The following is a 144,179-nucleotide window of genomic DNA, read 5'->3' on the forward strand; positions in this document are numbered from 1 at the left end:
ATTGGTGCTCCTTCCCTTCTGAGCCCTGCCGTGTGCCCAAACAGTAGTTTTCCACCACATATGGGGTATTGGTGTACTCAGGAGTAATTGCACAACAAATTATATGATCTATTTTCTCCTGTTACCCTTGTGAAAATGCAAAATTTGTGGCTAAAGCAAGATTCATTGCTTAAATTCCTGTGAAGCACCTTTAGGGTTAATTAACTTTTTGAATGTGGTTTTGAGCAGTTTGAGGGGTGAAGTTTTTTAAAATGGTGTCACTTGGGTATTTTCTGTCATAGAGGCCCGCCAAAGTCACTTCAAATGTGATGTGGTCCCTAAAAAAATGGTTTTCTAAATTTTGTTGGAAAAATGAAAAATTGCTGATCAACTTTTAACCCTTCTATCTTAACAAAAAAATGTAGTGTAATGTAGGCATGTGGTAAATGTTATTTATTAACTATTTTGTGTGATATAACTATCTGGTTTAAGGGCATAAAAAATCAAAGTTTGAAAATTGTGAAATTTTCACCAAAGTTCTCATATTTTCACAAATAAATGCAAAAAATATCAACCTAAGTTTACCACTAACATAAAGTGCAATGTGTCACAAAAAAACAATCTTAGAATCACTGGGATCCATTGAAAGGTTCCAGAGTTATTACTTCATAAAGTGACACTTGCCAGAATTTTCAAATTTGGCCTGGTCAGGAAGGTGAAAAAAGGCTGGGAGTAGTGATGAGCGAATGTGCTTGGATAACATGCTATCTGAGCACGCCCTGGTGTTATCCGAGTATCTTGAGCGTGCTCTGATAATGTGTTTGACTGCCTCCGGCTGCATGTTAAAGGCCCTTTAGATCTTATGCAAAAGCAAATGTCACAGAATATGATGAAGCTAAGGGCTATCATCCTAATCCATTCATGTGTGGGATTGCTTTTCATACAAGGATATGGGTTCACTTACAATTTTACAATCCAGGAGCAATTTGGTGATGAGAAATGCTTTTCCCAGCATGATGAAGCACCGTGTCACAAAGCAAAAGTGATAACTAAGTGGCTTGGTGAAAAAAATATTGAAATTTTGTGTCCGGAAACTTCCCAGATCTCAATCTGAATCCCACTAAGAACCAATGGTCATTCCTCAATAAGTGGGTAGACAAAAAACCCCACAAATATTGTGATAAACTCCAAGCACTGATTAGACAAGAATTGGTTGCCATTAGTCAGTAATTTGCCCCAAAGCCAATATCCAGCATGCCAGGGCAAATTGGAGAATTCTTGAAAAATAAGGGCCAGCACCATAAATATTGAATTTTTGCAGAAAAGTCATGTATTTATGAATGAGAGTGTTAAAACTTATGAAATACTTATAATTGTACTTCTGTAACTAGAGAAACATCAGACTAAAATATCTAAAATCAGTGAAGCAACAAAATTTGAGAAAACCAAAATTTGTGAGCCTGATAGTGTTTACAGTAGGTTTCAAAATAATAGCACTCCAGTATGACTAACCAGATTAATCACTGTTTTTGGTATAAATTATATTACCACATGTCAAACAATTTACCAGTTGGTGGAGTAGATTGTAAGAAAACCAACAGACTCAGCATTCCTGATCTGCATGTTTTTGAGTCTGTGTATTTGAATAATTAATTGAAAGGGGGTGTGTTCAAAATAATAGCAGTGTGGAGTTCAATCATTCTGTGAAGAAACCGGTGTGAATCAGGTGGCCGTTATTTAAGGGTGAAGCCAGCACATGTTGTACATGCATTTCTCCTTGAAAGCCTGAGAAATATGGGTCGTTCGAGACATTATTCAGAAGAACGGCGTACTTTGATTAAAAGTTGATTGGAGAGGGTAAAAGTGCAGACAACGATAGGCTGTTCAGCAAAAATGATCTGCAATGCATTAAAATGGAAAGCAAAACCAGAGAGACGTGGAAGGAAACGGAAGGCTACCGTTCGAATGGATCAAAGAATAGCCAGAATGGCAAAGGCTCAGCCAATGATCAGCTCCAGGATGATCAAAGACAGTCTCAAGGTACCTGTGAGTACTGTGACAGTTAGAAGACACCTGTGTGAAGATAATCTCTTAGCAATAAGTCCCCTCAAAGTTCCACTGTTAAAAAAAAGACATGAAACATTTTGTGGACTGATGAAAGTAAAATTGTTCTTTTTGGGTCCTGGGGCCACAGACAGTTCGTCAGACGACACCCAAACTCTGCATTCAAGCCACAGTACACTCTGAAGACAGTGCAGCATGGTGGTGCAAGCATCATGATATGGGCACGTTTCTCTTACTATGGTGCCGGTACTATTTACCGCATACCAGGGATCATGGATCAGTTTGCATATATTAAAATACTTAAAGAGGTCATGTTGCCTTACGCTGAAGTGGATATGCCCTTGAAATGGGTGTTTCAACAAGACAACGACCCTAAACACACCAGTAAACGAACAAAATCTTGGTTCCAGTTCAACAAAATTGAGATTATGGAGTGGCCAGCCCAATCCCCGAACCTTAATTCGATAGAACACTTGTGGGATGACATCAAAAATGCCGTTTGAGGCAAAGCCAACAAATGGCAAAAAATTGTAGGATGTAGTCAAGCATATTGGGATGGAATAACAGTTGACAGGTGCCAGAAGTTGGTTGACTCTATGCAACATAGATGTGAAGCAGTTCTAAAAACTGTGGGTGTACAACTAAATATTAGGTTAGTAATTCACAGGAATGCTAAATCCTCAAAAAAAGAGTACATATTGTGAGTTTGTAAAGACAAATGCAGACACTGATATTTTTCAGAACAGCCCAATGTTCATATTTTGTTATTTTCTGTAAACTAGTTAAAAATATTCTATACATTTCTCTTCATGTTTTGAATTAGAAAACAGTGTGCAATGTTCCCAATGCATGGAAATAAAAATGAGTATAAAGATTTTGTGCTTAACTCAGGTTTTTTAACACACTGCTATTATTTTGAACACTACTGTATAAAGGCAAAAGTGGCTCTCACTGGCTTGCCGTCTCATCATAAAAGAAGCCTGCTTATCGAGTCAACTGGTGGATGAACAAGCCATCACCAGCAGACTCGAGAAAGAGTATTTTCTAACTATCTGAGAGGGCGAGCTTCCTACATTTTATGTGAAGCAGAGAAAGAGAATCCTTCACTTTCTAAAGACATAGAGAGGGCATCTCCTACTTTACCTGAGATAGCCTGAAAGAGAGCATCATTTATTTTATTTGAGGCAGAGTGAGAGTGTGCTTTCTCCATTTTGTTTAAGATACACAGAGAGATATAGCCGCCTCCATTTTGTTTTGTAGACACTGACTTCAGATAATGAAGAGACTGAGTTATATTGGAGAAGATGACTAGAATACTGAAGTAATCAGATAGGAGAAGCTTCTGTGAAGTATTTAACTTACAATGTGCTTATGGATAATCTCCAGGGCTGAGTATTCATATTTCTAACCACCAACTAGTTATACGAAGGATGAAACCTGTGAGTTTGGAGATTACAAGTAGTTAATCTAGTACTGACTGAAAATCAGTGTCTAGGAGAACTTTATACACCAGGATTCTATTCAGCATCCCAAAATCACTACTGACAAGTGAAGGGGGGGTGTCAAACTGTTTATTTCTCACTGGTAATTACTGCAACAGTGGTACTCTGTATTTGAGGAAACCACTAAAATTTTACCAGTCTATCAGTATGGCCGGGGTCACATGGTCAGTATTTGATCAGTATTTCCTTCAGTATTTGTAAGCCAAAATCAGGAGTGGAGCAGTCAGAGGAAAAATATAATAAAAACGCGTGCACCACTTCTGCATTTATCACCCACTCCTGGTTTTGGCGTACAAATTCTGATGTAAAATACTGACCTAATACTGAATGTGTGAACGTTGCTTATCAGGTACATCTGGATGTACTATACAGTGGCATGTAAAAGTTTTGGCATTTCTGGTGCATTTGTAGAAGCCATCCTCTTTTCAACTTCAGCTCTTTTACAGATGGTGTTATGTTTGCATCAAGAATTTGTTGAAATTTCATTGAATCCATTCTTCCCTCTACCCATGAAATGTTCCCTGTGCCATTAGCTGCAACATAACCCCAAAGCATGATTGATCTACCCCCATGCTTAATGGGTGGTGAGATGTTCTTTTCCTGAAATTCTGTGCCCTTTTTTCTCTACACATACCTTTGATCATTGTGGCCAAAGAGTCCTATTTTAACCTCATTGGTCCACAAGATTTGTTTCCAAAATGCATTAGGCTTGTTTAGATGTTCTTTTGCACACTTCTAATGACGCGCCCCCTGGGCCACGTGTGCACGCGTGTGGGTTACCCGGAGCCGGGTCTCTGGGGGTTGTAGTCTCCGTGGCGGTGACCCGGTCCATGGCTCAGGGTGGTCAGACCAGTGGCCGTCTGTTTTATAGGGTTTTTATGATTTAATGTCCGACTACGCCACCCGTGGATTGCGGTCAGGGTGTACCACCGCTGCGAGGCAGACCGCTGAGGCTGGTGTTGTGTGCGCAGCAGAGGATGGGACAACTCCCCATGGGAGGAATATAGCCTCAGGGCAGTGAGTGTGGATGATGGGAGTGATGGTACACGGGTGAAGCAGGAACGACTCAGAGTCTTTGCAGTGCAGTTCAGGGTCTTTACTGATGATGATAAGGCAGACCCTCCCGGGAGTACTGGCTAGCATAAGGGGCCTGGTCAGTCTGTGAACAAACAGGAGTTCCCCTGGCCAGGTGGAGTTGTAGGCCTCCCCATCTATCTGCACTCTTCCTGGCTACCTTGCTGTAAGCGAGTGGAAGTAGCCCACGTCCCTGAGTATACCGTGTGGTGCTCAAATGGCTGGTGACTTGGACCCTCTGGTAGCTTCCGCTCCTCGATGGCGGTACCGGTCTCTTGTGTGTGACTGAGCCTCCGGGCTTCCTATGGCCAGAGGACCTGGAATCCCCTGCCGGCTGGTTTCTGCTGCTGGACTTAGAGATCCCCACAGCCTCGGACTCCGTTGTCCGGTCGTAGTGTCTTCAGCCAGGACGAGCAATATCTGCTTCCAGTCCCTGGCACTCAGCTCCTGCTCCTACAGAGCTCCTAGCTGTTCCTTTCCCTGTGTCTGGAACTTCACTCCAGGCTCTAACTGAACTAACCCCGCCCCATATCCAGTTTATATAGGGCAGGTTCCTCCCCTATCTGGTCTGGGACAGGAGGTGTTGCATGTTCAAGGGCTCCTGACCAGGGAACCTCCCACTTGCTCTCAGACCTGATATTTCTATCACTGTGGCAACCAGACCCCTGGGGTGCCACATTCCCCCCTAGTGAAATTTAGTACTCCCGGACTAAACACATTTTTAAGAATAACACAAATACTAGGGTATAAACAATAACAGGAAAAGTACATTTTGTTTTGATGGTCACGGAATTTCCATAACCGGGTGTCCATGTCACCCAAGGTGAAGTTTTAGAATGGAATAGGGGACCTGTCCAAAGCAAACCCCAAACGTTGGCCCTGGGCGTGGCTGCAAGGCGGAGCGAACTACTTTGGACCACACAAAGCCACGCCAGACAGGTTTTTCTTCCGTGGCCGTCTTCGCAAGAGGCAGCAAGTGCAACTATTTACAATGTAGTTCTGGTTATTCAGCGTCCATAACCTGTCAGTCCAAATAAACCTGTAGGGTAACTAGAGAAACATAATTACTAAACAGGCAACAAAAACAAACCATTTTCAGCATTTGCAATTTACAGGTTAATCCACATTACATTCTAGATTTTCCTGCGAGCGGGCATTTGTCCTCTAGTACTCCTGGTGGACCTACGTAACCCACTATCTGGCTCTGCACTACAGGGTGTAGGAGGTGTTGCGGGTAGGCCTGGCAGCTTCCTGCGTACTCTTTGGCTTACTAGGGGCACGACAGGCTCACTACTAGCAGAGGGTTGATTCTCCTGGGCTGCTTGTATGGATCCTTCTGCCTCCTGGGCTGGCTGCTCTCCCGACACTCCCTGCTCTTCTGTAGGCCCTTGAGGGGCTGGCTGGAGAAAGGTGATGACTGGTACCACGACTGCGTTGTTAATTTGAGTCCAGGACTGGGGAAAGTCACCGAGTACGGTACTGATCATTTCTTCCTTTTCCTCTGCGGGTTGAAGGATATCCTGGTCTTCTTCAGCACCTTGTAGCTGCTCGGGACACTTCTTCAGGTGGTCTCTGGAGACAGTGGCTGTGGTCTCTCCTCCATCCTTACTGATGATGCATACTTTTGGGTTCTCATGGCTTGAGGGCAGTACGGTGTACGGGTCCTTCTCCCACTGGTCATCCAACTTGTGGAGCCGTCTCTTCCTCTTCAAGACCTGCTCTCCAGGTGCCAGGGGAACAGCGGGAGCATGTTGGTTATAAGTCCTCTCTTGCCTTCCTCTTGCTTGAGACAGACTTCGCTCCACGGTCTCCTGTACTTTCCGGTAATGCTGCTGCCGTTTCGTGTCCCAGTCTGCTTCTGGTGAGGTGTCCTCGGGTGTCAGGACACCCATCTCCAGGTCAATTGGCAGCTTACCAGGCCTTGCTCTCATTAGGTAAGCCGGGGTGCTGTTGGTGGAATTTACTGGGATATGGTTATACAAGTCCACCAGATCAGGCAGTTTCTCAGGCCACAGGCTGCGTTCCTCCAGAGGCAACGTCTTGAGCTGGTCTATCACTACCTGGTTCATTTTCTCACACATCCCGTTGGTTTGTGGGTGGTAAGGCGTTGTCCTTATCTTCTTGCAGCCATACAAGTTGCAGAACTCCTAGAAGACCTCCGCTTCGAAGGCTGGGCCTTGGTCAGTCAACATTGCTCCGGATACCCGTGTGGACCACAGAAGTGCTGCTGGAAGGCTCTAGCTGCTGTTTGAGCCTTTAAGTCCTTGACAGGGACCACCACCAGGAACCGGGAGTAGTGGTCTACGATGGTGAGGGCGTAGATGTACCCGGATCTACTTGGAGCCAGCTTCACATGGTCCAGGGCTACCAGTTCTAGTGGTTGTTTCGTGATGATGGGCTGCAGGGGGGTCTTCTGGCTGGCACGGTCCTTCCTCCTCAGGTTGCACGGGCCGCAGTCTCTGCACCATCTCTCAATGGCCCCTCTCATGTCTACCCAGAAGAACCGGTCACGCAACAGGAACTCCAGCTTCTTCCATCCGAAGTGCCCTGCTCCGTTGTGGTATGCCTCCAGGACCATAGCCGCGTCCCGTCTCGGGACCACTACCTGCCAGGTCAGCTCATGTGTCTGGGAGTTGACAGTTCTCTGGCACAGCTTCCCCTTGTAGAGAAACATTTTACTCTTCTCCTTCCACAGCTGTTTGGTCTCCTCCGGGGCGTCTGGGTCAAGGCGGGCATCAGCCTGCGTCAGCATCTCTTTTACTTTACTCTTCTCCTTCCACAGCTGTTTGGTCTCCTCCGGGGCGTCTGGGTCAAGGCGGGCATCAGCCTGCGTCAGCATCTCTTTTACCAGGTGGACTGCTGGGTCACTGTCTTGTGTCTCCGCCCAGCTGTAGTGGGGTAAGTGATTGAACGTGGCGGTGTTATGTTCTGCTACCAAAGCTAAGGAAAGAGAGGAGATCTGTCCCTACTATAAGACTCAGCTGAATCCCTACGATGTAACAGGGAACCTGATCCTGCGATCAGACCTGCTAAAGTCCTAATCTAGTCTGTACGGAGACCTATAGATTTGGGGAGGGAATCCCTACAAGTACTAAGGACTGGGAGGAATATGGGACACCTCCTAACAGAAATAGCAGCAGACAGACGAACAAACAAAATAGATAGAACCTAGAGGTCCGTAGACCAAGCAAACTAACAGAGTAAGATACAGAGCACAGGCTAGCTAGAAAGTAGATATACAATGAAGTCCAGCAAAGCCAGAAGGGCGGAGCAGGATTAAATAGGCCAACAAGGTCATGTGACCAGCAAAGGAAAAAAAACCTAACAGCAAGGTTCTAACAGTACCCCCCCTTCTAAGAGGATCCTCCGGATCCCCTAGGACCAGGCTTATCAGGAAATCTCCTGTGAAACGCTCTGATAAGTCTGGACGCGGAAACATCATCTGACCTCACCCAAGAGTTATCCTCGGGTCCGAAACCTTTCCAGGCCACAAGATACTGCAAACTACCTCTATACCGTCTAGAGTCAAGGATGCGAGAAATTTCATATTCCCCGTCCTCCACCACCGGAGGAACAGAGGCAGAGGCGTCACCATCCAACACAACAGCTTTTTTTAACAGAGAGACATGAAAGACCGGATTAATTCTCCAGGAGGTAGGAACCTCCAACCTAACAGCAGATTGGTTGACAACCTGAAGCACCTTAAAGGGCCCTACATACTTGGGACCCAATTTCTTAGAAGGAATCCTCAACCGCAGATTCCTAGAGGACAACCAAACCATGTCACCAACAGCGAACAAAACCTCCTGTCGTTTCCTATCAAAGTAGTCTTTAGATTTTCTGTTGGCCTCCTGAAGATTACCACGCACATCCGTCCAAACTCTTTCCAAATCACCGGAAAAATTCTCCTCCTCAGGCACGGCAGATCCCAACTTGGAGAACGACCCAAACGACGGATGTCTCCCAGAACAACAAAAAAAAGGCGAACAACCAGCAGAAGAAGATGTATGATTGTTCAGAGCAAATTCGGCAAGTGGCAGAAACTCAGACCACCCCTCTTGATTGTCTGCCACAAAACAACGCAAGAACTGCTCAACATCCTGGTTTTTCCTTTCTGTCTGGCCATTAGATTCAGGATGATATCCGGACGAAAACGACAAATGAATTCCCAACCTGTCACAAAAGGCACGCCAAAAACGAGCCACGAACTGAGGACCCCTATCAGAAACAATGTCAGTAGGAACGCCATGAAGTCTGACAATTTCCTTGACAAAGGCCTTAGCGAGAGTTTTAGCGCAGGGCAGTTTGACGAAGGGAACCAAGTGACACATCTTGCTAAAACGGTCCACGACCACCCAGATGACAGTAAAACCCTCAGAGGGGGGAAGGTCAGTTATAAAGTCCATAGCCAAATGTGTCCAAGGAGCACTGGGGACCTCCAAAGGACAAAGCAACCCCGCAGCAGGAGTATGTGAGGACTTAGATCTAGCACATATAGTACATTGGCGCACCCACTTAATGACTTCCTTCTGCCATCCAGGCCACCAAAAACTGCGACCCACCAGTCTCTTGGTCTCAGAGATTCCGGGATGACCTGCCAACCGAGATTCGTGACACTCAACAAACAAATCTCTCCTAAAGGTCCCAGGCACAAACAACCTCCCATGAGGAGTGTTAGATGGGGCATTCTCCTGAGCTTTAAGAATCTCATCTTCCAAAACGGAGTCTAAAGCAGCTATCACAACACCTTCTTGTAAAATGTTTTCCTCTTTCTCAGCACCGACTATGGGAGAAAAACTGCGAGACAAGGCATCCGCCTTAACATTCTTAGTACCAGGGATGTAAGTAACGGAGAAATTAAACCGCGAGAAAAACAGTGCCCACCTAGCCTGACGGGCATTCAGGCGCTTGGCAGCGTCAAGATATATCAGATTTTTATGATCCGTAAGAACCTGAACGGGAAATTCCGCACCTTCCAAGAAGTGGCGCCAGTGTTCAAATGCGAGTTTAATAGCCAATAATTCCCGATTACCAATATCGTAATTCAATTCAGTCTCCGAAAATTTTTTTGAAAAAAATGCACAGGGATGTAATCCATCCCCGTTATCCTGAGACAATACTGCGCCAACCCCCACAGAGGAAGCATCAACCTCAACCAAAAACGGCCTAGTAACATCAGGCTGCATAAGGATGGGAGCAGAGGTGAACCTCTCCTTGAGATACACAAAAGCTTCAATGGCCTCAGAAGACCACTGAACCGCATCAGCACCTTTCCTGGTGAGATCAGTCAGAGGTTTGACAATACTAGAAAAATTTTTTATGAATTTTCTATAGTAATTGGCGAAACCCAAAAACCTCTGTATTGATTTCAAACCAATAGGCCTAGGCCATTCCTGCACAGCCTGAACCTTAACCGGATCCATCTCAAAACCTTTGCTGGAGATAATGTAGCCCAAAAAACTAATTCTCTGTACAGCGAACTCACATTTCTCCAGCTTAGCAAAAAGCGAATTGTCCATTAATAACTGTAATACCTCACGCACGCTCCGCCAATGAGACTCCAGATCTGGCGAATAAATCAAAATGTCATCCAAATACACAACCACATTTTTACCGATCAAAGGTCTAAGGATGTCATTAATCAGATTCTGAAAAAATGCAGGAGCATTAGTAAGACCAAAAGGCATAACCAGATTCTCAAAATGACCCACAGGAGTGTTAAAAGCAGTCTTCCATTCATCACCCTCCTTCATGCGCAACAGATTGTATGCCCCCTTAAGGTCAATTTTAGAGAACCACTTGGCCCCCAATAACTGGTTAAACAGATCAGGAATCAATGGCAGTGGGTAAGGATTGCGTACCGTAATTTTGTTAATCTCACGAAAATCCAGACAAGGACGTAAACCGCCGTCCTTTTTTTTTACAAAAAAAAATCCAACCGCCACAGGAGACTTAGAGGGCCTAATGTGACCGGCGGCCAAACTTGTCTGTATGTATTCCTCCAAAGCCTTCCTCTCAGGAATAGTAAGGTTAAATAAACGACTTTTAGGAAGAGTCGCTCCAGGGACAAATTCAATAGAACAATCATAGTCTCTATGGGGAGGCAAAACCTGCGATTCTTTCTCAGAAAAAACTCTCCAAAAATCCTGAATAGGAACAGGCAATTCTCCCCTATCCAAAGCTGCAATACGCCCGTTACAACACTTGTCATAACATTTATGGCTCCAGGATTTAATTTCACTGGTAGACCAATCCAGTACAGGATTGTTAAATTTTAACCAGGGCAAACCCAATATTACTGGAGAAGGCAAGTTATTCAACACTACCAAATCCAATTTCTCATGGTGAACACCATTAATAGTGAGAGGAAATTCACTGACCTTGAGAGTAATATTCTTCAAAGGGGAGCCATCCACAGAAACCACAGCAATGGGGGATGATAAAGGTTCAGGTTTTAAATTGAGTTTTTCCACGAATCCCCCATCAATAACATTCAGTGTAGACCCGCAATCAACAAACACCCGAAATTCCATTAATTTTTCCTGAGCAATCGTGGAAGCAGCTAAAAATATACCCTTGGAATTTAAACAGGCAATACGGGCGTGACTGACCATTTTTTTTTCTTTCTTCATACGAAGCTCACAGCCTTTAATCAAATGACCAGATTTTCCACAATAGAAACACAAGCCTTCTGAAAAACGACGGTGTTTTTCTTGAGAGCGAGGTGCCACCGATCCAATCTCCATCGGTTCACCACTGTTAGTACACACATTATCATAACCAGAAACTGACATAGCAGAGGATTTGCTCTCATTAACCCTAGCACGCAGTCTTCTGTCCACCCGTATAGCTAATTGCATAGCCTGTTGCAAATCCTCAGGTGTAGGATAAGCAATTAGCAGGTCTTTAACCTTTTCACTGAGCCCAGCAAGAAATAGACTTTTCAGAGCAGAATCGTTCCACCCTGTTTGAGTGGACCAACGACGAAAATGTGTACAATATTTTTCCATATTACCTGATCCTTGTTTTAAACGTCTCAACTCAGTCTCAGCTGATGCCACACGGTCAGGATCATCATATAATAGTCCTAAAGCAGAAAAAAAACTATCCACTGATCTGAAGCATGTATCACTAGGTTGCAAAGAAAAGGCCCACTCCTGAGGCTCTTTGCGCAAAAGTGACATTATGAACCCTACGCGCTGGGATTCATCCCCAGAGGACTTGGGTCTCAAACGAAAATACAATAAGCAAGCATTTTTAAATGAAAAAAATTCTCGATGTTCACCAAAAAATAAATCCGGCAAACATACCTTAGGCTCCAAGAAATATGCTCCAGGACAGTTACTCACGTGCTGACGGAGCTCGGCCACTTCCAGAGAGAGTCCCTGCAGGTGTTTAGCCAAATCCTGAACCGACACCATGATGGAACAAAAAAAAAATCTTTCCTTAGAGAATTTACAGGCTGGACTTACTGTTATGTTCTGCTACCAAAGCTAAGGAAAGAGAGGAGATCTGTCCCTACTATAAGACTCAGCTGAATCCCTACGATGTAACAGGGAACCTGATCCTGCGATCAGACCTGCTAAAGTCCTAATCTAGTCTGTACGGAGACCTATAGATTTGGGGAGGGAATCCCTACAAGTACTAAGGACTGGGAGGAATATGGGACACCTCCTAACAGAAATAGCAGCAGACAGACGAACAAACAAAATAGATAGAACCTAGAGGTCCGTAGACCAAGCAAACTAACAGAGTAAGATACAGAGCACAGGCTAGCTAGAAAGTAGATATACAATGAAGTCCAGCAAAGCCAGAAGGGCGGAGCAGGATTAAATAGGCCAACAAGGTCATGTGACCAGCAAAGGAAAAAAAACCTAACAGCAAGGTTCTAACAGGCGGAGTGCCTGTCCCTTACCCGGTGGGAATACTGGGTAATCCCATGACGGTGAAACGCGGGGAGTTCAATCTCTTCCAGTTCCTCTGGATCTTCCCCTCCGTCCGGTAAGTTCGGCATCCTGGACAGGGCGTCTGCGTTGGCATTTGAGCGTCCTGCCCGGTATTTGATGGTGAAGTCATAGTTGAACAGGCGGGCCATCCATCTCTGCTCCAGGGCACCAAGTTTCGCAGTGTTCAGATGTGTCAACGGGTTGTTGTCCGCGTACACGGTGAACTTGGAAGAGGCAAGGTGATGCTTGAATCGTTCCGTCACTGCCCACACCACTGCCAGGAACTCTAGCTTGAAGGAACTATAATTCTCAGGGTTCCTCTCTGTGGGCCGTAGTTTTCGGCTGGCATAAGCGATTACCCGTTCTCTCCCCTGCTGGATCTGGGACAGCACTGCTCCTAGTCCGATGTTGCTCGCGTCCGTGTGGAGAATAAAGGGCTGGCCATAATCAGGGTACGCCAGGATTTCATCCCCCGTGAGGGCCATCTTCAGATGGCGGAAGGACTCCTCTTCCAGCTTGTCCCACCTGAAGGGTGGCTTCTGTTTTTTGGCCTTTCTGGACTGGCCTATTAGGAGGTCCTGCATAGGAGTGGCCTTTTTGGTGAAACCAGGAATGAATCTTCGGTAGTAGCCTACCAACCGACGAACTGCCTGTATTCCTTTATGTTGGACGGTCTTGGCCAGTCCTTAATCACTGTGATCTTATCAGGGTCAGGAGCTACTCCATCAGCACTCACCACCTGTCCCAGGTACTGCACCCTTGGTTTCAGTAGATGACACTTGGAGGGTTTCACCTTTAGGCCAAAGCCTGCCAGGGCATCGAATACTTCTGCCTGGTGCTTTAGGTGGTCCTCATAGGTCTTGGAATACACGATGACATCGTCCAGGTATAGCAGGACCGTCTCAAAATTTCTGTGCCCCAGACAACACTCCATCAGCCTCTGGAAGGTCCCTGGTGCGTTGCAGAGTCCGAACGGCATACAGTTGAATTCACTGAGACCCATCGGGGTGGTAAACGCGGTCTTCTCCTTGTCTGCCTCTGCTACAGAAACCTGCCAGTACCCGCTAGTAAGATCCAAAGTGGAGAAGAAGTTAGCAGATTTTAATGCAGCTAAAGATTCTTCTATCCTAGGTAACGGGTACGCATCTTTATGTGTGATACGGTTGATCTTTCTGTAATCTACACACATCCTCATAGTGCCATCTTTCTTTTTCACAAGAACTAGTGGAGCTGCCCAGGGGCTACAGCTATCCCTGATTACCCCAGCCTCCTTCATTTCTCGCAACATTCCCTTGGCGTTCTGATAGTGTGCAGGGGGTACAGGCCGGTATCTCTCTTTTATGGGTGGATGGTCTCCTGTGGGGATTTGATGTTCTACCCCCTTTACTTGCCCAAAGTCTAGCGGGTGTTTGCTAAAGACCCTTTCGTACTCCTGAACCACCCGGTAGACTCCCTGTTTCTGGTGTGGGGGAGTGGAGCCAGTGCCCACGTGCAGCTTCTGGCACCAGTCCTCCATTTGTTTCTTGGAGCCGTTACCTTCCTCTGGGGGAGATGGAGGCAAGGGTTCCACGGCCTTTACAGAGTTCTGGTTAATGGTGAACAATTTGGCTAGCGTGGCATACCGGGGCAAGTATACTTCTCTTTCCCCAATGTTTAGGATGCGGACATCAACCACCCCCCATGCTGTCAAAATGGTGGGCCTACTGTCTGAGTAAACGGGTTCTACCATAGCTTGGTAGTCTCTACCCCTCAGACCAATAGCTGCCCGACACCAGATCATCATCTCACTCTTTGGGGGCATGGCGATAGGGAACGGGTCACTCATCCTAACGCTACTAATCTCACCACCCGACAATTCTACCTGTTGCCATTTCATCAGTGCCCGGATCTCCTTTTGTAGGACACGCTGCTGGCCGGAGCTGGCGTTCAACGCAACCTGCTGTAAAATGGCAATTACTTCTGAAAGGCAATTCTCAATAACGTTAGTACCCAAGGTTATTTTAGGGTGACTTTCACGACGGTCAATGTCCACAATAATCAGTCCCTGCGCCGGCAGTTCAACTTTACCAATTTTGATGGTCACCTCCTTGTACCCGATCTGCGGCACGGGCTGACCATTACTGGCGATGATGCTCAAGTCATTATCTGGGTAACGGGTAATATCCGTGTCATCCCAGTATTGCTTGAAAAGTACATAGGGGATGGTGGTTACCTGCGACCCGGTGTCCAACAGTGCACTCATGGGAATGCCATCCAGTACCACAGGCAAGACCGGTCGTCCCCCCACATATTTGTCACGCCAGTTTGATGGGCCTGATGATCTTACGCCTGGGGGTTGGCCCTTTGCCCCAGGTTGGACTCGTTTAAATTACAGTACCTTGCCATATGTCCTGGTTGGTTGCAGCGGCGGCAAATGGGCTGTAAGTCCTCGTTGTAGCGGTCGCTGGGTCTTCCTCTGGACGATGGGATCCTCCTCTGTCGGCGCCACGGGACGTCCTCCGGACTGGTGGCCAGCTTGATCCTTCCTGGAGAGGATACCTGTAACGACTGCACTGTCCTGGTTAATGCGGCAACGCTTTTGGTCAGTTCTTGGACCTGATGGTGCAGGTCTGCAGCCGGGTCTTTATCCAAAGCCTAAGCACCAGCTCCCACAGGCTCTGCAGACAAGGGCGCTGCCTCCTGGTGATAGGTAATAACAGGGCACCGGTGGGTTACAGCGCTACCCGGTGCCGGTTCTCGGAGCACCCGGATGGCCCTGTCTTTGAACTTTGCAAAGTCTAACCCAGGGTTCTGCAAGGCCATTGCACGTAACTGGGTTCGGTGGGCGTTGGACAGCAGACCCTCAATGAATTGCTCAGTCAACAGTTCATCTGCATTCCGCACACTGTCAGGGTCTGCCTGTTTAATGGCTCCCAGGGCCTCTTGCAAATTCAAAGCATAGTCTCTTATACTGTCTTGGGCCCGCTGCTTGCACCCATAAAATCTCATTTTGATCTCTGCTGAGGTACGGGTATCAAAAGTGTCCTTCAGACGGGCTAAGATCTCCTTCACAGTCTCCTTGTGTCTGACTGACCAGGACTTTACTTCACGTTGGGCTGCGCCGGTTAGCTGGCCTATCAATATGCTCACTTTTTGTCCCTCCGTCAGGGGGTACACTTTAAATAGGCTGTACAGTTTCTCTTTAAAGTCGCTTAGGGTATGCGACTCCCCTGAGTATTGGGGCAGCCAGGCCGCTCCGGGGATGTAAGGCATTGTGAATGGCATTACTGCGGCAGCGGCCGCGCTGGCGGTGGCAGTCCCCTCCGCTTCCAACATCCTCCTCCCCCCCAGTTGACCGTGGCCTACCTTCTGTTGCTTCTTCTCCGTAGGCCGCGGCTCCGCAGGCGATCGTCGGGGTGGAGGACCTTGCGTCGCGTCCTGGTGACGTCGGCGTCCGATCGGCTCCTTTCAGGACCTTGCGCAGCGTCCGTGCGTAAGGCGGGGCTTCAGGTCTCGTGCGGTTTGGATGTCCACGCCCCTCTTCTTCCCGCGCGGCGTCCAGAAGATGGCGTCCGATGGCAGGAAAACGGCTGAAGACGGCGGGAAACGACTGAAGATGGCAGGAAACGACTGAAGATGGCGGGAAACGACTTTTGAGGTACGTGTAAAGTCTTTTTCAGGCTCGCAATACCCGTTTGTGGCGGGTTGGTCACAATCCTGCCGACTACGCCAAAATTGACGCGCTCCCTGGGCCGTGTGTGTGCGCGTGTGGGTTACCCGGAGTCGGGTCTCTGGGGGTTGTAGTCTCAGTGGCGGCGACCCGGTCCCGTGGCTCAGGGTGGTCAGACCAGTGGCCGTCTGTTTTATAGGGTTTTTATGATTTAATGTCCGACTACGCCACCCGTGGATTGCGGTCAGGGTGTACCGCCGCTGCGAGGCAGACCGCTGAGGCTGGTGTTGTGTGCGCAGCAGAGGATGGGACAACTCCCCATGGGAGGAGTATAGCCTCAGGGCAGTGAGTGTGGATGATGGGAGTGATGGTGCACGGGTGAAGCAGGAACGACTCAGAGTCTTTGCAGTGCAGTTCAGGGTCTTTACTGATGATGATAAGGCAGACCCTCCCGGGAGTACTGGCTAGCATAAGGGGCCTGGTCAGTCTGTGAACAAACAGGAGTTCCCCTGGCCAGGTGGAGTTGTAGGCCTCCCCGTCTATTTGCACTCTTCCTGGCTACCTTGCTGTAAGCGTGTGGAACTAGCCCACGTCCCTGAGTATACCGTGTGGTGCTCACCCGTATGGCTGGTGATTTGGACCCTCTGGTAGCTTCCTCTCCTCGATGGCGGTACCGGTCCCTTGTGTGTGACTGAGCCTCCGGGCTTCCTATGGCCAGAGGACCTGGAATCCCCTGCCGGCTGGTTTCTGCTGCTGGACTTAGAGATCCCCACAGCCTCGGACTCCGTTGTCCGGTCGTAGTGTCTTCAGCCAGGACGAGCAATATCTGCTTCCAGTCCCTGGCACTCAGCTCCTACTCCTACAGTGCTCCTAGCTGTTCCTTTCCCTGTGTCTGGAACTTCACTCCAGGCTCTAACTGAACTAACCCCGCCCCAGATCCAGTTTATATAGGGCAGGTTCCTCCCCTATCTGGTCTGGGACAGGAGGTGTTGCATGTTCAAGGGCTCCTGACCAGGGAACCTCCCACTTGCTCTCAGACCTGATATTTCTATCACTGTGGCAACCAGACCCCTGGGGTGCCACACTAACACTAAATTTTATGAAGAAGACGCAGGAGAGTTTTCTTCTGATCACTCTTCCATGAAGGCCATATTTGTGCAGGTGTCTCTGAACAGTAGAACAATGTACCACAACTCCAGAGTCTGCTAAATCTTTCTGAAGGTCTTTTGCAGTTAAGCGGAGGTTCTTATTTGCCTCTCCAGAAATCCTACGAGCAGCTCTCACTGAAATTTTCCTTGTCTTGACCTCCACTGTTCCTGTTAACTGCCATTTCTTAATTACATTTCGAACTGAGGAACGGGCAACTTGAAAACGCTTTGCTATCTTCTTAAAGCCTTCTCCTGCTTTGTGGGCCTCCACAAGAGTGCTAGCCAGCTGCTTAGAAGAACCCATGGCGGCTATTTCTTGACACAAGGTTAGAGGAGGCTGGGTTTTTATAAAGCTGGGAAATTTGCATCACTTGGCCTTTCCTGGCACTGATAGTGAACAAGCCATAACCCTAACAGGCTAATTAAGGTCTGGAACCTTGGACAAAGTTATCTGAGCCCACAAATCTCCAAGGGTGCCCAAACTTTTTCATCAGCCCATTTTTGTTTTTGTCATTTTTAAAATGAAAAAAAAAAAATAAAGAATATTTTTTTTTTGCCTAAAATACCAAGGAAATGAGTCATCTTTAACTTATTTAGTCCTTTAAGAGATCATTTCATCTTCAACTTGCTTAACTGTTCACAATAACAGTAATTTTAACCAGGGGTGACTAAACTTTCACATACAGTACAGACCAAAAGTTTGGACACACCTTCTCATTTAAAGATTTTTCTGTATTTTCATGACTATGAAAATTGTACATTCACACTGAAGGCATCAAAACTATGAATTAACACATGTGGAATTATATACTTCACAAAAAAGTGTGAAACAACTGAAAATATGTCTTATATTCTAGGTTCTTCAAAGTAGCCACCTTTTGCTTTGATGACTGCTTTGCACACTTTTGGCATTCTCTTGATGAGCTTCAAGAGGTAGTCACCGGAAATGGTTTTCACTTCACAGGTGTGCTCTGTCAGGTTTAATAAGTGGGATTTCTTGCCTTATAAATGGGGTTGGGACCATCAGTTGTGTTGTGCAGAAGTCTGATGGATACACAGCTGATAGTCCTACTGAATAGACTGTTAGAATTTGTATTATGGCAAGAAAAAAGCAGCTAAGTAAAGAAAAACGAGTGGCCATCATTACTTTAAGAAATGAAGGTCAGTCAGTGCAAAAAATTGGGCAAACTTTGAGAGTGTCCCCAAGTGCAGTTGCAAAAACCATCAAGCGCTACAAAGAAACTGGCTCACATGAGGACCGCCCCAGGAAAGGAAGACCAAGAGTCACCTCTGCTTCTGAGGATAAGTTTATCCGAGTCACCAGCCTCAGAAATCACAGGTTAACAGCAGCTCAGATTAGAGACCAGGTCAATGCCACACAGAGTTCTAGCAGCAGACACATCTCTACAACAACTGTTAAGAGGAGACTTTGTGCAGCAGGCCTTCATGGTAAAATAGCTGCTAGGAAACCACTGCTAAGGACAGACAACAAGCAGAAGAGACTTGTTTGGACTAAAGAACACAAGGAATGGACATTAGACCAGTGGAAATCTGTGCTTTGGTCTGATGAGTCCAAATTTGAGATCTTTGGTTCCAACCACCGTGTCTTTGTGCGACGCAGAAAAGGTGAACGGATGGACTCTACATGCCTGGTTCCCACCGTGAAGCATGGAGGAGGAGGTGTGATGGTGTGGGGGTGCTTTGCTGGTGACACTGTTGGGGATTTATTCAAAATTGAAGGCATACTGAATCAGCATGGCTACCACAGTATCTTGCAGCGGCATGCTATTCCATCCGGTTTGCGTTTAGTTGGACCATCATTTATTTTTCAACAGGACAATGACCATTTCTCAAGATTACCTCAGAAAATTAACAGCTAGAATGCCAAAGGTCTGCAATGCTGGAATTGCTGCAAAGGGAGCATTATTTGTCGAAAGCCAAGTTTGAAGGAGAAAATTATTCTTTCAAATAAAAATCATTATTTCTAACCTTGCCAATGTCTGGACTATATTTTCTAATCATTTTACAACTCATTTGATAAATAAAAGTATGAGTTTTCATGGAAAACACAAAATTGTCTGGCGACCCCAAACTTTTGAACGATAGTGTATATTTTTTCAAGCCTTTTGTGTGTTTTTTTTGGATAAAATTTGTTACTATATATATATACACACACACATACATACATACATACATACATACACACAGTACAGACCAAAAGTTTGGAAACACCTACTCATTTAAAGATGAAGTCCCTCCCACAAGTTGGATTGGCTTGATGGGCACTTTTTCCGTATCATACGGTCAAGCTGCTCCCACAACAGCTCAATGGGGTTGAGATCTGGTGACTGCGCTGGCCACTCCATTACAGATAGAATACCAGCTGCCTGCTTCTTTCCTAAATAGTTCATGCATAATTTGGAGGTGTGCTTTGGGTCATTGTCCTGTTGTAGGATGAAATTGACTCCAATCAAGCGCTGTCCACAGGGTATGGCATGGCGTTGCAAAATGGATTGATAGCCTTCCTTATTCAAAATCCCATTTACCTTGTACAAATATCCCACTTTACCAGCACCAAAGCAACCCCAGACCATCACATTACCTCCACCATGCTTGACAGATGGCGTCAGGCACTCTTCCAGCATCTTTTCAGTTGTTCAGCGTCTCACAAATGTTCTTCTGTGTGATCCAAACACCCCAAACTTTGATTTGTCTGTCCATAAAACATTTTTCCAATCTTCCTCGGTCCAATGTCTGTGTTCTTTTGCCCATATTAATCTTTGCCTTTTATTAGCCAGTCTCAGATATGGCTTTTTCTTTGCCACTTTGCCCTGAAGGCCAGCATCCCAGAGTTGCCTCTTCACTGTAGTCGTTGACACTGGTGTTTTGCGTGTACTATTTAATGAAGCTGCCAGTTCAGGAGCTGTGAGGTGTTGATTTCTCAAACTAGAAACTCTAATGTACTTGTCTTGTTGTGCAGCGGGGCCTCCCATTTCTCTTTCTACTCTGGTTAGAGCCTGTTTGGTCAAGAACAAGAATAGACTGTCGAGTTTCACATGAAAGTTCTCTTTTTCTGGTCATTTTGAGAGTTTCAAAGAACAAACAAATGTAATGCTCCAGATTCTCAACTAGCTCAAAGGAAGGTCAATTTCAAGCTTCTCAAATCAGCCAAACCGTTTTTAGCTGTGCTAACATAGTTGTGTAAGTGTTTTCTAGGGTTTTCGAAACATCCATTAGCCTTCTTAAGGCCCCGTCACACATAACGAGATCGCTAGCGAGATCGTTAGTGCGTCACGGTTTTGGGATCGCTGGATAGTAGTTTCGTGATTGCTGGGGAGCTGTCAAACATGCAGAACTTACCAACGATTTCGGCCGCCCCAGCGATCTAACCAACGATCTCGGCGGTTGTTGGGACGCTTTCACACAGCAGCTATTTCAACGATCCACACCTTGATAGGGACTGTACTGTGTCACAAAGGCGTGCATAAAATCACTTTTCCGTGCCCCCTCATCTCCGATTGGTGGACGCTACTGCGGCCTTGGTTTAACATCGCTACTGCGTCTCCGGTCAAATGGGATCTCTACTGCGTCTCCGGTCAGACGGGAACACTGGTGTGTGCATTGTTCCTGTACAGATGTATGGATTTCCATATATTTATATGAATATATATATATAGAGATGTAAATGGCCATTTATGTGTATGCATAGCTGTATGTTTGAGAGTATGTATGTGTATATATAGTTATCTGTATACGTATGTGTATATGAGTGTGTGTGTGTGTGTGTGTGTGTGTGTGTGTGTGTGTGTGTGTGTGTGTGTGTGTGTGTATATATTTATGTACTTAAAAATATGTATGAGTACATGGATGAATCTGTTTACATATGAGTACACGAATGTATATGCGGGTATGTATGTGTGTATGTATGTATGTATGTATCTGTATACGCATGTGTATACATTATATATATATATACATACACACACACACACTATATATATATATATATATATATATATTATATATATATTATATATATATATATATAGACTGCTTACTGCGGTGACTACTGCTACTACTGAAAGAATGAGAAACAAAGCTTTTGCATAGTAGAACACAGTTTATTAGACACATCAGTACAGAAATGTCAGTAGTGTAGAAACATGAATAGTTGCCCACTATAGGTTCTGATGCTGCCAAAGAACAGCACCAGGACGGTTAAAATACTGGCAGTAGTTGTCGCGGCAGGTCTTCGCATCATGGGTGTTTCTGCCATGTCCCACTGGTTGAAGGCCTGCAATTGCAGGATCGTTTACACGCCATTCACCGAGCTCCACTTCCCCATTGGCTCGGTCCACAGAGTCCACGAAGCCAGGCGGACAGTGCGTAATTGCATCACGTCGACGAAGAAAGTTGTGAAGCGTGCAACAGGCGAAAACAACAGTCTATTGATTTAAGCTTCATGTTAATTGGCGTGTGAAAAACTCTGAAGCGGTTGGCCAGGACAGCGTGTCAGAAAACGTGCTGTGTGGGTGTGTGTGCACGAGACCCCTAAAATATCTGCCCATGCAAAAGCATATATATACAGATAGAAGCCAAGCCCTCCCTCCCTGAAGAGCAATGATAGCAGATAATTGGTAGATGTCCTATAAAAGAATTAAAAATGGAAACTCATTTGAGACCCCAAACCTCGCTAAAGATGTCATATTTCTTCAAAGTGGAGTGACAGCCGGAGAACGCTGGTGGGATCCGAAAAACAAGGACGCAGTAGCGACCACCAATCGGGGACGAGGGGCGCGGAAAAGTTCAATTTATGCACGCCTACGTGTCTCAGTTCTGAATCGCTAACGAGGTCGTTGATAAGGTGTCAAATACAGCGATGCACACTGCCCAGCGGGAGCGCAACGACCCAGGAATGGTCCAGGAAGCTTTGTAACGATCAGCGATCTCACAGCAGGGGCCTGATCGTTGCTACCTGTCAGACATAGCGAGATCGCTATTGCATCACGAAAACCGTGACGCATCAACGATCTTGCTAGCGATCTCGTTATGTGTGACGGGGCCTTTACACAGTTAGCAAACACAATGTACTATCAAAGCACTGGAGTGGTGGTTGTTGGAAATGGGCCTCTATACACCTATGTAGATATTGCAATACAAACAAGACGTTTGCAGCTAGAATAGTCATTTACCACATTAACAATGTATAGAGTGTATTTCTGATTCATTTAATGTTAGCTTCATTGAAAAGAAATGTGCTTTTCTTTCAAAAATAATGAAATTTCTAAATTACCCCAAACTTTGTTCATACACAAAATTGATATTGCCAGACGTGAAGAGACCCGAATTATAAAACTGTCACATTATTCCGTACAATGAACAACATAAGAAAAAAGAAAAAAAATACAAAATGTAATTATTCCCACATACTGACACTCAAAAAATGGAATTAAAAGCACTAAAGGTCATAGGTTAAAAAAAGGCGTCAGAAAGAAAAAAAAAAGTCTTCATACGTTTCTAATTAATAAACAATTTGCACTAGATTGAATGGATTAAATTAAACAATCTGATAAACTGAGCATATAAATTGATGTATTGGATAATATTGCACCTTTAATATAACTATATAGATTGGGGGTGGATGATGCTGTTATGTCTCTGTTACATACAGTACATTCATTTTTGGATAATGATGGAACCACTGTACCTGCAATGTTCTTTGACTTCTCCAGTGCGTTCAATACCTTAGAGCTACTCTTACTATGCAAAAAGATGACTGATATGAAGGTGAAGGCGGGGATGATAAATTGGATAATGGACTACCTGTCTTATAGGCCACAGTTTGTACAGATGGGAGCGGTTGTGTCTAGCAGATTATTGAGCAGTGTAGGTGCGCCACAGGGAACGGGGCTGTCGCCCTTTCTTTTCACATTATACACTGCAAATTTTGAGTATAAATCTGATTTTTGCCACCTCCAAGAATTCTCGGATGACTCCGTGGTAGTCAGATGCATTAACCCGGGCTTATTTTTTGCGGGACGAGTTGTACTTTTAAACGCCATCACTGGTTTTACCATATCGTGTACTGGAAAACGGGAAAAAAATTCCAAGTGCAGTGAAATTGCAAAAAAAATGCAATTCCACAGTTGTTTTTTTTTGTTGTTTTTTTTTACCACGTTCACTGAATGCTAAAACTGACCTGCCACTATTATTTTCCAGGTTATTACGAGTTCCTACACACTAAACATGTATAGGTTCCTTTTTATTTAAGTGATGAAAAAAACTTCCAAAGTTTGCTTAAAAAAAAAAAAATGGCGCCATTTTCTGAGACCCGTAGTGTCTCCATTTTTCGGGATCTGGGGCCGGGTGAGGGCTTATTTTTTGCGTGTCGGGCTGATGTTTTTATTGATACCATCTTGGGGTAGATCCGATGTTTTGATCGCCCATTATTGCATTTTATTGCAATGTTGCGGCGACCAAAAAAACTTATTTCTGGCGTTTGGAATTTTTTTCTCGTTACGCCGTTTACCGATCGGATTAACTCTTTTTTATATTGATAGATCGGGCGATTCTGAACACGGCGCTACCAAATATGTGTATGTGGGGCTTATTTTTTATTATTTTATTTTGAATGGGGCAAAAGGGGGGTGATTTAAACTTTTATATTTTTTTTTTAATATTTTTAAAAACATTTTTTTTTAACACTTATTGCTAGATTTCAATAGTCATAGGAGACTAGAATCAGCAATTACCTGATCGCCTCTGCTACATAGAGACGATCAGCAGATCGCCTCTATGTAGTAGAAATGCTACTGTGCTATAAGCGCCGACCACTAGGTGGCGCTCATAGTAATCTTTACATGACAACCACAGAGGTCTGCTGCAGACCCCGGGTTGTCATGCCCACGCATCGGTGACCCGCGATTACATGACGGGGTCACCAATGGGCGGGGTAAGTGACGTGCTTCTGGTGCGGCGTTGTTAAATGCCGCTGTCAGAGATTGACTGCGGCATTTAACTACACTGCTCAAAAAAATAAAGGGAACACTTAAACAACAGAATATAACTCCAAGTAAATCAAACTTCTGTGAAATCAAACTGTCCACTTAGGGAGTAACACTGATTGACAATCAATTTCCCATGCTGTTGTGCAAATGGAATAGACAATAGATGGAAATTATTGGCAATCATCAAGACACACTCAATAAAGGAGTGGTTCTGCAGGTGGGGACCGCAAACCACATCTCAGTACCAATGCTTTCTGGCTGATGTTTTGGTCACTTTTGAATTTTGGTTGTGCTTTCACACTCGTGGTAGCATGAGACGGACTCTACAACCCACAGAAGTTGCTCAGGTAGTGCAGCTCATCCAGGATGGCACATCAATGCGAGCTGTGGCAAAAAGGTTTGCTGTGTCTGTCAGCGCAGTGTCCAGAGGCTGGAGGCGCTACTTAGACAAGCCAGTACACCAGGAAATGTGGAGGGGGCCGTAGGAGGGCAACAACCCAGCAGCAGGACCGCTACCTCCACCTTTGTGCAAGGAGGAACAGGAGGAGCACTGCCAGAGCCCTGCAAAATTACCTCCAGCAAGCCACAAATGTACATGTGTCTGCACAAATGGTTAGAAACCGACTCCATGAGGGTGGTATGAGGGCCCCACGTCCACAGATGGGGGTTGTGCTCACAGCCCAACACTGTGCAGGACACTTGGCATTTGCCACAGAACACCAGGATTGGCAAAGTCGCCACTGGCACCCTGTGCTCTTCACAGATGAAAGCAGGTTCACACTGAGCACAAGTGACAGATGTGACAGAGTCTGGAGACGCCGTGGAGAGTGATCTGCTGCCTGCAACATCCTTCAGCATGACCGGTTTGGCAGTGGGTCAGTAATGGTGTGGGGTGGCATTTCTTTGGAGGGTCGCACAGCCCTCCATATGCTCGCCAGAGGTAACCTGACTGCCATTAGGTACCGAGATGAGATCCTCGGACCCCTTGTGAGACCATATGGTGGTGCGGTTGGCCCCGGGTTCCTCCTAATGCAGGACAATGCCAGACCTCATGTGGCTGGAGTGTGTCAGCAGTTCCTGCAAGATGAAGGCATTGAAGCTATGGACTGGCCCACCCGTTCCCCAGACCTGAATCCGATAGAACACATCTGGGACATCATGTCTCGCTCCATCCACCAACGTCACGTCGCACCACAGACTGTCCAGGAGTTGGTGGATGCTTTAGTCCAAGTCTGGGAGGAGATCCCACAGGAGACCATCCGCAACCTCATCAGGAGCACGCCCAGGCGTTGTAGGGAGGTCATACAGGCATGTGGAGGCCACACACACAATACTGAGCCTCATTTTGACTTGTTTTAAGGACATTACATCAAAGTTGGATCAGCCTATAGTGTGTTTTTCCACTTTAATTTTGGGGGTGACTCCAAATCCAGGCCTCCATTGGTTAATAAATTTGATTTCCATTGATGATTTTTGTGTGATTTTGTTGTCAGCACATTCAACTTTGTACAGAACAAAGTATTCAATGAGAATATTTTATTCATTCAGATCTAGGATGTGTTATTTGAGTGTTCCCTTTATTTTTTTGAGCAGTGTAGTTAACAGCCACGGGTGCCGGAGCCCGCGCTGAACAGGGGGTGCCGACGTGGTGCGTACTACTATGTACCACGTCGGAAAGGCGTTAAGGGGGGCCGGGGTGAGGAGGAATATAGGAGGGTGGTGTCAGATTTTGTGGATTGGTGCCAGGCTAACTATTTAAAACTAAACATAAAGAAAACTAAAGAGCTGGTGGTCAACTATAGCAGGAGAAAGATGGATTGTCCACCTGTCACTATTACTGGTCAAGGAGTGGAGCAGGTCTAGAGTTATAAATATTTTGGGGTCCACTTATAAGAGAAAACTGGACTGGAGGTGCCATATGGGGAAGATTTACAAGAAGTGGATGAGAAAACTGTACTTCCTACAGAACTAAGGTCATTTAATGTGTGCAGCAAAATGTTAGAAATGTTCTACCAGTCTGTAGTGGCAAGTACCATATTTTTTGCAATCATATGCAGGGGATGTAGCGTGCAGGTGTCTGATGCTAATAAGCTAAAGAAGGTGATCAAGAAGGCAAGCTCTGCTGTTGGCGGCCATCTTGCCACTTTTGAGGAGGTAGCGGAAAAAATAATTCAGAAGTGTTTGGCAATAATGAACAATATCGCACATTCATTATATGAGCGGTTCATGAGGCAGAGGAGCACCTTCAGTGAACGTCTAATCCTACTAAGGTGTAAGAAGGAAAGCCGGATTTTGGTAAGAACTTACCTGTAAAATCCTTTTCAGCGAAGGAAGGAAGGGAGACACAGATTCTCTACTTCGTGGGTAGGCGGAGCCCCATAGGATAGTCACCTCAGATTGGAAAAAGATGACCGGCCCCTCCAGTATATAGGCTCCTCCTACTCCCATGTTCATCAGTCCGTACACAAGCTAAGGAAGAGCAGACCAACCAGCAGAACAACATATCCCCTTCTGAAATTTCAGAAATGAGAGAAAACAGGTTATGTAATAGAAACACACAGTCTTAGGCATATCCCATTGGACCTGACAACTGTGTAGAGCTGGCGAAACTGGAAGGAGAGCCGTAGAGCGCTAAACCCAGTCCAGAAGATCGACATCAGGAAGGAGACGCGCTGCATCTAGAAACACTAAAAAACACTTCTGCCCTGGGAGGGTGCTGTGTCTCCCTTCCTTCCTTCGCTGAAAAGGATTTTACAGGTAAGTTCTTACCAAAATCCGGCTTTCAGTAGCAGAAGGGAAGGAAGGGAGACACAGATTCTCTACTTCGTGGGACGTCCTAAAGCAGTACCTACTTAAGGGTGGGAAATAGAGGCAGAAGCTTCCATACCCCAAAACTTAGGCAAGAGCGCAAACCGCGCTAAATAACGGAAAACTAAGTAAAGGGATAACTTAAATTACCGCCGCCTGCAGGACCCTGCGTCCCAGGGCCGCATCGGCTGAAGCACTTACGTCCACCTTATAAAACTTAGTAAAGGTGTGAACGGAACGCCAGGTGGCCGCCCGGCAGAGCTGCGCTGCCGAGGCCCCCTGACGAAAAGCCCACGATGAGCCAATGGCTCTCTTGGAATGAGCTTTAACTTTAACCGGACAAGGCTCGCCCTTGAGCAGGTACGCTTCCAGGATAGCTGAATGGATCCACCGAGCTATCGTGTCTTTGGAAGCACGTTGACCACGCCGACGACCTGCCGGAATTATAAAAAGAGAGTCCGACTTCCGAAAACCTTGGGTGATCGTAAGATAGAACTTCAATGCCCACACTAAGTCCAACGAGTGCAAGGCCCGCTCCCTTGGATTCTTAGGTCCTGGACAAAGAGAAGGCAACACAATGTCCTGATTATTGTGGAATTGTGACACTACCTTAGGCAAAAAATCTTCACGAGTACGAAGCACCACGCGATCCGGAAAAAATTCCAGAAAAGGAGGCGAGCAGGAAAGTGCTGCCAATTCCGATACCCTTCTCAAAGAGGTGACTGCCACCAAGAAGGCCACCTTCCAAGAAAGTAGTGAAAGTTTAGCAGAATCCATAGGCTCAAAAGGCCTATGCTGAAGGGCTTCCAGGACTAGATTAAGCCGCCATGGAGCCACAACTGCCCTCCGTGGCGGAAACTGACGTGTGACTCCGCGAAAAAAAGAGCGCACATCCCTGCGAGAGGCAATAGCCTTCCTAAAAAGTGCAGAAAGAGCAGATACCTGTCTCCGCACCGTACTAACTGCCAAACCCCTGGCCAGACTAGATTGCAGAAAGGCCAAGAAGTTGGGGATGGAAAAAACCCTCGGGTTTCTTGAGGATCCAGAACACCATGAATAGAAAGACTCCCAAGTTCTGTGATAAATCATGGACGTAGCTGGACTCCGGCCCGCCCGCAAGGTAGCAATAACCTCGGGCGAAAAACCGCGACGGGTCAAGATCTCGGTCTCAAGAGCAGCGCCGTCAAACGAAGGGACCTCAGGTCCGGATGACGAATGGGCCCCTGAGTGAGCAAGTCCGGGCGAAGGGGCAGCGGAAACGGAGGTGCCGCCTGAAGAGACACCAGCGTCGAATACCATGTCCTCCGCGGCCAGTCTGGTGCTATCAGAATTATTGATACCCTTTCGAGTTTGATCCGTCGGATCACCAGAGGTAGTAAGGATATCGGCGGAAACGCATAGATCAGCTTGAACTGACCCCACGGGGCCACTAGAGCATCCACCGCCACCGCCTCCGGGTCCCTGTACCTGGACATGAACGTCAGAACCCTGGCGTTCAGCCTGAATGCCATCAAGTCCACCTGAGGAGTCCCCCAACGGGAACACAGCAGAGAAAACACTTCTGGATGGAGACTCCATTCCCCAGGGTCCACTTGCTTGCGACTGAGGAAGTCCGCCGAGATATTCAACACCCCTGGAATGTGAATTGCAGAGATTGCTGGAACTTTGGACTCGGCCCAGACCAGGATCCGAGAGACCTCCGACATGAGACTGGAACTCCTCATCCCGCCTTGGTGGTTGATGTACGCGACAGCCGTAGCGTTGTCCGACTGGATCCGGACCGGTAGACCGCTCAATAAGACCGTCCAATGTTGGAGGCAGAGAAATATTGCTCTCAACTCCAAAATGTTGATCGGGAGAGACGACTCCTTTGGCGACCAGACCTGAATCCAGAGGTCGTTCCAAACTCCCCCCCCAATTTTCATTTTTGGGTTTTCCTGCTGTTCTTAAACCTTAAAGGCTATGAAAATGGCACTCACAAAACGACTCCAGCAAAATTTGCACTCCAAAAATCAAATGATTCCTTGCTTCTGAGCCCCATGTAGAACAACAGTAGCGTCTGATGACTTGGGGACCATCACTGTGTTTTGTGGGGTCTATTTTCTTCTATTATTCTTTATTAAAATTAAAAAAGTTTTCTTTCTACTAAAATATTGCTTTAGCCCCAAATTTTTAATTCTACATTGTGTTAAGTCCTGTGAAGTATCTGAAGAGTAAAACTTTCTTACAGCAGTTTTGAACACACTGAGGGGTGGTTTTTAAAATGTTATTACTTTTGGGGCGTTTTCCAACATATAGGCGCCTTAAAGTCACTTCAAAATCCAATAGATCCTTTAAAAAAAAAACAAAAAAAAAAAAACGTTGGACGGGTGAAAAGTTTAGCAGCAATTTTTTTTTTTTTCAAGGAAATGTAAAAATCCTAACAAAATTAAAGGACGTTTGAAAAATGAAGTAAACAAATGGTAAATGTTATTTATTAAAACATTCCTGCGTGGTGACTGCATGGTTTAACATTCAAAGTTTGTAAGTTGCTAATTTTTCAAATCTCAGATATTTTCATTAAAAAGCAAATAAAACCGCAATAATTTCGACCTAAATTCACTAATACAGCACAATGTCACAAAAAAAACGATTTAAGAATTACTGTAATATGTAAATTCAGAATGATCTTATTACCATTGTGACATGTCAGACTTGAAAAATGGGATTTTGTGATGAGCCAATTTTTGCCTTAATGACAAAGACGTTAAATGCCTTACCAAACTGCTTTCAGTTGTCAATACATGTTTCAAGAAGGGGTTAAACTAAGTCTTGGTTTGTTTTTTTATTCGTCACAGTCCGTTAATATTAAAGCTTTAGGCCAGTGATCCTCAACTCCAGTCCTCAAGGCCCACCAACAGATCATGTTTTCAGGATTTCCTTAGTATTGCACACGTGATGGAATTATTGCCTGTGTAATACTAATGAAATGCTGAAAACATGATCTGTTAGTGGGTCTTGAGTAGTGTTGAGTGAATTTGTTCGGCATTTGAAGTTCGGGTTCGTGTTCGGGGTTCCGGTTTGTTCGCGCCAAAAAAAATAATAAAAATAAATAAATCGGCTCCGGCCACGAACATCCCTGATTTGCCACACTGTCATGCAGATAAGATCTCAACACTAGTCTTGAGGACTGGAGTTGAGAACCACTGCTTTAGGCTATGTTCCCTCGTAGAGTAAATACTGTGTAACAGTCCATGTAATGTGATCTTACAAAAACTCATGGCCACTTTGCCTTTAAAGACAATGTTGAACAGTGCCTTTTTTTTGGATCTTATCCAATAGACTTCTATTGAGAGAGAAAAAAAAAAAAAGAAGATGCAAAAATGCACTTGCATTTTCAAATGCAGAGTCCCAGCTTTTTACTACTACAAAAAAAAGGCACTAAAATGCATAATCAAATCTGCCCCAAAAATTGCTTAAAAAAAATAAGGATCAAAATACTCAAGAGCAGATATTTTGACACAGACAGCTGTAGAAAAAAAAATTACGTGGAAAAAACATTGACATTTAGTGTAGGCGTTTATGACAAGCTTGTAGAGGGTTCCATTGGAAGTAACTACGTGATTACGCTGATGAAGTGAAAACGGTAACCATTATTGTCTTCCGTAACACCCTTATGGGAGCTCACAGGGCCAAGAGTTGCTGGTAGTGCTGGTAATATTCTATATATTCTGAAAAATAGTAAACGGTCACAAATTCACCTTACAGGTACCACTCCTATCTTTCTTAACTAGACCACACGGTCATGAAATGTTGATGCATTGAATATTCAGTTTTATTTTTCCATCAAAATATTTGTCATAACTATTCTAACAAAGTGTGATGCCTGCCCATGGTAACCAGTCACATCAGTTTTTATTACCTTGGACTTTTGTTATTAAATAGGACCTTTTACCAAATTTATCATGTTGAACTATTGAATACATGTTGTAATAGTGGAAAAAAGGTTGTTGTTTATTTTATTTTATTTTCATTTCACCTCTATTGCAAAGATGTTAGCAATCAAAGTATTTGGTAGCTAATAAGTTACTTTCATTAAGTCCAAGTGGGCATCAGTTTTCGCTGGAGGCATGTACTTTTTCCCACTGTATGACACTAATCAATCATAAGTAGGCAGCAACAAGCAAGGGACAGAACAGCACAGCATGCCCCCAACATAGCTTATAACAGGTTACTTCAGTGGAAGGTGTAATGACAGACAGTTGTGATATCACTGCAGAGCCATTACAAGTTGCTGTGAGCATAAGTGATTAATGACATTTTAGCAGTCAGCTCCTGGCTGACCATGTGGGGGGAGGGGCACAACAGCTTTGTTTTGCTGTGTCAGATTACAAACCCTTCTATCAGCTCTCCTCCTCTCTTAGCACTGTCACATATGATGTACTGCCCATCCCCGCCACTCCTGCTGGTATATGGGAGGGAGCTCAAAGAGGTCAGTAATCACTCATGTCTGTTGTGGTCAAAATGTCTGATGTCACTACAGAGCTTATAAAATATGCACACAACCAACATAAATGTGGTTACTGACACCTTTCAGCTCTCATGCCTGGACAGACCATGTAGGGGCAGTATAGCAGAAGTGACAGTGCTATGAAAGGAGGAGTGCTGATGTAAGAGTTAGTAATGTGATACAGCTAAACTCAGCTGTGCTGCCCCTCCCCACACAGATTTTAAGGTGTCATGTACTGGCAAGGTGTCTGATGTGCTCACAGCAACTTGTAATTGCTCTGCAGTGGTATCAGGTTGTTTGTCATATGCCTCACATAGGAGCAACCCATTCTAAGCTATGGTGGTCGAGTCTTCTTCTTTCCCTTGAGTATTGCTGCTTGGTTCTGATTGGTCATAACCAATAAGGGAAGAAGTACATGACCCCACTAAAAACTATTTGATAATTTTCATTAAGTCCAAATGAGCATTAACTCTTTAGCTACCAAATACTTTGATAATATCTCTACAATGCAGAGGCAAAATAAAAAAACAAATAAAAACCCATAAAACACGTTTTATTCTCCTCTGCGGCCACTATTATATAATTTGACCAGTTCAACATTAAAAATTTGGTGAATGGTCTTCTTTGAAAGGAATTTGTTAGCGGGTTCAACTCTCGTAAACCATCTATGTAGGCATGCAAGTTATTGGAAGATTAATAAATTGATACCTTTGGTATCTGTGATGTGAAGAGTTAAGAAAAACAGATTTATCTGCAATATGTAAATGAGCTGTTCAGATCTACGGGACGGGAATCAATCTCCCATATAATCTGCCTCTACAGTCTGCACCTCCCCTGTATGTACATCTATACCCTCCCAGCATATGTGACGTCTGTGTCTGGGGGGTGGGTAAAGGGGCTCACAGATCGGCACTCTCCCTGTGTCTGCTCAGTGCTATGCCCTTCTATAGGCACTGGCTTCAGGTTCTTCTGTGCAACTGCTGCTCAGCCACACGTTCCCGGCAGAAAAGCTGCGAGTCATGTGGGGTCTGCGCAGAAAGAGCACTGCACAGACAGGGGGTGCACAGATCACTGTTCTCCTTCCAAGGTTTCCGCAAAGGAGACTGGTCAGATATGCTGAGAGGGTATCAATTTACATACAGTGAAGATGTGAACTGCAGAAATGAACTGTAAAAGACAGAGGATATTCAGGGAGATCTATGTCCGGCCCATAGATCTTAACAGCTCATTTACATAATTAGGAAAACACGGATTTCTTTGCAATAACTCATCACATCACCCATATAAAAGGTATCCGTGTATTAATCTTTACATAAACTGATGCCTATATAGATGATTTAGCAGGGTTGAACCTGCTGATAGATTTCCTTTAAATGGTTTTGTAAAGTTAAACATTTTGCAACACAGAAAGTAATAAATAGTTTATTAGAAAAACAGTTGAACTGACAGGTAGTGCAAGAGATCATATAGTTTTGTTTGATTGCAGCTTTATTAATTTATATAGGAATTAGAAAAAGAAGTTGATAGGTCAGGTCTACCAATTACAATAAAAAAGGAGTGTTTATGCACTTAAAGGCAAGCCATAAGCCTGTGCTAACAGTCAGTGCCCCGTGGGTGAGAATGTGGGGGGAGGGGAAAGATTTCCACCCAAAATGTTAAAATTGGCTATATAAAACAAATTATAACTTAATAGCAGCTATGATTAGATCTACTTTACCTGCAAAGTTCTTTTTACCTTCAAAACCGTTCATTTGCTGTTCATAAAAACTACATCTTTTATTTTGCACAATAATTGTTAACTAGCCTCCCAACAATACACAAGACTATATCATACTATTTAAATAGGATTTAAGTGATCAGGGACACAACAACTAAGCTTCTGGGATTGGAAGGTCAGAATCTGCAGGATTGTGAGGAAGAGGCTGATGTGTACCCTATAGGCATTGCTGCAAAGTTTAGGGGTGGTAATGGCCTCTACAGCAATGAAGGCTGTAAGCCAGTTCCTGCAGATGCCTAGATTTACAGCAACTACATAAAGATGGTTAAGTTATCTGTGTAATTCTTCTTTGTTGATGACTGGTTTACTGAAGTATTAGCTGAGAAGTGAAGTGGATCCAAAGCATGTTTTGAAGGCAGCTGGTTCTAGTTTGCAAGTCTCTTGGATCTACACGGAGCACTGGTTTTTTTTTTTACCTATACAGTATAGGGTCTTCAATCTCTCTAGCTGACCATTACTCCCCGGCTGTTGTTCGTTACCAACTAGCATGCCTGCAGACATTCAGTAACCGATACAATCTGGTTGACCTTGTAAAGAATTGAGAAGGCCTGCAACTGAATTCTTCAAAAGTTAGTCACTGTCACATCATCTTTAACTACCTGGCCCTACATGGTAAACTTTCACCATGCAGCCCAGACAGCCTGGTCAAATGGTTCTTCAATAGAAAAAACTGGGTAGTCTTTAATGAAACTCTTGTACTAGTCAGGGGATGATGTACCTGCTGGTGTCATCTTGGGATTTGAATCCAAGCCACACTTTCCATCACAGAAAAATACAGAAGCAGCCACATCCATCCTGATCACAATCATAGATTGGTATACAGCCCTATTAAGAGCAGTCTTCCAATGTCCTAGCGCCTCCTTTATTTCATGTTTTCATCCCTTTGTACCAGAGAGCACAGTACTATTGTAATCGGCTTACTATTTGGAGTCATTTTTTTAAAAACCACACACCTTGTTCTAATATATCACTGTTTTGTCTATTTGGATTGCTTTGATGTTGTACAAATAACATTTAAAACTTTATAAATTTTATAAAAAAAGAGTATCAATAATAATAGTAGAAATAAAGTTCCATGGATCTTGCTTAATGTTATTGTGAGCAAAACCACCCTCATAACCAACACTGGTGGAATCCTTTCCATGTTTGTGGTTTGTCCTTGATTATGTTCTTTAGATTGTAGTAAACCTCAGTGCATATGGCCTTCTTAAACCTGGAGGTACAAAATGGCAGAATCATTAATTCGTCCATCGCCAGCTTGTTGCCACCATAAGATTCACCATTGATCATACTGATTGCATGGCCATGAAGTAGGACTCTTCTTTTTCAGTAGAGCTAGCATCAAAAACTGCTGGAAACACTCCCAGGATGGCTTTGGTACCAAACTTTGACTTAATCTTAGTTCTAACCATTTCAAGCATTAGATCTTGTTCTGCTCCACTACACTAACATTTCCAGCCAGTATCAGTGCAGTGATGTGATCAACAGAAGTATGCAAAAATGTAATTTTGTGTGTTAAAGAAACAGAAAACTGAATTCTGGCAGCTGCTCTAACTTTGGATTCACTAATATAGGTTTTGGATGGAAATCCGCTCTAACCTTTCACTGTCTAGAATACAACATACTTTGTATCAATATGCTGCGGCAGACATGGAATAGTTTTTCAGTGCAATTGTCATTTTGAAGGAATGTGTCAGACGGTACTCTCAATCGTCCATTATTCCTGAGTAAGTAGCTGCGCGCGACGTCGTTCTCTCAATTTTAAGATTGTATTTCGTGACAAACTTCCAGGTTCGGTGAAGGTTTTCTGCAATAAAGAAACATTTTTTAACCTCTGTTTTAATACAAGAACTGAAACTTTTTTTTTTATTGTACAATCTTGATTTGTTTCCCCTTCACTGTATGGCTTCCATGCAATCAAGCAAATCATAATCAGAGCCATCATATTTAAAGAGGACCTTTCACCAGTTTTATCCTGTTAAATTGGCCACATCATGGAATAGTAGCTGTAGAAAACAGTTTTTATTTACCAATTTTTCCTATTCGTTTTAGAAATATTAAGCTGTAAAGTTTAGGTTAGAATTTTGGTCAAGTCCAAGGAGGCGTTGCCAGAGATTTATCTCAGGGGTATGTACTTTTTCCCCTGCATGCGCTTGACCAATTATAAGCAGACAATAACATTATGGGGGGAAAAAAAAAAAATCTCCTACAACAGCTTAAAACAAGTAATGACAGGCAGTCTGATCTCCTGAGATCTCACTGAGCTCAATGCAGAGCTGTGTGCAATTCAAAATGTGGGGAGTAGAGCAGAGATTACCAACACCTCTTAGCTTTCATCTCATGACTGTCAGTGTGGAGGAGAGGAGCAGTACAGCAGAACTCACAGTATTACGGGAGTTACAGACTTTTTTTGTAATAAGACAAATCTCAGCTCTGTTGTACTGCACCCCCCCCCACACTGACTGCTGTGAGATGAAAGGTGTATGTACTCACATTCGACTCTGCTTTATATTCCCACTGTGTAATTACACACAGCTTTTCAGTGAAACTAGTGAATAGAGCAGACTGTAATTACATTTCTCACACTTAGAAACCTGATTTAATCTATTATGGTCATGTTCTCCCCCCCCCACCTATATGTTGCTGCATGCTTATGATTGGTCAACCTCATGCAGGGGAAGAAGTCCACGCCCCAGTGAAGAATCTCTGGTAATGCCCCCTTGGACTTAAATTATAACCTAAATATTACAAGCCATTATCTCCACCACGGAGAGGAGAAATTACAAATTAAAAAAAAACTGTTTTACTCTATAGCCACTATACCATGATGTGGCTAGTTTAAGTGATGAAAGGTCCTCTTTAAAGGATGGAGCATAGAAATGTTAAAATTCAAGAGAGGATCAGCAGTCTGTGAAAAGACAGACTTCAAAACTCCCTGATTTACTAGTCAAGATCCACCGTTCTCTTCATTCACATACAGATATTCAGTTCTATGATCTAATGTTGGCAATAAATAAGCAATATCCAGATGCCATCAGGTCATCTCATTTTAATATTGTGTCTACAACCTTATAAGAAGAGGGCCTTTCAATAGGAAATGGTACATTTGTATAACAGGACAAATACCACAATGTAGGAAGATATCTTGATGAAGAAAACTTGACAGGTCCAATGGCTTTTGCTCTATTATACGGCCAGTTATGTTAAAGCCATCTGCATCTTGGTAAAGTTAATGAGTTGTGTGTTAAGATAAAAAAAAAATGCTAGATCTGTGAACATACAACACCTGTATTGAGTTCAGGACATACAGTTAAAGGGTACATATCTGAAAAACAAAGGTAGCTGTGTATGTTGTACTGTGAAACACTGTGGCGTTTCAGAGAAAACATGCTTTGAAACACAGGTGAAGTGACAATGTGTCTTAGATAATAGTCTGAGCCAGGTGCCTGGTAGCTTCTACAAACCCTGCTCACCTAGACCGAAACACATAGGGAGAGACCTGTCAATCTAGGGAAGAAGGCGAGGAGGAAAAAAACAGGCACTTGCCACAGACTAGTCCTATGAAACGCAGTTCCAGGCCAAGCTTGTATGCATTTTCTGAAAAACCGTAGCGTTTCAGAGTAAGGCTAGGGTTACATGTGATTTTGGCCACAACACATGGATTGGCCAAGGATTACCACGTGTTATTTCTACATCGCAGCACAATCGTTAAGTAAATAGGTAACACTGCAATTTTTTACAGCTTGCTTGCCACATTAGAGGTCAAAACACGACCCATTGACTTGTATTGCGTAGCAATGTAGAAGCAACACAGTGATCTTTGGCCGCCAAAGTCACATGTGCCTGTAGCCTGAAACATACAGAGCTGCAATAACGCAGCCAGAGTCTGATATGTAAGCCAAAACCTGGAGAGGAACAATCAGAGGAAACGTATAATAGAAACACGTCACCACTTTTGTATTTATCACCCACTCCTGGTTTTTGGCTTACAGATACTGATGTAAAATACTGACCAAATACTGAACGTGTGAATGTGGCCTTACACGAGTTTATGCAGGGGATGGGCAGAACTGGAAGACAAGTGTAGTTTCAGCGAATAACAGCTCACTGAGTGATGTCAGAAAAGAGGGCTGCTTTGTTACCATTTGTGGTGGAAAAGGCCCCTAGTGTAGAGGGCACCTGTTTAAAAAGAATTTTGGAGGGACCAGAATGAAAGAATTAATGTCCCCAGAGTTTAATTTTTTTTTGTGTGACCATGATCATGTATTTGAGCAAACACTATGAACCAGTATGATGTCAAACTATTAACTAACCTCACAATTGACAGTTACTGTATTTAGGGTGGATTAGCACCTAAGAAAAAACAAGGGAAACCACAGACAACTACGGAAATGAAAAGATACAGTACAGTCTATATTAAAAGATTGAAACATGTATGTGTAAAAATCGTTCTATTGTTTTTTAATTCTTCAAAAACCCTTTATTGCATCACATTTTAGTAAGTTATCTGAAGGAAGGTTAATGACAATTTGCTTTGTGACTTGTGTTAGAGCAAAATATATACTGTGATTTTACGATATTTCCATACCTGCATAAAGAGGTGACATTCTGTAACAAACTTCCCTTTTGTTATGTCTTTGAACTTGTCACACACATCTGGGAAATTTTTGGCTTCCAAAATGTAAGCTTGGTATTGCTTTATTAGTGTTAAGGCCACACGAAAAAGGATTTTAGATCCTTCATAGAATAAACAGTCCCAGATGCGTAGTACAGTCTGTGGAATAGAAGACCAAACGATTTAAGTATAGGACAACATGAACAAAAGCCAATCATTCTTTTTCCAATTACATAAAAGCAGCTGAAACAGGTGCAACAGTTCTTCATTTACACTATATGGACAAATGTATTTGGATACCCATACATTACACTTACACTTTTAGGATAACCCAATCTAAATTCATAGATATTTATATTGAATGCACCTAAATCAGCTTCAAATTTTCTTGGACGTTTTTCTATAAGATTTTGGATGGTGTCTGACGAAAATTTGAGAGATCAGACACTGGTGTTGGACAAGAGGGCCTGGCATATAATTTCTGTTCTAGTTCATCTCAAATGTGTTCAACTGGTTTGAGGTCAAGGCTCAATGCAGTCACGATTCCATACCAAACATGCCTTTAGGGACCTTGCTTTGTGCGCTGGGGCACAGTCAGGCTGGAACAGTAAAGGGACTTCACCAAACTGTTATTAAAACTTTCAACCCCGAAAATAAGTGACCAAAATAATTTCTACAATGACCAGGCCAAATTTATGAAATCTGATCAGTGTCACTTCATGTGGTAACAACTCTGGAACGCTTCGATGCACCCCAGTGATTCCGGGAAGGTTTTCTTGTGACAAATTGTAATTCATGTTAGTGTTAAATTTAGGTTGATATGTTCTGTTTTTTTATTTGTGAAAATATCGGCATTTTGGTGAAAATTTAGAAAAATTTGAAAAGTATGGTAATAAATTAACGTTTTGAAAATTTCAGACTATAAGACACTTTTATCCTCCAAAGTTCTGGAGGAAAGTGGGGGGTGCGTCTTATAGTCTGAATGTGGTGTGTGTGTGTGTGTGTGTGTGTGTGTGTGTGTGTGTGTGTGTGTGTGTGTGTGTGTGTGTGTGTGTGTGTGCATATATACACTGCTCAAAAAAATAAAGGGAACACTCAAATAACACATCCTAGATCTGAATGAATGAAATATTCTCATTGAATACTTTGTTCTGTACAAAGTTGAATGTGCTGACAACAAAATCACACAAAAATCAATGGAAATCAAATTTATTAACCAATGGAGGCCTGGATTTGGAGTAACCCCCAAAATTAAAGTGGAAAATCACACTACAGGCTGATCCAACTTTGATGTAATGTCCTTAAAACAAGTCAAAATGAGGCTCAGTATTGTGTGTGGCCTCCACGTGCCTGTATGACCTCCCTACAACGCCTGGGCATGCTGCTGATGAGGTTGTGCATGGTCTCCTGTGGGATCTCCTCCCAGACCTGGACTAAAGCATCCGCCAACTCCTGGACAGTCTGTGGTGCAACCTGTGGCGTGACATTGGTGGATGGAGCGAGACACGAGGTCCCAGATGTGCTCAATCGGATTCAGGTCTGGGGAACGGGTGGGCCAGTCCATAGGTTCAATGCCTTCATCTTGCAGGAACTGCTGACACACTCCAGCCACATGAGGTCTGGCTTTGTCCTGCATTAGGAGGAACCAGGGCCAAAGGACCAGCATATGGTCTCACAAGGGGTCTGAGGATCTCATCTCGGTATCTAATGGCAGTCAGGCTACCTCTGGCGAGCACATGGAGGGCTGTGCAGCCCTCCAAAGAAATTCCACCCCACACCATTACTGACCCACTGCCAAACCGGTCATGCTGAAGGATGTTGCAGGCAGAAGATCGCTCTCCACGCGGTCTCCAGACTCTGTCACGTATGTCACATGTGCTCAGTGTGAACCTGCTTTCATCTGTGAAAAGCACAGGGCGCCAGTGGCAACTTTGCCAATCCTGGTGTTCAGTGGCAAATGCCAAGCATCCTGGACGGTGCTGGGCTGTGAGCACAACCCCCATCTGTGGACGTCGGGCCCTCATACCACCCTCATGGAGTCGGTTTCTAACTGTTTGTGCAGACACATGCACATTTGTGGCCTGCTGGAGGTCATTTTACAGGGCTCTGGCAGTGCTCCTCCTGTTCCTCCTTGCACAAAGGCGGAGGTAGCGGTCCTGCTGCTGGGTTGTTGCCCTCGTACGGCCCCCTCCACATCTCCTTGTGTACTGGCTTGTCACTTGGTAGCGCCTCCAGCCTCTGAACACTACGCTAACAGACACAGCAAACCTTCTTGCCATAGCTCACATTGATGTGCCATCCTGGATGAGCTGCACTACCTGAGCAACTTCTGTGGGTTGTAGAGTCCGCCTCATGCTACCATGAGTGTGAAAGCACAACCAACATTCAAAAGTGACCAAAACATCAGCCAGAAAGCATTGGTACTGAGATGTGGTCTGTGGTCCCCACCTGCAGAACCACACCTTTATTGAGTGCGTCTTGGAATAGACAATATATGGAAATTATTGGCAATTATTTGCACAACAGCATGTGAAATTGATTGTCAATCAGTGTTGCTTCCTAAGTGGACAGTTTGATTTCACAGAAGTTAGATCTACTTGGAGTTATATTCTGTTTAAGTGTTCCCTTTATTTTTTTGAGCAGTGTAAATGTAGGCGCACTTGTTTATATTTTAATATGCACATAGGCTTACGTGTAAAGGACATTCCGGATTATCAGAACATTACACGTTCCTTTGTTAGTCACTCAAATGCAGTAAAATTCCTTTAAAGGAGCGCTCCCATAAAAATGTTTATGTATTAAATGTGTGTGTTCATGTAGTGTAGTGTAGTGTAGTGTGAGTCTAGTAATACCGTGGTTCTCAGCTGGTCACTGACGTCACCGCAATTGTGACAAGCCGGTTCTTTCTATGCGCTGTGCAGAAGCCGGAAGCATTGGTACTGAGATGTCGTCTGTGGTCCCCACCTGCAGAACCACTCCTTTATTGAGTGTGTCTTGATAATTGCCAATAATTTCCATCTATTGTCTATTCCATTTGCACAACAGCATGTGAAATTGATTGTCAATCAGTGTTGCTTCCTAAGTGGACAGTTTGATTTCACAGAAGTTTGATTTACTTGGAGTCATAATCTGTTGTTTAAGTGCTCCCTTTATTTTTTTGAGTAGTGTGTGTGTATATATATATATATATATATATATATATATATATATATATATATATATATATATATATATATATATATATATATATATATTTATTTATTTATTTATTACACACACACTGTGGCTGGTGGAAGGTGTGGGGGAGCAGCAGAGGAGCCGGGGCACAGGAGGCAGGAGCTGCGTGCTATAGCCTACACTGTGCCCGCTGCTAAAGAAAATGAATATTCACCGCACCCCACACCCATGGGGAGCACTGAATATTCATTCTCCTTAATAACCGGCACACAGTGTAGCCGCAGAGCGACTCCTGCTGCGGCCGGGTGATCGTGGGTGCCCGCTATTTAAGAGCATGAATATTCACCCCCTCTCCACGCCCATGGGAGTGGAGAGAGGGTGAATATTCATGCTCTTTAATAGTGGGCACACGCGATCGCACGGCAGCAGCAGGAGACGCGCTGTGGCTACACTGTGTGCCTGCTTAAAAGGAGAATGAAGTCAATGCACGCACACAGTCCCAGCGTGGGGAGCAGTGACTATTCTGGCAGCTCATCTCACCTTGTGAAGGCACATGGCAGTGACATCATGCGCGGCTCACACAGCGAGATCAGTTCTGGCAGCAGAGCAGGACGCATCACTGGAGCAGAGGGAAGAAAGGGGAGTAGAAGTGTTTTTTTTTTGTGTGTAGCATGATGGGGATGAGGGGTGCCATGCATACCAGGATAAGGGATGAGGGGTATCATGCATACCAGGATGGGTATGGTGGCCACATATAATAGGAAGGCGGTGGGGGCCATATATACCAGGATGGGGGGATATTAATAGAATTGGGGGACATTACCCCTATAACAGTGTCAGCAGAAGACCCCCTCCCCCTTTGTTTATTATGACCACATATTTTGCTTACATTTTTTTTCTATTTTCCTCATGTAAAACCTAGGTGCGTCTTATAGTCCAAAAAATACGGTAATTATTTTGTACAACATGACTTACTGGTTTAAGGATATAAAAACTAACATTTCCAATATGTACTTTAAAATGACGTTTCAAAAATGATGCAGATGTATTTTGTTAGGATGTAAGAAGAGTTAAACGTTTAGTAGCAATTTCAAATTTTTTTCACGAAATTTCAAAAACCTGTTTCTTTAGGGGCTTATTCAGATTAAATAGACTTTGCAGGGCCTATATATATATATATATATATATATATATATATATATATATATATATATATATATATATATATATATATATATATATATATATATATATATATAATCATGTGCTACACAGGAATTAATGCAAAGTCGAATGAATTTTTTACTCTAAAATGTTGCTTTAGCCCTAATTGTTTCACTTTTACAAGGAATAGCACACGAAAATGGACCCCACCATTTGCTACCTAGTTTCTTATGAGCGCGCATGTGATCAGAAACCTCTGTTTGGAGACACGGCAGGGATCGGAAGTGAAGCAGCGACATTTGGTATTTGGAATGTAAATCTGGCTGGAATAGATTGCAGACACTGTCTCATTTGCAGAGCCGATGAGGTACCAAAACAGCAGAAACCCCCACAAGTGACCGCATTTTGGAAACTCTACCCATCAAGGAATTCATCTAGGGGGGTGATATGTTGAGCTTGTTGAACCCTTAGGTGCTTCACAAAACTTTTTAACATGTGGATGTGAAAAAAATTAAAAAAAATTCTGCTAAAATGTTATTTTAGCCCCACATTTGTAATTTGCACAATGGATAATAGTGAAAAATGGACCCATAAATTTGTTACTCAATTTCTTCCGAACACAAATATACCCCATATGTGGTCAAACACTGCCGTTTGGGCACATGGCAGGGCTCGGACGTAAAGGAAAAAGCACTATTTGATTTTTGGAGCGTAAATTTGTTTGGAATAGACTGTAGATGCCATGTCACAATTGCAGAGCCCCTGGCATGCCAAAACAGCAGAAATCCTCCACAACTGACCCCATTTTGGAAACTAGACCCCTCATAGAATTCATGTAGGGGTGTACTGAGTATTGTTAACCTATAGGAGGATTCACAGAACTTTGTAACGTTTAGATGTGAAAACAAAACTACATTTCTTCCACTAAAATACTGTTTTAGCACCGAATGTATAATTTCTGCGAGGGGTAATAAAAGAAAAAGGGCCTCATAATTTGTTATGCAATTTTTACTGAACATGGCAGTACCCCATATGTGGTTGTACGCTACTGTTTGTGCACATGGGCAGGGATCGAATGGGAAGAAGCGCTACTTGGCTTTTAGAACACAGATTCCGTTTGAAAAGATTGTGGGTTCATTAGCCAAGCCCCTGAGGTGCCAGATCAGCAGAACCCCCTCCCCAGTGACCCCATATTGGAAACTTCATTGCTTAAGGATTTCATCTGGGGTTGTAGTGAGCATTTTGAAACCACAGGTGCATCACAGATTTTCATAACATTGGGATGTGGAAATATAACATTTTTGTACTTGCTGCAAATCTATCAGTTACACAAAGGGTTAAATAGGTGAAACTAGATCCCACAATTTATTGCGCAACCCAGTGATAACCCATATGTTGACAGAAACTACTGCTAGGTCAGGGCTTTCTAAGGCAGGATCGCTATTTGGCTTTTGGAGCACGGATTTTGCTAGAATAGTTTGAGGGCGACGTTTGTGGAGCCCCTAGGGTGCAAAAACAGCAGAAAAAAAACCAAAAGTGAACCCACTGTAGAATTTGAATCCTCTCAATGATTTCATTTACGGCTGCAGTGACTACTTTGGGACATCCACGCTATGCTTTATTCTGGAGAATTGCAGAATATACACACACACATAATGGGGGGCGGGTCAAAATCTTACACCGGGGTCCATCAGACTCTAGTTACACCACTGCTGAGCACTTACATCAGGGTTTCCGTGTAAATCACACAAAAATGTGATTCGGACCCCCAAAAGAACCACCTACCATAATGGGGCAGATAGAGACACTTTGGACTCATTTTGGCATCGGCTCCAGTGGTATCCAACGTTTTAGGCGTGCACAGAACTGTGTTCGACCACACTTGTGCGCTAAAAAGACGCCTAAAATGATTGGACTCCGTCTGGTCTCTGTTCCTGCGGTATCCAAAGTGCCTCATAAGTGAGTGGTTCTGTTGGGGTTTCGTCTGAATCGTGATTTGGAGAATTTACACAGAAATTCCAACATAAGCGCTCAGTGGAGAGTGCAGGATAAATGTGAGCAGAGCCTTATTCAGATTTTTGGGAGGCAAAATGAACAAATAGCAGTATAAGAATAGTCCTTATTTTTTATTTTTGCGCGGTTCTCTGTGCGGTATAAGTGATAAGGCGGATTTATTCTTCGGGTCAGTAAGATTACAGTGATACCAGATTTATGCAGTTTTTTTAGGCTTTGCTGATTTTACAGACTAAACAAATATTTTACAAGAATGAATTTGTTTGGCATCGTCATATTTTGAGAACTGTAACAATTTTTTTCCCTAATGAGCCATATTAGGGCTTGTTTTTTGTGGGACAGTTTGGCGTTTTCATTTATACTATTTTTTTTATACAGATTACTTTTTGATCGCTGTTTATTCAATTTTTTCTTTGTCAGTATGATGAAAAAGTGACATTTTTGGTGCGTTTAATTTTTTTATATTTTATTTTTTTACAGTGTTCATCGTGCGGAATAAATAACGTGACGGTTTTATAGATCGGGTTGTTATGGACGCAGCAATTCCAATTATGTGTACTTTTTTTATGATCTTTGTTCTATCACAAAGGCTGCATTTTTAGTGGTGAAGCGGCTTTTCGTGATTTGTGTGAGCTTTTGTGTTTTGTTTTTTCTCATTTTGACTTTTCACTTTTTCACCAAGTCCCACTGTGGGATGTGTATAATTTTTCACTCTGATCGTTGGTCTCATGCATTGCAGTAATCGTGTACTGCAGTGCCTGAGTGTGATCTGAGTCACTTTTCACAGCCAAGCCGTGAGACGGGATAGTCAAGGAGTCTGAAGTCAAAAGCCAGGAGGGTACATCATAAACAGAAGGAAGAGACAAAGGCACAGTCAGGTAGTGTTCAGTTGGTCAGAATACCAAGAAGATAGCAGATCAGAGCAGAAGGGGTTAAACATGATGGTCAGAACGCTGTCCAAGGTCAGGCAACAGAAGATCAATACACAGAACACTAGGCACAGAGAAACAAACCTCTCACAAGCTGAATGCGTGTCTGGCAGAGGTCTGAGAGAAACAACCCAGTTAAGTAGCCTGGCAGTTACCTGGGATAATGAACACCTGGAGATATCCAGCGCCTCTCAGTCTCAGATTGGACAGCCGAGCGGTCAGTAACTGCATCCCAGACACATTGAGGGGTGGAACCGTCACAAAGACCTGTCAGTGACTCACTGACTGTGCCTGTGAGACCTTGCTTACAGCTGGATCACACAGGCCACCGTACCAAGGTGCCATGGCAACTTTAGACACCTGCGATTATGATCATGGAGGGGTTCGATCCTGCCATAGGGGGTCCTCTAACCCCCTTTTAACCACTTGGATACTGATAGCGGTACTTAAGTGGTTAATTGGCCCCAAAACCGGCCTGAGCCATTACTGCAGGGTTTCGGCTGTCATGTACAGCTGTCACCCACAGAAGTTGCACCCGCAGGGGTGAAGGATACTATCCACTTCCCGACCGCCATTTTAAAACGGGTGGAGGCATCAGTATAGCAGTTGGCGAGGAATATGATCCTGGCTGCTGCATTCAGGACAGATTGGAGAGGGGAGAGTTTAGTAAGAGGGAGACCGATTAGTAGAGAGTTGCAGTAGTCCAGGCAAGAATGAATAAGAGCTACAGTAAGAGGTTTTGCAGAGTTAAAGGTAAGAAAAGGTCGAATTCTAGAAATGTTTTTGAAGTGTAGATGACATGAACAAGCAAGTGTTCAGATGTGAGGAGTGAATGAAAGATCTGAATCAAGTATGACCCCAAGACAGCAGGCATATTGCTGGAGAGTAATGGTGGAGCCACACATGGAAATGGAAATAAATCGGGCATAGGTAGGTTAGTGGAGGGAGGAAACACAAGTCATTTAGATTTTGATGGGTTCAGTTTCAGATAGAGGGAGGACATGATGCTAGAGACAGCGGAAAGACAATGACTGGTGTTTTGTAATAATTCAGGGGTGAGGTCAGGAGACTGTGTATAATTTGGTGTCATCACAATAGACATGGTACTGAAAACCAAATCTACTGATTGTTTTTCCAATTGGGTTGGTGTATAAGGAGAAGAGGAGGGGGCCTAGGACTGATCCTTGAGAAACCCCGACAGTAAGGGGAAAAGGAGAGGAAGAGGAGCTAGCAAAAAAAGATATAGTGAAGGAGCGGTCAGATAGGTAGGAGAAGAACCAGGAGAGAACGGTGTCCTTGAGTCAGATAGAGCAGAGCATCGTGAAGAGGGGCTGGTGATCCACAGTGTCGAATGCTGCAGGGAGATCCAAGAGAATCAGCAGGGAGTCATAACCATTAGATTTAGCTGTTAAGTAGATCATTAAAGACTATAGTGAGGGCAGTTTCAGTGGAGTGTAAAGAGTAGAAACCGGATTGTAGAAAGTCAAGAAGAGAGTTATCTGAGAGAAAGCAGATTAGTTGGGAGTAGACCAGGCGTTCCAGGAGTTTAGAGATGAAGGTAAGATTAGACACAGGTCTGTAGTTAGCAGCGCAGTTCTGGTTGAGGGATGTTTTTTTTTTTTAAGTAATGGATGTATGCTGGACTGTTTAAATGATGAGGGAAAGATACTAGATGAGAGAGAGGTTAAATATTATAGTTAGATGAGTAGTGACAGCCGGGGAAAGGGACTGAAGGAGATGTGAGGGAATAGGGTCACTGGTGCAGGTAGTAGGGTGAGAAGATGCAAGGAGCCTGATCACTTCTTCCGTGACTGGTTCAAAGAGAGAGCAAGCTAGATGCAATGGGGGAGGGAGGACCGTGCATGGTATTAGGAGATTTGGAGAAAATTTCCTGTCTGATATGGTCAATTTTTTCTTTCAAATAATTAGCCAGATCGTCAGAGCGGAGGTCGGTAATTATGGCTTTCACTCTTGGATTGAGGAGGGAATGAAAAAAGTGTCAAAGAGGCGTTTAGGATTGTTGGAAAGTGAGGTGATAAGAGTGTTGAAATAGGTTTGTTTGGAGAGGTGAAGGGCAGAGTTGTATGTTTTAAGCATAAACTTATAATGGATAAAATCTTCGGCCAGATTGGATTTTCTCAACAGTCGTTCGGCGTGCCTGGAGTACTACTGGAGAAAACGTGTTTGCAGCATGTGCCAGGGTTGTCACAGTCTGTGCAGAGTTGTTTAAGGTGTAGGAGGTGCCGCTTCATCCAGGTCGCTCTGCAATGTGTCATTATAATGCTTTAGTGCAGAGTCAGGACATGAGAGGGAGATAATATGTCCAGATGCAAACTCCAGATATACAGAATAAAAAACATAATGTACTTACTAGATCAGTTGCTAAGAACCAGGTGTCTGTTCCCAAAATTAATTCAATTTGTGAAAGGGCCAGGGGCTGATGCACGCTTTCCTTTTTAAGCCCTATGTGATTTGTATAGCCTAAATGGTTTGGAGAAAAACAGGGCTGGCATTATGAAAAGGGGGCTCCTCAACCATATGTCCTAATTATGCCTGATCACTCTTCAAACAAACAAGGGACAAAACTACAATCAAATTTCAGCAATATAAAAAAGTACTGAAAGTCTAAGGCTGAAGAGTACAATGAGACTGACATTGTAGCATGGGCACTTAAGATGCATTTACTCCATCCGATTATCCGGAATGAGCATCCCTAGAATAACTTGTTTCCCAATAATCGTCCAGTGCCAACAGGATGAAGATGACTAAACTGGCTGAAATTTTGAAGCTTGCTTTAAAAGAAAATTAAAAAAATCAATCACTGTTCTTAGCAGCACATCACCTTGTGTAAATGGGAAATGTGCTGCTGAGAGCAACAGTATTCTACGAGAAAAGTATGATCGTGTTAACGATCATTCTGTGCACGTTACAGTGTGGTCGGATTGGCTAAACAAGCTATTAAACAGCCGCTGATCAGCTTTTATTTCACCTTAATTGACAGTGTGTGTCTTATCAAATTAGCTAGGACGACACCCCTGATTCTTAGCAACAGATTTGGTTACACCATTCGGTTTTTGTTATTTCATAGTCTGATGGATTTTATTGGATCTGTTACCCTATTGGAATACTTTGTTTGCGGTCTTTAAATACATTTCAGAAACGTGTCACAAATATTAAAACTTGTAATCAGTTTACATTAAAATGCAAATCGTTTAAAAGGGGTTTGCTCAAGCATGGGATAGAGGAGAACTTTCCAAAAGCTGGTGGTCCAACCACCATGGCCCCCATCGATCCAGAGAACGGAGGCTATGAAAAGCTCTGGATGAATGTAGCAGAGGTGGATCATGCGCACTACTGCTCCATTTAGTCTTAATGGGATCACCATAAAATGACGAGCGCAGCGCTTCGATGATTTTCGGCACCCCTATTGGAATGAATGCAGAAATAGTGTGCATGATCAACTTCCGCTCCATTCAGCCAGGGCTCTTCAAACACATCTGTCCCCTTCCCGCTGTCAAGAAGCTCCGGGCTGAAACCTCACTAAAGAGGTCCCTCAGCCCGTCAGTAGAGCAGGATGATGGCTCCTGACGCCGACGCCGCCTCCCTCTCAGGAGGGTTCTTGGTGCCACGCTACATCCCCCTGCAGGCTTCATCCATCGAGCGTGCGGCGTGCGCTCCTTCAGAGGAAGCATTTCCGGTCCGGACAGTTGATGACGCGGATGCGTTCCAGCTTGTTACACATTTCCGGTTTTGAGGGGAACCTCCGATCCGGTCGGCGCAGCGTGCGTTCCACTATGGAACACAGGAAGTCCTTTGATGGCGGCCTCCATGAACCACCTGGAGCAAGGCAAGACCCTATAAAAGGGCACTTCTCCTCTGTATATTGTGTCCTCTTTTCTAACCATGGATTCCAATCAGTTGTGTCCAGAGGCACAATCTGAGCAGTCCCTGGGCAGTGTGAGTTAGCACCAGAGGGTCCCTGCTGATACCCCAATATAAATACTAGGGAGTATTTCATTATTAAAATTCTCTTTAAAAAATTTTTTTTTTTTTTTAGGGAGAGAGGGGCACCTTGGGATCAAATGCATCTTCCCGTAAAAAGCCAAAGAGACGCCCAACATGTAACATCCAGCTACCAGAAGCGCATAAAAACAGCTTTGAGCAGAATGTATAGCAAATGTCCTCAAGGAGGAACAATCCACCCTTATGGCTGACATGCGGTCTATGATACACAAAGAAGTCCAAAGTACAGTCTCCAGGCGCCATCACGCCATAAGAGTGTCAGATGGGAAATGGAGGTAATGTCGGAGGGGGAATAATTTTCTTTGATTCCGATCAGGATCTAGAAGCAGGAGACATATCCCCGCAGGTCCCTTCTGAGGACCGGAAGAGATATCTCTTCTCATCTGAAAATACGGATGAGTTAATAAGAGCAAAAAGAAATACTATGGGAGTTCAACTCAGGTCCCACATACTATTCAAGATGAGATGTTCGGGGGACTAAGAACCCAAAAGGAAGAGGGTGTTCAAGGTCAAGGAACACATAAAATCCATGATCCTAGAAGAATGAGAGGACGCAGAAAAACGTTTGACCATTCCGAGGGATTTCAGGGCCAGACTTCCCTTCAACCCAGAGGAGATCAAAAGTTGGGGACGAAGTCCCAAAAATTGACATCCCTATGGCAAAGGTGGCGAAGAAGACCTCGATTCCTTTTGAGGATTCATCATGCATTAAAGATGCCATGGATAGAAAAGCAGATGGGCTCCTAAGGAGATGTTAGGAAGCCTCAGCCGCGGTCATTAAAACCAATATAGCCGCAACTTCAGTAGCTAGGTCCATGTCTCTCTGGATAAACAAGCTGTCATCACTAATAAAATTAAATACATCCAGGGAGGTCATCCTCGATTCCCTTCCCATACTAAAATCGGCCACCCTGTTTATGGCGGATGCATCCACAGAATCTGTAAGGTTCTCAGCTGTCCCATCCAACTCCACAAGAGTGTCCATTCCAAAAATAAGCTGTGTGCAATTCCCTTTTCAGAAGGTAATGTTTTTTGGGCCAGTTCTAGATAAAATTCTAGAAGTGCCTCAGAGGAAAAGAAGGAGTTTCCGGAGGAGAAACCCCAAAAATATCACTCCTTTCGTAGGCCTCGAGCATCCCAGAACCAGGAATACAGAGGGAAAGGTAAATTGAGGAGGTGGAATTATCCCAAAGGAGGAAAGGGGAAATCCACTCGATTACCTCATGCCCATCAAGAAGACACTGACACCATGGAAGTAGGGGGAGACTCCAGTTCTTTTCCATGGTTTGGCAGGCCATTACAGAAAATCCTTGGATTTTGAGAACCGTGGGAATAGGCTACAGAATAGAATTCACCCATCCCCCACAGCATCAATATCGTCTTACCATCCCTCACTCTCCGGCTGCCTCATAAAGACTCTGGAAAGCTGTCAGGGATCTATTAAAAACCGGCGTAGTCAGATCAGTACCACCTTTAGAGATAGTAGAGTAGTAGCCCTGCCCTCTTTTCTCTGTATGCCTGAGAGAACCCTGACAGGTTGTAGGCTTGTCAGAAGAGGTAGGTCTTCAGGTTCCTTTTGAAGGTTTCCACGGTAGGCGAGAGTCTGACGTGTTGGGGTAGAGAGTTCCAGAGTAGGGGAGATGCAAGGGAGAAATCTTGTATGCGATTGTGGGAAGAGGAGATAAGAGAGGAGTAGAGAAGGAGGTCTTGTGAGGATCTGAGGTTGCGTGCAGGTAAGTACCAGGAGACTAGGTCACAGATGTATGGAGGAGACAGGTGGTGGATGGCTTTGTATGCCAAATGTTAGGGTCTTGAACTGGAGTCTCTGGGCAATGGGGAGTCAGTGCAGGGGTTGACAGAGGGGAGAGGCAGGGGAATAGCGGGGGGACAGGTGGATTAGTCAGACAGCAGAGTTTAGGATAGATTGCAGGGGTGCGAGAGCGGTAGAAGGGAGGCCACCGAGCAGGAGATTGCAGTAGTTGAGGCAAAAGATGATGAGGGCGTGCACTAGTGTTTTTGCAGATTCATGGTTGAGGAATGTGCAGATCCGGGAAATATTTTGAAGTTGGAGTCGGCAAAAAGTGGAAAGGGCTTGGATATGAGGTTTGAAGGAGAGATCAGAGTCAAGGGTTACCCCGCGACAGCGAGCTTGCAGAAGTGGGGAGAGTGAGCAGCCATTCACTTTGATGGATAGGTCAGTTGGGGGGGGGGGGGATGAATGAGATGGTGGAAAGATGATGCATTCTGTTTTATCCATGTTCATTTTTACAAATCTAGCAGAGAAGAAAGATGAAATACAGGACACACATTGTGAGATTCTGGTTAGTAAGGAGGTGATATCAGGTCCAGAGAGGTAGATCTGTGTGTCATCAGCATAGAGGTGATACTGAAAGCCGTGAGACTATGAGCTGCCCCAGGCCAAAAGGTGTAGATGGAGAAGAGCAGGGGTCCTAGAACTGAACCTTGGGGGACACAGACAGATAGGGGGCGAGATGAGGAGGTGGTGTGTGAGAGGGAGACGCCAAATGTTCGGTCTGTTAGGTATAAGGAGATCCAAGCGTGGGGTGATGCCAAGAGAAGAGAGAGTCTGTAGTAAGAGGAATTGGTCCACTGTGTCGAAGGCAGATGACAGGTCCAGGAGGAGGAGGAGGACAGAATAGTGTCGCTTGGATTTGGCAGTTAGTAGGTCATTGATGACTTTAGTCAGGGCAGTTTCAGTGGAGTGATGCAGTCGGAAGCCAGATTGTAAGCGGTCAAAGAGGGAGCAGGAGGAGAGGTGGAGGACAGTTCAAGATGGACATGTTGTTCCAGTAGTTTTGAGGCATCGGGGAGAAGCGATATGGGGCGATAGCTAGACAGAGAGGATGGGTCAAGGGAGGGCTTTTTCAGGATGGGTGTGATTGAGGCACGTTTGAAGCATGAGGGGAAGACTCCAGTTGTTAGTGGCTGGTTGAAGAGGTGGTTTAGGGTTGGGATGAAGACTGCGGTAAGGGTTGGGATGAGGTTGGATGGGATTGGGTCAAGTTCACAGGTGGTGTGATGTGACCTGGAGAGTGAGGAGGAAAGTTGATCTTCTGTGATGGCGGAGAAGCTGGTTTTGGAGGAGCGTTGAGTGGGCATGAGAAGGGGCTGTGGGGACTTATGGCAAAAGCTTTGCCTTATGTTGTCCATCTTCTGCTTGAAGAATGAGGCAAAGTCTTCAGCTGAGATGAGTGGAGAGGGAGAGAGAACTGGGGGACACAGGAAAGAATTGAAAGTACTGAATAGCTGTTTAGGGTTGTGAGACAGAGAGGAAATGAGTGATGAGAAGTAGGTTTGTTTTGCTGCAGTGAGTGTGGACTTGAAAGTAGTGAGGGACTGTTTAAATGCGATGAAGTGCTCATTGGAGTGGGACCTTTTCCCATCTCCGTTCAGCAACCTTGGAAGCCAGTCTCCATTCTTTAGTCACGCTGGTGTGCCAGGGTTGCCTGGCAATTGTGTGAGTTTTGGTATGTGTGAGGGGGGCGACCGATTCAAGAGCTACAGCTGTTGTGGTGTTATATGAAGCGGCAGCAGCATCTGCATCATGTAAGAAATTTATGTCTGTAACAGGGAGATTCAGAGAGTGAGTGTAGGTTGAGGTGTTTGAGATTTCTGCGAGGGTGTGCAAGTTTCTGGATGTGGGATTGTGGATCTGGAGAGGAGAGGGAAGAGAATGTGAGTAAGTTGTGGTCAGAAAGAGGGAGAGGCGAGTTCGAGAGGTTGGATAGAGAACAGAGACTAGTGAAGAGGAGGTCCAGTGTGTGGCCATCTTTGTGAGTGGCTGAAGGAAAATCATTGAGCAAGGCCGAAGGAGGAAGTGAGAGATAGAAACAGATGAGAGGGAAGTGTCAATGGGGATGTTGAAATCGCCCATGATGATAGTGGGGATGTCAATGGAAAGGAAGTGAAGTAGCCAGGTGGTGAAGTGGTCTAAGAAGGTGGTGGCTGGCCCTGGGGGGCGGTAAATGACAGCCTGTTGGAGGGAGAGTAGATGCGCACACAAAAGAGGGGAGGGTAACGGAGGGTGGCAGTGGGATATGTGAGAAGGAGCAGTTATCTGACAGGAGAAAGCCAACTCCTCCACCATGCTTGCCGCTGGGGCAGGGGGTGTGGGAAAGGTGGAATCCGCCATACTAAAGTGCAACTGGACAAGCTGTGTCAGAGGGGGTGAGCCAGGTTTCGGTGATGGCGAGGAAGGAAAGTTTGTTGAAAATTTGTTGCAGACAAAGCGAGCGTTCCATAGGAGCTCCTGTTAGTGGTACTGGTGAAGCGGGGGCTGGGCAGATGGGTATAAGGTGAGAATGGTTGCGGAAATGTGATGGATCTAAGATGAGAGGTAGAAATGACTGTGGGGATGGCGGGATTTTGAGAGATATTGCAGACAGTGAGGAGGAGCAGAGAAACTGTTAGCAGGTGGGAGCAGTAGAGAGCATGAGGTGCCTGTCTGTGTTTGGAGACAAAGCACTGTATGTTGAGGAATAGTTCTGAGGAGGAGGTGAGATGGATAGGGAGAATGGAGGGAGAGATGACCAGTTCCTTACTAGGAGTAGGGATTAGAGGGGTTAGTAGAAGGTGAAGTATATAGACTATATAGGTGACTATATAGAGGAGAGAGTGAAAACAAACAGGATCATTGCTTACTGTGAATAAGTATCCAGTTACCTTTAGTTTTCTTCCGGTTCAATTATGGTATAATTCATAGCTGAATACTTCCCTTAATAATAAAGACCTTTATTTAAAAACTGCACCTTTGTGTTTACTTGGGTTATCTTTGTCAAATGTTTCAGATCACAAAAAAAAAATTGAAAAATATTAAAGTGTGACAAACATGTAAAAGAATAAGAAATCAGGAGGGGGCCAAACACTTTTTCAAACCACTGTTGCTGGTGTATTATAAAATATCTACAATTTGCGAATCTGAAGAGCTATACTACATTTCTATGTGACTTACCCCATGTACAGAGCATTGCAGTAACTTAGGTATCCATGGTTATGACTAGTGTTGAGCATTCCGATACTGAAATATCGGGTATCGGCCGATATTCGCGGTATCGGAATTCCGATACTTAATTCTGATACTTTTAGCATATCGTATACCGGAATCGGAAGTTCCCATAATGCAATGAGCCATTTTCATTTTATTCAGCCAATGAGGATCCTAAGAAGTGTGGGCACATCCTGTTAGGCATGTAGGCATGTTGACTAATGGCATGGCTGTGATTGGCTGCTGAAATGATGTCATGATGCACTATAAAAGCCGCCGCCGCTATTTTGAGCTCACTCTGCTGTGAATTCAGTTAGGGATAGGACGCTGTTCTGAGGGACAGTTTTAGCTACCTATTTGCTCTATTCTGCTTTACCCAAGCTACTTTATAAATCGCTGTGCCTTGCAGCGCTAGTGCACAGTTCTCTGTGCTGTTCACCGCTGTCTGCAAGGTCTCTGTGTGTGAGTGCAGCTCACGCTGTAGTGTGTGCTTCAGCCACGTCTGGTTGTAGTGCGCTCAGCGTGCGTCACTGCCTCATACATTGTCCTTTTTTGCTAATTGATCATTTTCCTGATTTCTCCTATTAGTGTGGTGGTTCCATCCATATTCAGCTACATAGGTTCCAAACACACTATATAGGAGTAGATAGAGGAGCCTTTCTGCAGCATTGTGCTCTGCAGCCCCAGCCAGATTAGTATTAACCTATTTTTTGTAGCCTCATCTATTGCATTGTAGGTTACCTTCCTGCATTGTAATAGCTACAAAAAGTTTGTGATACTATCGGTATTACATCATGGGGCACATCCAATATCTTTTTGTGACAAAAAAAACCTAAATAAAGTTCACCAAACACTCCACTTTACAGTTGTGTAGGCCACATTAGCTCATATTAAAGTCTAGTCCACACTTTATAAAATTAGTGTTTCTTATACCTGTTAGAAGCTGTTCAGGAATAAGCACACTAAGCCCTTAGTACTTTTCTGCCTATCTTTATCAGTCTACCAAGATGAAGAAGGCAGGGAGTAAGGCATGTGGTCGTGGTCGTGGACGTGGAGTTTCTGCAGGGAGAGGACGTGAGGGCACCAGTGACTCAGCATCTCCCAGTTTTACCAGGGAACAGTCCTTTATGCGCAGCTTTGTAGGAGCTAGCCGTACCCCACTGCTGCGGGAGGACCAAATTGAAGCCGTTGTCGGATGGATGGCAGCTAACGCATCAACTTCAATTAGTTCCAGATCCTCTCAGGTCCTGAGCACCGAAGAACACCCATCTGTCTCTTCACCACCTGCCAAATTGCCCAGGCAGTCAGAGAGCCCTGTACAGGAGCCATCTCTACTTCTGTTCTCTGAATCTCTTGGCTTGGAAAGAGGGGGCCAGCCAAGCAGAATTCTAGAATTTGAAGAAGATGTAGTATGCAGTGATGCGCAACCGTTTTGTCTCTCTGAATCTGAAGAGGCGGGTGGGCCAGTGCCTATGGTCAGCAGCACACCTCAGTACGCATCTGATGAGGAGACTCAGGTGCCACTTTCTGGTGCGTACTGTGCTGTCGAGACTACCCAGGAGAAGCAGTTGTTTGAAGAGGGTGGTGTAGATGATGAGGTCCTTGACCCATCATGGCGTGAGGGACAGGAAGGTGGTGGGAGCAGCTCTGAGGAAGAGATTCCCCGAACGGCCCAAAAAGGAGGGAGAGGGAGGGGGCAGACTTGGTTGCCTGTAGCCTCCACTTCGGCACCCATTAGGAGCATGGCTCTTCCAAAATCCAAAGCGGGCGCTCCCAAGACTTGCAGTGCCTGGTCCTTTTTTGACACAGTTGCAGATGACATTTGCTTTGTCAAATGCAAGCTGTGTAATCAGAAGGTGAAAAGAGGGAAAAGTGTCAGCAACCTCAATACCACAAATATGTGGAAACATGTGCGGACCAAGCACGTGGTGGAGTTACTAAAACACACTGAAGACCTAGGCCAACCTACAGGACCACCTACCACCTCTTCAGCTCGTGTTGTAGCCTCTTCCTCCAGCTCACACACAGCTGGTTCGGCTTCCTCACAGGATCCTCATGGAAGAACCTCTGGCACAGTTGTACAGAGACACAGTGTAATTCCACCCACAGCACCACTTTCCCTGTCATCCTCACACTCCCAGGCCAGTCTACAGCCATCATTAGCACAGGCATAGGAGAAAAGGCACCCATACTCTGCAAACCACCCCCGAGCATAGGCTCTGAATGCTGGCATTGCTAAACTACTGGCCCTTGAAATGCTATCATTCAGGCTGGTGGAGACTGACACCTTCCGTAACTTTATGGGATTGGCAGTCCCACAATACAACGTGCCCAGCCGCTTTTATTTCAGCAGGCAAGCCGTCCCTGCCCTGCAACTGCATGTGGAGGGAAAAATTAAACATGCGCTACAAAACGACGTCCGTAGCAAGGTCCACCTGACCACCGATGCGTGGACCAGTAAGCAAGGACAGCGACGATACCTTTCCCTCACTGCCCATTGGGTAAATGTTGTGGAGCCGGGTACAGATCCTGAGAGTGGCGCTGTACGTGTTCTGCCAACTCCAAGGATTGCAGGAATCCAGTCTGTACACATTGACTCCTCCTCATACTCCAGTTCCTCTGAATCAGCGCTGCAGGAGCAGTCACGGTCTACCTCCACATCGACCCGTGAACGGTTACCTGTTATGATGACTGATATGAGCACAGCCGTGGCCAAACGTCAACAGGCAGTATTAAAATTTAATTTCTTTGGGGAATAGAAGCCACACAGCGCAGGAGCTCTGGAATGCCATCAAGCAGCAGAGCGACGTGTGGTTTGTGCCAGCGAATCTCCAGCCAGGCATGGTAGTGTGTGACAATGGCCGAAATCCGGTGGCAGCTCTGGGCCTAGGCAACCTCACTCACATCCCATGTCTGGCACATGTGCTCAACTTGGTCGTGCAGAGTTTTTTGAGGGACTATCCGGATCTTGATGCACTGCTTCACAAGGTCCGCATAGAGTGCGCTCACTTGCGGCGCTCCAGCAACGCAAGATCGCGCATTGCAGCTCTGCAGTGCCGATTACGTCTTCCGGAACATCGCATCATATGTGACCTACCCACCAGGTGGAATTCAACGTTACATATGTTGGAGAGGTTGTGTGAGCAGCAGGCAGCAGTAATGGAGTACCAGCTGCAGCAGGCGCAAACAAGTCGCAGTGCGCGCCGTTCACACTTCACCACCACTGAGTGGGCCTCTATGAAGGTAAATTTGCCATGTTTTGCATGCCTTCGATTATTCGATGCGGATGGCGAGTGCAGATGATGCACTAGTCAGCATGACTATCCCCCTTATCTGCCTGCTTGAAAAAACACTGCAAGCACTAAGGGAGGAGGTTTTGGAAGAGGTGGAGGATGAGGAGTCACAAATGCCATCTGCTTCTGTACAGTCTGCACAAAGGCCTAGGCAGGGGACACTGTGAGGAGGATGAGGAGGAGTCAATGGAGGAGGAAGACATCTGTCCAGAGGAGGGAGGTACACAATGCTCTAGTAGTCAGTACCTAGAGCGAGGGTGGGGTGATGCAGAGCAGGCAGAGATCACGCCTCAAGCAGGGGACAGCGTTTCTTGGCCAGTTGGCAGTCTGCAGCACATGGTTGATTATATGCTGCAGTGCCTGAGAAACGACCGCCGCATCGCCCACATTCTCAACACGGCTGATTATTGGATGTCTACCCTCCTAGATCCTCGCTACCGGGACAACTTACAAAGCCTCATAACACCGTTGAACCGGGAGCGTAAAATGCGGGAGTACCAAGACACACTGGTGCATTCCATCATGTTCTCCATTCCAACCGAGAGCAGTGCTGCTAGTGCTTTACAAAGCAGCTCAGTGCGTCGAGGCAGTGGAGGAAGCTCTGCACAAAGAGGGAGCAGAAGCAGCGCCTCAGCACAAGGCAAGACCAGTATGGCCCAAATGTGGCAAAGTTTTGTGTCCCCGCCGCCACAAATGTCTACACCATCACAGACGGCTCCAGTCAGCAGGAGGCAACGTTTCCATCAGATGGTGACCGACTACATGTCTTGCCCTCTCAGTGTACTCCCAGACGGCTCTTCCCCCTTCAAGTTTTGGGTCTCCAAGCTGGATACATGGCCAGAGCTTAGCCAGTATGCATTGGAGGTGCTGGCTTACCCTGCTGCTAGTGTATTATCGGAACGTGTCTTTAGTGCCGCAGGTGGTGTACCAACAGACCGTCGCATGCGCCTATCCTCCGATAACGTTGACCGGCTTACTTTTCTGAAAATGAACAAGGCCTGGATCTCGTATGAATTTGCCAGTCCTCTTCCAGAATAAATAATTGGTTGGCAACAGTATCCAGGTCTCCTGTTGTGTTCATGTTTCTACCACCTGAGCTGTAATCCCTGAGCTCCAACACCGCCAGTTGCTGCTCAGAAGTGCCGTCTGCACAGTCAACGCTTGCTCCAGTGTTATTGGGGTTCAGTAACGTCAGCTGTTCCCCTGCTGTGTGTCCGGCAAATTCTCCTGCTCTGTCCACATCCACTGTACTACTAATTTAAAACTTGCTCCAATTACACCTCTGGCTCCTCTGTTTTTAGTATTTACCCTGGGTTCCAGCACCGCCAGCTGTTTCCCAGCAGTGTCTTTGGCACGGGTACTCCCTTCTGCCCAGCCTGGTTCCAGCACGCCAGCTGTTTCCGGGTAGTGTCAACGTCACTTTGCCTCCAATGTGTTGTCCTGTCGTGTTGAGGTCGGGTTAGCCGACTCTATGGTGCCTGCAGTTTAGGTGACTCCTATGTAGGCTGCGGGATCTGGCAATGAAGGCTGGTTCCATAGTGCCAATAAGACAAGCACCCCCTGTAGGACTGTGGGTTTCGGTAACTGCGGCCGGCTCGCGGCCTTGCAACTTTTTTTTTTTTTTTACATGGGTACCTTCTGCTACCCATCCGGGTTCCAGTACCGTCAGCTGGGTCTCGGAAGTGCCTTTGGCTTAGGTGCCTCCTTCTCGGTATCAAAGTTCGACCAACGTCTGCTGGTCTTTGGTAGTGCTTTCTGGCACAGGTACCTCCTGCTTAGTAACAGAGTTCCAGTACCGGCAGCTGGTCCTCGGTAGTTCCTTTGGCTCTTGTACCTTCTGCTACCCATCCGGGTTCCAGTACCATCAGCTGGTTCTCGGCAGTTCCTCAGCCTTCTTGTACCTTCTGCTACATTTCCAAGTTCAAGCTTTTAGAAATGGTTCTTGGTAATCACTCTGGATCTCCCTGACGAGGACCCCGAAGACGAGGACCCTGAAGACCACCCCGAAGAAGACCAAGAAGAAGACCCTGAAGAAGTTGACCAAGAGGACAAAGAACAAGAAGACAACCACCAAGATACAGAAGAAAAAGAGACAGAAAAAACCAAGAAGCAGAAGTACAAGAAGCTGCAGAACAAAAAGCGGAAGAACATTAAGCATAAGACTAAAAATCAGGGCAAAAGATATTATCTAAATTATAAGCAGAAGATGACTAAGCAGTGTATGGGGATGAGTCCGTTCCTCCTCGTGGTGCCCCTGGAAAAGACCTGCTGCTGCAGGCCAAACTGAACGCGGACAAATCCTGTTGTAAATCTTTTGTGACGGGCAGAACGAAAGGTGTAATGTTCAAACTTTTATAGATAACTACAGGAATGCCCGTCACAAATAAGAATATGATGAAGAAGAAGAAGATGAAGAAGATGAAGAAGTAGAATATGAAGAAGAATAATAGTTGAATAAGAAGAATATGAAGAACGTAAAAAAAAAAAAAGAATAATACGAAGAAGGTGAAGAAGAAGATGAAGAAGGTGAAGAAGAAGTTGATGAAAAAGATGCTGATGCAGAGGATGATGAAGGAGAAAGTGTGGGAGAAGTAAAAAAGAAGGTGAAGAGCATGGAAGTAGTGAAACATAAATATCTGACAAAATATAAAAAAACTCATCATAGTCAATATTTCAGTAACTCAGAATCTCTTAAAAAAAATATTAATTCCTGCTATTCCATTTGATTGGGCTAAACCTCTATGCCTTTATGGTCTCCCCCACCTCCCCCAATACATTCTACATTATTCTTAGTAGTTTTCCTTCATGTAGAATTAACCTACAAGGAAAGAAAGGGTTTATTTTTATTCCGATATTTGTGTCCCATTGACTTGCATTGGTTTCCGGTATCGGAATCGGCGATATCCGATACCCAAAAAGTATCGGTCCGATCCGATATTTCCCGATATCGGAAGGTATTGCTCAACACTAGTTATGACCACTCAGTGTTAGTGGTCGTAACCATGGATACCTAGGCTACAGCAATGCCCTGCACATGGGGTAAGCGATATAGCTTATCAGAAGAATTATACTACATTTCTAATTGGAGGTATTTGCTATTACACCTATTACATATTGGGATAGGATCTCAGAGATGGAAATACCTCTAATTATGCTCAATATTAAGGGATACAATATTAATATAAAATTATAATTAATCTCTTAATATTGAGCATAATTAATTTCAGCCTATTGGTTCAGCCCTCCACAACAGTCACGGTCTCTCATGTGGCCTCTTGGGAAAATTGCCCACCCCGGTCCTAGACCATCAAGGATATTAACTACTAAGGATTATACTGTATTATTAACCCAACAACCCCATGATTATTGTACACATAAGAGAAAAATGCCCAAACCCTTAGATTTGGACCGACTAGCTGACCATCTTATGTGTATGGGGGCCTTGTGACTCTCCCTTAACAGCTGATGCAAGTGAAAAGAAGAAATCAGACATGTTGTATTTCAACACCCAATTCTTTTGGTCTCAAGGGAGAAAAGCGGTGTCTTGCAACAGCTTACTGAATTTTTCCTACTGAAAACACCAGCACCCTCAGCAAAATTAAGAATGCATACATGGAGACAACCCCTAAGTAAATAGCCAACCTGATTTTCAGATATATTCGGCATCATTGCATTTTCACAATTTTTTTGTGTGAATACCTTTCAAGTTGTAGCTTTTTAATTCTCAACAAATTCATCAAGCAATTTGTGCCTTTCTTTTTAAATTGTCAGTGTTTGTTTTCTGATTTCTACGTCAATGTGGCTTTTTCAGATATTTTAGATCACGCGTCAAACTCTGGCTCGCAGGCCAAATCTGGACCTCAAGATGAGTGCGAGTGTATTTGGCCCATGACGACAGGCAGGCCACCTGCCCAGAATAGCACTTTCAACTGTAGCGCATCCTGGATTTTTTATATAATTATATTTAGAAAACTTATTTTTTTGGGGAGTGGGGACTAGCAGGATCATGGCGGAAATAGGTTCTTGTAAAGCACTAGACCACCTAATCACAAAAGGTTTTCAAAATGTAAATATGCATGATAAGAAAAGAATTAGCAGCAACATAATGTGTACTTACCTCTATTGGAAGGACGTCAATGAACAAACAAATAAACCACCGGGAAACCAAAAGTGTCCACATTACACCATGCTTTTCTATTAGTTCTGCCACAGCTGGAATCTTCATCTTCACCAGATCCCCAAGCACCTCCTGGTCAGTTTTAAGACCCATCATTGCAGGGCTGTAATAATCTGATAAAATTATGATATTATTAATAACTAAATTATTCAGAAAGCTACATTTAAACAACATATTTAATTACAGGATAAGGGATGTAAGATACCTCTAGTACCCTTGAGGGTACAAAATAACCTTCTAGGAAACTAAAGAGATTAGAAGTCCAGAGGAAGCAGTTTATCCTGTCACTAATGTCTTATTGCAGCGCAGTAGAGATAAAAAAAAAATAATGGAGCCAGCACAAAGCCTGTCCTTTAACCTGTAAGAAATAATGCCACATCCATTATTTTTCTTTTTAGATAGCTGGGACTGATTTATGTAGTCACATGTTTGAACAGGTCACATTCTTTTCAACAAAAATCTTATTCTGTCCACTGTGCTGCATATTGGATTCTAAACTACATTGTACAGGATCATTGCATTATTAGTTGATAACCATACTTTAATTGGAGTTACCAGTAGATTAAGTGGACCTCTAATATTTTAATGCCCTTTTAACTTTACGATTCTGGGTCTACCTGAAAGCACCAAAACTAGAAAAATCATGTTTTTGCTATCACAGAACAATGGCAGACTGACATAGGATAGTATAGTTAGAAGCTAGTACTTGAGATTGCAATTTTCACATTTTCGAAGGAGATTAATTTTTAAGTCTTAAAAGTGACCTTTGACTTTGGCACTGAAAAGGGACTATACATTTGTGATGGATAAGCACCCTACCTGGTACCCTTCATTTGCCTACCATTGCCTCCTCCACTGAGAATGGCCATCACAGCCAAAGGAGCCATGCCATTGCGTCAGTCAGCTTTGATGCAGGATGACCAGAGCACCGATCTCTGCTACAAACAGGACACCAGATTGGTTTACCATACAAAACAAATGTGAAGTTACGTTTCAGTGCCAGGATCAAGACTCGCAATAAGCATGAGCTTAGCTGTCAATGAATGCAAACATTCTTGTCCACGAAGGCCAGGTTTAGGGCTCCGGGTGTAAAGTAAGGCGAGCATAAAGTTTTCAAGAAACATTTTTGCAGATACACATTTGAATGTAATTTAGATGAATGGCTAAGAAGTCTTCTAAAGGCTACTCTACATTAAAATTGGCACTCTTTATTGCACACTGATCAGCATACGACTTTGTTCTTAATTGCTAATATTTTAACAACACGGAACCAAAAATAAGATGTTCAAATCCAATGCTAATGCTTGTAATCTACTTACGCGAAGCTTCAGATCAGTAGTAGCCAGAAATACAATACTAATCTTTAAATTCCTCATTTCCTGGAGCTTACTCCTTTCTTGAAGATAAGAAGAGAAGAACATTTACTGTAGCTTCTCATATAGTATCAGATCACACCAAATTACAGGGTGGTCAAAACTGGTTAACCACAATTGGCTGGCGACGTCTCCTTCATCGTTGTGAAAAACAACAATGAAATATTCATGTATGAACATAAAACAATACCGATGTGATAACCTTACAATTTGGCTGTGGTGCAAAGTGTGTCCGCACAGACGCTTGCATTAGAAGTCAAAAAGATGAAAAACAAGCTACACTATATGGACAGAAGTATGTGGGCAGAAGAAGATTAGTGGTCACCAAATATACTACTTCCCCCATCTAAGAAATCTACCACAGATTGAATTCTGGAGAGCACATAGAAAAAAAAGATCCTATCTGACGTAGAAGTGATATGCTCCACACATTTCAGCAGTTACAGCTGGTCTACAACCTCCCTGACCATTCACTGTTAAGATACTATCAATGGCGACATGCAGTCAGAGCAGTTAGGGGGACTGGCGATATCTCAATGTTGCCATTAGAGGACCAAGATCAGGTTATGGACATAGCTAAACCACTATCCAGCTTGTATACGGTAATCATCTAGGTAGAAATTTTGGCCTGAAATTCCAGAACATACAGCCAGGACATTTCATTAAGACCCATGTAGGTGCTCCAAGAATCATATAGCCTAAGGTCTGTCAGTTTGGCTTAGTGGATGAGCTAGCCTTGCCTTTGCAGCCCACACGCTGGATAATATATTGCTATATCACTAAAAAAAAAAAAAAAAAAAAAAAAAAAAAAAAAAATTCTGTTAAATTTGAAACATCGTAGAAGACATTTAAGAGCTGTATGCCTACAGGATGTGAATAGTGTACTTACCATGTAGAAGGTTATTTATGCATCAAGGGAATGCCTGAATAAATTCCTTAAGATCAAGAGGATGGTTAGATGCCCCTGCCACAAACTCAGGTGTAGATGATGCTTAGGGCACGCTCCCACTTGTGATTAAATCAGACGAATGCAATCTGATTAAAAATTGGATTGCATTCGTACCAATTTAATCCTATGCTTGTGTTCTCAGTGATTTTTTTTTTTTTTTTGCTTGCCCGATCGGATGTAAAAAAAAAAAAAAAAAAAACGCAGCAAGCTGCGATTGCATGTGGAATTCGAATTGCACGCGCCCATACAAGCCTATGTGCGTGTAAAACATCATACTGCGCTCTGATATCACCTTAATTTCTCTGTCTCCTCCGCAGCTGTGCTGCGATCCTCTTATGCAAGAGAATCGTAGCAGAGAGCACTGACACTCTGCTCCCGCTTGCAGCAGATGTGATTCGCTAGTGTGTCTCAGGCCTTAATTTTTTTTTTTTTGGCCTAAAACCACAAGTCTGCAGTCATTCCATGTGACTGCAGACTTGTGAATCTTAAAACACTGCACGCACCGTGCTACCTGAAAATCCTCAGGTGCAGAGAGAGGAAGGGGCGTAACGGCAAACATGCGATTTGCATACATGCGGTCACATGTCAACTAGACTGTATCCAGCCTCGCCAAATGCAAGTGTATTGATCGAGGCCGGAAATAGTCGGAATGTGGCAAGAAGTATGCAAATTGCATACTTGTGGTCACATGACCGCTCGCTGACGACACTGCACATGAGGTGAGGATTCACAAGTCTGCAGTCACAAAGTGACTGCAGACTTGTCTTTATATCGGATAACCCCTTCAAATAAATCTGACTATAGGAAAGGTATTTATGCTGGAGCTCACTGCATGTTATTCGCACTTCTAAACAACATGTGGTCACACTGAACTGTGCTTGCACCCCCACCCTCCTTTTTTTCTTTCCCCCCCTTTACTCCTTGTTTGTGGACCCCAGTTGGGGTAGCTCAACACAGCTGTTGTAAATAAATAGTATTCGTTTTCCTGTCAGTGTAAAATATTTACGCAGTTGTTTATGTATGTGTGACATGCAGAAGTAATGCTGCTGCTTCAAAAGCATCCACCAACTATTAGAAGTAATACAAGCACAGGAGACAGGAAGTGTTGTGCTCCAGAAGCATCCAGCAACTAGAGGGGTTAACACAGTCACAGGAAACAGGGAGTGTTTTAGCAGGGCCCCAGGGGGATTGTGGGGAAGTTGTTTACTGTCTGGCTGGAGCTGAAGACAAAGGTGGTGTGTGATCTGTATCTCACAGAAGGCAAGGGAACAGAATTCAGTTCAGGAGGGAAGCTAAACACAGGTCAGATAGACCCCCTGAGCTAACAGTGTGGAATATTATCGGGCAGAAAGATAAGGACTGGAAGGAATCGTGTCATAGGGATCTTCTCCCTCATCAAACCCTCCATCCATCTCCATGCAGGATTGCAGGATAAAGAATGCTGTGTACCATTGAGTCCTTGTGAAGGAAAAGCCTGTGGTTGTGTATGCATAGAAGTGTGCTGCTAAGAGATCTAATCTATGCAGAATTATACTACTGAAGAGACTAATACTGTGCCTTGTGAAGAAACTACTGTATTGTTACTGGAGCCAGTTGCTTAAGAAACTCAGACTGTACTGTAATGAAGATTGTTGCTGTAATATCCCTGAATTGCACTGGCCGTGCTTCAGATTAAATTCCACTGTTAAACTGTTGAAAAAAGGCTCGTCAGATGTGTCTGGTCAGCAATTGAATCTATTGTGTGCCTGAGAGAAGCTGCAGCCTATGGTTGCCCTGAGTAACGGTTTCCCCAGGATTCCAAAGAATTCATGAAACCCGTCTCGCCCTATCTGAACCTAGTGGCGTGCGTGTAACATATGTATTTTTGTAACAAGCTTTTCCAGAGGGGAAACTACAGAGTGGCCCAACAAATTCACCAAAACTACACCACAATAGTTGTGTAAATTGAGACAGAAATGTATTCCAGTCACAACTAGAGTATAGATTTCTGTTGCTTTCACACAGTTGCTGTAAGATGCACATGCCTCCTAATGAATTTGGTACATGTTACTTTAGTACATACTATGGCCATGATTCATCTAGACCAGAGATTTTCACGTCAGCTTTGAGGAGGAGGAGGCATGCTGCAGTCAGAGGTGCCCGATTCATTTAGAAGATCATGCCTCTATTGAATTAAGCACATCTGACAAGTTGTGTGCGCCACCTTGCAAATCTTACTCCAGTCAGGGACTTAAAAGGGAACTGGTCATATGAACTTTAACCAGCAGATGTGAGGTTTATCTGCACTGAAGTAGCGTGGCCACCACACTGAAAGGCCGATTGCCGGTAGGCAATTAACCTTAATCTTCCCAGCAGCCCCAGGCTTTCAGTCATAGGGGCAGCAGTGGCACGGCTTCAGTCACCGCTATGTACATAATGAACGTTGGCTGTAGCCATGCCCTGGCAATGATTGACAGATGGCTCTGCACTGATGCACTGCTGAGCCAGCTGTCAGTCAGTGGGGTGACGTGGATACATCTACCGCTCACTGAGCAGTGAATGAAACAACGCCAGCTACACCTCTATGACTGAAAGCCTGAGGCTGCTGGGAGGAATAAAGTTCATTTCCTCCAGGGTGCCATGCTTTTAGTGCAGTGACCAGGCAGCTTTGAAATGCTATTAACCTGAAGAATAACCCCATATCTATGGGTTAATAGCATTTTGTGATGTGATAGGTTTCCTTTAGGTGAATGAAGGGTGAGTAAATAGATGATACGAGGGATCGCATTATGAGGAAAATTTAGGTAGGGCAAAAAGGGGAATAATTTGATTAGTGAAGTGAGGTGATCGACCAGTCTAAAGACATGCTTTTTTCAAGGGCATGCTTAAAACTGGACACTGGGAGTTAATCAAATTGTCCAGGTAGTGCATTCCAAAGAACTGGCACAGACCGAAAAAAGTCTTGGAAACGGGAGAGGGGGTTCAGATTATAGAGGATGTTGGTCTAAAGTCCTTAGCAAAACAGAGAGCACAGGTAGAGTGGTTGAAAGAGATGATGGAGGAGATATAGGGTGATGCAGAACTGTAGAGAGCTTTGTGGGTGAGAGTGATAAGTTTACATTGTATTCTGTAGCGAATGGACAACCAATGCAATCACTGGCATAGGGTGGAGGCATCAGTGTAGTGGTTGGACAGGAATATGTTGCTTGATGCACTGGTGAACCAGCTATCAGCCAGTGGAGGAGTGGGGGGTAGATGTTGTTAGAGACTATGTATTGAGCGGTGACTGAACGCAAAGAAAAAAAAAGAAAAAAATACGCAGGGACAGATCTAGTAAAAAAAAAACAAAAAAACAACAATGTTTAATCACAAGATGCAATGTTTTAGCCTGAAAGGGGTTGTCTCAAATTATTTCTACGTGACCGCATTGCTCCTCTGCATCCTGGCTCCCTGGTTGCAAGGAATGGTGGACTCCTGAAAATTAAGGCTTAGTGCCCACGATGCAGAAATACGCATGCGTTTTTGACGCGTATTTGCCATGCGTTTTTCCAATGCATTGTATAGGCAAATACGCATGCAGAAACGCACAAGAATTAGTCATGTCCGTATTTTTTCTGCGAGTAAAATCTGCGCAGAAAAAATATGGACCATGTGCACAGAACTTGCAGAATGTCATAGGAAGTTATGGGATAAGGTATGCAATGCGTTTCTGGAGCGTTTAAGCGCTGAAAATACGCACCAAAAACGCATCGTGGGCACACAGCCTAACAGTTTAGACCAGTGGCATGGTTGTGTGGCGCCCCTGAGGGTTCAGTCGCCACAGAGGTATTGCATCTCACCCAGAGGTGTGGTATCTCACTCTTAGGTAAGGAAGGAGTATGGCTCGGGACCCCAACACCTGCATGCACTACACCACATTTCCGGGGGACAGGGCGAGATTGCTCCTACGGGAGAGCACAGTCCCTGATCCCTGGCTGGAGTGGGGGCAACCACCTAGAGAGGGGGAACCATGTAGTGGATGGGGTGGAGGACATAGATCCTGGGAGCACATGACAGAGAGAATATAAAATAGAGACACCATCTTAGTTCAGTCAGACAGTCAGGACAGTGAGAGGAGGAGAAGTGACAGGAGCAGAGGCTCTGCACGAGCTCTGCTCCGGAGGTGGGCCTAGCACTGAGGCCCAAGTCTGAGAGGAGAAGGGAGCAGGACGGCTCCAGGAATGAGGAGTGAAGGGACCCTAGGGGTACGGGCCGTGCAGCAAGCCACCCGTACGCCCGCTGCTACCAGGAGGTAGAGGGGTCAGGCCAGATAAGGGGAACTGGTCCCTCAACTAGTGGAGAAAACTACTAAAGGCTCAACTAAAAAACTGAGGCTGCAGTATTTCATGTGCTGTAAGCCGAAGTCCACACCAGTCCCACTAAGAAGGTAGCCACATTGTTCCGTCCCCTGGGTCCTCACGTCGCCCGCCAAGGCAAGAGGGTACCGGATAGAAGTGAAACTGGGTGTGAGGTGCAGGGAGCAGGCCAGAGAGAGGACACACAGAAGGGGGTCATGCTAAGTACTCCGGAGATACCTGAGGGTGGACTGAGCCCCTCACTGAGTACGCGCAGCACGACGTGGGAAGTTGCTTGGACGTCTGTAACTTGAACTGCAATAACTGTGAGTAAAGACCCTGGGACTGCACTCCGTGTCATTACTGACTACCTGCACGATAACCACCATCATCTATACACGCTGCCCTGGAGCTACACTCTTCCTGTGGGGAGTTACACTACCTTAGCTGCTATACCACCAGCTTCAGAGGACTATTCCGCAGCGGCGGTTCCTATTCACCACATTCCACAGGTGGCGTAGTCGGACATTATAAACTTATACATAAACTACCCTTGGATTGACCGCCCTGGGTCACGGACCGGGTCACCGCCACGGTGACTACAACCCCCAGCATCTACAGGCCCGGCTCCGGGTACCCCACGGCCCAGGGGGCGCGTCAGTTGCGCTGCTTATCCAAATGAGCACACTGCGAGCCAGGGAGTGTGCACTTACTTGGCAGCATGAGAAGCAGAAGGGGTAGGAGGAAGCTGTAGTTGTTGGAATCAATGATCCGGCCACATGTGAGCGCCACAAGCAGGCTCTAAAAAGAAAAAACTTGCTAGAGGAACGCACCCCTTAATTAGGTAAGACCTCCAAGACCATGGGGTGGCCGGTAACCAAAACAACGAGTTGTACGCTATATAGGTAAATTATACATCCTTTTACAAGCCCTCTACAATTTAAGAACTTGAGATACCTTTAACAAAGAATTTTCAAGTAAAACAATTGTATCTGGTTGTGAAAAACTTGTATCCCCCTTGCATTTTTAATGCATTTTTGTGGTTTCTCATGAGACAGCCTGGACTAGGTCTCTTTTGATATGTGCAACTTCATATGGTGTGCGTCTTCTAGTGATGTTCTATTTTCCCAAATATTATCCATGGTTTTTGCTCATATGTTTGTCGGCTGTCCACATACTTATGGAAATGTCATTTCAAAGTAAAGCCATTTCTTACAATCCATACTATACTGCCATAAAAAAACCTGCCTTGTATAAATTACATTATCAATGAGAAGGTAATTATATACAGCTCTATTCTATTTTCTAATAAAACACATGACAAAACCAGTTTGTGAACAGGGTTTAATTTAGCCCAAGAAAGCAATTACCATAAAATTAAATAGTGAGTTTAAGGCCTTTTAAGGTCTCAAACTGAAGTATGTCATTACAAGATAGAGAAATAAGGTCTCAAGTTATCCACAACCAGATAAAAAAAAAAAACTATTTGTTCCCATAGTTGTCTGAATATGCTTCTAAATGGCTTATACAAGAAACCTGAAGGACAGGACATGAGAAGTGTGTCCTTTCCTGCCCAGAGCACACTGATAAGCGGACAGTTCCCAAACTGCTGCGCACAAAACAAACTCCCAGCACAAGATAACAATTCCTATAAAAAGAACTTTGTAATTAATTGATTCAATGTCCCAGTAAAGTCAGAACGCTGACAACCGGGTTGCATTTTCCCTGAGTTTGCTGTGTACGTTTGACACACAGTACTTTGCAAAAGTTTTAGGCAGGTGTGGTAAAAATGCTGTAAAAGTAAGATGCTTTCAAAAACAGAAGTGTTAATAGTTTATTTTTTATCCATTAACAAAATGTGAAGTGAATGAACAAAATAGAATAAAAGGTGCATGAATTACAAATTATAGCAAACAGGTGATAATGATCATCATTTACATATGTAGGTTGAAACCGGTAGATTAAAAGCACCACGCCGGCGTTTTTAAAAATGCTGGAGTGGCATTACTAATGTCTGTTCCCTGCCCTTAATAAAATACTTACCAGCCGCAGTCTTCTGCTCTTCCCAGCGCCATCATGTGACCGCAGCCAAGAGAACCTCTTTGGCTCTCAGACTTACATTGAGAAGTGACTTCTGGTGCACCCAGCAAACACTGGAGGGATCTGGCTAGTCACAACTATCAGAAGAAGACCAGAACGGAGCTAAGAACAGCAGAAGACGGCAGTTGGTAAATATTTTACTACAGGCAGTGAGCATGCATTAGTGACACCACTCCAGCAGTGACATAAAAAAAAAAAAAAAACACAACAACATTGGAGTGGTGCTATAACAAACAAACAGCCGTGTAGGAGGCTTAAAACTGTATGAGGAATAGCCATACTCTGCTACAAAGATAAGGTTGTGGAGATGGTTTATGACCTGTTGCCGGAAACTATGGCAAAACTGAACACAGCAAGAAGACACAAGTTATACCGCATCAGCAATGTCTCTCCCAGGTTAAGATTTCAAAGCAGACTGGGGTTTCATGTGCTGTTCAAATTCTGCTGATGAAGAACCAAAAACGGCAACACTGAGGATCACTGACAAAGTGGTAGGCTCAGGAAACTTAGTGCACCAGATGAAAAACACATCATGCTTACTTCTCTTTGGAATATATTGAGCAGTGAAATCAGCTTAACACTGTCAGTAAGCAGTGGTGCCCAGCTACAGTACAGACCAAAAGTTTGGACACACCTTCTCATTTAAAGATTTTTCTGTATTTTCATAACTATGAAAATTGTACATTCACACTGAAGGCATCAAAACTATGAATTAACACATGTAGAATTATATACTTAACAAAAAAGTGAAACAAAACAAAAACAAAAACAAAAAAGAAACAACTGAAAATATGTCTTATATTCTAGGTTCTTCAAACTAGCCACCTTTTGCTTTGATGACTGCTTTGCACTCTCTTGGCATTCTCTTGATGAGCTTCAGGTGAGTATTTGGATTTTTTTTATTTTATTCTTATTTTTACAGGTGGAGACACTGAGAGCAGACTACAACTCTCATCATTAACCCCTTGCTGGTGCTGATTCCCAAACGCCGGTACGTGTGCTCCCAATGCGGCTCACGGACAGCTCTGGTAAGGGTTTTTCCGGTACTGGAAATATCTGGACATGTGAAACCGGCCTTACATATTGTCGATTTCAAGACATACATCCATAAAATCATAGCTTTCCTCTTCAAAATTCTCAATGCAGTATTCATATCATGAAATGGATCAGACGTTAGAGAGGAAATGACACACAGGTAGTGCATTTAACATGTAATGTCTGAGGGATGGGGAAAAACATCAGTCACATGTCACCGCTCCTCCCCCATGACAATTATAGAAAACAAATCATTCCCTGCTCACACTACAGGCATGCCAATGCTAGGTATACATGAATGATGAGAACATTCATTCAGGTTTATCTTGCTTGGTAACAAATTGATGCAACTTAAAATGTATTACAACTTGGACAATATTAACAGACGACTATGTGAATATATTTAAACCCACAGATTTAAATGGAATTGGAGGATCATTAATGAGTATGGGGACCTCCCGTCATAAGGATCAAGTGGTTGAAATTCAATCGTCCAATCTGTTTATTCGGTGCTCACAGTGTGCAATCATATCAACTACTATGTCTGCAATTCATATAGTCAGTCCAAGCGGCAGTAAAAATAACTATAAACATCTCAAGCTACCTCACACAGACAGCAGTACAAAAAGCACTTACGCGAAACGCGCGCTGGGGCGGCTGTGGTGACATCCATGGTGGCTCAGCAGTTAGCACTGCAGCTTTGCAGCACTGGGGTCCTGGGTTCAAATCCCACCAAGGACAACATCTGCAAGGAGTTTGTATGCGTTTCCTCCGGGTTCTCCGGTTTCCTCCCACACTCCAAAGACATACTGATAGGGAATGTAGATTGAGAGCCCCAAAGGGTACAGTGGCAATAATGTCTGTAAATTGTCTGAATTGTAAAGCGCTGCGGAATATGTTGGTGCTATATAAATTAAAAGATTATTATCATCCCACATGGGTTAATTATGGGTTAATTATGGGTAAGAGCTTTTTGTACTGCTGTGTGTGTGAGGTTTATAGTTATTTAATACCTATTGTTACTGCCACTTGGACTGACTATATGAATTGCAGACATAGTAGTTGGTGTGATTGTACACTGTGAGCACTAGCACTTTAAGTTTAATATATTTGGGCAAATGCTCTTCCTGTCCCAGATTACAATGAGTGGTGGTTGTCATAATTTTTAACACCTGACTCGTATTATTGATCATGTCTAACTATTATATATTTTTGCTAATTCAATAAAAAAATTGTGACTTTTTAATAAATGGACGATTTACTCCAATTTTTTCAGTATTGCCATCATAGCTTATATGATTATTGGCCCCGATACTGATTGGCATTAAGCCTGATTTATATGGTGGTACTATTATGTATTCTGTTGATACTCTTTCAAGTTGTAATTTCACTGCCCCAGCCTGTCTTTTTTTTGGGGGGGTGGGCTAGTTAGGTTCATTTTATGCCTTTCATTTCGGTACCTAAAACAAAACTATGGAGATAAAAAAACAAAAATATATATTCATAGGAAACCCCTTTAGTAGTTTGAATGTACAAGACTATACAATATTAAATGGGAGTAATAGAAGTTGATAATTCAATGTTGGATTGGATGGTGATGCAGCAGGGCTTTAGGTCACTTCACACTTGGATTGGGAGATCCTCCCTCCCATTATGTCCTCCCCCAATAGAATAGAGATTAATTATGTTCCCAAAACACAAGCCCCCCCCCCCCCCCCCCTCTACCTTCGAAAGTTGAATGCATATAGGGGGAATGTCAGCACAAGTAATAAAGGTGCTCTAGATTGTAAATACTCCATTTGCTAATGCATGGTGCCAGGTTAAAAATTCACCCACAGATGTAATGTGAACCATAATTAATTTTCATTAATAAATGACTGGATCAACTTCGAATTCATCACTACTGGCCATTTTAAATCTAGGAATAACTAAAAGGAGAACTTATGGTTAGAAACTGACCCACTGTTTATTTTACTTGTCTGTCATATATATATATTTTTTAAGTTTTTCATGTTACGGTTAAAAAAAAAAAAAAAAATCCTAAATACTTGTAGTTTTCACAAGGACCACCGAGTTTCTCAATATTCTGAAACAAATCTGGGCTATAGAAATCAAGTACCATCTCCAGATACCAGTTTTCAATGTACATGTAGCTGCTGTGTAGTAAATCTTTAAACTACTGTTAAAGGGAACCTGTCACCAGGTTTTCACGATGTAATCGGAGAACAGGATGATAAGGGGAGAAAGCCTGATTACAGTTATGTGTCACTTACTGATTTTATTGAAACAGCAACACACAGCCCAGTGTTTAATCAGCAGGAGATCATCACTACAGGACAACTGGCCTCGTTCCTCCTAGTCCAACCTCGCCCTCAGTACTGATTAGCAGCTTTCTGTATAATTTGTATAGCGACAGAAAGCTGGTAATTAGAGGCGAGGTTGGGATTCCATCATAACTGCTGCACCCTGTAAAATAAGTGACACATGCAGGAATCAGGGTCTCTGTCTCTACCTCATGCTGCTGTCAGATTGCAGGGCCATGCTTGGAACACAAAGTAGTGGAGCTCACTCTGGATCTTAGTGGAAGGAAATGTGTGATGTGCACCCCACTATTTGTACTGAATGGCTTAAAGTATTTAAAATAGTCATCTCAGTATATACAATATTTTGTTTGCACAGTGCTTAGTAGTAAAACAGAGTATATTCATTTTACAATAATTGTTCTACATCAGAATGTAGCTGAGCTAATTATGTCACTTATTTTTCTGCACTGTTGGTACATTTCGATAACTTTGTGGTCTTCATATATCAAGATGATCTCAGAGAAAATGTAGTGCTGAGAACTATAGCAATAGAATGTCCTAATATCAGCAAGAAAAAAAGAAGGTTCCCACCCAGATAGAAAGCCAAGGCAATATACAAATCACCACGCTACTCATCCTATATTCTGCAGAACCTGACACTCAGCGTCACTACATGGATGGTATTACTGAGCAACTGAAACCACACCACTTTGCTTGCCTTCAATAGTGAAATCTGAGCTTGTGGGAGAAAATCATGACAATGGCTGTGACAGTGTTGACAACCAATGTGGACAAGTTAAACAAAAAAAAAAAAAAATTATATAGGAGGAGATCATATTTTTTTGTACACAAAGGCGAAAACCAAAATGGATAATAAAGAGAAGTGCTATATGTACAATATATACAGCGGGCGATATTACTATTAAATACGTCACCAATCTTCTAAGTAAATATATTTCTAAAGGTGCTACTGATATGAAATTCTAATCATGTCGATAACCCATTCAATCCACACAGGCAAAGAAATTAAACCATAAATTAAGTTACTGTATGTGTTATAATGAGAAATGACACAGGGAAAAAAAGTATTGAACATACGAAGAAAGATGCAAAAAGCCATGGGAAGTCATAACACCAGCTAAAATCCATCAGTAATTAGAAAGCAATACTACTACTTTGTGAAAAATAATATCAGCTGGTTATCCGCCTATAAAAAAAACCATCTCATTACCAAGGTGCCACACAAGAAAGCTCTGATGATGGGTAAAACCAGTGAGCTGTCTCAAGACCTTTGCAACATTATTGTTGCAAAACATACTGAGGGCATTGGTTACAGAAGAATTTCTCCTGAAGGCTCCAGTGAGTACTGTTGAGGCCATAATCTGGAAGTGGAAAAAACATTATTTCACCATAAACTGGCCACGACCAGGTGCTCCTCGCAGGATTTCAGACAGAGGAGTGAAAAGAAATAACAGAAGAGTTGTCCAAGAGCCAAGGACCACCTATGGACAGCTAAAGAAAGACCAGGAATCAGCAGGTAAAATTGCTTCAATGACAACCATAAGTAATGCACTCAACCACCAGGCCTGTATGCACACTCCATTGCTGAACAAAAAGCATGTTCAAGTGCTTTTAAAATTTGCTCAACAGCATTTAGACAAGCCTGTGAAATACTAGGAGAATATAGTCTGGTCATAGGAGACCAAAATGTAACTCTTTGGATGCCATAATGCACACCATGATTGGAGGCCAAAAGGCACTGCATATCACCTCTAAAACACCATACCAACAGTGAAGTTTGGAGGTGAGAACATCATGGTGTGGTGCTGGTTTTCTGCATACGGCACTGGCAAACTTCATGGAATTGAAGGGAGGATGAATGGACAAATGTACAGAGACGTTATTGATAAAAATTTACTGTCATCTGCCAGATGAAAAGAGGCTGGACATTTCAGCAAGACAATGATCCCAAACACACATCCAAGGAAACTCTCAATTGGGTTTCAAAGAAAAAAAATAAAGCTGCTAGAATGGGCCAGCCAATCACCTGACCTGAATCCAACAGAAAATTTATGGAAGGAACGAAATCTCAGAGTTCATAGAATGAGCCCATGGATCCCTCAGGATCTGAAGAGTGTTTGTGTGGAAGAAGGGGCCAAAATCACATCTGAGCAATGCATGCGACTAGTTTCTCCATCCAGGAGGCGTCTTGAAGCTGTCATCTCCAACAAAGTCTTTTGTATGAAGTATTAAATAATTTCAGTGTGTTCAATACTTTTTCCCTGTGTCATTTCTCATTATTACATATAACTTAATTTATTGGCATCCATGATTTGATTTCTTTGCCTGTGTGGATTGGATGGGTAGTTACCGACATCTGGTGAGAATTTAATGTCAACAGCACCTTTAGAAATATATTTACTTAGAAAATTGATGACGAGTTCAATACTTATTTAACCCGCTGTATCTCTTTTTCTTCTCCAGGATTTTCTTTTTTAAGCAGAGACTCTCCAATCAATATTAATGTTTTTTGAAGTTTCTGCTGCAAAAATGCCTTAAAAACAAACAAACAAAAAAAACTCCTCAATTGTGAACATACCCCAATTGATCAAGTGACAAGTGTTTATGGAGCGCATGTATTCCATACAAAATCAGCAAAACTTTTCATTATTAGAAAATTATTTTTAACCTTTTTTTTGTGTAGATTCACAGTTATACGTTGAATGTGAAATTTTTAAGAGGTTGTCCATTAGTATAGAGAATGTCCCCGTCGATTTAAAAGGTGTAAAGAAGACTTTTTGTAAATACCTCCTGTGGTCATTGTTGCCTGTGAGCGGCGCTATTAATAATCTTTATTTTTATATAGTGCCAACATATTCCTCAGCGCTTTACATACATCATGGCTGTCCCCATTGGGGCTCACAATCTAAATTCCCTATCAGCATGTCTTTGGAGTGTGGGAGGAAACCAGAGAACCCGGAGGAAATCCACGCAAACACAGAAAGAACATACAAACTCCTTGCAGATGTTGCCCTTGGTGGGATTTGAACCCAGGACCCCAGCGCCGCAAGGCTGCAGTGCTAACCACTGATATTGCTCACTGCTCACCAGGCCTCACATGACCCCCGGCAGCAGCCGGATCGGACATCCGTTGATATCACGTCAAGTTCTGGCTGCAGCCGGGCGTGACCCAGTGATGTGCTCCCCCCTGATTGATGGGCTTTGGGCGGGATTTCACGCACGTCACAGCCCAGCATCCACCGCGCGCTTTCCTCCTCTGCATTCATTGGGAAATCGCACGGTGGATGTTGGGCTGTGACGTGCGGTGAAACCCCGCCCAAAGCCCATCAATCGGGGGGAGGGGGGGTACATCACGCTGGTTCACGCTCGGCTGCGGCCGGAACTTGACGTGACATCAGCGGATGTCAGAGCCGGCTGCAGACGGGGGTCACATGATGCCTGGTGAGCGGTCAGCAATAGCCCCACTTACAGGCAACAAGGACCACAGGAGGTATTTACAAAAAGTCTTATTTACTCCTTTTAAATTTACAGGGGCATTCTCTATAATAATGGACAACCTCTTTAATTTGTAAGATAAAATATAGAAAGACATACCAGGCAAAATTCGGCCAATAAGAGCATCTAGGAGCCAGAAGGCCTTCTCTTCATCTTTACTAACAAGAATAAGTATTCCAGTGATAAAATTCATACCCTGCAATGAGAAGAAAGCTTGTCAAATCTGGTCATAGTCAGCACAGAAACGGTGTGTGGAGGACATACATCTGGTATACGTTTTACGTTTACAGTGCACCACAAAGCAATACTGTACTTTTTCATGTGATATTGCAGTTTTTCATGGTGCAATGTGTATTTGGCCCCTTTCACATGTCAGTGTGTCTGGTACGTGTGGTAACAGTTTCCACACGTACTGGAGACACTGAAACACACAGACCCATTCAAAACTATGGGTCTGTGCACATGTCAATGTGTTTCCACGGACCATCTGTTTGTGGGCAAAACACGCTGACAAGTTAGGTGTTTTTTTTTTTTCCCCACACACGCTGCACGGTCTGCAAAAATGTCTCACGCTGAACACACGGATGAAATCCGTGTCTCAGTGTGACACGTACCATCGTTTGGGAATCAGCGTTCAGTTAGCGTTGTTCACAAGAGCCGGGTGCTGAACGCTGCCCTCCTTATTGTCCCTTGCTCGCGCTGTGATCAGCATGAGCAAGGGACAATGTTAGGAGTAGTATTTCAGCTGCAGGGACAGGATGACTGGTTGCAATTGAAGGAAACATGAATGAGGCCAAGTACAGAGATATACTGGATGAAAACCTCTTCCAGAGTGCTCTGGACCTCAGACTTGGCAGAAGGTTCACCTTCCAACAAGACAATGATCCTAAGCACACAGCTAAAATAACAAAAGGAGTGGCTTCAGAACAACTCTGACCATTCTTGACTGGCCCAGCCAGAGCCCGGACCTAAACCTAATTGAGCATCTCTAGAAAGACCTGAAAATGGCTGTCCACCAACGTTCACCATCCAACCTGACGGAACTGGAGAGGATCTGCAAGGAAGAATGGCAGAGGATCCCAAAATCCAGGTGTGAAAAACTTGTTGCATCATTCCCAAGAAGACTCATGGCTGTACTAGCTCAAAAGGGGGCTTCTACTCAATACTGAGCAAAGGGTCTGAATACTTATGACCATGAGATATTTCAGTTTTTCTTGTTTAATAAATTTGCAAAAATTTCTACATTTCTGTTTTGTTTTGTTTTCATTCAAGATGGGGTGCCGAGTGTACTTTAATGAGAAAAAAAAATGTACTTTTTAGAATTTACCAAATGGCTGCAATGAAACAAAGAGTGAAAAATTTAAAGGGGTCTGAATACTTTCCTGTGAAATATATAATTAAGTATTGGAGATGGCCTGTGTGTAAGAGTCGTGTCGTGTCCCCAGTTAAAAAAAAAAACAAAAAAAAAAAAAAACAAACACACACACACACACACACACACACACGTGTATTAGTACAGACCAAGAGTTTGGACGCACCTTCTCATTTAAAGATTTTTCTGTATTTTCATGACTATGAAAATTGTACATTCACACTGAAGGCATCAAAACTATGAATTAACACATGTGGAATTATATACTTCACAAAAAAAGTGTGAAACAACTGAAAATATGTCTTATATTCTAGGTTCTTCAAAGTAGCCACCTTTTCCTTTGATGACTGCTTTGCACACTCTTGGCATTCTCTTGATGAGCTTCTAGAGGTAGTCACCGGAAATGGTCTTCCAACAATCTTGAAGGAGTTCCCAGAGATGCTTAGCACTTGTTGGCCCTTTTGCCTTCACTCTACGGTCTAGCTCACCCCAAACCATCTCGATTGGGTTCAGGTCTGGTGACTGTGGAGGCCAGGTCATCTGGCGTAGCACCCCATCACTCTCCTTCTTGGTCAAATAGCCCTTGCACAGCCTGGAGGTGTGTTTGGGGTCATTGTCCTGTTGAAAAATAAATGATGGTCCAAGTAAACGCAAACCGATGGAATAGCATGCCGCTGCAAGATGCTGTGGTAGCCATGCTGATTCAGTATGCCTTCAATTTTGAATAAATCCCCAACAGTGTCACCAGCAAAGCACCCCTACACCATCACACCTCCTCCTCCATGCTTCACGGTGGGAACCAGGCACGTAGAGTCCGTCCATTCACCTTTTCTGCGTCGCACAAAGACACGGTGGTTGGAACCAAAGATCTCAAATTTGGACTCATCAGACCAAAGCACAGATTTCCACTGGTCTAATGTCCATTCCTTGTGTTCTTTAGCCCAAACAAGTCTCTTCTGCTTGTTGCCTGTCCTTAGCAGTGGTTTCCTAGCAGCTATTTTACCATGAAGGCCTGCTGCACAAAGTCTCCTCTTAACAGTTGTTGTAGAGATGTGTCTGCTGCTAGAACTCTGCGTGGCATTGACCTGGTCTCTAATCTGAGCTGCTGTTAACCTGCGATTTCTGAGGCTGGTGACTCGGATAAACTTATCCTCAGAAGCAGAGGTGACTCTTGGTCTTCCTTTCCTGGGGCGGTCCTCATGTGAGTCAGTTTCTTTGTAACGCTTGATGGTTTTTGCAACTGCACTTGGGGACACTTTCAAAGTTTGCCCAATTTTTCACACTGAATGACCTTCATTTCTTAAAGTAAAATGATGGCCACTCGTTTTTCTTTACTTAGCTGCTTTTTTCTTGCCATAATTCAAATTCTAACAGTGTATTCAGTAGGACTATCAGCTGCGTATCCACCAGACTTCTGCACAACACAACTGATGGTCGCAACCCCATTTATAAGGCAAGAAATCCCACTTATTAAACCTGACAGGGCACACTTGTGAAGTGAAAACCATTTCCGGTGACTACCTCTTGAAGCTCATCAAGAGAATGCCAAGAGTGTGAAAAGCAGTCATCAAAGCAAAAGGTGGCTACTTTGAAGAACCTAGAATATAAGACATATTTTCCGTTGTTTCACACTTTTTTGTTAAGTATATAATTCCACATGTGTTAATTCATAGTTTTGATGCCTTCAGTGTGAATGTACAATTTTCATAATCATGAAAATACAGAAAAATCTTTAAATTAGATGGTGTCCAAACTTTTGGTCTGTACTGTACATATATTATTTTCTATATCGTGACACATTCCCTTTAAATTTCTAATACAGGAGAATGAATCCATCCAGCTGGGAAATACATTTCTCCAGCAGCATTTTACTATACTTTGATTTTAAAAGAATTAATGTTATGCCACATCAATTTACATTGATCAATTTACATTGTGCCATGTCGCTCCACATCAGGTATTACAATTATTGAAATAGAACAATCATCAAAATAGTTTTTACAAATGAATTTCCCAGAAAGTTTGTACAAAACAGACTTTTGTTTTATAATTTCTTCCTGTTTTGGATTTTCCATGAAGCACAGCAAAATACTTGGAACAAGCAAGCAGTTTAGAAAGGCAGAGTCACTAGTGGTAAAAATGTTAAATGTTCACAGAGTCAGGATGCCTGGCGGCTAATGGACCAGTAAGCACTTTCTCTGTTACATTCCAATTTTGTGCCATGGCAGACAAGACCGTACTGGAGAGTCTGCAGAATAAATTTCCAATTCTCCTGTTCCTTACACGTCCATGGTAATAAAAAGACCAGATGCACTTTTGCGATTTACAAGACACCTCCCTCTTTTCAATTTCAATTCCAGGAAGACAGGGGTGAAAGCGCCCCCTCTGTAGTGGCACAAATGAAACTGCCTCTCCAACAAGGTGTCTTTTAGGCAGTCCAAAAGCGTGTTAGACCACAGTTTTGTATCCATCTAAAAATATAGACACCGTGGGATTGGAGTCCAAAGTGACTCCATCTGCTTCATTATATTCAATGTGTCGGGGGTTCTGCGTAGATGCCATTTTTGGGATTTAAATCGAAATCAAGACACATTGCTCAAAATAGAACGCAGTATAAATCTGGCCTATGACAGTCTGCATTGGTGACGTAGCAATGCGATTGTGCTTAGGGCACAGATAAGGTGCAGTAAAAGAAAATCTTGGAGATGCCCAGGAGAGAACAAGCCTGCAAAAGATGCAATAAACCAAGTCCAACGCAGATCAAGCATGAGTGTTGACCAGTGGATGGACCATGTTGGAGAAGACTGCTTATGCTTATCCCCAGCCAGAGCACTAGGTGAGGGAGCGAGTGAGGAGGAGGGGCAGTTGAACCCTGGCCCACATATCAGACCCTACAGCAGAGCTGAAATGTTTGTGTAATATTGCTTTTTTATTCATACAAACAAATGAAAGCTGCACCCTGAAACGCTATAGTATGTAAACATTCAATATATGAAATTGGAACTTCATTACTGCTGTAGAATATGTTAAAAAATCTGTAGCTCACACACAAATTGGCCAATTAATGTCAACCCAACAGCCAGCGACAAGGTGTACCCCTTTGTTGGGACCCTAAACCTAACATGATGCCTCTCCTGGTCAGTTTTTAGATATCTGCAGTACATGCCTTCTGCCTGAGCACTCCTCCCATCAGGCCAAGGAGTTTTTAAATAGAGCTTGATCCTACCTGCACATATAATGGTAGGCTTTGAGCCTGGAAGAGTAATAATGTTAGGTTTAAGGTCTCAACAAAGGGGTATGCCTTGTCACTGGCTATTGGGCTAACATGAATTGGCCAATTTGTGCACCAAGTACCTACATTTTTTAACATGTTTTCTACAGCAGTAGTGCAGTTCCAATTCATATATTCAAGGTTTACATACTATAGCATTTCAGGGTGCAGCTTTAATTTGTTAGTAATATAGGGTGGTTCTCTTAGCTTGCAACTGTTCACACTTTTCTTTTACTGGTTAGGAAGTGACGATCCGTTTTCTTGATATTTGTACGGTCACGTTTTTGTTTTGATAAAAACATTGATTCTGTCTCCATCTGCCATTTACTTTTTCACCATCCAAAAGCAACCTTGTTGTCAGCATCTTAGAGGAGAACAAAAGAAAAAAAAAAAAAAAAAAAAAAAAAAAAAAAAAAAAAAAAAAAAGCCTCAAATCTTTGATTCTGCCCAAAAACAGAATGGGAGTACCCTACTACCACCATATTTTACACTGATAGTTGATGAAATAGAAAAAGTATCTCTTCACTTGGATTACTACTTTGGAGTACTTCTAATTTAGTTCTTCATTTATCAGAGATACTGGTACATATATCAGGTTGGTTGCGATACAACCAACTTCTAACTAGGAAGAAGTAAATCATTCACCGTTTTACGGGATCTGAACGGCTGAAAATACAAATTCCATTTAGTTAACAGATTATATTTTCTGTGGTTGATGTAGTGTGTGAAAGCACTTCATTGAGATACTTTGCACGGTCTGGTTCCCACTGCATGGAAGAATTCAGGCAGGCAATGCTTGCCAATTTTGCAGCTGAATCCATAGAAACAGAAAGCCGAGGAGCTCCTGAGCAGAAAGAACAGGGCATTCATCAGGAGAAACTTTTCACTACTCAACGTGCCAGAATACTATCATGTTTCTGCACGGGTGGTAAGAACAAATAACGATTCCTAGACAGGCTGGTCATTTGTTTTGGCACCGAGCGCTCATAAACGTATTAACTAATTTTTGAAACTGCTACATCAAATTATTCTCCCGAGATGTTTCCATGAATATATCCACAGAACACAAATGATGGTTTTATAAAATTCCAATAATACAAAGTAATAACATTCAGTATTTTTGACCCATCTACACCAAGTTGAAATTACTTTTCTCTCCTTGCATTTCTAATGCTGTCTACATACAAATTCTGCTCCTGGATTTTATGTAGGTCTTGTGAGATATCACTTATTCCCTAGTCCCATTGCTGGCTTCCTAATTACACTGTTGTGCTGCAACGCGCCATCCAAGGCTGTGTAACCAATGTTTAGTTTAATCATTTATAGAGAGCTATTAATTCCACAGCGCTTAACATACATCATCACTGTCCCTATCGGGGCTCACAATCTACATTCCCTAGCAGTAGGTCTTTGGAGTGTGGGAGGAAACTCGAGAACCTGGAGGAAACCCACACAAACATGGGGAGAACATACAAAGTCCTTGCAGATGTTGTCCTTGGTGGGATTTGAACCCAGTACACCAGCGCTGGAGGGCTACAGTGCGATTGTTCCAGTAAGGCCACGGCCCCACTATCAGTATTTGGTCAGTATTTTTTTTTTTCCTCAGGAGTGGAAGCCAAAACCAGGTAAGCAACAATCAGAGAAAAGGTATAATAGAAACAAGTCACCAATTCTGCATTTATCACCCACTCCTGGTTTTGGCTCCCACTCCTGCGAAAAAATACTGACCAAATACGGATAGTGGGGCCGTGGCTGAAATCTGTGTCTATGGTGCCTCACATCCCAAAGTAGGATACCCAGTTCCAGGGAGAAGGTGCCCTAGGATGAAACCGATAAGATCAGAGACTGAAAGGCCTAATTGGTACTAAATACCTAAATTAAGGTTGAGACCGGGTTCAGGCCTCGTGCAGGTCCCATTCCTGAAATCGTTGCAGGCTTCCATCTGAACCCCCCCAAAAATGTGATTAAGAGTGGTCCCCAATGGAGCTAGAGACTTCAGTTAAGAAGTATGTGTGTTTATTTAGCTGGACACAATAGTGTAGTTGCCCTCCCAGCCAAAGACTGAAAAGGTTTATGGGGGTACATCAGTAAAATAATCACATTACATAGCAATAGCTAGGCTCTAAAAATTAAATCCCCATCCCTGTCCTATGCACCCTTAAAGGGGTTGTCCAGGACTGATATATGAATGATCTATGCTTCAGACGAGTCATCAATATCAAATTGGTGGGGGTCCCACTCCCAGCTCCCCCAACAATCAGCTGTTTGCAGGTACCACAGTGGGTGAATGTACACAATGTACAAAACTGGAACTCCACAGCTCTATACACTATGTGGTGGACGTTCGAGTACTGCAGTTCAGCTTCCATTGAATATTAAAGTTCTGAACAATCCCTTTATGTTTTTCAGTCATAGTTCTTAGTGACAATAGTTATAAAACCATAGTTTAATATATTGCAAAATAAATGCCAAAAGTGCATAGAAACTAACATAATGTACATACTTATTTTACGATCAGCTTTATTCTAAGGATTCCACAAACCAGGTTTGCAGGAGCCATTATTTTTGTGACAATACACATAGTGAGACTTACAGGTAGTGATCTTTGCACAAATACCCATTTTGCTCAAATTTGCCTAGAATATACACCTTTATTTTAATTTATTGAACTCAAATTACCAGAATTGTCCAAACCTACCTGGCAATAGCCCACACTTTGGTTGTGTTGACCATAAGCCACTAAAACATTGTGTAAAGTCTGCTGTAAACATGGACTTGCACTTTTGCGGAACTTCACATTATCTGGAAAAGTTCTGTTCAGATCTGAAAACAAACAAAAAGTTGAGGTGGAGAATTTAGCATAAATCTTGAAATCACCCAATTTAAAAAATACTGCTAATGCAGGTTTCAAGCATCAGGTTTTTGTATTTTTTTGGATCAAATTCTCACGCTTTTCAGTGTAGTCAGTTCTTAAAATCAGCACTTCAGTGTTTCTAGTATGCAAAAAAAAAAAACTTGGCAGTTTCTCAGACTAGAAAACAGTCAGCAAAAAATGGAGAGCACTAGGATGCAACAAGGAAGCCATCAGTGCGCTGAGTTTTTCGTTGAACAATAGATTTGTATTGGTGATTTTGATTGGACACTCAGACCGAAATTGGAAGTCTGTTTTTCTATTTTTTTTTTTTGCAGACACTCAGTCAAAAAAAAAAAAAGTAGTTAAAAAGTCCCATAGACTATAATGGGAATACGTTCTATCTGTGAAAATTTGCCCAAGTCGAAAAACTGTGCCTCTCATTGTCTCCACCCTTGCACTCCATCTCATTGCTCTATAAACACTTAATAGCCTATACTATAACTGTCAGACCACCCTATTGCGCTTCATGGGAAAGAGAACTGGGCAAATCTTTGGAAGACTCACAATGGGCTAAATATTTTCAATTTGCTCACAAAACTTCAATTGCAACTAAAGCTCAAGAGACCTCCTTTAAGATCATCTCCAGATGGTACCGGGTTCCCATATTACTTCATAAGTGGTTTCCCGCAGTATCAGATAGATGCTGGAGATAATGAGTGGTGACACACATTTGGTGGAGTTGTCCCATAATAAGAAGTTTCTGGACTCTGGTAATTCAGACTATTAAAAAAATGACTAGTCTCTCTGTGCCAGGCTCTCCTGAATCTCTTTTGCTGTTTATGATCCCAACTAGTTTCACCAGATACAAAAGCTCTTTAATAGGCTGCGAGCCCACTATGTGTTTTTCAAGCGGTTTTTGCTGTGGAATTTCTGCTGCGGAAACGTTTGAAAAATGCTTGGTAATACATGCCCCATGGTCCCCAATGATAATCCGCATGTTCTGTGCCCATGCTGTGGATTTTATGTGTGGAAAATTCCGCAGCATGTCCATTATTTGTGCGTTTACGCATGCGGAATCGCCTACTCAATGCATTAGAAAAATGCATGGCAAATCAGCATGTCAAAAAACGAGTGTGAAAATCCGCACGCGTTTTTACTGGCAAGGACATGCAGAAAAGAAGTGGAAGTTTTCCACTTCATTTCTGCATCGTGGGCACATAGCCATAAGCTACCTTATACAGGCTGCTAAGAATGTCATTCCTCGTCACTGGAAAAACACTTCTCGACCTACTCTGGATGAGTGGTTCGGTGAAATAGCCCTTCTAATTAGGATGGAACATTTGATTGCCCAATCCCCCACTGACTGTGATAGATACTGTGAGACTTGGAGAGACTGAATTGAATTCCAGGAATCCGATGCCTACTGTCTTACATCAGACTGATGTGACCCACCCATCTTCTCTGTACGGATTGTGCTCCGCGTTGGTTCGCGCCTGGCTGAATTATGTATGGTTTCCATTGGATTTTAGTAACTTCATAACTGTAATACTGATGGCTTAAAACGTTCCCTTCCCTCCTTTTTCTTCCTATAACTTGATGTTTTATTGGACGTTATACTTATATTCTATGATATATTGATGCTGATATTGTCCTGTTTATTCTTTGTTTTTTTTTTTACTAATTGAAAATTATTTAACCTTTCAATAAAAATTGAATTTAGAAGATTTGCCCAAGTCATAGAACATTATGGCACAAACTTTAGACTATTTATACACTTGTGTTGGCAGACTCAAAACTGATGTCAAAGTGCATGACAGCCATGATCACGTGTGATAGGAGATTTGTCTAGAACATTGTGACTGTCTCAGAGTTCACAGTTCTCCTAAACCAGGAGTACAGAAACTGCAGTTTCTAGGGCCACAATTTTAGTTTGCTTCAGTAATCTTGTTGACTGTAACAGCTTCTGATGGATAAATCATCGAGTCCCATTTCTAGCAGGCAAGATGCACATGGTCTGTAAACTATTGGGGAATTGTAGCCCCGCTTTAATGTCATATTTTACGTCGGCTGATCCATTACTAACTGCTTGATGGAAAAGATGACAACATAAATGAGTTTATATTTTAAGAATCTTGGCTTTTTATACAAAAGTTAAAGAGTCCTCCTAGCTGGTGCTGTGTGTAATCCTGCACTTACTACTGTATTATTCATCTAAGAACAATTTTTTTTTTCCCCCTTTCTTTCGTTCTTTGTTTTGCCCTGAAATCACATGAATACTATAGATCATGAAAATATTAGAAGATTACCTGTGACGACTGTATCCACGAGCTTTGCATTACTCTGTCCTTCCAGTAATACACGATGGTAATATCCTGGATTCACATCCATCTGGGCCTGTGCTCCACTCACCATCATCCACACATATGACCGATGCTCATTAGGAACGCCCTTCCTGATATATCTTTTCACTGAAATAATATGGCACAGCAATGAGGTTTCTACATACATAACAATTTACAATTATTAACCATTCATTTCATTACTGATTACAAAAGATAACATGTGAGGGAGAAGTTGACAAGATACTTATCAAAAGCAACCCCAATAGGATTAGGTTATTTTGCAGCAATTGCCAAATCAGAGCTCCATACAACTCTGCAGGAAGATACAGGCACAGCCAATTAACAGTTTTTGCTCTTTCAGATTGCTAAGGAAGCAGACTTTAGCTCGCAAGGGACTTTAAGGGAATCTGGCAACAGGATTTGACCTCCCAAACTATTTCTATTTGAGCATGTAGCTCTTTTAAAGCCTGGTTCAGCGATATTCTTAACCTAGCTAATCCGTTCCTCCGTTACTAAGAAATCAGCATTGAATTGTTAAGTAAACGAGACTGAAATGTTTCCCGTGTGGGGAAGCCTTTTAAGAGTCTCCCCAACAGGGCAGGGGCACAGCGCTGCCTTCAGCTTCACTGACCACTCCTTTGCTGTGTGACTTCAGGAAAAGGAGCCATCAGTCAACCAGCAGGAAGGGGCACTGAATAGAGTCGGAGTGACAGAGGCATGGGAAGAGTTTCCACATGCGAAAACGATTAACCCTCATTTGCATATCAATTCAAACGCTAATTTCTCAGTAAAGGAGGAACGAACTGTCATGGTAAAGATATTACTGGACTTGAGTTTGAAAGCGCTATAGGCACATATAAATAGTTTTGGGGGTAGGGGGGAGTGGATGAAATCCTCCTTAGAGATTCCCATTAAGGTCCACTTACAATTTCATGGTGATGGTGCAGTTAAAAGACGCTGCCGATCTTTCGCCGAATGAACAAAGATCATCTTTTGCTTTGCAATAAATGAATAAAAATACTCAATCTCATCGTCCTCTGTAGCGCATCATCCTGTGTAAAGAAGACTCATGCTTCTGAGAACAATGGCAGCCCATGTGTACTTAATGATCTAGTACAGATTGCTCAGTGCGCATCTGAAGAGTAGTCTGTGTGTGTAAACAGGACTCTGAGGATGCTTCTGAGAACAATAGCAGCCTATACATACTGAATGATCTATTACAGTTCATTCAGTGCACTGCAGGGTCAGCCTGTGTAAACAGGTTATTAAAATGACTGCCTATCAGCAAACAAGTAGCTGATCGATTAGTGCCTTAGGTCAGCCAGGCTAAGTTCCCATAAAGAGTGCTTGGTGCATTTTGTGAAGCGGTTTATTTTTACAGCGCAAAGTACATTACAGTTCCGACTTCTCGTCAGGTTCCAGTGGCATTTTTCTCGCCCAACGAGGAGAGACTTCCTTCCCAATAAATTAAAGCCAGCAAGGAGGTAGAAGGTAGGGGGCGGGGGGCTTTCAGTAACCATTGACCAGGTCAAAGAAGGTACCAACCGCAGACATCGAAAGCCACGTGTCGTTAGGGTGGGGGAATTTGAGTGGTTATTTAAGTCTTAAGGTGGATTCTAGGTTTGCTCCCAATTTTGTAGGTTCTTACAGGATTACTAAAATTTTGAAGCCCGTGACAGTTAAGCTTCAACCCCCTGTAGCTTGGGGGGGAAACAAAAAAAAAAAAACCACACATCATCAGCAACTCCTTCTATTCTTCTCTTTTAAAGAAATGTGAGTGGACCCCAGGTCCCCCGAGACATTATTGAGGTGGATCAGGAGTATGAAGTAGAGCGAGTTTTAGGATCCAGTGGGTCAGGCAGCATTTGCAGAATCTTGTCAAATTTAAGGGTTACAGTCCAGAAGATAACGCCTCGGTTAATTCAGAGGATCTGCATATAGATCGCCTAATAGAGTTCCATCAGCGTAGTCAGATCCAACTGCTGATAAGGCTCTTGACTAGCTTCTATGCATGCATTTTCTCGTTCTCATTTTGGTTTGTCCCATCACATCTTGGGAGGGGCTATTTATATTCTCCTGGCAATTTCAGTCATTGCTGGCTATATTTCAAGTTGATGGTGTTTGGAGACCCAGCTCCGCGGCTCGTGATAATCTTAATTTACTAATCTCTGTTGCTTTCCTTATGGTTTGTTTGTATGTCTTCCGACCCAGTTCCCTTTTCTTTAATTTACTCTTAGTCTGGGGGGGGGGGGGGGTTTCCATGTATTTCATTTGTTCATATGTGCACTACTTTCTTTTGTTTTGGAGTACACACTGTGTGTAGTTTAAGGTGAAATTAAGAACACTCAGGGTCTCAGAAGAGACATGGGAGAGTGTAATAGAGGAAAATCATTGGAAAGAGATATACTGGAAAGAGTTCCACAGCTGTCTTTAAGTGAATCCCATAGACTGTCCCATATAGACACACGTGGTCAAAATTGTTGGTACCCCTCATTTAATGATAGAAAAACCCACAATGGTCACAGAAATAACTTGAATCTGACAAAACTAATAAATTAAAAATCTATGAAAATGAACAAATGAAAGTCAGACATTTCTTTTCAACCCTGCTTCCACAGAATTTAAAAAAAAATTAAACTCATGAAATAGGCCTGGACAGAAATGATATTTTCTTAACTTAATATTTTGTTGAATAACCTTTTGAGGCAATCACACGATTCCTGTAACTGTCAATGACACTTCTGCACCTCTCGACAGGTATTTTGGCCCACTCCTCACGAGCAAACTGCTCCAGTTGTCTCGTGTTTGAAGGTTGCCTTTTCCAGACGGCATGTTTCAGCTCTTTCCAAAGGTGCTCAATAGGATTTAGGTCAGGGCTCATAGCAGGCCACTTCAGAATAGTCCAATGTTTTGTGCTTAGCCATTCTTGGGTGTTTTTAGCTGTGTGTTTTGGGTCATTATCCTGTTGCAAGACCCATGACCTGCGACTGAGACCAAGCTTTCTGACACTGGGCAGCACATTTCTCTCTAGAATCCCTTGATAGTCTTGAGATTTCATTGTACCCTGCACAGATTCAAGACACCCTGTGCCAGATGCAGCAAAGCAGCCCCAGAACATAACAGCCTCCTTCATGTTTCACAGTAGGGACAGTGTTCTTTTCTTGATATGCTTCATTTTTCCATCTGTGAACATAGAGCTGATGTGCCTTCCATTTTTGTCTCATCTCTCCATAGGACATTCTCCCAGAAGTTTTGTGGCTTGTCAACATGTAGTTTGGCAAATTCCAGTCTGGCTTTTTTATGATTTTTTTTTTTTCAACAATGGTGTTCTCCTTGGTCGTCTCCCATGAAGTCCACTTTGGATCAAACAACGACAGATGGAGCGATCTGACACAGATGTTCCTTGAGCTTGAAGTTCACCTTTAATCTCTTTAGAGGTTATCCTGGGGTCTTTTGTTACCATTCGTATGGTCCGTCTCTTTGATTTGTTATCAATTTTCCTCCTGCGGCCATGTTCAGGGAGGTTGGCTACAGTCCCATGGATCTTAAATTTCTGAATAATATGTGCAACTGTAGTCACGGGCACATCAAGCTGCGTGGAGATGGTCTTATAACCTTTACCTTTAACATGCTTGTCTATAATTTTCTTTCTAATCTCCTGAGACAACTCTTTCCTTTGCTTCCTCTGGTCCATGTTGAGTGTGGTACACACCATGTCACCAAACCTCACAGTGAGTATCTGTAGCCCTATATACAGGCCCACTGACTGATTACAAGATTGTAGACACCTGTGATGCTAATTAGTGGACACAACTTGATTTAACATGTCCCTTTTGTCACATTATTTTCAGGAGTACCATCATTTCAGTCCAGGCCTATTTCATGAGTTTAATTTTTTTTTAAATTCTGTGGAAGCAGGGTTGAAAAGAAATGTCTGACTTTCATTTGTTCATTTTCATAGATTTTTAATTTATTACTTTTGTCAGATTCAAGTTATTTCTGTGACCATTGTGGGTTTTTCTATCATTAAACGAGGGGTACCAACAATTTTGACCACGTGTGTATATGTGATACACCAGGTATACAGGACACCTCAATTCTTATTTAACATAGGATTTTGCTCAAGTCCCCACTGTCCTAGATGCAAAACTAACATAGCAGATATGCTTCATATGATGTGGAACTGTCCTAACTTAGTGTCCTTTTGGAAGAGTGTTGTAACAATTAACAGGGTTTATTCAATTGATGTAGAGCTTTCACCATTAGCATGTATACTGGGATATGTTGAAGATCTGGCTATTGAGGAGTACAGCAAAATTGCGGCAACACGTATGTTATACATGGCAAGAAAATTGATAGCCCAAAAATAGATAGTAGATCAGGAGCCTATGATATCAGAATTTATTGATAAAGTTAACTGGCTAGTAAATTTGGAAAAAAGGCATGTACCTAAAAAGAGATGCTTTCACTAAATTTGACAAGATATGGGGTCTATGGATTGATGGCTCTGGTTTGACATACAGGGAACTGATGAGATTTCGCCTCGGCTTGCTTTGAGTTACGTTTATATGATGCCTCAAATTAAACTTCTTTGAAAATTAATAAAAATGTTATTAGTACGTCCACAAGTTATATGTAATTGGATTGAGTATTGTTACTATGCTCAAATATTTGGTCATCTAATTATGCTGGTTTTGCAGAGCCTGAATGTAGAAATAACTCATGTTTAATGCATCGGTTGGGGGTGGAGAACTGTGTTTCTCCAATGTTGGTCTGTTTTTTTTGTTTTTACCTTTGTGAAAATCTTTATAAAAATTAATAAAAAACATGTGATTTAAAAAAAAAATAAATAAATAAAAAAAAACACTCAGGGTCAGCTGCAGCCTAGCGTGTGCCACTCTCTGGAGAAGATTCATGAACAGTAGCTTAAAAGCTAGAACTCTCTAAAATAAACTAGCCAGACACCACACCCTTGAGGAAGCTAAGCATCAGTCCCGACTGCAAAGAGGAGAGAAGCTCCAGCAAGGAGAAGTACATTGGTACATTGTGGCAACGTTGTTGGATTCATACCAACAAAAGAAAGCCTTTAATGTGCGATGGTAGATACGCAATGTGGAGGACTTCTGCACCTTAGTCACAGTCTGGATAACTGCATCCGATAGTCCTGATAACCTCAAAATCATTGCTTCAACAGGCATGCCGTTAAACTGAGAGACCGTAAATTCTGATGGAAGAGTAAATCCTGGGAAGGAAGATCTGATCAGTCTGGGAGGGCCCACAGGTCATCTGCACATCAGGATCTTTGGAGCCAGTCTAGCACGATGCGAATGATGGGAAATGTAAGGAGAGACGATATTGGCCAGCGGGTGGAGCACTGCTCTCAACCCATCTAGAGAACTTGCACCCACCAACACTCCACAATGGCTGTGGCAGCTACCTAGGCGCGCACCAAAGTAAGTGGCCTAAGTGCAAATGAATGCTGGGCAAACCCCAACCGGTGGGAAAAAAGAAAGCAAACCAAAAACACCCCCCCCACCACCTCCTTTCTTGAAAGAACTAAAACACAAAATGAAATACCATAAGTGCGAACGCCACAACACAGAAAAAAAAAAAACAACACAGGGAAGCAAGCGAAAAACGCAAGCTTGCAGCGACGGACAAGCTTTACTATCCTGAAGAAATAGGATCCTGTGCTTAGGTGTCGGGAAATCTGAACCCCATCTTCCGCTCCATGCAAAATGCACACGCTATGGTGGATGAGATACAAAAAAAGGCAAAATGGACCAAACACCCCAGGTACCTGATTGTCGACTGCATCAAGGTACAGTGGCCTGCCATTCTAACGAGAGAGGATACAGGCTGAACAGTACAGGCTGTGCTCTTCATCACCATATGGATTGAAAACAGAATGCTTAAATACACTGGGTTACCCCTCCAAGCAATCATCTGAGATCTAAAGCCCCCCTCCAAAAAATAATATATAGAGAAAAAATTAGACTCAGACCCATGTCTGCCTTCATATTACACCACACTAAACTGAGGGGGTTTGGTGCTAGCAGGCAAGGTACAGTCTACTTCGAGAAGCTAACTTTTTTTTGTTAAGATATATTCTTAGTATCAGCCTCGACTAACACCGTGGTTCCTGTGTCCTCCAAAGAAGCAACAGAGAAATTTTTTTTTGGTACAACATCATGCCTTCTAATTTTTTTCTCCAAGATTCAATAGACGAGGGTAAAAAAATCCCTAAAACATAACCATTTAAAAAATTTGAACGTAAAACATGACAAAACCCATAGGTCTAGGGTAGTATATATTAACCCCTTTTCTACCCTAGACCCTGGAGGTATTACCACACACCCATTAAAGAGAACTGGCCTGACATGCCTTCTTAAAGTGAACCCATCATTTCTCTATGGCTGAAAATAATAGGCAGCTACACTAACAATACATTAAATATATCTAATTTAAAGAAAGAAAAAACACAGCCTCAGCCACGCTTCTCAAACTATGAGGCCAGCCTCGGCAAAGGGGAGCCCCCCTAGCTATCGATGGGGCTCAGCTGTGGAGAAAGCATTAGCATTATGGATGGTGATAATCTGCAAAGTTCTTTTTCTAGTTACAGAAAGAGCAGGTTTGACAGCAATATTGAATCATTTTGTAACTATTTTTGATTTACAGGTTTCAGGAGGCAAATGAATGGTTAATAGAGCAGCATTTTTCATTTCGACATGATGCCCAGGCATCATCTTGATCTATTACACAAGGCCACGAAAAAAAAATAGTTTGAAGAGCCATAAAGGACCCTATTCTCCAGCATTTGCTGTCAGAATGCAAGAACTCGAGCTTTTGGCTAAAGCAGCGCTGTCTGTAGTGAGTCAGTAACAGCTGTGATAAGGTTACTGAATGGGAACAATGATTTATAGTTGCAGACAGCGCTTTTTTAGTCAAAAGAACTCACCTTCTGACAGCAAGAAGGGTTCGGACCAGACTCCTACCGAAGAGTTGGGTCCTTTAAGGGTTGGGGACGGTTTTATTTAGTGGTCACATTCAGGAAGTGTTTAGCGTGTTGCTGCCTATTTTTTTTTTTTTTTTTTTATTAAAAAGGCGATTTTGCATGAAGACGACCTGTTTGTATTCTGTATGACAATCTTTTCCTAAAGTGCTGCATGGTGCGGTTTGAGATAATCCTCCAGGACAAAACAGAGAAACGGGGATGCGGAATTGATATATTAAGAGATATGAGTATTTACTAAACAGACTCGTTAGGAAAACTGACTGCTCATCTCTAATTACCTGAAATAGCTATGCCAATTACTGCCATACAGCAATAAGTATTTGTAGCAGTTGCTTATTTAAAGAGGAAGCAGTGTTTAGATGCCCAAAAACCACGCACTCCAATTAAAAAGGCTTTGAGCAGGGGGCCTCAAACACATGGCCCCAGAAGCTATTTACTGCCCACAGACAGGGTCAGGCTGGATCAGATGGCATAGGGGCAACTTTGGTTGGCATCTGAATGTGCCGAATGCCATTCTAGCCACATGACAAAATAGCAGATGCAGCCACACAGGTTAAGAAGGCAAAAATGTTCACCTGGTTACACCTTCCAACGGAGATCAGCAACATATGCTAACAGCAACTTAACAATAAGAGGTCTTACATAGTTTACTGGTCTGTCACTAAGTGTATAATGACAAAATAAAACATCAGATGCCATTCAAAAATAAATTCCCTGCAGGTGTAGTCAGCACAATCCAGAAATAATTTACTGCAAGCTGTATTCCGTATGTAGCATACTCACAAGAATGACTGCAATAAACTGTCTGTACATGACACCAGCAGAGATGTATGGAAACTTGTCTCCCAAAACCAATAAACAAGGTGTGTATTGTAATGGTTGCATGTAGAAATGTTATAATTGTGTGTAATATATATATATATATATATATATATATATATATATATATATATATATATATATATATATATATATATATATATATATATATATATATATATATACATATATATACACATACACACACACACACACACACACACACACTTTATTACCTTTGATGCTCTTCTCTAGTCTTGTTGACTTCTGCATCATTTTAGACCACTTCCTAGCTCTTCTTGTAAGGACAGTCACATATCGGGAATAAAAGTCCTCATAAGAAGCATAATCAAATCCGTCTGGTCTTTCAAATCCATAAGCATCGATCCTAGTATTGAAAACACATCATTATCTCAAAGAAGCAATTTTAAAAGGCACGTAAAATAAACATTAACAGTATGATGCACATTACCCATCTAGGTGCTTCTGATGCAATTATCCCTACAGTTAAAGGGATATTCCCATCTCAATATCTTATCACAATATGTAGTTGGTATAGTTCTTCTAATGAGCTACTACAATGCCCTGCACATGTTGCATGCAACATAGCTTAGGTATCCATGGTTACAACCACTCATATAGTGATAGTTAGTTGTTAGTGGTCGCAACCATGGATACCGCTTATCAGAAGAACTATACTACATTTCTAATTGGAGGCATTTGCGAATATTATTATTATACCCACTACATATTGTGACAGGATATTGGAGCATTTGACTGCATTTAGACCCGAATTATTAGCACTAGAAATCCCAATTTTGCAGTTGGCTCAGGTATTAGGACTTGTGGTTGTAATACGGATGCTAAAATATGTCTACATTGCAGCCAACTGAATTAAACCAGCAACATTCTGATCAGTGTTTCTGCGTTGCAGGAACCAGTCACCCCAAAAATACAGTCTAATCTGTTGCAGAGCGAGGGGAGCGGAGTAGATTAATATATCGTTTTGTGAGAAAAGATTCACTATATCTTATATGTTTTAATCCTCTGCTCTTTCTGGGATTTTCTGTCTGGTGGTCGGTCCTAGCAGTGACTGACAGCTTTCTCTGTATGCACACTTATGAAAGGAAGGCTGTCAGTCACCGATAGGACTGTGGCGCCCCTGAGGGTTCAGTCACCACAGAGGTACTGCACCTCACCCAGAGGTGTGGTGTCTCCTTCTCTCAGGTAAGAAGGGAGTGCTGCCCGGAACCCCAATACTACACTGCTCCAGGCCGGCTGGAAGGGCAAGATGCACTGTGTTCCTGCTGAGCCCTGTCACTGGCTGGAGTGGGGGGGGGGGGGGGGAACCAGTAGTGGGTGTGGGTGGAGGATGCAGAACAAGGGGAGCACTTTTATAGGAGTATAAAAAAGGGACCAGCCGTGTTACTCCAGGTCTCGGCTGGAAAACCGGAGGCTTCTGCACTACCATGGTGAAGTTGCCACAGTCTCACCCTAGTCACCGTGAAGGGCATCAAGTAGGTCCGGGAACTCTAGGTTGCCCAGAGGGACTTCAGAGCACCCGATCGGGACTGTGTGTGGGGAAGCGCAGGGCAGGAGGGAGAAGACCCAGCGCGAGAAGTCGGTCTAGTAAGGAACATAAAGAAAGCGGGGATCCGTCAAGCGCTCTTGATATACTTGAGAAAGTGCTGGACCCCTTATCTGGTAGACGCAGTGCGACGCGGGAGGCTGACACCCGTACAGTGTACCTGAGGAACCTGAACAGAACTGTGAGTAAACTCGGATGACTGCACTCCACTGCCTCCGTCAGTTATTTCCTCTGCGCCATCTCTCCTGCACCACAAGCCCCAGCATCACAAGCATCTGCACCTACTCTGCCCTGGGGCCCGCTCTACCTGTGGGGAGCCGTTCCAACTCAGCTGCCCTACTAACCGCCCCAGAGGTCTGAAGCAGCACTGGTATCTATTACCAGAAACCACAGGTGGCGTCACAAACACTTTCTAAGAATTACAAATCCCATATAAATATATTCAATCCCCCTTTTTGTTGACCACCCTGGGCCACGGACCGGGCCGCCGCCACTGTGACATATCCCTCCCCCAGCATCTACAGGCCCGGCACCGAGACCACCCACCAGACAGAAAATCCAAGACACAGCAGAGGATTAAATGACTAGAACGCCTCTAACTGAATCTTTTTCCCTCACAACACTACATAATCAATATACTCCGCTTCCCCTGCCCTGTAGAAAGTTATTGTAAATGTAATATTCAGAATAGAATAGTCAGTGCCGGGCCATTATTAACCCAGAAATATTACAGTACAGAAGGAGATGGGCACATTGGAAGGTTGTGATACTCATACTAGTTTCTAGTTATGTTTTTTGCATTTTTTTATATATTGGACACTAAAAGCTACAGACCTTCACATTTCTCAGTGAGTCTCTCCTTACTGCTGAATGACAGAGAAAACAGTCACTTCTAATATTACAACCTAGCTTAACAGAAAGCAGCAATCTGATCTGTGGTTTCATTTATTTTTAAAGTTGCCTATTGTCCCCTTAAGGTCCCCATACACAGACGAACGTCAGCTGAACCAGCCGATATGGACTGTCTTGGCCTGCATATGGGGAGCCAGCAGACATGCCCATTTCGGAGTGGCAGTTGAATTGTTCTTGAGATAAGCAAGCCGTTGGCAGACGTGTCCGTGGCGGCTTTCTCACAGAGCACAGGAGTACTCGGCCAAGCGAGCACTGCGGTATATGGTAGAGTCAGCTGATATGACGGTCATTCGAACCATAGGGAGAAACGTTCGTCCAACAGATAACTAAGTGAATGCCCAGCCTTAGACACCTCAGTACAGAGCTCAGGGACTACATGGCACACTTCAGACGTAGAAAAGGAAGCTCTAACACTGTGCGATGCAATTGTATGGGGAAGCTTAGCCGGTAAATGGCATACAAGTGCACACCGGCGGCATGATACACGTGTGGCACAAGTCTAGTCCATTATAGATGGTGTATATTCTGCTTGTAAACCTAGAAACATTTCCCATTGTACATTGGACTGTGTGAACACTGCCTTAAAAGACACTAGTTCTAATCTAGGCATTAAAACATTGCTGAATATTATTTTTGTGCAAATACTGTGAAACTTTATACAATTAGGCAATCGTCTTGTCACTTTTAAAAAGTGGTGGGAAAGTGGGCACAGTTAGCCATGCAAAGAGGTCTAAACCAGATTTAGGAATTACGCCTTTTTAAAAATGTGAATCTTTCAGTCCACTACAGGGATGGGGTAAAAAGCAGAATACTGTCTCCAAGAGGTCTTATGTGCTATATTCATCAACGGCAATGTAGTTGTGGCACAAGAACAAACTGAACTGGACTTCAAAAATCTCCCCCCCTACAGACCACCAAATGTAACTGTGCTAATCAATTCAGAGCCAAAGTCTTCACGCCACATAAATTATCACAGAGACCTGTGAACTCTGGCTATTTTAGAAAATAAGTGCAATCTACAATTTTGGGGACTCTTTGCTTGGAACTCTACAAATGTGAATAAATTGACAACTGAGTGTTATTAATAGGGAGTGTGCTCTACACACCGACACTGTCCAATTAGTGCTAATAGTGCCAGAATGACCCGGGAATGGTAACACCCAGTAATCAATTTATCCATAAATTGCTAGAAAGAATAACAGAGGAGCAGCACAATACTTCGCTATAAGAAAAGATGCTCCAGAATTGTTGTTTTATGAGGAATGGTGATAAATCCTCTTAAAAGGGTTTCACACTACTGGACATCAACTTAATAGCCCTAGCGTGCATAATAAAATAAAGATATTTACCTCCCGAACCAGCACTATTCCTCTGATGTCAGCGCGGTGTTCGTGGGTCACATGATATAAATTATGTCATGTGATGGCTGCATCAATCAGCGGCCACCTATTGGCTGCAGCGGTCACAGTTTTGTCTAAGAATGTTATTTCATGAAGTATTTCCTGAGGCTAAACAGTAAATGACATTCCGGCATCTTAGGACAGGTGCAGACGGCCATAGATTCTCATCGGAGAGAATCAGGACGATTATGCAAATCACACTCAGATCAAACCGTGATAAGAGTTTGATCAGTGTCAACATAGTGTGCTCAGATTCTCTCAGATGAGAGAATCAGATCACACTGAAGGGAAGATGGAAAGCAAAAATTCCCCAGCTCCTCCATTCTGTCAGTCCGTTGAAACCGGAATGCACTCTGATGTCATCCGAGTGCAGCCCAATGATTTCCACGCACTCATTGACTTGCACGGCCAAGTGTGATCTGAATGACGCATCAAACTCTGTCATGCAGTTTTCCTTGGGGAGGGAGAAAAAAAATAAAATAAACACGTGCACGGCCCCATAGAATAAAATTGGTCCGCGTGCGATCTGATATTTTAGTCGGATTGCACTCGGGCCGATAATATGGTCGTCTGCACGAGCCCTTAAGTTCCCTTTACAAAGACCGATTTACAGGCCGACATCTGTCCCCACACAGCACTATGTTATTGGCAGCATATTCCCCGTTTACATGGAGATGAGCTGCCAACAATAATGGTTTTTATAGTGGCATAAACAAACCCATTTCCCCTATTAACTAGCATTTTCCTGGCTTGTGTGCCATCCTGTTGACACCGTAAATGGTAAATCAGAAACAAACAATCTTATGAACAATTGTTCAGATTTTCATCCTGCCTAAATGCACCTTCTAAATTGTTTATTTCCTACAGTTTCAATTTTGCAAAAAAAGTATTGCAAACTGTTAAAATCAAAAAGGATGTCTCACCTCTCTTTACCAGCACTGTATAAACATAATAAAGTCAGGTGGTACTCATCCTCCCCAGGTCCAGCACTGGCTCTCAGCATCTGCTTTGGGTGCTGTGTATTGGCTGCAGTGGTAATATCACGACTCCAGAGCAAATCCCCACTGCAGCTTGGCTTGTGCCATCTACATCGGCTGAGCTCAGTGATTGGCTGCAGGGGTGATGTGCCGTCATCACTGTACCCAATACAAAGAGCTGGAGTGAGTGACATCTGTGGTTTTTTTTTATTTTTATTTAACACGACGCTAGTTAATAGAGGAGAGAAACGCTTTTATCATTACAAGAGAAAGTTGCACTCAGGATTTGTTCCTGTCCCCAAAACAGATACGATTTGTAAAGCCAAATATTATATTTAAAGGGATTGGATAATTTAAAAAACATTTGTAGCAATTGCTATAGAGCTGTATATATAATCAATTTACTTGCATGTGCAAATTTTTCTTTTATTGATGAAATCACACCAAGGTTTAGCCATCCTTTGGTTACTCCGATCATGGCTCCTGCCCATGGCTGCAGATGGACAGGCATGCGCCCACACAAGGCATGCAGCCCCTTCCAAGTTGCCTGGGCTAGATTCATGACCTGTGCAATGTGTTAATATGGAGGAGTCTGTATGATCACATGTCCATGCAAATTGCTTTTCTCTATGTGGACATCAGCACAGAACACACTCAAAAATTGTGTGGGGAAAATATTTCCCAGAAGAGTAGATCCATGTCAGTCTCCAGCCATCATGGGGCTGCTGGACAGCTTCACAATACACAGGCTGAGCCGCCTGACCATCATGTATAGGAGGCCAGGATCTTTCCACTAACCCAGTGCCTCCACGTACTTTATTGAGCAGTTACTGAATGGTAACCTCATTACAGCGGGTAATGTGTGGTATCCACTTAGTAACGAACACAGCAGCTCTGGGTTAGTGGAAAGAGTGAGATCTTGCTCTCCACAGTGAGTGGCATGGAGGGTTGTGGGATCTGGCTCTGCATGCCGGGATTACTGGAAAGTTGGGTGCTTTCGAGGGACATTAGGAGCACTTCCGTGGGATTTTGTCACCAGATTATATTTAGACAAATCACCATTCTGGGTGCACATGGTTTCATTAAATTAAAAAGGCCCCAGATTGGGGAGTTAAAAAGTACCTAACACACTAGACTAAAGTCAACCAAACCCACCGAAGTCGGCTGACAGTCTACTGTGTACAGGGGCCTCCTGACTCATCACATGTAATTAAGAGTCGAGTTTAATGCCCGACCCTTTTATTATTAAGGGAAGCTGTCAATAGGTTTATGCTGCTCGGACCACGGACACCAAGAATCAGAGCCTGCAGCCTGGTATGCCTCTCTGAAGAGCTGCAGTGAATCAGAAAAAACGGTTTAAAATGACGTAAGGGCAGAATAAGGGGGAGACTTGACTAGTCTGTCGCGGGCCTGGTTGGCTAATTTATGGCTTGCTCCAGTAGATCGACAGGTCTCTTATTCATGCTGCCTTTGGTTCCTTTTAATGCGTTTTCTCCTCCATAAACATGAATGTTTGTGTGTATGGAGAGTCAAGAGAGAGCGCGAGCTGTCAGATTACCAATAGTGTGGCCAACCGCTATCTAATGTGCTGGTGGTTTTTTAAGTTCTGTAAGGCAAACAAAATATTTTGCTTTTAAAACAAATAGTGGAGCTGACCTGTCCCTAAAGGGAATCTGTCACCAGGTGTTTGTTATCACATCAGAGCCGGATGATGTATGGGCAGAGACCCTGATCCCAGTGATGTGTCACTTATTGCACTGGTTGCTGTGATTGAGATAAAGATCGAGTATAAAAAAAATGACTTATCTACCGCAGATCTAGCAGTTCTCTGAATGACCCCGTCCACACCACTGATGGCAGCTTTCCGCCCCTATGCAGAATGCATTCACTCAGTGGTGGGGTTATACAGAGCTCATGAATATGGAGGACTAAATGGCAGCAGGTTTACTAGTCCTCTTGTAATAAAATCATGCTTTTATCAGCAGATTATCATCAATACTACAGCAAGCAGCCCAGTAAGTGACATTGCTGGAATCAGAGTTTCTGTCTCTATAATATGCTGCTCTCATATTAGGTGGCAAAAACATGATGACAAATTCCTTTTAAATAGAGAGGGATATTCAAGTGACAGATCCGCTTTAAGAAACTACACAAACATTAATAGTCATACAGTTCTATTGGTTTTTGCCTGGGCAAATATGCAATTCAGAACTGAAAGAAAACAGTTCCTCCCTGAAGCTACAATTCACCTTTTCCCCCATACAGGTTCCCAAAACAGAGACGCAATTACCAACATCTCAGTCATTGTGAGGTACGTCAGCTCTGCACACAAGCCCTGACATTGACGGGAATACACGTAATCAAAGTGGCAATGAGTAAAGGTAGTCATAAATGGGTGGGACGGGACATCTCCGAATACACATGTACGAACCAGGAAACAGACCTGCGAAGGACTGTATGCGGCCCCAACACATATCCCACCTTATAGACAGCTTGTGAGCAGGGTCCTCACTCCTTCTGTAACTGATGAACTGTTACTTTGTAAGGTCTGATATTATCTGTACACGCCCTCGCTTAATTGTAAAGGGTTGTGGAATATGTTAGAGCAATACAAATAAAATTATAATTATTATTCACCAGCACTAAGCTTCTAGATAGGACTATAGGGAAGGACTTACCTGGGGATTCGGTCCCTCGCCGCATCATTAGACGTGTCCATTGAGAAGTGAATTCAAGCAACAGCACCGGATTACTGAAAGACACAACACCAGATTACTACTATGTACAGTTTTTACCGGAATATCATTAGTCGTACAATGGAATAAACACAAAGTGTAAACCAGATTTATGAATTACATTGTTCTTTTGTCAACCTTCAAATCAAAGGGTGGGACCACATGCAATGGCCATTGTTCTGCCATGGGTGGGCAGCGCTTCAGCCACAATATGTGGTCGGACCCCAGCACACCACAGTTTCATGCTGTGATAAAGTAGCACTGGAGTATTAGGTTTGCCTTGTTATAGGCACATCACACATGGTTGCATAGGATGTAGCAGTGTCAGGGTCATTTAAAGCATCAGACGGCAGAAAACTGCCATGAAAAGTTTGCACATTTTTAAGCAGCAGGTAGCTGCACATAAAGTTTTTACATTTTTACACCAGCTTTGGCAACTTTTTGAAAAAGCAAGTGAAGCTTTAAAAAAAGAAAGAAGCAGAAATGCATTCTTTGTCACTTGCACACGTGTAGCCAAAAGATGTGCCAAAGTCATTAAAAAGTGAATATTGCTACAGATGACTTTGGGTCAGGACTGGCGTACAGAAATGATGAACTCCTTTCATTGGTATTTTTAGAGAACGGCATGTACACAGCATTCCCGCTTGTGGTGTTCGGTTTTGTAATTAAACTCAGCTTGCTTTAAGTAAGGTGGTTTTTCTAGTGTGCCCCCTCAGAGCGGTCCATATACAGACGTCTGAACCCAGCCTGACAGTATGTTCCCATGGATCCAAAAATAAAAAAAAATAAATTAAAAATTCCAGTATGTGGTGTAAAAATTTGTATTTCTTTATTGAACCATAGTTAAAAACACGTCGCCATGTGCCACAGTCAACGCTAGATCCCACGTGTTTTGGGTGTATCCATCATTAAACGGGTTGTCCGGTCTTCTGAAGAAAGTCGGCAGTCATTTATTCTATGGTCCCGATTCATCAAGACCAGCATTGTTCAGGCCGGTCTTGATGACGAGATGTGCTGGAGTAAGACACTCCTGATTCATGATGAGGCGCACGCCTTAGATATCGGATAAGTAGCATACACCTCAGTGTGCGCCTCGCCACAAATCCTACTCCAGTCCCTGCTGGAATAAGATTTGTGGCTTAGCAAACGTCGCCAAGTCATGAATTTGACAAGTGGCAATTGATACGCCCCATCTAAGCTCTACCCACTTTGTCATAGCTGGAAAAAAACGGCGTAAAGGAACCCCCAAAATTGTAGTGTAGTCACAAGTTGTACCAAAATTATGCAGCTTTTCATGCAAGAATGCTATAAGACTGCAGACTTCTGAATCCTTACAGCATGCACATAGCACAAGGTCAGGATTCTCCAGTGAGAGTGGGTCACATAACTGCAAATGTGCGATTTGCATACATCCGACTATATTCCAAGCTTCACTGGTATTGAGCAAGGAAGAGCACTTCTGGATACATGTGATCTTGTGCCGACAAGATGGCATACTAGCGGTCAAGTGACAGCTGGAGATTCCTGACAGAGTGCGCGCTGTCAGGATTCAGACATCTGCAGTCACAAAAAAGGACTGCAGTCTTTTAGCAGAAGACCGGACAATCCTTTACTCATAGCTACAGATCAAATGTAACACATATTTGTAAAACAAAATGACCTATGGGCATAATTGGAGAAAACACATGACCGAAAGTAACAGAGAAATGTACATGTCAGTTCCATGATATTACAGTCAATTAAGTCAGATTACAAAAGGGAAAGGGAGAGACTATGGAAGAGTTAGATACCTGGTAGAAGTGTATTAGCAGATGAGAAAGGTGTGTGTCATGGTGTATGGCTAGGCTTATGGGGCGAGCCCAGAAACAGGCTGGGTGATCACCTGACCTGTGACATGCGGCGTGCACAGCTGCTAAGTAAAAGGCAAGAAGTTTCTCAATGAGCCATCAGGTCACATGACCAGCAAAGTCTAAGGTGCGCCACACCCACGGGAGAGCCACATTGCATACAACTCCCAGGAATCAAAGGAGGATATAAATATCTGCGCCGGTGACCGAGGACCTCACATCCATCCAGTGTGAACAGTCACAGAACACCACATGTGTATGCATCCGACATGAGGATAGAATGATATCAAGTGTGAACAGTCCCATAAAGCAGCACATGTGTATGCATCCTACAGGAGGAAAAAGTACAAACAGATATATAGAACACTGCCTGTGTGTGCATGCTGCAGCTGGAAAGAAACATATCCAATGTGAAAGGCCACACAAAGTAATAAAGTACCACATAGGTGGATAAGAAAAAAAAAATTATATATTATATATCTCCTGTGTGAACAGTGAAAACACACAGATCACTAGATAGGAGTATACATGCTAGATGATAGAATTGTCTAGTGTGAATAGCCGCATAGAGTACTATATGGGAGTGCAGGCTACATCCATGCTTACCATGGGTCATATCCGCTGTAACATCAGCAGCCGCACAAATTGCTGGAAATATTCTTTGCGGAAATGCTGTAGGTTTTCAGCGCATTTTACTCTTTGCATTACAATGGGTGAAATACCCAAGCAAGTCTCTATACATTGACATGCTGCAGATTTCATGTGTGTCGCACCAATCCATTTATGCTGCCATGTTATCCACATTAAGGTGTTGAGATTTGAGTGATATTTCATGGTTTCTGTCATATGTAGCAGATTTTCTGTCTGGAAAACCAGTTTGTAAAACCTGCGACATAACTGCCCCATGGAGATGATCAGGTCAGAAGTGACCAGTTTTTGCCCTTATGTTATTCCCGCTGCTCTACTGAGTATTCTGTCCATATGGTCCAGAGATATGGGCCGTTTTATGGTCTTACAAAGGGGGCTCAACAGAACAGAGTGTGACAATTGGGGCTCGATAACAATCATCTGTTATACAGATCTGTAAAATGTTTCGCACAATCTGCTGGGGCCTATATTGTGCCTTATTAAAAATAGCGATTTTTCTTATGGATTCTTCCAGCATCCGATCATGGCGTTCTGTATTACAGAGGTATTTTAGGCTGGTACACAGAATGCCTATGGGTCCACATTTGCCCATGCCATCACTCCCCTCCCCCACACACGGTTCAATGTAGAAATATTAACAAGTATTAACCCTTCTGCATACAGAACTCTGGCTTCATTTCCAAGAAGAAAAAAGTTATTACAGTCGGCTTTAGTTGTTTCTGCTCAGTGAACGGGTTACAATCAGTATCAAAATGGACCAGCTTAAAAAGAGAAAAAAAAATTAAGGCCAAGTTCACACAACTATATTTTTGGTTTGAGTTCTATTCAGTGAAAAAAAATCAGATAGCACAAGACAGCATGCAGACCAGGGTTATTCTATGGGGCAGTGAAAATTAGAGAATTTTTTTTTTCCACAGACCGAATCTGCACTTAAAAAAAAACAAAAACACAACAAAACGCAGCATGCACTGATGACACGATCTACATTAAAACGCATCACCTCCGGTCTCATCAGAATGAAGATCCCTGGTGCTTATACAGTATATCCCATAAATATAAGGTGACCATAGTTATACTGTACATGTAACATGGTATCACACTCATATTAGCCCATGTATAATACTGGGGACGCCACACAAACTTTCCCATACATCACCAAGTCGTCACCACTGCCCACATAGGGTTAATCGAGCTGCGGGGGAATGAGACACGAGAGAGCAGCAGAGCAGCCCGCACCTGTCCCCGCACTGACAGCTGAGCGCCGCTCACACTCCGCTCACTGTTACCTGAGGGGGAATGTGGCGCTACCGCTCACACCGCGCCGAGGTCTCCTCCACGTCCATGTCCTCGCCACAAGCCCGCACTCCTAGCCGGCACTTTTCTTCTTCAAAGCCAAGTGTCAATCATTCGGCCAGAGGTGTGGCCTGTAGTGGGAGCACAGAGAAGGCGGAGCCTCCGGGAGGCGGGCACAGCCTAGAATAAGCTCGGAGGAGAGTGGCAGGTTGTGCCGGGAGTCTCAGATGACGCTGTGTGAAGTGACTCACTGGCTCCTGTTCCCGGGATGTCTCTCTCCAGCCGGCACTGACAGCGAGCACTGGTGCTGACCTGGGGACATGCTGCCTGCTGCAGACCCTCTGCCCCTGCTGACGTGGGGACATGCTGCCTGCTGCAGACCCTCTGCCCCTGCTGACCCGGGGACATGCTGCCTGCTGCAGACCCCCTGCCCCTGCTGACCCGGGGACATGCTGCCTGCTGTACACCCTCTGCCCCTGCTGACCTGGGGACATGCTGCCTGCTGCAGACCCTCTACTCCTGCTGACCTGGGGACATGCTGCCTGCTGCAGACCCCCTGCCCCTGCTGACCTGGGGACATGCTGCCTGCTGCACACACTCTGCCCCTGCTGACCTAGGGACATGCTGCCTGCTGCAGACCCTCTACTCCTGCTGACCTGGGGACATGCTGCCTGCTGCAGACCCCCTGCCCCTGCTGACCTGGGGACATGCTGCCTGCTGCAGACCCCCTGCCCCTGCTGACCTGGGGACATGCTGCCTGCTGCAGACCCCCTGCCCCTGGGGACATGCCGCCTGCTGCAGACCCCCTGCCCCTGCTGACCTGGGGACATGCCGCCTGCTGCAGACCGTCTGCCCCTGCTGACCCGGGGACATGCCGCCTGCTGCACACCCTCTGCCCCTGCTGACCCGGGGACATGCTGCCTGCTGCACACCCTCTGCCCCTGCTGACCCGGGGACATGCTGCCTGCTGCACACCCTCTGCCCCTGCTGACCCGGGGACATGCTGCCTGCTGCACACCCTCTGCCCCTGCTGACCCGGGGACATGCTGCCTGCTGCACACCCTCTGCCCCTGCTGACCCGGGGACATGCTGCCTGCTGCACACCCTCTGCCCCTGCTGACCCGGGGACATGCTGCCTGCTGCACACCCTCTGCCCCTGCTGACCCGGGGACATGCTGCCTGCTGCACACCCTCTGCCCCTGCTGACCCGGGGACATGCTGCCTGCTGCACACCCTCTGCCCCTGCTGACCCGGGGACATGCTGCCTGCTGCACACCCTCTGCCCCTGCTGACCCGGGGACATGCTGCCTGCTGCACACCCTCTGCCCCTGCTGACCCGGGGACATGCTGCCTGCTGCACACCCTCTGCCCCTGCTGACCCGGGGACATGCTGCCTGCTGCACACCCTCTGCCCCTGCTGACCCGGGGACATGCTGCCTGCTGCAGACCCTCTGCCCCTGCTGACATGGGGACGTGTTTCCCCCTGCACACTCTCTGCATCTCTCATGCTGTCCCTGCTGACCTGGGGACATGCTGCCTGCTGCAGACCCTCTGCCCTTGCTGATCTGGAGACATGCTGCCTGCTGCAGACCCTCTGCACCTGATGACCTGGGGACATGCTGCCTGCTGCAGACCCTCTGCCCTTGCTGATCTGGAGACATGCTGCCTGCTGCAGACCCTCTGCCCCTGCTGACATGGGGACGTGCTGCCCGCTGCACACTCTCTGCATCTCTCATGCTGTCCCTGCTGACCTGGGGACATGCTGTCTTCTGCACACCCTCTGCCTCTGCTGATCTGGGGACATTCTGCCTGCTGCTCACACTCTGCCTCTCTCATGCTGTCCCTGCTGACCTGGGGACATGCTGCCTGCTGCAGACCCTCTACTCCTGCTGACCTGGGGACATGCTGCCTGCTGCAGACCCTCTACTCCTGCTGACCTGGGGACATGCTGCCTGCTGCAGACCCTCTACTCCTGCTGACCCGGGGACATGCTGCCTGCTGCAGACCCTCTACTCCTGCTGACCTGGGGACATGCTGCCTGCTGTACACCCTCTGCCCCTGCTGACCTGGGGACATGCTGCCTGCTGCAGACCCTCTACTCCTGCTGACCTGGGGACATGCTGCCTGCTGCAGACCCTCTACTCCTGCTGACCTGGGGACATGCTGCCTGCTGCAGACCCCCTGCCCCTGCTGACCTGGGGACATGCTGCCTGCTGCACACACTCTGCCCCTGCTGACCTGGGGACATGCTGCCTGCTGCAGACCCCCTGCCCCTGGGGACATGCCGCCTGCTGCACACACTCTGCCCCTGCTGACCTGGGGACATGCTGCCTGCTGCAGACCCTCTACTCCTGCTGACCTGGGGACATGCTGCCTGCTGCACACCCCCTGCCCCTGATGACCTGGGGACATGCTGCCTGCTGCACACACTCTGCCCCTGCTGACCTGGGGACATGCTGCCTACTGCACACACTCTGCCCCTGCTGACCTGGGGACATGCTGCCTGCTGCAGACCCTCTACTCCTGCTGACCTGGGGACATGCTGCCTGCTGCAGACCCTCTACTCCTGCTGACCTGGGGACATGCTGCCTGCTGCAGACCCCCTGCCCCTGCTGACCTGGGGACATGCTGCCTGCTGCAGACCCCCTGCCCCTGGGGACATGCCGCCTGCTGCAGACCCCCTGCCCCTGCTGACCTGGGGACATGCTGCCTGCTGCACACCGTCTGCCCCTGCTGACCCGGGGACATGCTGCCTGCTGCACACCGTCTGCCCCTGCTGACCCGGGGACATGCTGCCTGCTGCACACCGTCTGCCCCTGCTGACCCGGGGACATGCTGCCTGCTGCACACCGTCTGCCCCTGCTGACCCGGGGACATGCTGCCTGCTGCACACCGTCTGCCCCTGCTGACCCGGGGACATGCTGCCTGCTGCACACCCTCTGCCCCTGCTGACCCGGGGACATGCCTGCTGCACACCCTCTGCCCCTGCTGACCCGGGGACATGCTGCCTGCTGCACACCCTCTGCCCCTGCTGACCCGGGGACATGCTGCCTGCTGCACACCCTCTGCCCCTGCTGACCCGGGGACATGCTGCCTGCTGCACACCCTCTGCCCCTGCTGACCCGGGGACATGCTGCCTGCTGCACACCCTCTGCCCCTGCTGACCCGGGGACATGCTGCCTGCTGCACACCCTCTGCCCCTGCTGACCCGGGGACATGCTGCCTGCTGCAGACCCTCTGCCCCTGCTGACCCGGGGACATGCTGCCTGCTGCAGACCCTCTGCCCCTGCTGACATGGGGACGTGCTGCCCGCTGCACACTCTCTGCATCTCTCATGCTGTCCCTGCTGACCTGGGGACATGCTGCCTGCTGCAGACCCTCTGCCCTTGCTGATCTGGAGACATGCTGCCTGCTGCAGACCCTCTGCACCTGATGACCTGGGGACATGCTGCCTGCTGCAGACCCTCTGCCCTTGCTGATCTGGAGACATGCTGCCTGCTGCAGACCCTCTGCCCCTGCTGACATGGGGACGTGCTGCCCGCTGCACACTCTCTGCATCTCTCATGCTGTCCCTGCTGACCTGGGGACATGCCGCCTGCTGCACACACTCTGCCCCTGCTGACCTGGGGACATGCCGCCTGCTGCACACACTCTGCCCCTGCTGACCTGGGGACATGCCGCCTGCTGCACACACTCTGCCCCTGCTGACCTGGGGACATGCCGCCTGCTGCAGACCCCCTGCCCCTGCTGACCTGGGGACATGCCGCCTGCTGCAGACCCCCTGCCCCTGCTGACCTGGGGACATGCCGCCTGCTGCAGACCCCCTGCCCCTGCTGACCTGGGGACATGCTGCCTGCTGCAGACCCCCTGCCCCTGGGGACATGCCGCCTGCTGCAGACCCCCTGCCCCTGGGGACCTGGGGACATGCCGCCTGCTGCAGACCCCCTGCCCCTGCTGACCTGGGGACATGCCGCCTGCTGCAGACCCCCTGCCCCTGCTGACCTGGGGACATGCTGCCTGCTGCAGACCCCCTGCCCCTGCTGACATGCTGCCTGCTGCAGACCCCCTGCCCCTGCTGACCCGGGGACATGCTGCCTGCTGCAGACCCCCTTCCCCTGCTGACCCGGGGACATGCTGCCTGCTGCACACCGTCTGCCCCTGCTGACCCGGGGACATGCTGCCTGCTGCACACCGTCTGCCCCTGCTGACCCGGGGACATGCTGCCTGCTGCACACAGTCTGCCCCTGCTGACCCGGGGACATGCTGCCTGCTGCACACAGTCTGCCCCTGCTGACCCGGGGACATGCTGCCTGCTGCACACAGTCTGCCCCTGCTGACCCGGGGACATGCTGCCTGCTGCACACCCTCTGCCCCTGCTGACCCGGGGACATGCTGCCTGCTGCACACCCTCTGCCCCTGCTGACCCGGGGACATGCTGCCTGCTGCACACCCTCTGCCCCTGCTGACCCGGGGACATGCTGCCTGCTGCACACCCTCTGCCCCTGCTGACCCGGGGACATGCTGCCTGCTGCACACCCTCTGCCCCTGCTGACCCGAGGACATGCTGCCTGCTGCACACCCTCTGCCCCTGCTGACCCGGGGACATGCTGCCTGCTGCACACCCTCTGCCCCTGCTGACCCGGGGACATGCTGCCTGCTGCACACCCTCTGCCCCTGCTGACCTGGGGACATGCTGCCTGCTGCACACCCTCTGCCCCTGCTGACCTGGGGACATGCTGCCTGCTGCACACCCTCTGCCCCTGCTGACCTGTGGACATGCTGCCTGCTGCACACCCTCTGCCCCTGCTGACCTGGGGACATGCTGCCTGCTGCATACCCTCTACCCCTGCTGACCTGGGGACATGCTGCCTGCTGCAGACCCTCTGCACCTGATGACCTGGGGACATGCTGCCTGCTGCAGACCCTCTGCCCTTGCTGATCTGGAGACATGCTGCCTGCTGCAGACCCTCTGCCCCTGCTGACATGGGGACGTGCTGCCCGCTGCACACTCTCTGCATCTCTCATGCTGTCCCTGCTGACCTGGGGACATGCTGTCTTCTGCACACCCTCTGCCTTTGCTGATCTGGGGACATTCTGCCTGCTGCTCACACTCTGCCTCTCTCATGCTGTCCCTGCTGACCTGGGGACATGCTGCCTGCTGCAGACCCTCTACTCCTGCTGACCTGGGGACATGCTGCCTGCTGCAGACCCTCTACTCCTGCTGACCTGGGGACATGCTGCCTGCTGCAGACCCTCTGCCCTTGCTGACCTGGGGACATGCTGCCTGCTGCAGACCCTCTGCCCTTGCTGACCTGGGGACATGCTGCCTGCTGCAGACCCTCTGCCCTTGCTGACCTGGGGACATGCTGCCTGCTGCAGACCCTCTGCCCTTGCTGAACTGGGGACTTGTTGCCTGCTGCAGACCCTCTGCCCCTGCTGACCTGGGGACATGCTGCCTGCTGTAGACCCTCTGCCTCTACTGACCTGGGGACATGCTGCCTGCTGCAGACCCTCTACCCCTGCTGACCTGGGGACATGCTGCTTGCTGCACACCCTCTGCCTCTTTCATCCTGACCTGGGGGCATGCTGCCTGCTGCACACCCTCTGCCTCTCTTTTACTGACAGTCCCGTCACATTTAAACCCATTGTCTGTTTTTTTTTTTTACATGCCTATAAAAATAAAAAGTAAGCCTAAAAGAAAAATAATGCATTTAGCTGAAAAAAAGCCTTCTTGTAGTTCAGTCTTCAGGAAAAATAAAAAAAAATGGTTTGAGTCTTGGAATGCCCCCCCCCCCCAAATAATATTTTTTTTATTTTTTCCATTGTCCAAGAAGTAGCAAAATGTACATGTGAAGATCCGGGGTCTTCCGTGGGCGTGATACTACTCAGACAACACAGGGTGAGGGTAAAACAGTGTGGCAATACTTTATTGAACCACCCAACGGACAATAAACAGATAGAACAGTTCCAGCAAATACCCTAGATGGTGCAAAATTACACAGTCTCACCCTTCTGCTCACCTGCCGGGGATAGAACAACTGCGACTTTGGGACTTACAGGGCTAACTACCTCAACCAGCGGGCCCCCACAGAGAGGAGATAGCGGCAAGCTTAGGAAGCTGACAGTCCATCGAGGTACAAGGGCAGGAGACCCGAGGGTCCCACCCTGGTCTCTCTGAGAGTTTTCATGGAGCCAGATGACCCAATCTGGCTTCTCTTGAACGTCTCCATGGGTTCCAGGCGACCGGAGGGTCCCACCTGGCAACCCCAAACAACATATCCATGGGGCCAGATGACCTCATTGTCCCAACCTGGTCCCCTCAAATGTATCCATGGGTTCTCTGATGGTCAATGGCGCAGATCTGTATCCTTCCAGTCAGGGCCATATACCCTTAGGCTGTAGAATCCAAATCTGTGCCTCTCTGGATCGAGCAATGCTATCCATCTGCTGTCCTGAAAAATGTCTGATCTTTGATTCTCTTTGCAGCAGGATAGAAAACCCCTTTTTATATTTACATATGTGGCTAAGGTTATCAGTCACAGGTCGACGGGAAAGGTGCAGCGCTCAGGTCTCATTGTTTGAGCATTTAATGAATTTGTGTAGTTTGTCCTCCTGTTTTGTGAGTCAACAAGCCACAGGGTCCACACAATGGTCAATCAACATATTTAGCAAACATTCATTATTCTTACCCTGAGTCACTGTACTTCTTGACCAGCCAAAGAAACACATACATTCCAAAGTCAACACAAACACAAAAGTGTAATTCTCTTGGCTTAACAAATCTAGACGTCTGGCTGATTAAGATTAGAAGCTGTTTCGTCACAGTACATATTACCAAAACTATACATTTGAAAATTTGACAATGTTTGTACGTGTAAAGGCATTAATCCTAAATTTAGGAATCAAAATTGAGATTGCAATACATAGGCCATATGCCCCAGCCCTAGTTTGCGATAGCTGCTCAAAAACTACTGCTTTTGCAGCTAGTATACTGTAATTGCAGCAATAAGCCGCAATTTGACTGCACAGTGTGAATACACATGGGGTGCAAAAGTTTTTAGGCATGCGTGGAAAAAATACTGCAAAGTAAATGCTTTCAAAAATAGAAGTGTTAAGGTTAAGTGCACATGTAGTGTTTTTGATGAGTTTTCGCGGCGGTTTTTTGCGGAAATGCATCAAAAATACTTGATAATCGGTCTGCCAGCTAATGCACCCCCTGAGAAAGGCTTATGCCGAAACGCGCGTCGGGGGAGGTGCAGTGTGTGGCGGGACTGGACCCTATGAGACTAAGGTAATATAATGCAATGGTTATACTGCCATGGTTATGTGGGATAATATAATCAATGTAAATCGATGACATATAGCCATATGACCTATAAATAGCATGTGACTTCTCACATTTTGTACTTTATATTAAGTATACCCACTGCATGTCCTTATATTCAATAACCTAAATACATTAATCCAGTACCCACCGCCATAAGCACTTTAGTTGTTATTTTTATGGGGGAGGCGATCTATGTGGTTGGTTTAAACTTCAAGTTATTGAGATAATATGTTATGTGGATTGTATAATATATGCAAATTAAGCAACATAGCCTATAGATAGCACCTGATTTATTATATTGTGTACTATGTAGTGTGCATACCCTCTGCATATTTCTGGATTTAATATATCAGTCCAATATATACCACTATGAGCACCTTAGGTGTTGGTTTTTATTCATTTGTCTGACGCACTTTATTCCATTTGTCTATAATCATGACATTAATAAAGATATTTATACATTTTTTCACATATTGATGACCTAGTACCGTTCATTTTTTTGACCCTCGGGTCGCCCTCCTTTCTGATAGCGCATAGAGCGGTTGGTCTATAAAACAGTCCCTATAGTAGCATAAAACAATATGGTTTCTGTCTATATGACTATGCTACGGTTTTCTCGAAGTTCTCTTTTATCAGCTAATGCAATGGCAATCCTGATGTGCTGTTCACATGAGATGTGGAAATTTCCGCTCAGGATTGGCATTGTGTTTTAAAATGCAGGATATCCTTTCTATGCAGCATTTCCGCAGCATTTCCCACCCATTGACTTTAATTGAACCGCAGCAAATCCGCCGGTATAATATTTATACCTGCGGATTTGCTGCGGTTCAATTAAAGTCAATGGGCCGCGAAAATGCTGCATAGAGTGGTACTCGGGTCGGCTGGGGAGGATCAGCTGAGAGCTCACGTGACCTCCCTTTACAGCACCGATGCTGCGTGGGAGCATTCTCAAGAATGTTCCCACCAGTACTGATGCTGAGGTCTCAGGGGCTGATCAGCTGATGAACCCCAGTGACCTCACTCCTGCAGCAGCAATGTACACTGACAGGAGAGATTACACGGCTGTCAGTGTACATTCTGTCTTCTACAGCAGTGACATCAGTGATTGTTGATGTCACTGCTGTAGAAGTGACCCGGATCGCTAAGGAACAATGGTGAAAGCAGTAATCGTGGACTATGACGTGACGGCGGACAGGTGAGGGATATGGATGTTTTTTTATTTGAATTTATTTTTTTTTTTTTTTACAGAAGATCAAGGGCTTCGGAGACTGAGCGTGAAATAAAAAAAAAAAACCGTGTGTCACTTTATTTCATTAAAATACTTTATTCTGGCTGTGTCTTTTATTGAAAAAGCGGCAAAAACTTTACTACGCGGTTAGTAATGGGGGCGTCTTATAGACGCCCTCCATTACTAACCTGGGCTTCTCATCAGCCGCCAATACAAGGCTGACATGAACCCCAACCCCATTACCCCACTCGTCACTGCTACAAGGCAGTGAGAAGAGCGGAGGCTAAGCGCCAGATTTGGCGCATCTTATGGATGCGCCATTTCTGGGACTGCTGAGGGGTGATATTATTAGCCGCGGAGGGGGCTAGTATTCATGCCCCTTACCTGGCTATTAATATCAGCCCACAGCTGTCTGTTTAGCCTTTTCTGGTTAGATTTTATAGTGGGAGGGACCCTATGTCAATTTTTTTCTGTGCTTCCCCTGTAATCTAGCCAGTAAAGGCTAAACAAACTCCTGTGGGCGGTTATTAATAGCCAGGGAACAGTTTTGGCTAATGGCCCCTTCCCCGACTTCTAATATCTACCCCCAGCGGTCGGCTTTCCCTCTGCTGGTTATGAGAATGACGCGGGAGCCTACACCATATATATATATTTTTTTTTTAAATTACGCTATGTGCCCACGACATGGATGTAGCACCGCTTTGGACGCAGCATATTTTTGCTGTGTCCAAAACGGTGCATTCTATTGAACGCAGGTAAATCCACATGTGTTCATTAAACCATGCGGATTTACTGCATTCAATACATTCTAATGGTCAAATTTCTGTTGCAGAGACTAGCGATTCCACAAAAGAATTTGACATGCTGCGATCCTGAAAGACGCACCGCATGTCAGTGTCCACAGGTGATCCATAGCCTCAGATGCATGCATAGTGGACATGGGATTCTAGAAATACCATCCACTATACTGTAACATCTGGACGCTGCGGGTTTGACGCTGCATAAGCACGCAGCATCAAACCCGCAGCGGCTCCTGATCATGGCCACATACCCAAACTCACCCGCAGCATGTCAATTTCTGTAGTGGACACGCTAGTCTCCGATGCAGATTTTGACTGATTGAAGTGTCATTATATGCGGTGGATTCACATGTACCGACAACAAAAGTGCAGCATTAAAACACTGCGTTTTGGGCGCAGCAAAAATAGGCTGTGTCCAAAGTGCTGCTTGTTGCTGTTCGTGGGGACGTAGCAGCTAACGAAACAGCTGTGAGCTTTTAATAATAGCCAGGGACCATGTTTGCCTAATGGCACCTTCCTGGGCTAAAAATAGCAGCTCACAGCGGCCCCAGAAATTACATGAATGGAAATGCTAATGAAGATTGGGAAAATGGCATTAGCTGACACCTAGCTCTTTTGTTTGGTGATGACAAGGTGTCAATCAGACCCTGTCATCATCAAACGTAATTAAAGTAAAGAGTTAAATAAACACACAGACACAGAGCAAACACTTTATATGAAATCCAACCGACACATTCTTAAATTAACCAATATACTCACCCCAGTTCTGATGGTAATCCAAGGGTTAACGCAATGTCCCACATTCCTTTTCAAATAACTTTATGTAGCTCCAAAAAGCATTTATTGATGTACAAAAACGCATTAAAAAAATGTGTCAAAAACATGTCAAAATGGCGGCAAAACGTGTCTTTTTTCCACAGTGTTTTTCCTGCCAAGGAGATGCAGAAATGCAGAAATTTCTGCTTCAAATCCTGAACGTGCTCACATACGCTTAATAGTTAATCAATTAATAAAATGCAAAGTGAACGAACAAAGGCTATGTGCACACGTTCAGGAATTGCTTGCAGAAATCTCTGCAGCGTTTCTGCACCTCTTGGCAGCAAAAATGCTGCGGAAAATCCGCAGCATTTTACATGCGTTTTTTGTGCATTTTTGCCTGCGCATTTGCCATGCGTTTTTCCAATGCATTGTATAGGCAAAAATGCATGTGGAAACGCACAAAGAATGGACATGCTGCGTTCTTTTCCGCACATGAAATCTGTTCAGGAAAATTCCTGATCATGTGCACAGAACTTGCTAAATGTCATAGGAAGTCACGGGATAAGGTATGCAATGCGTTTTTGGCCCGTTTCCGTGCTGAAAAAACGCACCAAAAACGCACTGTGTGCACATAACCAAAGGAGAAATGTAAATCAAGTCAATATTTGGTGTGACCAGCTTTTGCCTTCAACACAGCATCAAATCTTCTAGGTATATGTGCACACAGATTTTGAAAAAACCCAGCAGGGAGGTAGTTCGAACATCTTGGAGACCTAACCACAGATCTTCTGTGGATGTAGACTTGTGCAAATCCTTGTGTCTCTTCATCTAGTCCCAGTCAGACTTCGTGAGCAGGGCTCTTTGAGGGCTATAACGTCACTTCTGGGACTCCTTGTTCTTCTGAAGATAGTTCTTGATGACATTGGCTGTGTGTTTGGGGTCATTGTCCTGTTGCAGAATAAATTTGGAGCCAATCAGTGGCCTCCCAGCTGCTCTTGCATGATAGATAAGTGTCTGCTTGCATTTTTCAGAAATGAAGACACAATTCTTGCCAAACCCTCAACTAATTTTGCTAATATACAGCCCCAAACTTGCAATAAACCTCCACCATGCTTCACTGTTGCCTGTGGACACTCATTATTGTACAGCTCTTCAGGCTTTCAGCAAACAAACTGGCTTCTATTACAGCCCAATATTTCAAATTCAGTCTAGAGAACAATCTGCCATTTTTCTTCACACAGTTCCCATTTTTTTCATGCACAGTTGAGTCATTTGGCCTTGTTTCCATGTCAATGGTATGGTTTCGGGTAGTAGATTGGTGAAGCTGGGTCCTACTGATTGCTGCCAATTCTGAGCTTATGGCACTGCTGGACATCTTTCAATTTCAAAGGGAACTAAGCATTATACATCTTTCATCTGCTGTACTTAGTTTCCTTGGCCAAACACTATCTACGGTCATCAACATTGCCATATCTTGGTATCCTTATAGGGAATTTGTCACCCCCTGGGACTTATCTGACCTCTAATATGGACATACAGGTGATAGAAATGTAAATCTATACGTACCTGTATGCCTCATATTAGAGATGTGATCCAGTCCCGGGCTCGCCTCCTATGTGAATTACAATGTGCAGTTGCAGCAGCCAAATCCAGGCACTGTGACATGCAGGGGAGGGGGGAAGCATTGTAATTCACATAGGAGGCGAGTCCGGGACTGGATCACATCAGAAACTTGTAGGAATAAAAAGACATTTCACAGCAACAATATGTAAAGAGAGGAGAGAACAAGGCGCAATGGGTGACTCAGTATTGCAATTGTTAGAGGGGTGTGGGGATGGCTACTAACCTTATGAAGTTGTGCACCTCTGCACAACCCCAGTGTAAAGCTCCACAAGCTCCGCTCTGTTGGTGGCTGTCATCTATTTCCAGCGGCGTTCACAGATCCTGATCTCTTGGTGGTATATCACGTGGTCAGGTTAGTAGCATGTAATGCCGAGATAGACGCCCAGCTTCACCAACACCCCCGGCAGCATTCCGGAGGGGTTAAGGCAGCGCAGCTTGGAAAACCAGGGTAGTGATTCTAATTAAATTGCTCCCACAGGTGAAAAAACAATAGGTTAAAGGCAGCTCTACCGCACCCATCCCTATCACAGAACCTGTGTATCAACAAATCCAAGAATACCAGCCAAGAGCCAAACAACGATTTCAGTTTAAATCTGATTACTACTTATGGTAAACCTACGCAAGTGTTATCCAGTTTATTAAAAAAATACTGGTTCATTTTAAGTAATGATCCAATATTAACTGGTCATTTACCGGAATTTCCTCATGTCATATATTGGAGGAGTAAAAATCTAGGAAACTATATAGCCCCTAGCAATACAACAATTGGTAGAAGACCGAACCATCCAGCTCCTATTAGCAATAATGGATGTTATAAATGTAATGTCCCTAAATGCTTATGCTGTCAATCCATTGATAACGGAGCCAAAACATTCGTCTCTGCGGTCACTGGAGAGATATATCCCATTCGCTTTAGACTTACATGTCAGTCCTCATATGTGATCTATCTGCTCCAGTGCACCTGCGGCCTGCAATACATTGGCCGCACTATCCAGGAAATGCACTCAAGATTAAATAAACATCACCAAAATATTAGAAACGGCTTTCCCCTACATAGCGTTTCTAATCATTTCTTAAAAGAACATCAAAAAAATCCTAATAACCTAAAACTAACTATCATTGATCATATAGTTGATACACACCCTGATAGACTAAATCGTCTCATTACACGTGAAAATTATTGGATTTTCAAAATGGGAACCTTGTCTCCTGAAGGTTTGAACCTTAATATAGAAAAGACAACTTTTTAAATAATTGTTTTCATATTTTAGCAAATTTATTATATATATCTTTTATATGGAGGAGGAGGGGGGAGGAGAGAGAGAAGGAGGGAAGAGGGGAAAGGAGAGAGGGAGGGGAGGAGGGAGGAGAGAGAGAAAGGAGAAAAATGTAAAGAAAATTTTTTTATTTTTTTTTATTTTTATTTTTTTTGGATTTTTTTTTTTTATTTATTTATTTATTTATTTTTTATTATTATTTTTTATTTTATATATTTTTTTTATTATTATTATTATTATTTTTTTTTATTTTTTTTTTTTTCTCTTTCCTTTCTTCGTCTACTTTTCCTAATTACAATTATAGAAACTGATTGTAATTTTATACTTTATATTTATGCATTGTTTTATGTTGTATGTAAAAATTATTATTATTATTATTTTATATAATCTAAAATATAGGGTGGTAGATGACAATATATCCTATGAAGTATTAAGATTATAGGATTCACAAGTTTTTTGCTTTTTTTTTACAGCGAATCCTTTTTATAAGAACCCTATATGCTTCATTAGGCATTATTTTATAACAATCCTTTTTACTCTATTGAGCATATATGAACTCAAGGGGTTAATATAGAGGTAATACTCTGTATCTGGCCCCGCCCCTTTTAAGTAATTGTATACCTAGTCAAATGTATATAAGGATCAATTGTTTGCTGCTTGTCACACCTGATGAAGGTGGCTGTGTCCACCGAAACGCGTTGTGTGTGTGTGTGTATTAATAAATCAGTCCTTTTAATATTTTTGCCCTGTTATTGGCGCTCTGGTACCGCTATTCATATTCACTGATTTCACAGCAACAAGACCTCTAATATGAGGCATACAGGTAGGTATAGATTTACATTACTATCACCTGTATGCCCATATTAGAGGTCAGATAAGTCCCAGGGGGTGACAGATTCCCTTTAATGCTGAGAAAAACAGGCAGATACTTATCCATAATGCAATTCTATCGGAGAGGCATCTGCCACATAAAGCCATTAGTATGGATGAGACTGACAAGGCTAGTCTGACATTCAGGTGCTACTTTATCGTACCATGTTATGGGCATTAAAGCTGGCTAATCATCAATACACATGTGTAATGACAAAGAATACAGCTCCTGCCGTTCTCCAGTGGTGAACCCATTCCATTTGTTGTGGTTGTGGATGAGGCGTTCCATCTGACCAGACATGATCTGAGACCCTATCCCCGCTGAGGTTTGGAACTCCGTCGCTGCAACTTTAATTACAGACTTGCCTGTGCCAGTTGAGTGGTTGGTGTAATGTGCCTTTGGGATTTTGTACCCAAAACGGAGGGTACTGATGGGTGTCCTCCAATTAAGCGAACAAAATTTAAATGCCGGAATTAAAGCCTGTGTCATCCTCCATAACTACATCGGTATCCACAAATGTCCAGTGCTTGTGGAAGATGATGTCCCAGATATTGCCCATAGATGCTGTGAACCTTCAGGTGCATAAAATATATGCTAGCTATTTTGTTATGCCAGAGGGAGAAACTCCCTGGCAAGACTCTTTTGATGCTTTGAATTTGTGATGTATGTCATATTGTCTATGATAAAGAACAATGTGTACTTTAAAAAATGTATGTTGTATAATATATTTTGATGAAACCTTGAATTGAGAGAAAAATAATGAAGAGAAAGGGACACAGTCAACTCAAATAACTGTTTTATTGATCAAATATCTCCCAAAAGGAAATCAAAGCCATCTTTTGGCAACTGTAAACTATGTAAAAAAAACAACGGCCATTTTTGCCACTAAAGAAAACAAAAATGTTGACAGAAAGGAAACATATACATTATAATAACTAGACAAGGATCTCGATAGAGGGGCAGGACTGGGGGAAATCATGAGGGTGGGTGCCTGGGTGAGGTGGACGAACAGAAGATGTGTGGAAGGAAGAGGGTTGTAGGAGGGGATATATGTAGGCGCATGTGGAGGCCCATAAAACCGATGGTCACTGGGACCATAGAATGGTGCTGGTGATCCACTCCATATCCATGGCTTGGGGCCCCAGGTTGATTCCCCTCACCTGGTCCAGACATGGAGCGTTTGGCTGAGTGGGCAGGTTGGTGTTGAATTTGAGGTGGTGGTGGTGGATGATGCCGAACACTCTCACCAATCAATGGTGAGAGTTGTCACCTCTCCAAACACCTCCTGGGTGTCAATAGGGGGCAAGGCAGAATTATGCAAAGCTGCCCTGGTCCACAATCTAACAGGGCTGGGTTTTTCCAGAAAATCCCGGGCCATGCTGTGACAAAAGATCACCTCCCCATCATCAGTGACTGTGTGATATAGATAGTCAATGACCTGACTATCTACCTTGCGTCTGGTTGTGGGGGAGTCCCTCCTTCGACGGTCTCTTCTTGCATCCGGGACAGTTTGCGAGGAGGTGTCCAAGGGCATTATGGTGCTGCTGCATCCTTCCTCCTCCTCTTGTGTCTCCAAAGCTGATGCAGTGGCTACTTCAGCCTTCTTTTCAGCCTCTGCCACCTCAGACTTCAGACCAGCCTCCCTCTCCCATATGAAATGAGCAAAATTGCTTAAAGTCCAAAACATATGTACCCAATTCAATAATAACTTCCATATAAAGGTCTGCACTTACGGACGCAGCTTGATAATGGGAGCCAGAAAATTCAGGTGAATCATATATAAATGTGGCCTTTTCTTGGGGGCCGCATCCCTGCTCCTTCCTCGCTGCTGCCTCTTACTCCGTTATTGGTCCCGGTAGCTTCTCCATTGTCTAGTTGCATCACTCACTGGAAAGACAAGGAAAAAGTAAGACTTTGTAAAATAAAATCTAGGTGGCCATTTTGACCATGTGGTTTGTATATTTGAATTCGGGATTCAGTATGTTACTTGGACAGTATGGTAATGGCAAGAGCCATCATGCAATGATTAAAATATTCCCCATTTCAGATATAAGACCTTACTGTGCCTTTGCTCATATATTGTTGGTAGTTGCTCAGATGTTCTGTTAACCCATCACTTACTGTGTGTTTTCAGGGACGCTTGCCCAGTATAGAGTAAATTACGTAATGTATTGATGTAAGTAAAACATTAAGACATTAAGGAGGCAAATACTCATGATAGGGTGGCCACTATTTGCCAGCGCAGCACAGTACTACATGGCGGGGAGCAGGTGAAGATATATAATTTTTCATGGCAATATGTATGTTTTTGTATGTTTGCACATTGTGTATAGTTACTATTTGTTTAAAAAGACCAAAAGAAAAATTTTTTATGTATAGAGCAAGCCAATGACATACTAAAGTTTAAAATTGGCAAACTTGTGTGGCGCCCTGCTACGCACAGATGTCACAGAACCCAGTAGGGTGCATGGATGGACTTGTGTGAGGTACTCCACAAGAGGCCCTCACACATTCACACACCTCCACCCTACCACCTCAGACCAACAGAGGGAGCCCGTTAGGGAGATATATAGGGAGGGTGGAGCCAGGCAGCTCAGTCAGTGAGTTAGTTCAGTGAGTTGTGAGTAGTCAGACTGAGAGAGAGTCTGAGAGTGTGCTGACGCTGAGAGCAGCGAAGACGCAGCTCGTCTGCTGCTGCCGTAGTGAGGGCCCTGAGTGTGGCTGACGGCAAAGAGGAAAGGAGAGAGGAGTTGAGGGGGCAGAGGAGCGTACCAGGCTCACCCCGAGATATACACCAGACACCGGGTCCGCGCCTACCGGGTCCCTTTACACCCAGTAGGGACCACCGGACACCTGGAGGACTACAAGTCCCAGGACGACCAACGCTGACTACAGTACCAGGGCTAGGAGTCACGGAGGCCCCAGCGTCCAGGGAGAGTGATCTCTAAGAGAAGGCCCTACCACCAGGTCAGCAGGTGCAAGAGAGAGAGAGAGGCAGTAATTAAGCCAGACCTAGCTCCAGGCAGGTCAGAAGCTTAGCAAGTGGAAGCAACAGATCAGGAGGCCCTATACCCGCTCACTGGGGAGAGTCCTGAAGTGCACCCTGCCTAACGTGTACAATGGACCATACTGCATCTACACCAGTAAAGGTACCGAAGCGAACCCCCCATGTGAGTGTCCGTCATTTCTTCCTGAACCGTCCTGGCCGTCTCTCCCCTGCACCACCATCCATTACCTCACGCTGCCCTGAGGCCCGCTCCACCTGTGGGGAGCCGTTCCATCATAAGCTGCCCTAACATCTGCCTCAGAGGACTGCTCCGCAGCGGCGGCTCCCTTTAGCCGCATTCCACAGGTGGCGTCACGAACACTTTACAAATCCCCTATAAATAATTCCCCTTGTTGTTGACCGCCCTGGGCCACGGACCGGGCCAGCCACCGTGATATCCCCCATCAGCATCCATAGGCCCGGCTGCCGAGTACCCCACGGCTCTGGGGGCGAGTCACTTACTTATTGATTTGGACCTCGTGTGCTGTCCTCATAATGTGGGAACATCTGGCGGCAGAGGTAGGTCTATGCTGCATCCTTCTTGGCATGGTCCACATATACGGGGTCCCTACTGTCCTACAACTCTTTCCTCTCCTGCACCAGGACAATCAGCATCTTGACATTGGGGCTTCTCGGCATGTTGCTGGTATCCGTGGAGGCGTGGCTGTGGGCTTTTACTTGGTTTTTGTAGGTACCCACTGCTTCCCTGTAGCAGAACTTCCTGTGTTGGCATAATTTGATTTCCTGAGTCAATTGACATGTGTGCATATGAAATGGACATTATATGGATGGTCTGTGTGCCTTCCTTTTTTTTACTCGCTCCCATAAACTTGCATACAGTGGGTACGGAAAGTATTCAGACACCTTTACATTTTTCACTCTTTGTTTCATTGTAGCCATTTGGTAAATTCTAAAAAGTTAATTTTTTCTCTCATTAAAGTATACTCTGCATCCCATCTTGACTGAAAAAAAACAGAAATTAAGAAATTTTTGCAAATTTATTAAAAAAGAAAAACTGAAATATCACATGGTCATAAGTATTCAGACCCTTTGCTCAGACACTCATATTTAAGTCACATGCTGTCGATTTCCTTGAGATCCTTGAGATGGTTCTACTGATAGGACTTGATTTGGAAAGGCACACGCATGTCTATATAAGACTTCACAGCTCACAGTGCATGTCAGACCAAATGAGAATCATGAGCTCAAAGGAACTACCCAAGGAGCTCAGAGACAGAATTGTGGCAAGGTACAGATCTGGCCAATGTTACAAAATAATTTTTGCATTACTCAATGTTATTAAGAGCACAGTGGCCTCCATATTCCTTAAATGGAAGAAGTTTGGGACCACCAGAAGTCTTCCTAGACCTGGCCATCCAGCCAAACTGAGCAATTGTGGGAGACGAGCCTTGGTGAGAGAGGTAAACAAGAACCCCAAGATCACTGTGGTTGAGCTCCAGAAATGCAGTAGGGAGATGGGAGAAAGTTCCACAAAGTCAACTATCACTGCATCCCTCCACCAGTCAGGCCTTTGTGGTAGAGTGACCTGACGGAAGCCTCTCCTCAGTGGAAGACATATGAAAACCCGCATAGAGTTTGCTCAAAAACACATGAAGGACTCCCAGACTATGAGAAATAAGATTCTCTGGTCTGATGAGACGAAGATAGAACTTTTTGGTGATAATTCTAAGCGGAATGAGTGGAGAAAACCAGGCACTGCTCATCACCTGCCCAATACAATCCCAACCGTGAAACATGGTGGTGGCAGCATCATGCTATGGGGTGTTTTTCAGCTGCAGGGACAGGACTGGTTGCAATTGAAGGAAACATGAATGCGGCCGAGTACAGAGATATCCTGGATGAAAACCTCTTCCAGAGTGCTCTGGACCTCAGACTTGGCCGAAGGTTCATCTTCCAACAAGACAATGACCCTAAGCACACAGCTAAAATAACAAAGGAGTGGCTTCAGAACAACTCTGTGACCAATCTTGACTGGCCCAGCCAGAGCCCTGACCTAAACCAAATTGAGCATCTCTGGAGAGACCAGAAAATGGCTGCCCACCAAAGTTCACCATCCAACCTGACGGAACTGGAGAGGATCTGCAGGAAGAATGGCAGAGGATCCCCAAATCCAGGTGTGATAAACTTGTTGCATCATTCCCAAGAAGACTCATGGCTGTACTAGCTCAAAAGGGTGCTTCTACTCAATACTGAGCAAAGGGTCTAAATACTTATGACCATGTGATATTTCAGTTTTTCTTCTTTAATAAATTTGCAAAAATGTCTTCATTTCTGTTTTTTTTTTCATTCAAGATGGGGCGCAGAGTGTACTTTAATGAGAAAAAAAATGAACTTTTTAGAATTTACCAAATGGCTGCAATGAAACAAAGAGAGAAACATTTAAAGGGGTCTGAATACTTTCCGTACCCACTGTGAGTCTCGTTCCATTTATGACTGAAATTGCAGCATGCTGTGATTTTTTTTCCCTCATACTGAAAAAAATACTCTGATCAACACTGCCTCATTGGATATCATTGGTCTGAGTGCAATACCTTATTTTTACCGGATTGCACTCGTGTGATTTATATGGTCATGTGAGCGAACCCTGAAAGTGTGTCTAGTCAGTATGTCCAGGCACACATTTTTTTCAGGCTATGTTTCCCTATACAATTTCATTGCATGGTTATGTTGTCAAAGTTGTAGGGCTTTTCTTTCTGTTTCAGAAGTATTAACATACAATCCCTCAGTTATCTATTATTGAGGTGTTGTCTAAGCAGGCAATGCTTAATGCACCACTCCAACATTTTTTTTCTAATTTCACACCGCTGGAGTGGTGTTACTAATATAAGTTCCCTGAAACTAGTATTATACTTACCAGCCGCTGTTTTCAGCTGTCCCGCAAAAGCTCCGGTCCCGCACTGGCATCTTGTGACCACAACTTCTGACTGACTGGAAGTTAGAGGTGAAAATGGGAAAAAAAAGAGAAAGGGGAAGCGCTCCTTGTGCAGGTCAGACAATAAGAGAACAGAGTAGAGCAAGTACCCTATTTTTCGGACTATAAGATACACTTTTTTCCTCCAAAATTTTGGAGGAAAATGGGGGGTGTGTCTTATAGTCAGAATGTTGGGGGGGTATATATATATATATATATATATATATATATATATATATATATACTGTGTGGGGTGTGGGGGGAGCGGTAGCGACGCGGGAGCAGGGCACAGGAGGCAGCAGCTACCTGCTGCAGCCTACACTGTCCCCTCTGCTAAAGAAATACTTGTACTTAATAGCCGGCACACAGTGTAGCCGGAGCATGGCTCCTGCTGCTGTCGGGCGATCGTGTGTGGCCGCTATTAAAGGGCATGAATATCCACCCCCTCTCTACGCCCTTGGGAGTGGAGAGGGGTGAATATTCATGCCCTTTAATAGCGGGCACATGTGATCGCCCGGCAGCAGCAGGAGCCGCGCTGCGGCTACGCTGTGTGCCGGCTATTAAGGAGCATTAAGTCACTGTTCCCCACGCACACAGTCCCGGCGTGGGGAGCAGTGACTTTTCCAGCAGCTGATCTCACCTTGTGCACCGCGCAGCTCACATGGCGAAATCCGTGCTGGCAGACAGGACAGAGAAGGAAAGTGAGTAGGAGTGTTTTTTTATGTGCAGCATGATGGGGATTAAGACGGCCATGCATACCAGGATAAGGATGAGGGGTGCCATGCATACCAGGATAAGGATGAGGGGGCCATGCATACCAGGATAAGGATGAGGGGGCCATGCATACCAGGATAAGGATGAGGGGTGCCATGCATACCAGGATAAGGATGAGGGGTGCCATGCATACCAGGATAAAGATGAGGGATGCCATGCATACCAGGATAAGGATGAGGGGGCCATGCATACCAGGATAAGGATGAGGGGTGTAATGCATACCAGGATGGGGATTGCTGTGCAATGCATCCCAGGATAGGGATGAGGGGTGCCATGTATACCAGGATGGGGATTGCTGTGACATGCATACCAGGATAAGGATGAGGGGCGCCATGCATACCAGAATAAGGATGAGGGGTGCCATGCATACCAGGATGGAGGGGTGACATGCATACCAGGATGGGGATTGCTGTGCCATGCATCCCAGAATAGGGATGAGGGGTGCCATGCATACCAGGATGGGGATTGCTGTGCCATGCATACCATGATAAGGATGAGCGGTGCCATGCATACCAGGATAGGAATGAGGGGCGCCATGCATACCAGGATAGGGATGAGCGGTGCCATACATACCAGGATGGAGGGGTGCCACGCATATAAGGATGGAGGGGTGCCATGCATACCAGGATAAGGATGAGGGGGCCGTGCATACCAGGATAAGGATGAGGGGTGCCATGCATACCAGGATAAGGATGAGGGGGCCATGCATACAAGGATAAGGATGAGGGGTGCCATGCATACCAGGACAAGGATGAAGGGTCCATGCATACCAGGATAAGGATGAGGGGGCCATGTATACCAGGATAAGGATGAGGGGCCATGCATACCAGGATAAGGATGAGGGGTGCCATGCATACCAGGATAAGGATGAGGGGTGCCATGCATACCAGGATAAGGATGAGGGGTGTAATGCATACCAGGATGGGGATTGCTGTGCAATGCATCCCAGGATAGGGATGAGGGGTGCCATGCATACCAGGATGGGGATTGCTGTGACATGCATACCAGGATAAGGATGAGGGGCGCCATGCATACCAGGATAAGGATGAGGGGTGCCATGCATACCAGGATGGAGGGGTGCCATGCATACCAGGATAGGAATGAGGGGCGCCATGCATACCAGGATAAGGATGAGGGGTGCCATGTATACCAGGATGGAGGGGTGCCATGCATACCAAGATGAAGGGGTGCCACGCATATAAGGATGGAGGGGTGCCATGCATACCAGGATGGGGGTGGGGGCCATGTATAATAGGAAGGGGGGGCATATCTATAAGGATGGGGGATATTAACAGAATTTGGGAACATTACCCCTATACCAGTGTCAGCAGCAGACCCATTCCCCCTTAACAGTGCATCGTGACCACAGTTTTTGCTTAAATTTTTTTTTCTATTTTATCTCCTCTAAAACCTATGTGCGTCTTATGGTCCAGTGCGTCTTATAGTCCGAAAAATACGGTAATCTACTCACCTATGTGAGTTGTGCAATTCCAGGCACAACTCTGATAACATATAGACACTCCAATAGCTGCTGCTCAACCCACTGGATCCAGGACTAGGACCCAGAAATTATAATAGAGAACTTGAAAAAAGAGGGTTTAAAAAGCACTGCCAATTCTGGACCAAGGGATGGGTACCAAAATATTGAGTATAAAAATTATATTTATTAAAATGCTATGCGTTTCAGAGTTGAACTACCTCCTTCTTCAGGGATATGCCTTTCTATTGGGTTCAGTTCTGAAGACTGGCTAGGCCACTCCAGGACCTTGAAATACTTCTTACGGAGCCACTCCTTAGTTGCCCTGGCTGTGTGTTTTTGGTCATTGTCATGCTGGAAGACCCAGCCACGACCCATCTTCAATGCTCTTACTGAGGGAAGGAGGTTATTAGCCAAAATCTCGTGATACATGACCCCATCAATCCTCCCTTCAATACGATGCAGTCGTATTATCCAGATGGTCATTGGCAAACTTCAAATGGGCCTGGACATGTGCTGGAGTGAGCAGTGGGACCTTGCGTGCCCCGCAGCATTTTAATCCATGACGGAGTAGTATGTTACTAACTGTAATGTTTGAGACTGTGGTCCCAGCTCTCTTCATGTCATTGACCAAGTCTTCCCGTGTAGTTCTGGCCTGATTCCTGACCTTTCTCATAATCATCCTTGCCCCAAGATGCGAGATCTTGCATGGAGCCCCAGACCGAGGGAGATTGAGTCATCTTGTGTCTCTTTCATTTTCTACTTATTACGACAACAGTTGTTGCCTTGTCACCAAGCTGCTTGCCTATTGTCCTGTAGCCCATACCTGCCTTATGCAGGTCTACAATTTTGTCTCTGGTGTCCTTAGACAGTTCTTTGGTCTTAGCCATGGTGGAGAGGTTGGAGTGTGATTGATTGTGTGGACAGGTGACTTTTATACATCTAACGAGTTCAAAGAGGTGCAATTAATACAGGTAATGAGTGCAGAGTAATAGGGCTTCTTGAAGAAAAACTAACAGGTCTGTGAGAGCCAGAATTCTTGCTGGTTGGTGGGTGATCAAATTTATTTATTTATTTCATGCAATAAAATGCAATTTAATTATTTAAAAATCATACAATGTGATTTTCTGTTTTTTTATTTTTAGATTCTGTCTCTCACAGTTGAAGTGTACCTACGATAAAAATTACAGACCTCTCCATTCTTCGTAGGTGGGAAAACTTGCAAAATTGGCAGTGTACCAAATATTTTCCCCACTGTATATAATACTGCTCCTAATAGGTGTGTGGCATAATTAGATCATTGAGGTGTGGGGGGGGGGGTGGGAACCATCTAGAGCAGTGGTCGGCAAACTTTTTTGCACCAGGGACCGGCTTTAAGCAAGACCAGTTTTCAATGGCCCGGTGGGGGTGGGGGCGGGGCTTTGGTCATATGTGGGTGGGGTTATGGAGGGGTGGAGCTTAGTGCATACTTATCATATAATTATGACATTTATAATGAGAATGTGATTCAACTTACCATAGGTTCAGAATGAGTGGGAGCACCAGGCTTGTTTCCCTGGATCAGTGGGAGCACTGGGCTTGTTTTCCTGCAACAAGACGGTCCCATCTAGGTCCCATCTGATGATGATGACCACTACTACTGCTACTGGACACAGCCACTGCTGCTATGAATTTTCATTGTTATTTGCTTTTTTCACTTTAACCAGAAAATCTGCTGCTGGGCCTCACGACACCAGAACACAGCTACAGGAGTCATAAGGGTGGGACACCTGACGTCATATCTAGCTGCCCATTAGCATCCAGAGCCCCTCCCCCTCCAACTCGCAGCTAGCAGGAGGGGAAGGAGCGCTGGACACACATGACCTGCTTGTCCCTGCTCCTGCCTGAGCACATTCTGCGAGTAGGGCCGCATGGCTAATTATCTATTCACTGCCAGTCCCTCCTCCTCTTTTCTTATAGGCTACTGATCACATGCTGGCTTTCTCCCTGCTGATCCTCTACAACTGTCAGCGGCGCCGCGGACCGGCTGAAAAACCCCAACGGCCCGGTCCTGGTCCGCGGACCGGCGGTTGGGGACCTCTGATCTAGAGGATCTGTATATATATCGTCCTCTTTTACAGGTGTATGGTGTGATTACATCAATGGGGTAAGGGGCCATCCAGAGGACCATACTTGTATGCCATATATTTATTAAAATGTCATGTTTTATTTTACTATGGTTCATTGTCTACATTTTTCTCCTCTTGGATAACATTGAGTAGTGACTTCTAGGTTGCTCAGCAAGCAATGGAGCAATTCAGCTGGTCACAAACTGCTAGAGATCGATGAGCAGATGAAGACAGTGGCGGGTAAGTATAATACTAGGGGCAGGGAACTTAGATTAGTAGCACCACTCCAGTGCTAAAAAAAAATAAATTCTGGAGTGGTGCTTTAAAAATAGGAAAGCCCAGAGCAGATAAGCTTTCTTTTTTCAGAGCAAGATTGTAATAATAGAAATGAAATGATTGGTTGATGTGAACAAAACTGACACTTTTTGCTGTTTTCCCATTAGACAATAAGGAGAGAAACACTGTAGTAACTTTTAGGGTCCATTATAAAACACATGCAGTTGCCATCAAAATTTTTCAACCCCAATTGCAAATTAGATTTTTTTAGCAAAATGTACAAACTTTCTGCCATTTGCAATAAACGAAACAAGAACAATTCAATTACCCAACACATCTAATATAACAATATCACAAAAAGGAGGAAGAAAGCCCTCAAAAATAAGAGAGCTTATACGACCAGAGTTTTTTAAAGAAAATTACTACTTTATTTAAACATTATTACATAATTAAAAACATCATGGTGCTGCATAAAGAGGACACTGCTGACTCTGATATTGTTCCAATTATAATCCAACATCACTGCACACATCACTGCACACTGGACTGGACATGGAATAAAACAACAGGTCCCTATATAAGGCAATGCGGGCTCACCTTGAAAACATACGCCCCCCGATGAAGCGAGGGCGAAACGCGCGTAGGGACGCGAGGACACGGGCAGTTCTCTCATATTTCCGCTAGTAAGTACTAATGACTATTATGTGATATTGCGGAGTCTATATAGATCGGCTTTGATAGGGGCATGATATCAGATGGGGACTAATCAGAGATATAACCATATCATTAGACGGGCTGGATGCTAGCCACATGGATATATAAATATTTACTAAAAATCAATGGGGACTATATAAGCCCAATGAAGAAACTATGTTTGCACTATGCACTATGCACTATGTACCTGTCACTTTAATTTAAATGAGATGGAGAAATAATGATTTGAGTTGGTATCATTGTTTAGACATAAATTGTATGTAATAATCATGTACCCTTGATATCCTTATGCACTTTAATTACGTTGGATTATAATTGGAACAATATCAGAGTCAGCAGTGTCCTCTTTATGCAGCACCATGATGTTTTTAATTATGTAATAATGTTTAAATAAAGTAGTAATTTTCTTTAAAAAACTCTGGTCGTATAAGCTCTCTTATTTTTGAGGGCTTTCTTCCTCCTTTTTGTGATATAGATTAATTAATGGAGTTTAACGTGATATTGCAGAAATCATTGTAAGTATGTTGTTGTTTACATCTAATATAACAAGTGTTTTCTTCAAATTCACCACAAAATGACACTTTTAATGTTTACCGTAGTCTCAGAATTATTTAAGCTGTTCATGAGAAACGTCTTTAGTACTTCATAGAGATACTTTGGCCGTTATGACCTGATGCAAATATGATGCATAGCCAGACAACGGCTTCTAGCAGCATTCCTGAGGATTCTTAGCTCATGTCTCATGAGCTATAGTGTCCAGTTCACCAATTTTCTTGGGTTGTTAAGAGAACAGTCTGTAAAGTTAAGAGAAGTTATAGTTGTCTTCCACAAAAAAGGAAAAGGATACAAAATGATACAACTGTGTTGAATGTTCCTAGAAATAAAGGTGGAAGCCAAGTTCTCAAGTTTAAAGTTATGGGAACACCTCTTACTTTGCCTGGACCTGTAAGAAAGAGGAAGCTATCACCGGCTGCTAACAGATTTCTCAGGAGGCAGGTGGTCAAAACCATCATGTGACTGCAAAAGACCTGCAGTGAAATTTTGAGGCAGCAGGCACTGATGTTTAAGTTAGCACAGTAAGGCATTTACTAAGCACTGAAGGTGTCTATGTCCAAACTTTAAGACGTATGTATACTCTTACTGATCCAAAAGCACAGGAAAAGTCATCTCCAATGTACTCAAAACCACATACTCTAAATAAACAAAAGAGGTTTTGGGATTCTGTTTTGTGTAGTGATGAGACACAACTTGAACTTTTTTGATCAGCGGTATATCCGGCAGAGAAAGAATGTAGCATATGTAGCGCCCCGAGGGTTCGGTCGCTGCAGAGGTATTGCATCTCATCCAGAGGTGTGATATCTCACTTACAGGTAAGGATGGAGTGTGGCTCAGGACCCTAACACCCACATGCACTATACCACATTTCCGGGGGGCAGGGCGACAATGCTTCCAAGAGTGAGCACAACTGTCCCTGGCTGGAGCGGGGGGAGGGAACACCTAGAAAGGGGGAACCCAGTAGTGTGTGGGTGGGGAGAGTAGATTCTGGGTGCACTGAAAAGTAGGAGTATATAAGGTGGGCACCATCTTGGAGTCAGGGAGTAGAGAGAGGGGAGAGCAGAGAGAGAAGGAGGCTGGAGCAGGGGCTCTGTACGGGCTCTGCTCCGCAGGCAGGCCCAGCCTCAAGGCCTGAGCCTGGAGAGAGAAAACAGAGAGGAGAGGAACGGAGGAGGCTCCAGGAGTGGAGTGAAGGGACCCCAGGGGTGCGGACCGGCCAGTCGTCACCGTACGCCCGCCGATACCAGAGTAGGGGGGCCAGGCCAAGAAAGGGAACCGGATCCCTCATCTAGTGGAGGAGAGCAACTACCCTCAGCTAGTAACCGGAGGCCGTGGCATTGCACATGTACGGCCCCTCACTACACCCGTTAGGAAGGCACCATATAGGACCCAGGGAAACGGAACATACGTTTGCCCACCAAGGCCCTAGGCAGCTGGACAGAAACGTGGTCAATTGTGGGGTACGACAGGCCAGAGAAAGGACACACGAAGGGGGTCCTGAATAGCATTCCAAAGGTACCTGGGAGTTGGCCTAGCCCCTCACCTGGTGAGCACAGTACGACGTGGGCAGCCATTACCTGCAGAAGTGGCTTGGAGTGTAAAACTGTGAGTAAAGACCCTGGACTGCATCACTGGACTCTGAGTCATTACTGTTGCTCCCGCGCACCATCACCCCCACCGTCAGCACTCACTGCCCTGAGGCTGTACTCCTCCCGTGGGGAGTTATACTACCCCCTGCTGCGCACACAACATCAGCCTCAGTGGTCTGCCCGCAGCGGCAGTTCTCAGTGACCGCAATCCACGGGTGGCGTAGTCGGACATTTAAACATTATAAACCAAATAAACAGATCCGCCCCTGGTTTGACCGCCCTGAGCCACGGGACCGGGTCGCGGCCACGGAGACTACACCCCCCAGCATTACACAGAGACCCAGCTCCGGGTATTCCCCCACACACACGGCCCAGGGGGCGCGTCACATACGCTGTAGAAAACACTTTCACTATAGTAAAGCATGTCTGCAGCTCAGTGTTGCTTTCTTTCCTTTAAGATTGGAAACCTGCAGTATGTGGAGGACAAGATTGATTCAATCATCAGGAAATCCTTGGAGAAAATGTACTTCCAACAGGACAATGATCACAAGCATATTTCAAAGTTCTTCAAAGCTTGGTTACAGAATTCTTTTAAGATTCTGGAGTGGCCATTGCAGTTGCCTGACATGTACCCCATATAAAATCTTTGGTGGGATTTGCAGAAGGCAGCTGCAGCACGCAAACCCCAGAATATTAGTGAATTGGAGGCTAAAATGGGCTAAGCTTTCTCAGTAATACTGCCAGAAGCTGGTGTATGATTATGTATCACATTTGCAGCAGGTGATAACAGCCAAAGGTGCTCTACTAAATAGTAAATACGCTTGTTATGAAGGGGTTGATTTCATTCTGAGACTACAATAGTCAGTAAAAGTGCATTTTTGTGTTGAATTTGTAGAAACCATTTGTTATATTAGCTGTGTTAAGGTATAAATCATTCATGTTTGATTTATTAAAAAGAATAATTTGTAAAAAGTTTATACATTTTCCTAATAAACTTAATTTACAATAAAGGAAAATAATTGTGCTGTGCTTCACACCACACTCTCAGGAGACCAGAGCATCGGGTGGAACGAGGAGAGGTGAATATTGTATTTATTTATTTTTTTAAATCAGTGACTGGTGACCATAATAGAGTATCTCCATGGGGGTGCATTATATTGAATGGAGGACCATGGGGGAGTGCATTATATTGTATGGAGGACCATGGAAAGTGCATTATATTGTATGGAGGATCATGGGGAGTGTATTATATTATATGGAGGATCATTGGGGGTGCATTATATTCTGTGGAGGACCATGGGGAGTGCATTATAATCTATGGAGGACCATGGGGAGAGCATTATATTGTATGGAGGATCATGGTGAGTGCATTATATTGTATGGAGGACCATGGGGGGTGCATTATATTGTATGGGGGACCATGGGGTGTGCATTATATTGTATGGAGGACCATGGGGGTGCATTATATTGTATGGAGGACCTTGGGGAGTGCATTATGTTGTATGGTGAACTATGGGGAGTGCATTATATTGTATGGAGTACCATGGGGGGTACACTGCATTATATAGAGGATCTTTGGGGGTGCATTATATTCTATGGAGGACCATGGGAAGTGCATTATAATCTATGGAGGACCATGGGGAGAGCACTATATTGTGTGGAGGACAACGGGGAGTGCATTATATTGTATGGAGGACCATGGGGGTGCATTATATTGTATGGGGGACCACGGGGTGTGCATTATATTGTATGGAGGACCATGGGGGGTGCATTATATTGTATGGAGGACCTTGGGGAGTGCATTATATTGTATGGTGGACCATGGGGAGTGCATTATATTGTATGGAGTACCATGGGGGGTACATTATATTGTATGGAGGACAATGGGGGGTGCATTATATTGTATGGAGGACCATGGGGGTATTATACTGTGTTTGGGGGGCACTTTTGTTGGCATCATACTTTATGGGGGCAATGAAAGAGGAATCTAGGATTTCAGGAGTAAAATTACTATGTAAAGGCTGGAAAGTTGTGAGATATGATTTTTTGTGACTCCAACAATTATTTATTTTATTTTTTGTGGGGGGGGGCCCAATTAGAACTTCTGCTATGGGGCTCCATGATTTCTATGTACGCCTCTGACGACAACCTATTCCCGAATCCCACGTTGTCCGGTCTGTCTATCAGTCTCCGTATCCTTCCTGTCAGTGACTCCACTCCCAAGTCCCCATCCAGCAAACCCGACCCCTGGGGTCGGCAGCTTCGGTACCGGGGACTGCCTAGGAGTGGTACCTGGTGGCTACCTGCAGCTCAAGCCAGACTCCACCATCAGAAGCTCCAGTGAACACCAGGTAGCCGCTTAGCTACGCCCCTCCTAGGCAAGCCCGGCCCCGTGGCACAGTGGGTACACGGACCATGTGCTGCACCTGTGAGCGTGACAATATGTATGGGGACAGAGTGATCTATTAATGATCATTTTAACCCCATCGTTCTTTGTCAGCGTGGGGTAGATTGTTGTGCATGGAAAAAGAAAATAGGATCTCAAGAAATTCATGATGGAATTCAGGGTTTGTAGAGTTATGTTGATGTTCCAGAATGTGATGACATGATTATATATAAATAAATGTAGTTTTTTTTGTTCAAGAATAAATGTGGATTGTTGTTCATGGAAAAAAAATATGACATCCCATGAAAATAAGCCCTAACCCATCTTTTAGTGCAAAAACTAATATAAGACCCTGTCTTATTTTCAGAGAAATACAGTAGTAGCACGGTGGCTCAGTGGTTAGCACTGTTGCCTTGCAATGCTGCTGTTCTGAGTTCAAATCATACCAAGGACAACATATGCAATGACTTTGTATGTTCCCCCCATGTTTGCCTGGCTTTTCTCTGAGTTCTCCAGTTTCCTCCCACACACCAAAAACATACTGATAGGGTCTTGATGGAGACAGTGATGATGCCTGTAAAGTGCTGTGGAAATAATGGTGCTGAATAAGCAAGCTAAATAAATAAATCTAGTCTGAATGTTTGTATTTACAATACCTACTTTTTGTGCTCTTTAATATTGCTTCTATGTATTGCTGATGTGTGTTTCAATACAAGGGTTGATGCTTATAGATTTAAAAGACAAAAGACAAAACTAATTTGATTGTTTCTTATGAAGACTTTTATTAACAACATGTGGCTGTCCCGAAATGGTCTAAAATTATGCAGAAATCTTCAACAGTAGAGAAGAGTGTCAAAGATAAAATTAATATTTAAAATAAAATATTTCTTGTGTTTCACCAGGTGACGAGGTTCCTCAAACTCCTAATCTGGAAGAGCAGTTCTTGAGCATACAGACAGGTGGCACTGGTTCAGCAGGATAAATGATGGATTAAGTCAATTGACACTTGGGATCAGGAGGGAAAAACTTGTTGTTTTGGGCCGATATGGATCATGTCTCATGGTTGTACCTATACCCCATTTCCAATTGCAATCCCCTTGAAGAAGCAACATACACGTAACGCGCGTCAGGACGCCAGAGGAGGACCTCATATTAAATACATCATGGGTAAGCACTAGACATCTCCTTGATATATTTACTTATAATTATTACTTTGTCTCTTTTGAAATATTGGCATCTTATTATACTTTCTGTGTATATATATTTGAAGATAAGTATACTATTATGTGGTCTATCCCTCACTTAGTTGATCCTGTTTAATGTACAATTTTGAATTAAATGTATACATGTCTTAATAGTGACTAATAAATTTATATTTGTTTTTTTAATCAATTGTGGGTGGTTTGTGAATACTCCTGGTGTTCATGTCTAGGTAGTAAAATACTAGATGTAGTAGTTTTTAATGTGAGGTATATTCATTTTTGCATCAACTACTGTAGTTTTCGGACTATAAGGTGCACTTTTGTTCCCCAAATTTGGGAGGAAAATGGAGGTGCGTCTTATAGTCCGAATGTAGCTTGCCAGGGGTGGAGGGGCGCTGGCAGTGGAACAGGGTCACAAGAAGCAGGGTTGCTGCTGCAGGAAGCCAGAGGCGGCAAGAGTGGGGTGATGCTGCGGGCCCTTGGCTGGGAGGAGGGATTGTCCCAACGGCTCGAGGCTGCAAGCCCTGGGATTCTACAAGATGTCGGCGGTGAGGCAGGAGTGGAGTCCCCGCTCTTCCCAATTCCCTTATGTATCCTGCACAACTTGACTCTCAGGTTAGGTTAATTTCCACCCATTTGACACACTTTGGATGGTTAGCCCATATATAATAGACATATCACTATTCACCTTTGGGATCAACTCATTCACTCCCGTCATTCATCCTCTTGATGCACTACATAACTGCATACATACTCCCCTTCCTTATCTCTGTTCACTCGTGCTCTTCATCACCATCACACACACCTTCTATGTATTTTGCAGCGATGCAAGCTTGCTCCAGCTGGCAGGCACTGGTTGCCGTGGTAACACGTCCCTCAGCATCATCCTCCTCTCCCACTTACTGACACGTCAGAGGTGGGCGGCGACAGATGACGTGGGGTACCAGACCTGCTGCTTCCGGCTCTTGTCATGGTGGCCGCAAGCCCCAATAATCAGCTATAAGCTTTTATTTAAAGTACACTTGACCCTGTTCACATACACACCCCCTGGAAGAAGCAACAAAGCGAAACGTACATCGGGGTTTCTAACCCTGGGCTGCAACCTCACTGAGGTATATCTCCTACAATATTTATTAGTGTTTACTAGTAATATTGACATTTACTGATGTACTGGGTCTGAGTAACACACCTTGATTATTTGAATGCACTGCCACTTTATATTTTACCCCTTACTAGATGGTTTAGTTTTCATAAACACTTTGTTTTGGATTCAGTTTGTTTGCTCCAATTCACTTGATAGCACATGTACTTTTTATTATAAATCACCCATCTAGTATTGATGTAGTTCTGTGTGAATATATAATAGACCACTAGATATCGCTAAATACTTGCTCTGATATTTACATCTTACTCTTATGAGGCACTAACTTTGTGCTATTAGCTATTACTGATTACCACCTCCCTTACACCTGTCTATTAAGTGGTGATTGCTTTCTGCACAGGTTTCTCTGCTCATTCTACCCTTCTCTTATTTAATTTTATGTATTTTTCAAAATAAAGATTGCTGTATTTTAACATACAGTATTTGGGCTTTATTTGCTTCATTCTTGTGTACACTGTGTATTGTCAACAAACTGCTAATCAATGATGGGACGATGAGATACACAGATTAGCTGGACTGTCTGGCACAAGACACCTAGTCCTGCAGTGATAATCTCCTGATGATAAAACAGTGATTGTATAGAAATTACAGCAAGGAGCTAAGCAAGTGAAACATCGCTGGAATCAGGCCCTCTGCCCCTACATTATGCTTAACTCAGATTAAATAGCAAAAACCCACTGACTGATTCCTTTTAATGTCTTGAATGTTATATCATATTCAAATTCAACAGTCCGTAGCTTGTCAGTGTAGCCAAGGGAGTCCCTCCTCCTTTTCTGTGACGCGCTAGTGAAGGCGCTTACGCGATGACGTCATTGCGCACACGGCGGCATCGAGCTCTATGATGCAAGTCCAGAAGTGGAGCTGCAAGGGATAGTATGTGAGGTAAGTATATAAAACTTTTTTATTAATAGAATTAATTAAATGAAGTTAGGGGACAGCAAATTATGAATTGGGAGTGGGGGAATGCTGCAAATGATGAATTGGGAGTGGGGGGGTACCACAAATGATGAATTGGGAAAGGGAGGGGAGAAAATGATGAATTTGGAGTGGGGAGTGCTGCAAATGATGAATTGGGAGTGAAGGGGAGAGCAATTGATGAATTGGGAGTGGGAGGGTACCACAAATGATGAATTGGGAGTGAGGGGGAGAGCAATTGATGAATTGGGAGTGGGAGGGGGAGGGTACCACAAATGATGAATTGGGAGTGGGGGGGGGAGCAAATGACGAATTGGGAGTGGGGGGGGGAGCAAATGATGAATTGTGAGTGGGGGGAAGAGCAAATGACGAACTGGGAGTGGAGAAGGAGAGCAAATGACGAATTGGGAGTGGGGGGAGCAAATGACGAATTGGCAGTGGGGGGCAAATGACGAATTGGGAGTGGGGGGAGGGTAAATGATGAATTGGGAGTGGGGATGGGAGAGCAAGTGATGAATTGAGGATGGGGGACAACAAATTATGAATTGGGGGTGGGGTATAGTATATGATGATTAAGGTTGGGTGAGAGAGAGAGAGGACATGATAATGAATTGAGGCGGAGGGGGGCATGATGATGTAAATATAATGAATCGAGGGAGCAGGAGTTACAGAGTGGATGGTGTTGAGGATGAAGGAGTGTGACTGATAATGAATTGGGGGAAAGAGTACAGGTGCTAATTAATTTATATATTTATTGGGTGGGAAAAGTGCCTATTTACAGTTAATGAGGGCACAGTGGTGGATTACAATTTATATTTGGACCAGTGGGTTGCACTATAACTAATTATACAGTGGGGGAAATATGTATTTGATCCCTTGCTGTTTTTGTAAGTTTGCCCACTGACAAAGACATGAACAGTCTATAATTTTAAGGGTAGGTTAATTTTAACAGTGAGAGATAGAATATCCCCAAAAAATCAAGAAAATCACATTGTATAAATTAGATATTTTTTTTTTGCATTTTGCAGTGACAAATAAGTATTTGAGCCCTCTGGCAAACAACACTTAATACTTGGTGGCAAAACCCTTGTTGGCAAGCACAGCAGTCAGATGTTTTTTGTAGTTGATGATGAGGTTTGCACACATGTCAGGAGGAATCTCTAAATCATTAAGATTTTGAGGCTGTCACTTGGCAACTCGGAGCTTCAACTCCCTCCATATGTTTTCTATGGGACTAAAGTCTGGAGACTGGCTAGGCCACTCCATGACCTTACTGTGCTTCTTTTTGAGCCACTCCTTTGATGCCTTGGCTGTATGTTTTGGGTCATTGTCTTGCTGGAAGACCCAGCCACGACCATCTTCAATGCTTTTACTGAGGGAAGGAGGTTGTTGGTGAAAATCTCGTGATACATGACCCCATCCATCTTCCTTTCAGTACGGTGCAGTCGTCATGTACCCTTTGCAGAAAATCACCACAAAGTATAATGTTTCCCCCACCATGCTTCACTTTTGGGATGATGTTCTTAGAGTTGTACTCATCCTTCTTCTTTCTCCAAACACGGCGAGTTGAGTTAATGCCAAAGAGCTCAATTTTTGTCTCATCTAGCCACAGCACCTTCTCCCAATAACTCACAGAATCATCCAGGTGTTCATTGGCAAACTTCAGACGGGCCTGCACATGTGCCTTCTTGAGCAGGGGTCCTTGCGGGCACTGCAGGATTTTAAACCTTTAAGGCGTAATGTGTTACCAATGGTTTTCTTGGTGACTGTGGTCCCAGCTTCTTTGAGAACAATAACAAGTTCCCCCGTGTAGTTTTAGGCTGATCTCTCACCTTCCTCATGATCAAGGATACCCCACGAGGTGAGATTTTGCATGGTGCCCCAGATCGATGTCGATTGAAGTCATTATGTATTTCTTCCATTTTCTTACTATTGCACCAACAGCTGTCTCCTTCTCACCCAGCGTCCTACTTATGGCTTTGTAGCCCATTCCAGCTTTGTGCAGGTCTATGATCTTGTCCCTGACATCCTTAGAAAGCTCTTTGGTCTTGCCCATGTTGTAGAGGTTAGAGTCTGATTGAGTAATTGAGTCTGTGGACAGGAGTATTTTGGCAGTATGGGGCCCTGAAATTCCTGGTGGCAGCCCTGCTTGTAGCCATGGTTCGTGTGACTTAACTAAGTCCAAGTTGGTGTGACTTAACTACATCCTACAATACCTAATGAGTCTTGTATGTTCCACCATACTTTATGAACGATATACAGTGTGGGAAATTGTTTAGATTGGGGCATATCGTAAATGTATGGGTCTCCAAGACTTCAAACAGGTGATATTGAAAAAATAGTCTACCAGAGTCCTGGTTTACCAGCCCCCATTCCCTTAAGGCACTGAATTTCAGATGCTAAACAATACACACCAGGATTGGGTACAGCCATTCCCCCATCATGTTCATTACTCTGTAGTGTTTCCAACTTTATTCTGGCAATAAATCAGATTCCAAAATAATTAATTGATTTTTTTTTAAAATGCCTTTTTATACAGATTGGAGAATTGTGTAGTAGATAGAGTACCTTTGGTATCCATATCATTTTTATAAGATTAATACAACCAAGAGTGGTAATTAACACCATGCATCCATTTTCTACTTAACCCTTTCACCCCCCAAGCTTGTTTTCACCTTCATGACCAGACCAAATTTTACAATTCTGACCAGTGTCACTTTATGTAGTAATAACTCTGGAACACTTCAAAGGATCCCAGTGTCTCTGAGACTCTTTTTTCATGACATATTGTACTTCATGATAGTTGATATGACTTGAGTTTATTTGTGAAAAAAATTGGAAATTTGGTGAAAATTTGTAAAATTATGCAATTTTCAAAATTTTATATTTTATTCCCTTAAACAAGAGAGTTATGTCACACAAAATAGTTAATAAATGCAATTTCCCACATATCTACTTTGTATGAGCACAATTTTTGAAACATATTTTTTTCATTAGGAAGTTAGAAGGGTTAAAAGTCGGCCAGCGATTTCTCATTTTTCAACAAACTTTACAAAATCATTTTTTAGGGACTACATCACATTTGAAGTGACTTTGAGGGGTCTATCTGGTAGAAAATACCCAAATGTAACACCACTCTAAAAACTGCACCCCTCAAGGTATTCAAAACTACATTCAAGAAGTTTATTAATCTTTCAGGTGCTTCACAGAAATTAATGGAATGTGGAAGCAAAAAATTAACATTTAACTTTTTTCATAAAATTTTTTCTTTAGACCCAATTTTTTTATTTTCACAAGGGTAATAGGAGAAAATGGACCTCAAAATTTGTTGTTCAATTTCTCCTGAGCACGCCGATACCCCGTATGTGTGAAAAAAAATACTGTTTGGGTCACACGGCAGGGGTCGGAAGGGAAGGAGCACAGTTTGACTTTTTGAACACAAAATTGTCTGGAATCAAGAGCAGACGCCATGTTGTGTTTGGAGAGCCCCTAATGGGCCTAAACAGGGGAATCCCCCCCCCCCCCACAAGTGACCCCATTTTGGAAACTAGACCCCTCAAGGAACTTATCTAGATGTGTGGAGTCTACCTTGAATCCCCAGGTGCTTCACAGAAATTTATAATGTTGAACCGTGAAAACAAAAAGACCATATTTTTTCCACAAAAGTGTTTTTTAGCCCCCAATTTTTTATTTTCACAATGTGGTTTAGGCACACTGGGGTTCAGAAGGGAGGGGGGCATTTGGATTTGGGAGCACAGAAATTGCTGAATTTCTTTTGAGGAGCCACTTTGGGTCTGGTCCCGTGTCTGATGTATTGGGCTACCTCCTTAGGTCTGTGTGTTGGGCTACCCACCTGGAGTCTGGCCCTGTTTCTGAAGTGTTGAGAAACCCACCTCAGGTCTGGCCCTGTGTCTGTTGTGTTGGGACGTCAGGTGTCTGGTGTGTTGGGCCGCCCACCTCTGGTCTGGTCCCGTGTCTGGAGCGTTGGGCCACCTGCTTGGGGCTCTGGTCACATGTCTGGTGTGTTGGACCAGCCACCTCGGGTCTGGCCCTGTGTCTGGTGTGTTGGGCTGCTCGCCTCGGGTCAGACTCCGTCACTAGTGTTTTGGACCGTCCGCCTCAGGTCTGGCCCCATGTGAGGTTTCTTAGGCCGCAAACCCCGGGTCTGTCCCCCTGTCTGGTGTGTTGGGCTGTCCCATGTCTGGTGAGTTGGGCCTCTCTTCTCAGGTCTGGTCTTGTGTTTGGTGTGTTGGGTCGCTCGCCTCGGGTCTGGCCCTGTGTCTGATGAATTGGGCCGCGCGCCCTCAGGTCTGGCCCCATGTCAAGCTTGTGTGTTGGTCTGCCCGCCTCTCGTCTTGACCCTTGTCTGTTGTGGTGGGCCGCTATCATCGGGTCTGGCCCCAAGTCTGGTGTGTTGGGCCACCCGCCTCAGGTCTGGTGTGTTGAATGGCCACTGCCTCAGGTCTAGCCACCTGTCTGTTGTGTTGATCTGCCCATCTCGAGTCTGGTCCCGTTTCTAATGTGTTGGGATGCCTGCCTCGATTCTGGCCCTGTGTCTGGTGTCCACTCGCATCAGGTCTGGCCATTGGTCTGGTGTGTTGGGCCACCTACCTAGGGTCTGGTCCCATGTCTGTCTGGTGTGCTGGGCCACCTGTCT

General features: G+C 44.4%; 1 protein-coding gene across 5 annotated transcripts; it reads right to left on the reverse strand.

Annotated features, from left to right (window-relative positions):
* Positions 1–33,072: 33,072 nt before the first annotated feature.
* GRTP1 (growth hormone regulated TBC protein 1) lies at positions 33,073–118,749 on the reverse strand. Of its 5 annotated transcripts, XR_012277800.1 has the most exons (10): positions 106,495–106,656; positions 102,657–102,730; positions 95,338–95,489; positions 87,232–87,393; positions 84,770–84,894; positions 77,528–77,624; positions 61,780–61,952; positions 38,032–38,217; positions 35,069–35,250; positions 33,073–34,656 (listed from the first exon to the last, which is right to left on the reverse strand). XR_012277800.1 is itself a non-coding variant. In XM_073664411.1 (9 exons), exons 2-9 carry the CDS (start codon positions 102,695–102,697, stop codon positions 35,161–35,163), a joined length of 1,026 nt encoding a protein of 341 aa, XP_073520512.1. In that variant the 5' UTR covers positions 102,698–102,730; positions 118,462–118,749; the 3' UTR covers positions 33,073–35,160. The 5 variants fall into 5 exon arrangements, 4 of the variants coding, with proteins under 4 accessions (XP_073520512.1, XP_073520514.1, XP_073520511.1 ...); XM_073664411.1 differs by lacking the exon at positions 106,495–106,656 and adding an exon at positions 118,462–118,749 and having other exon boundaries at positions 33,073–35,250; XM_073664413.1 differs by lacking the exon at positions 106,495–106,656 and adding an exon at positions 118,182–118,252 and having other exon boundaries at positions 33,073–35,250.
* Positions 118,750–144,179: the final 25,430 nt, after the last annotated feature.

The sequence above is a fragment of the Phyllobates terribilis genome, unplaced genomic scaffold (genome assembly GCF_046119375.1).
Source record: "Phyllobates terribilis strain yellow unplaced genomic scaffold, ASM4611937v1 Scaffold_2__4_contigs__length_985480577, whole genome shotgun sequence".
Lineage (NCBI taxonomy): Eukaryota > Metazoa > Chordata > Amphibia > Anura > Dendrobatidae > Phyllobates > Phyllobates terribilis.

Bases quoted from the DNA above. Each gene is read 5' to 3' on its own strand.
- GRTP1 (XM_073664411.1), bottom strand. From the start codon at position 102,697: ATGGACACGTCTAATGATGCGGCGAGGGACCGAATCCCCAG. The intron at 77,625-84,769 runs GTAGGTTTGGAC...TTCTCATTGCAG, and splicing joins AAAGTGTGGGCTATTGCCAG to GGTATGAATTTTATCACTGG. The intron at 38,218-61,779 runs GTAAGTACACAT...TCTATTCCACAG, and splicing joins TTGACGTCCTTCCAATAGAG to ACTGTACTACGCATCTGGGA.